This window comes from Peromyscus eremicus, chromosome 5 (genome assembly GCF_949786415.1).
Source record: "Peromyscus eremicus chromosome 5, PerEre_H2_v1, whole genome shotgun sequence".
NCBI classification, from domain to species: Eukaryota; Metazoa; Chordata; class Mammalia; order Rodentia; family Cricetidae; genus Peromyscus; species Peromyscus eremicus.
The window spans coordinates 39,937,486-40,078,034 of NC_081420.1; the positions used below are offsets into that span (position 1 = coordinate 39,937,486).

General features: G+C 45.2%; 9 protein-coding genes, 1 long non-coding RNA gene, 11 other non-coding genes and 3 pseudogenes across 27 annotated transcripts in view; 14 read left to right on the forward strand and 10 right to left on the reverse strand.

The window, feature by feature from the left end:
- The first annotated feature begins 89 nt into the window (after positions 1–89).
- LOC131911287 (vomeronasal type-1 receptor 4-like) lies at positions 90–1,025 on the forward strand. The gene has a single exon (XM_059263273.1). The coding sequence runs from the start codon at positions 90–92 to the stop codon at positions 1,023–1,025; it is 936 nt and encodes a 311-aa protein (XP_059119256.1).
- Positions 1,026–8,152: 7,127 nt separating this feature from the next.
- Positions 8,153–9,056, forward strand: LOC131911022 (putative vomeronasal receptor-like protein 4; annotated as a pseudogene).
- Positions 9,057–19,089: 10,033 nt separating this feature from the next.
- On the forward strand, positions 19,090–19,171 carry Trnas-gcu (transfer RNA serine (anticodon GCU)). The gene has a single exon. It is a non-coding gene; the product is annotated as a tRNA-Ser (tRNA).
- A 7,520-nt stretch (positions 19,172–26,691) lies between these two features.
- On the reverse strand, positions 26,692–28,733 carry LOC131911341 (uncharacterized). Of its 2 annotated transcripts, none has more exons than XR_009379334.1 (3): positions 28,624–28,733; positions 28,324–28,417; positions 26,692–26,795 (listed from the first exon to the last, which is right to left on the reverse strand). It is a non-coding gene; the product is annotated as an uncharacterized LOC131911341 (long non-coding RNA). The 2 variants fall into 2 exon arrangements; XR_009379333.1 differs by having other exon boundaries at positions 28,261–28,417.
- A 1,123-nt stretch (positions 28,734–29,856) lies between these two features.
- On the reverse strand, positions 29,857–30,363 carry LOC131911321 (histone H2B type 1-F/J/L). Its single transcript, XM_059263303.1, has one exon. It carries the CDS (start codon positions 30,308–30,310, stop codon positions 29,930–29,932), a length of 381 nt encoding a protein of 126 aa, XP_059119286.1. The 5' UTR covers positions 30,311–30,363; the 3' UTR covers positions 29,857–29,929.
- LOC131911311 (histone H2A type 1-B) lies at positions 29,857–31,000 on the forward strand. The gene has a single exon (XM_059263294.1). The coding sequence runs from the start codon at positions 30,608–30,610 to the stop codon at positions 30,998–31,000; it is 393 nt and encodes a 130-aa protein (XP_059119277.1). The 5' UTR covers positions 29,857–30,607.
- Positions 31,001–31,030: 30 nt separating this feature from the next.
- Positions 31,031–33,122, forward strand: LOC131911329 (histone H4). Its single transcript, XM_059263311.1, has one exon. The coding sequence runs from the start codon at positions 32,507–32,509 to the stop codon at positions 32,816–32,818; it is 312 nt and encodes a 103-aa protein (XP_059119294.1). The 5' UTR covers positions 31,031–32,506; the 3' UTR covers positions 32,819–33,122.
- A 1,739-nt stretch (positions 33,123–34,861) lies between these two features.
- LOC131911023 (mitochondrial import receptor subunit TOM20 homolog) lies at positions 34,862–35,537 on the reverse strand (annotated as a pseudogene).
- Positions 35,538–38,388: 2,851 nt separating this feature from the next.
- On the reverse strand, positions 38,389–38,839 carry LOC131911323 (histone H2B type 1-K). The gene has a single exon (XM_059263304.1). The coding sequence runs from the start codon at positions 38,822–38,824 to the stop codon at positions 38,444–38,446; it is 381 nt and encodes a 126-aa protein (XP_059119287.1). The 5' UTR covers positions 38,825–38,839; the 3' UTR covers positions 38,389–38,443.
- A 280-nt stretch (positions 38,840–39,119) lies between these two features.
- Positions 39,120–39,649, forward strand: LOC131910442 (histone H2A type 1-H). Its single transcript, XM_059262372.1, has one exon. The coding sequence runs from the start codon at positions 39,137–39,139 to the stop codon at positions 39,521–39,523; it is 387 nt and encodes a 128-aa protein (XP_059118355.1). The 5' UTR covers positions 39,120–39,136; the 3' UTR covers positions 39,524–39,649.
- A 5,679-nt stretch (positions 39,650–45,328) lies between these two features.
- Trnat-agu (transfer RNA threonine (anticodon AGU)) lies at positions 45,329–45,402 on the forward strand. The gene has a single exon. It is a non-coding gene; the product is annotated as a tRNA-Thr (tRNA).
- An 842-nt stretch (positions 45,403–46,244) lies between these two features.
- Positions 46,245–46,318, reverse strand: Trnai-aau (transfer RNA isoleucine (anticodon AAU)). The gene has a single exon. It is a non-coding gene; the product is annotated as a tRNA-Ile (tRNA).
- Positions 46,319–50,791: 4,473 nt separating this feature from the next.
- Trnav-cac (transfer RNA valine (anticodon CAC)) lies at positions 50,792–50,864 on the reverse strand. The gene has a single exon. It is a non-coding gene; the product is annotated as a tRNA-Val (tRNA).
- Positions 50,865–56,061: 5,197 nt separating this feature from the next.
- Trnas-cga (transfer RNA serine (anticodon CGA)) lies at positions 56,062–56,143 on the forward strand. Its single transcript has one exon. It is a non-coding gene; the product is annotated as a tRNA-Ser (tRNA).
- Positions 56,144–57,274: 1,131 nt separating this feature from the next.
- Trnar-acg (transfer RNA arginine (anticodon ACG)) lies at positions 57,275–57,347 on the forward strand. The gene has a single exon. It is a non-coding gene; the product is annotated as a tRNA-Arg (tRNA).
- Positions 57,348–63,288: 5,941 nt separating this feature from the next.
- Trnav-aac (transfer RNA valine (anticodon AAC)) lies at positions 63,289–63,361 on the forward strand. The gene has a single exon. It is a non-coding gene; the product is annotated as a tRNA-Val (tRNA).
- Positions 63,362–76,095: 12,734 nt separating this feature from the next.
- On the forward strand, positions 76,096–91,009 carry Prss16 (serine protease 16). Its single transcript, XM_059263004.1, has 12 exons — positions 76,096–76,192; positions 81,332–81,498; positions 82,445–82,544; positions 82,645–82,774; positions 85,112–85,235; positions 85,412–85,489; positions 85,566–85,613; positions 86,058–86,348; positions 87,064–87,205; positions 88,956–89,135; positions 89,213–89,358; positions 89,472–91,009. Exons 1-12 carry the CDS (start codon positions 76,096–76,098, stop codon positions 89,526–89,528), a joined length of 1,560 nt encoding a protein of 519 aa, XP_059118987.1. The 3' UTR covers positions 89,529–91,009.
- An 8,310-nt stretch (positions 91,010–99,319) lies between these two features.
- Positions 99,320–99,391, forward strand: Trnaq-cug (transfer RNA glutamine (anticodon CUG)). Its single transcript has one exon. It is a non-coding gene; the product is annotated as a tRNA-Gln (tRNA).
- A 2,726-nt stretch (positions 99,392–102,117) lies between these two features.
- On the forward strand, positions 102,118–102,199 carry Trnas-gcu (transfer RNA serine (anticodon GCU)). The gene has a single exon. It is a non-coding gene; the product is annotated as a tRNA-Ser (tRNA).
- Positions 102,200–107,299: 5,100 nt separating this feature from the next.
- Positions 107,300–114,844, reverse strand: Pom121l2 (POM121 transmembrane nucleoporin like 2). Of its 3 annotated transcripts, none has more exons than XM_059263324.1 (2): positions 113,388–114,725; positions 107,300–107,657 (listed from the first exon to the last, which is right to left on the reverse strand). In XM_059263324.1, the coding sequence occupies exons 1-2, from the start codon at positions 114,716–114,718 to the stop codon at positions 107,576–107,578; spliced, it is 1,413 nt and encodes a 470-aa protein (XP_059119307.1). In that variant the 5' UTR covers positions 114,719–114,725; the 3' UTR covers positions 107,300–107,575. The 3 variants fall into 3 exon arrangements, with proteins under 3 accessions (XP_059119307.1, XP_059119306.1, XP_059119304.1); XM_059263323.1 differs by having other exon boundaries at positions 113,213–114,725; XM_059263321.1 differs by lacking the exon at positions 107,300–107,657 and having other exon boundaries at positions 111,561–114,844.
- Positions 114,845–121,030: 6,186 nt separating this feature from the next.
- Positions 121,031–121,102, reverse strand: Trnam-cau (transfer RNA methionine (anticodon CAU)). The gene has a single exon. It is a non-coding gene; the product is annotated as a tRNA-Met (tRNA).
- A 2,409-nt stretch (positions 121,103–123,511) lies between these two features.
- Trnak-uuu (transfer RNA lysine (anticodon UUU)) lies at positions 123,512–123,584 on the reverse strand. Its single transcript has one exon. It is a non-coding gene; the product is annotated as a tRNA-Lys (tRNA).
- Positions 123,585–134,063: 10,479 nt separating this feature from the next.
- Znf184 (zinc finger protein 184) overlaps positions 134,064–140,549 on the reverse strand; it is a 17,415-nt gene continuing 10,929 nt past the window's right edge. For all 4 annotated transcript variants that reach the window (XM_059263326.1, XM_059263327.1, XM_059263325.1 and 1 more), the window contains one exon: positions 134,064–136,423. In XM_059263326.1, coding sequence (XP_059119309.1) covers positions 134,472–136,423 — 1,952 coding nt within the window. In that variant the 3' untranslated portion in view covers positions 134,064–134,471. The remainder of the gene's footprint in view (positions 136,424–140,549) is intronic.
- On the forward strand, positions 136,627–138,038 carry LOC131910331 (elongation factor Tu, mitochondrial-like; annotated as a pseudogene).

Here is a 140,549-nt window from a genome sequence, read left to right on the forward strand (position 1 = left end):
GTTTTTCAGATCCATGTTTAACATTACTGATGCTTTTTTGAAAAGGATTTACAGCCTTGAAACAAGTTTTTCTACCTAAGAAGGAAGAAATGGTTTTGAAGTTTATTAAGGAAATAGTTTTCCTCTTCACCACTGTGCTTGGCACTCTGGGAAACATTTCTGTTTCTGTGAATTATATGTTCAGTTGGTGGGGAGGCCCTGAGAAGAAACCCATACACCTTATTCTCATCCACTTGGCTTTTACAAACATCATAATCCTCCTTGCAAAAGGACTTCCAAACACAATAGCAGCTTTTGGTTTGAGAAACTTCCTAGATGACATAGGCTGTAAGATCCTCATTTACCTGGAGAGGGTGGCCCGTGGCCTCTCCATCTGCACCAGCAGTCTCCTCACTGTGGTCCAGGCCATCATCATCAGTCCCAGAGCATCTGGGTGGAGGAGGCTCAGACCAAAGTCTTCATGGCACATCCTTCCATTCTTTTCATTCTTTTGGATGCTCAATTCTTTAATAAGTATGAACCTAATCCACTCCATCACAAGTATAAACCTGAATATGTCACAGCTTAAGAATGACTACAACTATTGTTATTTTATGCTAGAAAGTCAGAAAACAAAGTGGATTGTTCTCCCTCTCATGGTCCTGAGAGATGCTGTGTTTCAGGGTGCCATGGGAGGGGCCAGTGGCTACATGGTATTTCTTCTCCACAAGCACCACCATCATGTCCTCTACCTTCAGAAGGCCAAGCTTCTCTACAGAACTCCCCCTGAGTTGAGAGCTGCTCAGAGTGTCCTCCTTCTGATGCTCTGTTTTCTTTTCTTCTATTGGACTGACTGTGCGTTTTCTCTATTTTTAAGTCTCTCCTCAGGGAACAATTCTATGATAATAATTATTCGGGAATTTCTGGTCCTTGGTTATGCAATCTTCAGCCCCCTTGTGCTGATTCACAGGGATGGACTTCCGGCTGAGTGTTGGCATGCTCAGTGGAAGAAATTGAGAAAATGTCCCTCTCATTTATCTGTTTAATAATCATAAAAGAAATCTCTGTTCTCTAATATTGTGGGTAAGAAAAATCCAACCAAAGCACTTTAAAGATGTTTTAATCATAGACAATAATCCCAGTGACTCACAGCCTTGACTTAAGAGAGATCTAAGCAAATCACAATGATACAGATATTTTCTCCAGCTAGGCACCCTGGAGAAGTACCTTTAACTGCAGATTATGGAAATGATTTTCTCAGCACTGTGAGTCCAAGAGTGGGATATGTGAAGACAAATTAGGTAAATTTTATAAAAAGAACTTGTCTATCTCTCTTTTAGCCAGGAACTTCTTATCTTAGGTCTATAGCCACAGGTAGATTTGTTCTTTGAGAATTTCATTGGGGGAAAATGTTATACATTATAGAATTGTTGTTTCCTAAACACAATAACCACAAAAAGCCTATTTTGGGCTGCTTGAAAGTAGCCACAGAAAGGATCTTATGGAATTGTGAAGAAATGGTGAAGAATCAAGACACCTTTATCTGGAATGACATATACTGTGAAATTTCAGTCAATAGAATCCATTGACACCAATCCCAGAACTGAAATGCATGAAAACATTTAATCGATGCATGAAAACAGTCTGCAGTAACATAGATTATAGACTGTATAACCAGGGAATGTATGCACAGTAAAGTGCCATTCTATATCCCTCTGTAATTGCTGCATTCATAAAAAATTGAATTCTTTTTTCAATATTTATAAATAAATGTGTTTGCAAGCAGACAGGGCCTGTTGGTAGCTGCCCCTTGTTGCACCCTGACTCTCCACAACACTATTCATCTCTCTGTCATGAAAGAACTGTATAAGGATCTGATTCTACTTTAATATAACTGACAATTTCTGCAATTGGATCCACACAATAAGGTGTTGGGTAGAGAATATGGGTCTAGCTATCAGATATTGGATGAGCCCATTATGAAAAATACTTATTGATAGTTAACTTATTATATTATCTTTGAACATAAAACTCTAGAATTTTTAGAGACAGATTTGTACACTATTTGAAAATAACATTTCTATCACCTATGGTGAGAGCCACTGTAAACACCTGGGTACATCATGGTTCTGCTTTACACTGGTAAATGCATATTTATTTTGTGTTTGGTTGCACCAAAAATGTTAGCAATTTCTGTTATAGTTTTATGCTATAGTTCCTTAAGTAGTTTGGCTTTCTAGTATAAATATTACCTTGCAGTGTGAATGTAAAAATATCTTAGATTTCAAACATTTTCTTCATTTATCATTTGTTCCAACATTTTGAAAGGTTTCCTAGGCAATCATCACTGCAGGATTTGTTTTTATATTTTTATTTTACTGGCAACAAAATCTATGGAGAGAAGAGAGTGAACGCAACTCAAATTCCAGTCTGTCCTTTCTCTCACTGTGTCAATGGTCATGCATCTCCTGTCTACTCTTAATGCTCAGCAACCTTCTCTCCCAGTTCAGATGCAACACACTGTTTTTCACCCCATCCCCAGGATCTTACATCCTTCCCTTTGAGTCAGCTCTCAAAGACTGATTTAGAAAGTGCTTGTTTGAAATCTGGTTCCTTCAGATCAAGGCGTTTTCCCAGGTGTGAGTGTGCATGCCTGCAATGTCAGGACTGAGGGTGTTAAAAAGTGGGGACGGGGAGAGTGAGGATAAAGGAGGAAGAGGAGAAAGAGGTGGAGGCCGAGCTGGGAAGATGACTCTATCAGTAATGTACTGGCTGTGCATTATGAGACCCTGAGTTCTCATAGGACCATGTAATAAAATAAGCCATGCACAGTGGCCTGTGTAACTCTAGGACTGAAAGGTGGAGAAAGACAGATCCTGGCAGCTCACTGTCCAGCCAGTCTATCCATTCTATAAGCTCTGAGACAGATTCAGTCTCAAAAGATAAGATGTAGAGGGCAGATGAGAGAGCTCACCAGGTAAGGGAACTTGCCACTAAGCCTGATGAAACAAGTTCAGTCCTTGGGACCCACATAGTGTAAGGACAGAACTGACTCCCTTAAGTTCCCCTCAGACCTCCATGTGCATCACACACACACACACACACACACACACACACACACACACACACGTGAATCAAAAAATAATGATAATGCGGAGAGTTATTGTGGAAGATGACACCAGATATCAACCTCCATATTTCCATGTGGAGAGAGAGAGAGAGAGAGAGAGAGAGAGAGAGAGAGAGAGAGAGAGAGAGAGAGAATATGCAAGGCTTCAGCAGTGAGTAAGTTCACACCCAGGCACATCATAAATTGCTAAATACTAAAACAATAAATTAACCTGAGAGAAACAAGACACTTCTTGTGAAGAAACCTGGATTCTCAGATGACACTGGAGTTTTCACAGGGCATAGTGAATGTTATACAGAATTTGCATTCATCACCTTTCTTTATGGAACCTCTACTCAGATTGGTGGGGCACAGTGACATTTTACACCTCTAAAAACTAGTGTAGGGTCTGAAGAGATGTCTCAGAGGTAAAGAGCACTGAATGCTCTTTTATAGGACCCTATTTCAATACCCAGCATCCACAGGGCAGCTCACAACCATCTGTAACTCCATTCCCAGGGGCCCTGATGCTCACTTCAAACTTCCACAGACACTGCATGCATGTAGTACACAAATACTCACGCAAGCAAATACTAATAAACATAAAATAAAAGTAAAATCTAAAAAAAAATTTCTAAATACTAATGTCAGTTTAGACTAGTGTCCTATCAAATCTGAAAGGTATAAGTAAGTTCATTTCTCACCACAAAGTAACCTAGTAACTGAGTGCAGCTCATTTGACCAGAAGGCACATTGACTGACAGCACATATTTGTGGTGGCATCTACAAATGGGAATCTGGCTCCGCCCTCTTTGCAGGAGCTTTGAGACTGAACATTGGCTCACATCTGGGAACTTGCTGATGAACAGTTCTAGTGTTTCAAGTGAGATGAATCCAGATCTGGTGATTTCCCCCTTGTATATAGCATATAGAATTCTGGTGGATTTCAAGGCCACTTGAATTTTACAATTATCAGATACCATGATCAGCCGATCAGCACAAGAGGTTTCTCTGCATTGAACTGTTCTGATCACTGTTATTTCCATGACCATAGCAACCTTCCCTATGGTGAATGGGTCTCATCGCTTGTTCCCTAGCCTCTTGGAATTAGATCATCACAGTTTGACTAGAGATTCCATGTCAACTGGTGAGCCCCAGCACAGAGCTCATTGGAATGCTGGGGCCTGTCCATTCTATTAAATGATTTCTCACAGCAATAGTGCAAGGCTGTGGACCACTAAGACTATACAGTGTAGAAAGTGATGTTCTGACACCTGTATATATACGTGTTCCCACATACACAAGCACATTGTGAATTGTGAAAAATAAACAATCAACATGTTTACAAGTTCATTGTCTCTTTTCACAGTGCTAACTAATGTGTGTGTGTAAACCAGGTCCAGAACCTTTGACTCTGAATCTCTCTCAATCTTTCTCCCCCAGCTTCAAACGTTTACAAACATCTAATGTTGATCTTTGAAGGATTCCACATAGATTATGTGAATTAACTGAAACCAGAGGCCTTATGAAGAAATCTGCTAAACACCAAGTGAACAATGGGTTAGTTAAGGTAAAATACAGAAATATCTAGGAAATTTTCATATGTCACTTGAAAAATTCATAATGACCATTTAAAAAATAAATTTTGTCTAAAAAGAAATACAAGGGGAGGATGATGGAAAGTAATACAAAGGTAAAAAGGGAGTAAGATAAATAACGCTATAGGGAAACTTCATAAGCTTACATTAAAATACATGTTATTTATCTCTCTGTGTGTATATATACATGTATATACACTTAAATATACACATACATCACAAATACACAGTTAAAATAGAGTTACCCCACGCAGAGGATAATAATCCTCCCAGAAGCAATGGACTAACAACCCTAGTGCCTAGCAAAGGAAACTGCTCTTTGAGTTTTGGGTCAAGGGTATCCAAGGACCCCCAGAACAATATAGGCTATAGCCATCATCCTTGGTTACTTCTCAGAACTTGAAGGCAAGACCCTATTGCTGAAGATATCACAAACTTCACATAAAATACTTGGAGGAAATCAACCTGGTAACTGACCTGGAAGCCTCCTTCCTGAGAGCTACCTCTTAATAGTATTATAAGATGATGTACACACCGCTGAGGGAGAAAAGCAAACAGTAGCAGTTCAGCTGTAAAGCCTACAAATCACAATGGGTGACTGGCAAGGTATGTCTAATGGCTCAACAGAGGCACATATATATTGGGTAACCAACAGCATCTTGGGGATCACCAGCAGCATATTGGGGATCACCAGCAGCATATTGGGGATAACCAACAGCATCTTGGGGATCACCAACAGCATCCTGGAGATAACCAACAGCATCTTGGGGACAACCAACAGCATCTTGGGGATAACCAACAGCTGTCTAAATGGATTTAATGGATGCTCAATAGGAGAAAACTCATGCTTGACCCTATCTATAAAGCTAGCTAAGATCCCATGGGTGGAAAGGTCACGGACTGTAGAGGAGAAACCTACTACTGCCATTTTCCTAAATCAATGAAGCTTTAAACTGGTGAAAAAATAAATACCCATAGAAAAGCAGGAAAAATAGACAAAAGAAAATATTTGATGAGTCCATAAAGGCATTGAGGTATATACAGTGACAAAATAATGAATCATTTTATAGTCCAGACTTATTACTTAAAACAGATGTGCTAGTTAAAGCTGGTCACATCCTGCATTACATGACAGATTAAGGTTGGGTAGGCCTTTAACAGTGCACTGGTTCAGTCTTTACTCTCCCCATTTGTCATCTGTCAGAAGAAACAAGGCTCAAAAGGCAGCAACAGATGTACCTGAAGTCATGGGGCTGCCTCGTACCAAGGAGGGAAGCAGCTCTGTTGCCAGAAACCTTCAGGACAGTCTGCTGCACTCATTTAAAAATTGGAAGATAGTAAAGGCCAGAGAGAACAAGGCAACACAAGATTATTGTGTAGGCAACACAATCTCATTCTGAACATACAGAATGCATGCAAAGCGCAGTAACCTAGGGATAGGCTCAGGCATCCTGGAGTCTTTGATTCCTGAGAAACAGTCCCAAGTCTTATATGGCTTCATAGCTGAGAGTCATAGAACACTTTTCTTGACTAAAACATTCCTGAGAAACAGTCCCAAGTCTTATATGGCTTCATAGCTGAGAGTCATAGAACACTTTTCTTGACTAAAACATTCCACCCCACAGTGAAGCTCTTTAAGCAAAAAGGTAAACAATTCAAAAGAGCTTCAGAAAGTCCCTAAATCCAACCAGATCCACTAGGCTCCTCCTTGCCAGAGTAAACAAGGAAAGCTGAGAGTCCTTCTCAGGCTAACTGAGCTAAGCAATGAAAAAGATGAACTACAAAAAAAGACTCAGACCAAGCTGCAAAGAAGACTGAGGCCAGACCAGCTGCCTGGGAGAAGCAGAAACCAGCCTGGCTGCCTGGAAGAGGTTTAGACCAACTGAGTCACTTAGAGAGGACAGTCTCCAACCTGTCCTGCAGCCTGTGGTGTGCTCCAGGTTTCCCTGCATTTGTGAGCTGTTGCTCATGCTGGGTGAGCCTCAGTGATACAGCTGTCTCTGAGTCATCCTGTAAGTAATCCCTCACCCATACTCTTGTAAGTAACACAAGAAAATTCATTGGTTCACCAAGTTAGACTTTATTGGTATCCATTGAAGGCGACCCCTGCACAGCAGGGGTTCCCTTGGGGACCAGATTAGGCACAAACCCTACCCAAACACCTGTTTTCACAGAGAGATCCTTTATCACAGCTGTAATTCTCAGAAAGAGAAAACAGGGGAGGTCTCTGTTAGAATGGGCTAGGATGCAGTGGTATGTTTTGATTGGACATGATAATTAGGTGAACCAAAGGGGCTTTTGCTGGACTTTAATACTTTGATAGCTGGACTTTGGTATTCAGCCTCGGGAGGAGGAAATGGTCAAATAAAGGAATAGACCTCGGTGGCTAGCCTTAGAAATATAATCTAACAGTTTTTAGCAAGGCAGACAGAATCTGGTAGAAAGGCAAGGCCTGCCAGAGCCATGCTTGCCACGCTTGAGCTGGCCAGTCCCTTCATCCACACTTTGGTCTGTTGTGGGATCCCTGTCTGGGGTGAGTAGATATGTATTGCATCTCCCCAGGAAAAGCTTTGTCACACAACAGTGAGACACCAGATTGGCACTCATAGATAACAAAAAACAAACCCCTCAACTAGGCACATCCAGTAAACCCAGCACTTGGGAGGTGGGGGCAGGAAGATTAACAGTTCAAGTTCATCCTCACCTACATACCAAGGTCAAAGCCAGCTCAACAGGTTAGTAGGTCTTACTCTGTTCTTGGAAGCTTGGAGGATCTCTGCTTCTTTCAGGCATCTAGGTTTGTCTGAAAATATTTGTCAGAAGTCCTGTTTATATACAGGTTGGAAGGGGTGGGGGATCAGTTTCAGGGACTTCCTGCAACTACTGAGTTGTTTACTTCCCATGTTTAATGAGCTTCCTTCCCTGTAGAATGAAATGTTTCACCCCACCCACTTAGAACACTTTTTACCTCCCTTTAACATCATGTATCTTAAGGAGCTTTGCTCCAAGAAGGAAAGTCTTAATCTTGGAGAAAACTGATACACAACAGGTGTGCAGACTGAAAACAAAAGAGAAGCCAATACTTGGGATCACACTGGTTTAAAAACATTCACTGTGCAATAGTGCTCATGTTTAGTTTTTTGTAGGAAAAAATGATCATGTAAATTTTAGAAGTGAGGAACACAAAGAGGTATTTTTTTTTTCCGGAAAAGCAAATAGATGAATTAATGTGGGATTTGTGTCTAAAATATCACTATTAGCAGCATGTCAGTGAAAATAAGAAAATGAAAAAGAAGAAAAGCAAAGACAATAATCATGTGCCTGCTAGAAAAGAACCATGTACATGTTCATATTTCATAAATTTCTCATGTAACGTAGAGACAATCCAGGGAGGTGAAGTATGTTAGCTTCACTCATTTGTGTTTCCCAAAATGTATTTCCCTAGTTCTTACCATGAAGTCAAAAGATGATCTGGAGTGACCTCATCTAGCAACTAATCTTCCTTTCTCTTTCTGGACTTGGAATTTTAGGAAACATCCTTTTATTTATGAGACATGTACATATATTTATCATGGGTTCTGAGAAAAAAACTGATAGACCTTATCTTCACTCATCTGGCGATTTCAAATGTAATCATTCTTTATACTTCAGGGGTCAGATACATAGCCACAGACCTTCATTTCAAAAATGTTCTGGGTGATGCAGGTTGTAAAGCCGTGGTTTATCTGGCAAGGATGGCCCGGGGCCTCTCCATCTTCACCACCTGTCTCCTCAGCGTGGTCCAGGCTGTCACCATCAGTCCCAGGACTTCCTTGTGGAGAAAGCTCAAACCACAGACGTCATGGCAAGTTCTTCCCTTTCTCCTCCTCCTTTGGATCTTTAATGTTCTCATAAGCACCAACTTGCTTTATCACATCACAGCAGGCAGCAGTCTGAATATCTCTAGAGCTTGGGTATACAGTAAGTATTGCTGTATGCTGCCATCCGGGTATACAGTTAAATGGCTTTTTCTGTCTCTCATGGCTCTTCGTGATGTCATCTTTCAAAGTCTCATGGGCTGGAGCAGTGGGTACATGGCATTCCACCTGTATAGACATCACAAGCGTGTCCTCTACCTTCACAGCTCCAGGTTTGCAAATAGGGCCAGCCCAGAAGTCAGAGCTACATGGAGTGTTCTCGTTCTTATGACCTGTTTCCCCCTCTATTACTTGGGAGATTTCATTTCCTCCTTCTACATTGGTTCTGTCTTCACACTTGATTCCATAATACTAAATGCTAAATTGTTTCTAGGAGTTGGCTATGCTGCTCTCAGCCCCTTTATCCTGATAATAAAGGATTTCCACTTGGCTAGCTGCTGGCATCCTCACTGAGGAGTCAGGATGTTCTGTAACAACCCCACCAGCTAATAAAGTGGGAGAATCACCAGACGCTGCACATTGTGACTTAAGAAAAGGACAGAGGAAAGATCAAGGAGTAGCCCCAGACTTCTTGCAGTGCATGTGGAGTTAACAAGTCATCCTACAGCTTCTCTCAATTAAGAGAGAGAGAGAGAGAGAGAGAGAGAGAGAGAGAGAGAGAGAGAGAGAGAAGAGGAGAAGAGGAGAAGAGAAGAGAAGAAAAGAAAAACCTGGTGCGGTGGTGCATGCCTTTAAATCCAGCACTTGGGAGGCAGAGGCACATGAATTCATGAAATCATGCAGAGGCTAGCATGATTTTTTATTTACGTAGCAAGTTTCAGGGCAACCAAAAGAAAGACAAGGAAGGGAGGAAAGGGAGGAAAGGGAGGGGAGGGAAGGGAGGGAGGGAATGGAAGGGAACAGAAGGGAAGGAAAGGGAGAAAGAAAAGTTCAAAGGGCAGCATTCAGCCTCATTCAATTCCAAACAGTGAGTCACAAAGATGTCCTCATAGGAAGTAAAGATGGAGCCGGGCAGTGGTGGCGCACGCCTTTAATCCCAGCACTCGGGAGGCAGAGCCAGGCGGATCTCTGTGAGTTCGAGGCCAGCCTGGGCTACCAAGTGAGTTCCAGGAAAAGGCGCAAAGCTACACAGAGAAACCCTGTCTCGAAAAACAAAAACAAAAACAAAAACAAAAACAAACAAACAAAAAAAAAAGGAAGTAAAGATGAACAATTAAAGTACATGGAGTGCCACAGTTCTAAAGAATGGGAAGTTCCTGCTGTATTCACAGACACCAGTCTCCAGGGAGTCAAATCCCAAAAGCAAGGAACATGCGCACTGCACAGCTTACATGAAGAGTAATAAGAATTTCAGGTTTCTAAAGGAGAGAACATGTGTATGTCTATATGAATCGGACCTGAAGAAATGCAAAAATGCAAAGAGGAACCACAAGCAAGAAATGGAATCAGCTAAGATGTTCCACAGCAGAAGAAGGAATAAAGAAGCACAAATACACAATGGAGTTTCATTCAGATGTAAAGAAAAATGAAATTATTATGAGATTTTCAAAGTAGATGGAACTAGAAATTATTGTGGTAAGCAAGATAATCCACATTCAGAAAGACAAATACTGCATATTTTCCCTCTTATATCAATCCTAGATTTAAATTTTTATATTTGTATATCTGAGGGGGAGTCATGAAATTAGAGAGGGGGCCATGGGAAGGAAAAGAGAGGTCTGAAGAGAGGGAGAAAAGAGGACGAGGCTAACTGAGGGAGGAAGAAGCCAGCGAGCAGTGGGCGGGAGGGACAGAGTGAGGAGGAGGAGCAACAGGAAGCGTCCAGGAAGTGTCATAAGGAAGCACACTACTGTGTATACTGTTTTCCAAAATCTGATGTTTTGAATGAATTATGTATTGGAAAAATCATGTTAGTATAGCATCCATGAGCTGGTAGTTTTTATGTCAGCTTGACACAGGCTAGAGCCATTTTGGAAGAGGAACCTCAATTGAGAAAATGCCTCCACCAGATTACCTGTAAGCCAGCCTGTGGTGCATTTCTTGACTGATGATTAACGTGGGAGGGCCTCACTAACTGTGGACAGTGCCACCTCTGAGCTGATGGTCCTGGGTGCCATGAGACAGCAAACAGAGCAAGCCATTAAGAGCAAAGACACATACACTTAACTACAAATAAAAATAAACATTTTGGCTATTGAAGTTTTTCTTTTTGTTTTTGAGACACAGTCTCATGTAATAACCCAAACTGGCCTCTTGCTTTAAGGCAGAGGCTGGCTGTCTTAATTAGGGTTTTATTGCTGTGAAGAGACTTCATGACCACAGCAACTCTCATAAAGGAAAATATTTCACTGGGGCTGGCTTACAGTTCAGGGGTTTAGTCTAATATCATCATGGTGGGAAGGATGGTGGCATGCAGGCAGACACAGTGCTAGAGAAGGAGCTCAGAGTTCAACATCTGGAACTGCAGGCAGCAGTAAGTGAATGTCATACTAGACCTGCTTGAGCATTTGGGATCTCAAAGCCTGCCCCCTCGTGATGCACTTCCTCCAACAAGGCCACGCCTTCTAATAGTGCCACTCCCTATGAGCTAATGGGGGCCATTTTTATTCAAATCAACACAATGGCCTTGAACTCCTGATCTTCCTGTCCCTAATATTCCAACTGCTGGGATTAGAGTTATATGCCACTGTGCCTGGCTCAAATGTATGTTGGTGGCTGTGTTGAAGATCTGAGAGATGTAGGAATGGTGCTGGTCAGTGCTCCTGTTGACAGAAAAAGCAAGTCAAACTGGTAGAAGGTGGGAAGAGCCTCGGTAGGGTCTTTCACGGTGGGCATTTCCCTGCTCTGTTGAGGACATAATAGTAGAGGAGTATGGAAGGGTTTCTGGCTTACTGTGAAGATTTAGGTGCGGTTTTATAGATATGTACTGTTTCTAAGAGTCACTGACTGCATTTAAGGTAAGTGTAGTTTTCTTCCTTATGATCCAACAACCCCAACTACTGGATATACAGCCAAAGGAAATGAAATCAGAATGTTAGAGACACTTGCACTCTATGTTTAGTCACAAGAGCATTCACTATGTACATGGATTCAACCTAAGTGTCTGTCAATAGATCAATACATAAAACTGTCATATATAAACTGAATGAAATATTATTCATCCACAAAAAGAAAGAAATCCTAAGGGTCTAGATGGGAATAGGAAGTGAGGAGTAATAGAAGAAGAGGAAATTGGGAGAGGATCAACCAAACCCAGCAGGTATTAAAATGCCATAATGGAGCCAACTATTCTGAATGCTGAAATAAAAATGCTGAAATAGATAAACAAAGGGACAAAAAATAATCATCACCACAAAAGGAAAGAAATTATAACATGAATAAAAAGCAAAGTATCCAGCCCACAATAATAAATGGTGGAGAGAACTAAAAACAGCTCTTGAATTGCCTAGAAGGGAGAAAGAGGAGGAGGGAGAAGAGAAGTAGAAGAGGAGGAGGAAGACAAGAAGACAAAGATGAAAGAGAAGGAGAAAGAGGACAAGGACAAGGTACTGCTGTCTGGAGGGCCAGCCCAGCAACACAAGGCTCAAAGGAAAATCCACAGCGTGATGGAGTTAAGACTTTTCTATCTGAGGTGTTTTGAGGGAGGAAAACACTCACACACATTCTCTCTTGATGGTTTCTTTATTTTGTTCATGTTCTCATCATGCTGTTCTCTTTCATGTTGAACAACTCTGTTGCTCCTATATTGCTCCATCCTATCATGTCTTTTATAGTTTATATATCCCAACAAACTCTTTCAGGCAATATCAGAGTTCTAATTACCCAAGAATATCTGCAGCCCTCATTTGGGACTACAAAGTCAAATAATAATCTGTAGCCTTGACTAGTCAGAATTTATTTTCACAAATTGAGGTCAGGAATGGGTGCAAGGAACTAATCATTTGCCAACTAGCTATAACTGGGCTGTTTTTATATATACAACCTAGCCAAACAGTACAGCTGTGTGTTGTCATGAAAAAAAAATGGAACCATTTATCTAAAAAACATTAGCAAGGCATCTGGTCTAATCTTAAGCCTTTTGAAGCTTTGTTTCACCTAATGATGTACAAGAAACCTGTGACTTCATATCTCAGCATAAAGATTAAAGGAATTTGAGCCAGCCTAGCTCTGGGACACAAATGTTTTCTAAATATAAATCTAAGCTGTGATCTAAAGCAAATCCTAAGTGTTTCACAGTCCTTGTGGAACTTACTTATAAAACATATTCTAGTATTATTTTTATTCAACAAAACTGTGTCAATAGACAATAAAGCTTAAGAAGAAATCATCTTTCTGACAATCCACAGAATTAAACGCCCAGTAGATGGAGATGTAATCATGAGATAGACACACTATAATACAGGTAGTGGTGACTCCCCACATCATATACATTGTAGTAGCAAGCATTCAGGGACACAACAGAAGCAAAATACATTCTGGAGTCTGTGTTCTCATAAGCTTTGCTTAAATGAGACATGCCCATTAGAGAGTTTTTCTTCTGGTGGGCTGACATTTGAACTTCAATTGCCATCTACTGTTCCTCTGACATGGCTACTGGCTACCGATAAAAAAGGAGGAGAAGGAGGAGGAGGAGGAGGAGGAGGAGGAGGAGGAGGAGGAGAGGGAGGAGAGGGAGAGGGAGAAGCAGCACAGCAGCAGTAGTAATCCTGGCATTTGGAGCAATATGAAGTGTAGCTAGAGTTTTCCTGCCTGGCCCACAGTCAGGACAAATCTCTCTCACCCGCCAGTCCCACAGCCGCTCAGACTCAACCAAGTAAACACAGAGACTTATATTGCTTACAAACTGTATGGCCATACCAGGCTTCTTGCTAACTGTTCTTATATCTTAAATTAATCCATTTCTATAAATCTATACCTTGCCACATGGCTCGTGGCTTACCGGCATCTTCACATGCTGTTTGTCATGGTGGCAGCTGGCAGTGTCTCTCTCTCAGCCTTCCACTTCCCAGAATTATTCTCCTCCTTGTCCCGCCTATACTTCCTCCTGCCTGACTACTGGCCAATCAGTGTTTTATTTACTAACCAATCAGAGCAACACATTTGTCATACAGAACATCCCACAACAATGAAGAACCAGGAAGACAGTGTGTTCAGCGAAATATACCAGACACTGAAAATGCCACATGATTTCAGTTACATAGGGCTTTACATTCTTAGGAAGACAGAACAATGGGACCAAGACTGGGGACTCACAGGTTTTGGGGGATACTGGTTAAAGGATTGGGTCAATGGGTCAGAGGTACAGCGCTTGCCTAGCAGTCATAAGGCTCTGGCCCAAACCCAAGCACAGTGGGGAAAATTAGCCAGTTAGACAAGAGGAATGTACTCAAGAGACCAATTAAGCAACACTGTGACTATGATTGCTACCATTAATAACAATGCACTACATATATTTTTTATGTGTATGGTTTTTTTTACTAGCATGTATATATGTACTCCATGCGCATGTCTACTGCCCACAGAAATCAGAACTGGAGTTACAGATAAGATTGAGAGCTGCCATGTGGTTATTGGAAACTGAATTTCGGTTTTCTGCAAGAGCAATAAATGCTCTTAACCACTAAGCCATTGTTCCAGCCCCCACAATGTACTATATCTTGAACAATTGCTGAGTATATTTTAAGTGTTCCTACCACAGGAAAAAAAAAAGATAAAGTATGTGAGACAATGCATACATTAATGATACAAGTTAGTCATTCCCCAATGTATTCATATTTCAAAACAGCTAGGCTTGGTAATACATACTTGTACTACTTGGAGGCTAAGATAAAAAGGTCACAAGTTTGAGGACAGCCTGAGTTACCTAGCAAGACCTTCTCTCAATAAATATATAAATATAATAAAAAGAAACAAAGAAAATGTAAAACCAACCTATCCTCTTGGTTGGAAGAATATATTCGTAAACCATACATTTTATAAGGTTTAATATCAGAGACTGGAGAGATAGTTCAGTGGCTTTGTAGAGGACCTGAGTTTGACTCCCAGCTCCCACATGGTGCTTCACAAATATCTGTAACTCCAGTTTCAGGTTATCTGATGCCCTCTTCTGTCACCTTCTGCACAGCTTGGCTCTGGAAATCTGAGTGGGGGCATCAATGGAATGAAGAACAGTAAGCATTCTGATTGAGTGGCACCAACTATACAGCAACCAGAAATCTTAGCATATTTTTTATGTACAATGCAGGAGGAGGGGTTAGCTGGACTCTGTAGGAAATAAGAGGTCTCTGTAAATAGTCTCCAGCTATAAACATCCAGAAAGAAGAGCCTGCAGGAGTTGCCAGCGTTTGCACACACTGGCCAATCATTTGTCACACTGTCAACCTTCCTACACAGACCAGAGGACAGCTTTGCCGATTCCAAGTCTGACCCATACAGAGAATGCTTTGCCATAACCATAGATCTGAGGCATTGTGAGGTGTAAGAAGAAAGAAGTCTATTTTAGAACTTATACACATGGAAGATTCTGCAATTGCCGATAAGGAGAAAAATATAAACAAGTTTTTAGTCAAAATGGGAATAGGATGGATTTCCTAAGAAAGCTTATTTAGGAAATATTAGATTACATAGGAATAAGGAAATAAATGGAGGAACTCTAATCTAAGACAACATAGTTAAACTAAGCTACCGACATCTGCTTTTGTAAGGCTGCTGCTGCTTCTCTGGAGAGTGTACAATCTGTCCTTCTCCTTGAGAAGTGACCACCTCCCGTATCCGCTTAGACAGTGTCTTAGTTAGGGTTACTATTGCTGTGATGATCTAAGGCAACTTGTGGAGGAAAGGGTTAATTTCACTCACAGTTCCATATAACAATTTATCATCAAAATCGTGAGGTCAGGAACTCAAGGAGTGGAGAACATGGAGGCAGGAGCTGATGTAGGGGCCGCAGAGGAGTGCTGCTTACTGGCTTGCTCCTCATGGCTTACTCAGCCTGCTGTCTTATAAAATCCAGGACCAGTAGCCCAGGAGTGACCCCACCCCCAACAGGCTGGGCCCTCCCCCATCAATCACTAATTAAGAAAATACCCTACAGCTGGATCTTACGGAGGCGTTTTCTCAATCATCTTTTCAGATGAGTCTATCTTGTGTCAAGCTGACATAAAAATAAAACAAGCGCCGGGCGGTGGTGGCACACGCCTTTAATCCCAGCACTCGGGAGGCAGAGCCAGGCGGATCTTTGTGAGTTCGAGGCCAGCCTGGTCTACAGAGCGAGATCCAGGAAAGGTGCAAAGCAACACAGAGAAACCCTGTCTTGAAAAACCAAAAAATAAAATAAATAAATAAATAAATAAATAAATAAATAAATAAATAAATAAATAATAAAACAAGCTAGAACACGCATAAAGGTGCAGTAAGTGGCACTCACATGTCAGTGGCAACCAACAGCTGTCTAACTGGACTTAATTCTCACTCAACAGGAGGGAAATCATGCCTGGTGCTACATACTTAGCCAGCTTCCCAAGGAATACTGAGGTCATGGACCTCAGAAAAGAATTTACTACCACCACTTTGCCAGACCAGCACCATTCATCCCTCACTACTGTAGAAATCTTATCCGTGCACCCACAGAGAAGTGCAGCTAACACCCCTCATAAAAGAAGCACCTCTTTACAGCACATGGAAACAATCACACACACACACACACACACACACACACACACACACACACACACAAACCCACAATGCAGAGGTCCACAGGTTGTGGGAAGACCAGCCCCAACAGAGACGGCTACATGACAGCTGCATCTGGGAAGATCAGGCAGAAAGCAGCTCAACTAACCACAGCAAAAACTGTGTGGTGCTGGGGATCAGCTGTTGAGATGCTCAGGAAAGTGCTTGCCTTGAGCATCAGGACCGGAGGAGAGCCCCAGAACCCTCCATCTGCTTTGTTTTGTTTCTGTCGAGCATGCCATATGTGCTTGTAATTCCAGTGCTGGGGAGGTAGAGACAAGCCGACCCTGAGGGTCACTGGCAGCCTAGATGACTTGGCAGGTTGCAGGTCCCAGTGAGACCCTGTCTCCCAAAGAAAGGTGGGCTGTTTCTAAGAAGCAACACCAGACCTCTCCTCTGGCCTCCTGTTGCATGCATACTCACACACGTGAGTGCACACAGAAATGGGAGCAAACGGCAGTGGTATACGCCTGTAACCCCAGCCCGAGGCTGGCTGAGGCAGGAGGATCACAAGCTGCAGGTCAGAAAGATCCTGACCATAAATTAACAAATTATTTTAACACCAAACAGTGAAACTCTTTGCCACTACTAAAGGAAAATAAGGAGACCACTGTTCTGCTTACACATATTTTGAAGCAAGTGAAACTTTAAAACATGTGATTAGCTTTGATCAGAATTTTTAAATCAGTGCTTTCAACTGAGAAGTCAAGGATTCAGCTAAGTTAAAGAGAGGGAAGTCAAGAATGCTCTGTGAAGAAAAGTCCTTGTTGAAAGATAGTGAGGTCTAGATTCTTCTTGGTGCAAAAACCAGAATCATACTGGGCATGGGGAGCAAGGTGGTAGGAAGCTGCAGAGCTGAGATGGGGCTGCTTGAACCAAGCAGGTCATGTAACAAACCACAGCATAAAGGCTCTTCAAGAAAGAAGAAAATAACTATTCGTTGTAACTCTTGATTCACAAAAACCAGCGCACAGATGCTGGTGCACCCTTCGGGAAAGAACCCTGACTGGACAGTTATGAACACAGTCAGGCACAGCTGGCACCTGTTCCTCCCGTGGTCAGCGGTGACTGATTTGCCTGGACTCGGTGAGGAATCTTGCTGATTCCTTCCTTTTCAGGTGTGGGGATAGAGGTGATCTGCCCCCAACTTGCCTCATCACAACTCATTCTTCATCTGACCTGCAGATGTAACTGCCTGTTCACCTTTGCTCCGTGCTTTCCTCTGAAATCGCCGTTCTCTTCCTTAGAAAACTTGCTTTCTGAGGCTAGAGAGGTGGTTCAGCGTTACAAGCCTTCTTGCTTTTCCAGAGGACCTGAGTGTAATTCCCACGCCCTTTTTTGGCCTCCTCCGGTACCCACATGCATATATACTCCCACACTGACATACACATACACAAAAATAAAAATAAATCTTGAAAGAAACAAAGAAAAGGAGGGAAGGAGGGAGGGAGAGTGGGAGGGAAGGAGGGAGGGAGAAAAAAAAAACCATACTTTTCGGCCAGGCATGTAGCTCATGCCTGTAATTCCAGCACTGGAAAGCCTAAAACAGGAGGGTTGCCACCAGTTTCAATCCAGCCTAGGCTACACCCTCTCGCAACAAAACAAAAAGCAAAGCAAAACAACAACAAAAGGATTTGCTTTTAACTCATTTTCGAGCGGACATTTATGACAGACTAGTCAGTAATCTCTATCCATGTTTACTTATTTTATGCATTATTCATTTCCTAAAACAAACAAAAACAGGTGAAATAGTAATTTTCACCTCTTTCCGCAATCATCTCGTAGCTCCAGGTGCCACCCGCCCTCTCCCTCCCTCCCTTCTGCCTGTCTCTGGCTCCACGCGCGCGGTGTGGGCGTGTGTTTACGCGTACTTTTCCAAGCACCACGTTCCTTGGAAAATCAAATGCCGACTAGGCGAGCTAGAAATCAGGGTCCCTCTAGTGCCGGTGGCCTGGGAGAAGATCCTACTACACAGAAGACAGCGGATCCTGAGTACCGTCTACTCGGATCCGATCCGGAGACCCCTTCCCTAGGCACTAGCTCCCCAGAGGTCGGAGGCAGACACACGGGGGTGGGAACCCGCACGCGCTTCGGGCACCAGGGGGCGCTGTCGGCCGGTCGGGCCTGGCCCACCTCTGCCATGCCCACCTCTGTCATGCCCACCTCTGTCATGCCCACCTCTGCCGCGCCCACCTCTGCCGCGCCCACCTCTGCCGCGCCCACCTCTGTCATGCCCACCTCTGCCATGCCCACCTCTGCCGCGCCCACCTGTCATGCCCACTTCTGCCATGCCCACCTCTGCCATGCCCACCTCTGCCATGCCCACCTCTGCCATGCCCACCTCTGCCATGCCCACCTCTGCCATGCCCACCTCTGCCGCGCCCACGTCTGTCATGCCCACCTCTGCCGCGCCCACGTCTGTCATGCCCACCTCTGCCGCGCCCACCTCTGCCGCGCCCACCGTCCCCTCCTGCACGGCCTCACGCTCCCACGTCTGCAGACAGGGCCCGCCCAGGAGGCTCCTCCCCGGTGCTTCTGTCCTGGGTACTGCTTTGCTGAACGCTGCGGAAGCACACACATCCCGGCATTATTTTGTTGTTGTTGGGGTTTCTCGCCCCTCTCGTTTTGTTCATTTCTAGTTCTTTTCTCTGGGGACAAGCCTCGTGTCCCCGACTGCCCCAGTGCCCCTCGGTGCGCCACAATGTGGCCAGGAGGTAGAAAACTCTGACCGAGCCACGTGGTGCCGTTGGCATGCTCTGACGAGGTGGCCGAGTGGTTAAGGCGATGGACTGCTAATCCATTGTGCTCTGCACGCGTGGGTTCGAATCCCATCCTCGTCGACCTGGGCCTTTTGTTTATAACAGAAGGTTTATATGTAGTTGTGAATTCAAGCCCAGCTAGAGATGTATATGTAGCTATGAACTTGCTCAGGACGGCGGCTTGGTTCCAGCATATTAAATCTTACTAAACTCTGTTTGGGTTTTAACCGCTGTGGTTGACTTGGCGCTCATTTGTTGCTAGGGTGCCAGCGAAGCGCTTGGCTTGGTCAATTTAATGCAGTTTCTCCTAGCGAGTTCCCTCCTGGCCACTGAAGGAAAAACAAAGAAAGGGTGAGAAGAGAAAGAAGGGGGTAGGGAGAAAAGGGGAGCTGGACGAAGCTGAGGTCTCTCTCCACTCCGTTTTGTTACTTTCATTTCATTATGGCGTTTTCATATATCAGCACTGGACGAAGCTGAGGTCTCTCTCCACTCCGTTTTGTTACTTTCATTTCATTATGGCGTTTTCATATATCAGCACTACTGTGAGCACTAAAAATAAGAGGTCAGAGTGCGCGCGTGTGACACACACACACACGCACACACACGCACACCAGAACCACCAGACTGAAATTATTACTGCTTCCATACTTGGTACGTAATGAAACATAGGCTGTATTTACACGTGTATTTTGGATCTATCTAGTGAGTAGAATGGCTAGAATCTTACAAACGACATTCTCTAAGTATGCTTTCCTTTGCTGTCAACCTGTCTGTCCTTAGAATTACTAACTCCCCAGGGGGATCGGGATCTGTCCCTGGTCTATGGGCAGGCTTCTGGAAACCGGTGCCTGTGGTGTGACACCTTGCACAGTCTTGGTGCAGTGGGAAGGGGCTTGGACCTGCCTAGGCTCAGTGTGCCGGGCTCTGCTGACTCCCCATGGGAGACCTTGTTGTGGGGGATGTGGGGATGTGGGGTGGCTTGGCAAAGAGGTCTGGGGGTGGAAGGATGGAGGAGGGGGATCTGTGGATAGCATGTGGCGTGAGTAGAAAATTTCTTAATAAAGAAAAATGAAAAATAAAAAAATAAAATTACGTAATCAATAGTGGGTAAAATATATATATATAATAATAATAATAATAATTACTAACTCCCCTTCCCCCAGGCTGAGGGAACATCTTGTTAGAAGAATCAAAAAGAATGTAGGAGACAGATAAGGTGGGGGAGGGGCTGCTGTGCCGTGCCCTCTTCTGACTACAGTGATTACCTGTGCAAGATCGAGGCAGCTGAAAATTCCAGCATGGGCGGGAGAGGGACCACAGAGGCTGCAGCCCTGGCTGACTCTGACCGCTAGGGAAGGGACAGTCCCTTTCTTTGGATGGGAGTAGCCACTAGTAGGTTGCCCATCCCCCCACACGACCCCATGACCATGTGTATATAGGGAACACTAATTAGACTAAAAAGGTAAATAAATAAATAAGGACATGAAGATGAAAGGCAGGTGGATGGGGTGTTGTTTCTGAGGAGATTTAGATAGGGTAGTAGGATCAAGATATATTGTATACATTTTTCAAAAAATAAAAATATTGTTTTAAAAAACTACTAACTGCAGAAGTTTTTAAATAATCATAAACTGTTTTAAAAAATACTGAAATTTATGTTAGTATAAAATAGCCACGTAAGCCAGGAGTGGTGGTGCATGCAGGAAGATCTCTGTGAGTTCAGGGCCAGCCTGATCTACAAAGTGAGTTCTGGGACAACCAAGGCTATTATACAGAGAAACCCTGTTTCAAAAAACAAAACAACAACAAAAATCAAACAACAACAACAACAAAAGCCACATAGTTATCTCAGAACTTCTATTTTTTGCATTCACAAAATTCTTGCTTTACAAAATCAGCTTCTTATTTATTTATTTATTAATGTTGTTTGGTTTTGGTTTTTTGTTTTGACAGGGTCTTTCTACAAACCCCCAGCTGTCCTAGAACTCACTGTGGTAGACCAGCCTGGCCTTGAACTCAAAGAGATCTGCCTGCCTCTGCCTCCTGAGTGCTAGGCTTAAAGGCGAGTGCCACAACACCCAGCAGGCTTCTTCTCAAGTTTTGGTTCTAGAACATCACACAAGCCCAACAGTTCACAAAATAACTGCTTAGGCAATCACAGAGCAAGCACCGGTATAACCGCGACAAGACTCTCCTCAGGTCTAGCCACTAACCCAGCTTTCACATGCGTCACCTCTTTACATTTTCTTATCACCAGTTTATCATTCTTACACATTAATGCTTACCGAAGAGGCCTCGGAGTCGGCACAGAACACACACAGACACCGAATTCTCAGCACAAAGATTTATTAACCCAGAGAGGAGACAGGGTGGGGGCGGGGCTGCCTCTGGACAGGGTAAAGACTGCAGCAGGTGTCTCCATAGGAGTGGTTTTTAAGGAGAAAAAGGGGAAGTCTGTGTTCGGATGAGTTTAAGTCGTGATTGGACATGTTAGCCAGATAATGAATTTTGATTGCTGGACCTTGGTGTTTTGATAGTTGGACCTTGGAGTTTTAGTCAAGCATAAAGAACTGGCCAAATAAGGGAGAAGATCTTGGTGGAGAATCATATGTGTTTTTTTCTGCCTTTTTGTTACTATCCAGTAAGGTTCATTATTATTGCTGTATATATGTTAATACTAACATTTCTGCCTAATTATGTCATGGCATGATTACAACTTATTTATTCCTTGTATTTATGTTACTAATATTTGCACATCAAGTTAGAATGTCATTGTTTAAAATATTTATTATCTTCGGATTTCTGAGAACCAGAATGTTAGGAAAGAGTGGCCTAGCTGGTCCCCCTAGACCCTCCCTCCCCCCAGCTGGTGTCTGAGCTTCCTTCACACAGCTACAGTTGATGCACCAGAAGTATCAGCTGACTTAAGGTCGAAGTACAGGACTGGCTTTGGTGTAATCACCCACCTGGTTGTTGACAGGATGTTAGACATTCTAGACAGCTGTGGCCAGACAGTGGCTAGCCCCATTGATGGTCATTTGAGTTCTGTGTAGGTTGCTTACAATGTACTGCCTTGTTTCAAAAGAGCAAGCCTTAAGACCCAGAGAGAGTGACAAAAGTCACCATCACCATAACCTAAATTAGGAAGTCACAGGCCATTATGTCCAGTGTATTTTTCTTGGAAGTGTTTAAGTCTGTCTAATCCCCACTCATGAGGTGAGGTTACACAAAGGGCTAGTAAGGGGCTGCAATCCAGAGGAGCCGGCTGAGAAACAGTCTTCCACACTTGAAAAGCCCCATTTTTCTTAAGAGTTACAAGGTGTTTTATTGTTTTGACTTTAGTAACATATGAGCTAGGGGAAAAAGGACCTACCACCTTTTCTGACTACCTAGAATTGTTTTTGTATTTTGTACTTAACACAGAATCTCATGTAGACAAAGCTAGCCTCAAACATTAGTGTCAAATTTGACATTGATCTTCTGGTTTTCCTGCTTCTATCTCCCAAGTGCTGGAATTACTGATATGTGCCACCTTAGTTGGTATCTGTGTTGCCGGGGACAAACCCAGATGTATCTCTACAACTGAGATACATCTCCAGGCCCTTGGGATGTTTGTGAAGAGATTTGTAACAAAAAATTAATATAGACCTTTTCAATTTTACATAATAGAAATATTTTCCAGTTTGCCATTTGTTTTCTAGCCTCATTTCTAATGTGTTAAACACTTCAAATGCACGAATATTAATATCGCTATATTGTTTGTATGTTCTGAATGAAATACCGAAGGACAAATAGAAAGGATCACCTTAAGATAACTAAGATTGTCACCGTCACATGCATCATCATCATCATTATCATCACCTCCCTCAATACTGGCAACTTGCCATGACAAAGGAGTTTAGGACCAAAAAGAATGGCTGATTTCAACATCTGACACTGTTATCCCTATTTTGGTGCCTCAGAAGGGCAGCCGGGTCAACAAGTGAGGCTAACTTAGTGAAACCAGAAAATGTGTCCCCATCTAGTCCAAATTCTAGGACACAAAAATAATGCGTCCAAGTGTCTGAGATGGCGTCTTGTAAATCAACCTGCAGAAGGCACTAAATATTGAATTGAATTCAGACAGTTATTCCCTATGTGGCGTTGGGCAATTAATTCATTGCCATCTCTATCCCTATCCTTCGTGATTCCTCTTTTGTACATACAGACTATTGGAGATCCTAGTGTAAAGGACCTTTTCAGAATCAAATACGCTGCTATGCCTCCAGGGATTGAGACCAAGGGTGGATTTCTTTCATGTTTTATCATTAATGTCATTGTTACAGTTTTATTCTTTACATAATCTTATACTCCACACTGTCATTCTTTTACAGCGCAAGGACTGACCCAGCTCTAGTCCACGATGTGCTCACATTTGCCTGTGACCTCCTAAGCGTCCAGTGTGGGTACAGATGGCACTCATCTCTGCTGCATCTGCCCTGAGCTCATCTCTTCACATCCGGCTGCCACTGTGGAAGCAGAAGTGAGAGGGACGGCAAAGTGAGCCGTGGGAATCGTGTACGACCAAGGCCCTCTCCTGGTGTCTTCGAATCTCTAATTCTTGGTGTACGACCTTGCCAAGGCCTGAGCAGCGGAAGCTGCCAGTGGTGGAAACTGAAAATCACTGTCAATTTTCTCCCAGCATCTACGAGCTGGCTCTCTTCAGTCTTCCCAGGATGAATCAACAAATTCTGAAGTTTTCATGTTCAGTTCAACATTGGGCTTAGATTACATGACGGTCACTGCTCAGGAAGGGGATGTGTGAGACAGAGACGCTCGCCTATGAGGTGCTGTGGGAGCCTAGAGAGAAGACAGCAGGCCAGAGCACAGGGCTGAGAATGAATGGGCTTCAAAGGAAGAAACTAAGGAGAGGACAGGCACAAAAGTAGCGACTTCTCTGACAAAGGAAGAGAATCTATTCATTGGGTGAAACTTTCGTCCAGGGAGGGAAGGGCTGACTATCAATAATCTGGAAAAACTGTGTGTGATGAGGAGTAATAAGCTGAAATCCAGGTTGGGAGAGCAGAAGATCTCCCGAAGGACTCCAGCAGAGTCACATGGACCAAGTGAACTCTGGAGTCTCTGTCTTTCACTGTGACAGTCAGGAAGGCTTAAGATGGTAAAAGCTGAGATAGAAAATACAGGGCTCATTCTAGCGGGGAAAGGCTTTGAATGCGGGACATTTCATCCTCCCAGCCTCTGTCTGTCACACATGACACAGCAGGCCGTGGTGAACGAAAGACTGAGTGAAAAAGAAACAAGGACAGAGACAGCCCAGAGACGTGGCGGGTTGCTGACGGTGAGGATGAGGACATGGAAGCAGCAGATGCTGAAATGGAGGAAGGTATGCAGGTCGCCTCTTCCACCACTGGGTGTCGCCACTAAACCATGGGGTATTAGTAAGAGATTAGTTCTCTCCTTTGGAGCTCAGCTTCACCTCTGAAATAAGGATAATGAGACTGGGGTGATAGCTCAGTGAGCCTCAATTTAATCCATGAACACATGTTTTAAAAAAGGAAGGAGGGGGGGTGATGAGAGCAGCTGGGGACAGGCGGACTTGGGGCTCACTGGCCAGCCTAGCCCACTTGGCAAGTTCCAGAACAGTGAGAGACCCTCTCACAAAAAAGATAGGACTGAGTGAGGAACGGAACTCAAGATTGTCCTCTGGACGCGCGCGCGCGCGCGCACGCGCACACACACACACACACACACACACACACACACACACACACACACGTATACATGCACTTATACATAGGTACACCTGCATGAATACACATGCATACACACATAGAATAAACTAAAAATAGTAAATACATGGAGACAATGATTTGTGTTTGTGAAAAAATTAAGTTGGGTTAAAGTAAAACAATATAACCGACATTTGATCACTCCTGACACACACTGCTGAAAAGATTGTGGCAATGACTGCTTTGATGTCCTTTAGAGAGAATATCGAAGATGCATATCTCAGCGCATATGGCTGCAGGTGCAGACTTCAAGTAAGGAGAAGTCAGCTGGACAGGGGCCTGCTCTGCATGACAGGGAAGACTCTGGGGAGCTCAAATATGAGATCTAGAGACAGGAAGACAATCAAAAGGAAAGAAAACAAAAAAGATTAGGCCAAAGACAAGCCGAACTGCCCTTTCCTGGTGTTTGGCCCTGGAAGGCCTTCCATACAGTGTAGCAGTCCCAACCCAGAAAGAGAAGAGCTATTTATCCACCCCACCCTGGGTAAGGATGGGGTGGTGTCCACAACGGTGTCCTCCAGTTCTGGGTCAGTCTAAGCACAGGGGTGAAGGAAGCCATGTCAGCCATATGAACAGGTCCTTATAAACTGTTGGGGCCTCCCTCCCACTTCCCATCAGTGGCACTCCTAATCCAGCCTTATAGATGCTCAGTAAGTGCTGTTTAAAAAAAAAAAAAAGCAAACTCCAAGCCCTTCTGTTACTTTGAGAAGCACCATTAAGCTCCCGGGCTTGCCTGGAACTAGCCATCAAATCCAGGCAGGCCGAAAACTTGTGATCTTTCTACCTCACTCCTGTGCCTCTCTGCCAGTGTTTCCCTTCCAGGAAAAACTGAAATCCAGAAAACTACTCAGAGTAAGAAAGCAATGATTGATTTCTTAAAGTTGTGTGTGTGCTGGTTTTTCCTAATCAAAAAGTCATAAATTCTGGGGCCAGATGGACAGCTAAGCAGGTAAGAGCATTTCTGCTCCTGCAGAAGACCACATCCAGTTCCCGATTACACCCACACTGTAATTCCCACAAACAGCCTGGAATTCCATATCTGACATCTCCTTATGGACTCAACAGGCATCTGTATTCACATCCATAAAGCCATATGCACACATAATTAAAATAATAAAAATGCCCAGGCATGGTGTAGCATGCCTTTAATCCCAGAAGATTATAGAGGCAGAGATGAGAATCTCTGTGAGTTCCAGGCCAGCCAGGGCTATACATTAAGACTGTCTATAAACAAACAAATTTAACTGTCTTTTAAAAGTTCTAAATTAGCTGGGTGGTGGTGGTACACACCTTTAATCCCAGCACTCAAGAGGCAGAGGCAGATGGATTTCTGTGAGTTTGAGGTTAGCCTGGTCTACAAGCAAGTTCCCAGACAGCCATAACTGTTACACAGAGAAACCCTGTCTCAAAACACCAAAAAATAAATAAATAAATAAATAAATAAATAAAAGTTCTAAGTCCCAGCCACAGAGAGACACAAGATTTATAATGTGGTAATTACCTTCCTTGGCATATAAAAAGAAAATAAGGTGTAATTGCCAATAACCATTAACGAAAAACATTCAGAAAAATGAATAAATCTGCGTCTTCACAAAATTGAAGCTTATTTTGTTTTTGCCAGGTGGGAAAACTTGACATTGAACTAGAAGCACTCAGAGGAGCCATAGGAATGTTTTCAAATGGAAGAAGCTTTTAGGGGGACCCGTTTTGACAACAGTGAAGCAAAGAATCATTAATTCATTAGCTTATCCGGATATATTGTCTTCCTTAGGGTTATCGTTGCTATGATAAAACACTGTGAGCCAAAGCAAGTTGAGGAGTAAAGGGTTTATTTGGCTTACACTTCCATGTCATAGTCCATCAATGAAGGAAGCCAGGGCAGGAACTCAAACAGGGCACGAACCTGGAGGCAGGAGCTGAAACAGAGACCATGGAGGAACACTGCTTCCTGGCTTGCTTCCTATGGTTTCCTCGGCCTGCATTCTTATAGATCCCAGGTGGCCCCACCCACAAATGGCGTTGGTCCTTCCACATCAATCACTAATTAAGAAAATCCCCAACAGGCTTGCCTACAGCCCCATTTTATGGAAGCATGTTCTCAACTGAGGTTCCCTCCTCTCAGATGACTCTAGCTTGTGTCAAGTTGACATAAAACTAGCCAGCGCAAATATTCAGTGCTAGACATTGCTCTAGAACCTAGGAAACTTAAGTGATCAAAATATGCTCTACCCCCATCTCAAAATACGCCCATCCCCCATTTCAAAATGTGCCCTCCACCACATCCAACTCCCAAGGTATTTAACTTCTAGGGGGGAGAGTGTGAAAGTGCAGCTGGTAAGCAGATGAACGAGAAAAGAACAGCCTGGCAGATCCCAGATCCCAGGACAGAAAACGCAGTATCGTTGGGGTGTGTAGATGACAAGATGTCAAAAAGACCTCACTCCGAAGATGACTTTCTGTTGTCAGGACTCAGAAATCCTTCCATTCAGACTGGAGGTCCCAACAAGAAAGAGAATAACTATCTGTCCACCCACCCCACAGTGATCCTGGGCACTGAAGCCCCTACATGGCTGCCCTTCCTCTCAAAGATGAGAATCAGGCTTGCTTATCTTCAGAGAAGACGTGGCAGCGGTGCTGTGGGGTCCCTTCTCCGTGCAGGTAACCCGTGTACTACTAAACTACTATCATATTTTCGTCACACTAGTCATGAATAGGAAGGGTCCCAAGAAGCTAATGAGAAAGCAACAGGCAGAACAGGTTTAACCTCAGTCATTTGAATCCGTAAAGGAGAGAAAGAATCCCGTTTGTCTTTACCTACTGTACATAGGTACATGTAAAACTAATAAACATGGCTTTTTGCAGAACATCCGAAAGAAACACAGCTGATATCCATTAATGCAGTGAGACATTTTAAAGACCACGGAGGGTGAGGAAAGGGACTGAGCTCCATGCCTGACCTCTGGAGAAGTAGTGGGACACACCCAAGTGAAGATGAAAGATTAGAGCGAGGGAAATGGCCTACCGGAAGTTATCCACCTAGGAGACGGGAGCCCTAAATTCAGGGGTTGACAGGTTCAGGGACCCCATCTTTGGTTGAGTTTTCCTAAGGGGTCACTTGAAGGCATTAGGGTCATCCTGGGGATATGTGGTCTTGAACTGGTAGATAGTATGTCATAGTTTCTTCCTATCTTTTTTAACCAAGCTGGTGCCTAGTCCAGGAGAGTCTGACTAGAGTTTGCTGTAGAAATTGAGAAACCTAAATGACTTAAATCTTCCCTCCCCAAATAGATAAGGGAAATAGGACATTGGAGACTGCTGGGAACAGGACTGACTGGGCTCTTTTATGTATGCTACTAGACCCTAGCTAAAAACCCCAGCTACGTTATCTTAAGTGGCCACAAGATGGAGACAGATCCTCTCAACAGATCTTCAAGAGGGAATAACCCCAGCTCTGCCAGCTCCTCCCTAGGGCCAACAGTTCCTTCCAGGTCTCTCTGCGGAAGTCCAGCTTCAGTGGGTTCAAGTTCCAACAAGTCGGCTGAGGAAGAAAGAGGCAAATGCACGTGTGAGGGTTCAGCTGCTCTCTCTCAACCAGAGAGACTATTTATATAGCAATATAGCATATAGTCATTTAGCAAGCATCAGGGACCTGAACTCCCAACACATACACACGCTTTTTTTTTTAACTTCTTCATTAAATGTTCAGAGTTAAAAACAAATAAACAAAAAACAGAACAGTCTCACCTGAAACAACATCTTGGGACAGTGTCTGTCATATCGGGAAGTTACAAGTTTTCTCAAGGTCTGCAAAGCATAGATCTATTTTTACAGTCCAGGTCTAGGCTGGCTGCTCATGCAGTTGCAATGTGTTAGACAGTCTGAAACTATTTTTACCTTAACCAAGTTATGTGTAGAATCATTTGATGTTTTCTAAAATGCAAGCTTTGCAAGATGCCTTATAATAAGCATTTAACTGTCTGATTATCGCATTTCTCTGTTCCTTAGTTTTACAGTAAGGCCTGCCCTTTTCATGGATCCCAGAACGGAAGCTTCTGGTACCGCATTCTTTTTAACCCACACCATTCTTATTGCCTCTGTATAGGCTCCAGTATTGGGCAATGGTGTGTCCAAATCAGGGAGACGAGCAACTGAGCTTCCCCTCTTGGAGGACCCCATACCCTTCCACCCCTCTTCTATGCTACCCACCCTGGGTAAGGGGGTTTTATAGTGGGAAGTATGTCCTCAGGGTTAGCACACAGAAGCTGTGTTCCAGTGGAGGTGGAGGTGGGGGTGGGGAGGGTGGGGGGAAGGCTGAATCTCAAGCTGAACTTAGAACTGAGTAACGTGTAAGCCCCACACCACCCCCGCCAACCCATGCCACGCTGGTTTTGAAGGCATAAAGAAGTCCCAAAGAACTGCTGAGGGTTGTCACGGAGAGGCCATTGGTGAAGACTGAAAAGGTCAGAAGTCGAAGTTCGGCCCCTTGTGACGGAGCTAGCGTTCCCGCAGAGGTCATGGGGCCACTGGGAAGTTGCAGCTAAGGTTGCACCAGAGGCCCCCGCACCTTGATACCTCAACACTTGAGGTGAATACAAGACAGAAGCAGGTGTGGAGTGGAGCTAGACTGGGTTTACAATACAAGCTGTGTGTGTTCGGGACGGCAGAGCCACAAGTACAGCTTTCAAAGCCGATCAGAACCTAGATCCTGAGTAAACCAGATTTCAGACACTGGGGCTCTACTGCTGGACGTTGAGCAGACGAACCTGACATGAAACTCCGACCTGGCCAACTTCACATGCACTCCCTGAACAACAAACACAAGGACTGAAGCCACCCAACCAAACTCTCGGATGCTGATACTTACTGTCGAATTAAAAAGTGAAAACGGCCAACAGTAGCTACTGTAGGGACATATTCTAAAAATCAGAAACATGTACTTACATAAAACTGCCACTTGGCTTCTTAAGATGAGAATTCAAGCATTACAGCCACTCTATGACAACATGGGTGGCTCTGAAAAGAGCCTTTGGGTTTCGGTGAGGTCCGCCGCTCACTTGGAGCTGGTGTACTTGGTGACGGCCTTGGTGCCCTCGGACACGGCGTGCTTGGCCAGCTCCCCGGGCAGCAGCAGGCGCACGGCCGTCTGGATCTCCCGGGACGTGATGGTCGAGCGCTTGTTGTAATGCGCCAGGCGCGACGCCTCGCTCGCGATGCGCTCGAAGATGTCGTTGACGAACGAGTTCATGATGCCCATGGCCTTGGACGAGATGCCCGTGTCGGGGTGCACCTGCTTCAGCACCTTGTACACGTACACCGAGTAGCTCTCCTTGCGGCTGCGCTTGCGCTTCTTGCCGTCCTTCTTCTGCGCCTTGGTCACCGCCTTCTTGGAGCCCTTCTTCGGGGCGGGAGCGGACTTCGCGGGCTCAGGCATGATGAGACAGGAACAACAGGAACTCAACACTGAGGCTTCTGGGCTTTCCCGTTTTATAAGGGCGTTATTTAAATGAGGCTTGAAAAAGCACACTTCTGATTGAGTGGTATTTCGGTGACGTCAACTGGAGTTTGCCCAATTGAAATACAGATCGACACAAACGCTTCTCATTGGCCTAAACGAAATGAAGAAGTCAGCCAATCGCACGGGTTCTTTTTCGCGCCCAGAGAAGACTATAAGGCCCAAGCTCTTGCGGCTCTCATCCACCCAGTTGGTAACGGCTACCGTGTGCTCACCATGTCTGGACGCGGCAAGCAGGGCGGCAAGGCTCGCGCCAAGGCCAAGACCCGCTCGTCCCGCGCCGGCCTGCAGTTCCCCGTGGGCCGCGTGCACCGGCTCCTCCGCAAGGGCAACTACTCGGAGCGGGTGGGCGCCGGCGCCCCGGTCTACCTGGCGGCCGTGCTGGAGTACCTGACGGCCGAGATCCTGGAGCTGGCTGGCAACGCGGCCCGCGACAACAAGAAGACGCGCATCATCCCGCGCCACCTGCAGCTGGCCATCCGCAACGACGAGGAGCTCAACAAGCTGCTGGGCCGCGTGACCATCGCGCAGGGCGGCGTCCTGCCCAACATCCAGGCGGTGCTGCTGCCCAAGAAGACCGAGAGCCACCACAAGGCCAAGGGGAAATAAGGCATTGAAAACAAACTAGCTAATCCAAAGGCTCTTTTCAGAGCCACCTACATTTTCTAACAAAAAGACGTAGCACTTACCTTTGTCAGTCGAATGGAACAGACAGAACACCAAAGCAAACACCACCCGCCTTTTTAGCACACCAGGCTCAGTGACGTGGTTTCTCACATTTTGAACCTTTTAAAACATCTAGTAGCCTCTTTATTTCGTGGCTTTCGAGTAGTACTGGACAGATCAGGACTGAGTATGAAGCCTGCCGCAGTCGGCCGTCCCTAGTTCCCGGGGCAGTACACGAAGGTTAACATCGTGGGGAATGCCCAAGGGCATCGATTTCGCACAGCACGCCCTGTCCCCTCTCGGAGTCAAGCCGGCAGGCCACGTCCTCCCACTGGCTTGAGTGGTCTACGTCTAGAGACTGGGAAGTCTCGCTACGGTCAGGCCTTGGTTTCCTTACCTGTCGGGGTGAGTGGAGTGCATGGTCATGTCCACGTCCGCAAGAGGAGCCACTTCTCCCCGTAATGGTCTGTGAAGCCGCCCCCACCTCCCATGTGAAATGTACGCCTGGACAAGGAGACTTACTCCAGGCAGTGGGGGCATAAGCCCTTGTAGTCCCCGCCTGTGGGAGGCAGAGGCAGGTGGATCTGAGCTGGAGGCCAGCCTGCGCTCCAGAGTTCCAGGACAGCCAGAAACAGAGACGCCCTGTCTTGCGGGGGATGTGGGGTGGCGGGGAACAGGTTAGATACACCATGAAATCGCCACTCTGGTTTCTTCGAAGCTTCTAGCTGGAATCCCTTCAGCATTTATAATCTGTTGTCGCAAATATAATTTCGTTTCACTTCCCTGTACTTAAATGATTTCAAAACCGATCTGACTTAAGTATTAAAGCATGTGTTGTGCTGCAAACGTTTAACCCTAGCATTCGGGAGGCAGTCAGGCAGATCCGGGAGTTCGAGACTAGCCTGGGCCACGCAACGATGAATCACGTCGGATACACTAAGGAAACTGTGTCAGAATGAGAGCGAAAAACAGTAATGACAGCAGTTTAAATGGTTCCCATACTAAAACGTTTTACAGGATTTTTTGCTGCGTGGCACGGTTAAATAATTTTCTCATTAGTTGATTGTTTGGTTCATTAAAAGGTATTCCAAGTTAAACAGCATCGTCCTATAAAGTGCTAAAAGGGAAAACGTAAACGGGGAGAGGTAACGGGATTTGCTTCCTTCCTTTCCATGTATATCCTATACTGTCAAATTATCTTTCTTGTTTAAGGAAGGTGGGGCAGGAATCACATTAAATGGTGGGACACAGACTTTGCTCTTAAATGGAGTAAAATAGAATTGAAAGCCGCTGAATTCCTGCGCCGCTGAGAGCCCCTCCCCCTTCCGCAGGCACTTCCGCCTGGCGCTTCCTGCTTTCACTCCGGTCCGCACGTTCCCTATAAGACAGAACTGCTTTCCCGGGAAGCCATCAGTTTGCTTTTCGGCGGCTGTTCTCTTCTTTGTCATCATGTCTGGTCGCGGCAAGGGCGGTAAGGGTCTCGGAAAAGGAGGCGCCAAGCGCCACCGCAAGGTCCTGCGCGACAACATCCAGGGCATCACCAAGCCCGCCATCCGCCGCCTGGCCCGGCGTGGCGGCGTCAAGCGCATCTCCGGCCTCATCTACGAGGAGACCCGCGGGGTGCTGAAGGTGTTCCTGGAGAACGTGATCCGCGACGCCGTCACCTACACGGAGCACGCCAAGCGCAAGACCGTCACCGCCATGGACGTGGTCTACGCGCTCAAGCGCCAGGGGCGCACGCTCTACGGCTTCGGCGGCTGAGTTAGCCAGGGGTCTGTGCGCCGTCTTTTACATAAAGGCCCTTTTTAGGGCCACCACACCTTCTACAAAGGAGCTGAACCGGTTTCCAGTGTTACGAGGCTGTTTCCTTGGCCCGTAACCTACCTCCTCTGAAGTTTGGTAAAGATTAACTTTCTCTGTCCTTCCGGGAACTGCAGCACTACAGGAACTGGCGCTGATTGTTTCAGGAACCCCGCGGCCTCCCCACAACCACTGGGCTGCGTTTGGAAGTCCGAGGAGTTTCATAATCGGCATTTAAGTGTGTAAGTGCACACTCAGGTACAGGCCTCGAGAACAGGTTATTTCGTCTGAGGCAGACTTTTCTAAAGTAGCGATCAGAATGACAATGCGTTAAGGCAGACATGATAACCCGGTCTCCTCTTCCTTAACAAGTAATGCATTACTGAAATTTGAGTTCTCCAAGTTGTTGCAAGGTAAAAGAATTAAAGGTGATACCTGTGAAATGTGTGTAATGATTTGTGTTCAATTAAACAGATAGCCTGTGGCATGTGCACAATTTGAAGTGGTAATTACTAGTATACTGTGTTCTTTTATTCAGCTGGTTTAGTTTGGTTGTGGTTTGGGGGGCAGGGGAGGGCGCTGTATTTTGCAGTACTGCTTAGACCAGCAGCATTCCACGTTAAGCAAGCATTCCCTTTTTCCAGGCCGGCCTAAAAGTTAGTCTTGCATCAGCCTCCAGAGTAGCTGGAATTACAAAAAATTCACCAGGCCATGGTGGCACACGCCTTTAATCCCAGCAGGCAGAGGCAGAAGGTCATGAGTTCAAGGTCAACCTGGTTTACAAAGTGAATTATAGGACAACCAGGGCTACACAGAGAGAAACCCTGAACTTGAAAGAAAAGAATGGTTGAGATTATAGGGGCCTGACCTGAATACTGCACCACCTATGTGTCATATTAGTCTCTTAATTGACAACATAAATCATCAAAGAGTTGGTAGTGATAGTCCGAGAATGGAGAAAGGAACAACTAGCAATTACTGAGCCAATTGAAAATCGGTTTTGTGTTGTTAAACCTTTCAGGGTTGTGAGTAGTAACCTACATGAGAAAGACATTTTATTCACTCCTGCTCTTGGAATGTCAAATAACACTAGGCATGTATGGCTTTTTATTGTTTGATTTTGTTTTGTTTGAGAGAGTCTCACTGTGTAGCCCTGGCTGTTCTGGAACTCTTTGTAGACCAGGCTGGTCTCAAACTTACAAAGATCCACCTGCATCTGTCTCCCAAGTACAGGGATTTAAAGGTATGTGTCACTACGCCTGTCATGACTGGCTTCCCCCCCCCACCCCCCACTTAGAGGTTTAATTGAGAAATACCAAGTCGGGTAAACATGCAAATTCAGAATATAAACAAGTGCAATGCCTGGTTGTTCGGAAGTAATCATCAGCCATCAGCTAGAGATGGACCTAAAGACACTCAACAGAACCAATTAAAACTGCACGCTGAACAGAGCCACCCAAGAGATGAGCAGACTGGTCCTCTCAGTCTAGAAAGAGCAGAGCAGGCAAGGCTCACCCAGGTCGAATCCTGGTGCTTTCCGAGGCCAGGTGCCTGAAATACTAGGGGTTAGTGCCCAGAGGACATTAAGCCACTGATGTAGACTGAAGCTTTTAGGAAACACTGGGAAGAAATGGGATCGCTAACAACACAACAGCACACTTCACATGTCCAAAAGTAAACAGAAAGAAACAGTCTCTGCAAGATTTTAATGCTCAGTTTTCACAAACACAAGTTTCTATCCAATTTGATGACTTAAGGTAAAATGTACTAGCCTTTAAAAATGGGCATTATTCAACTATCCTCCGTAGTCTCTTCCAGTGTTTTAAAATTCATCACTGTGAGTTTTTACCTAAGTAATACTCTACCGTATTTACATTTGAATTGCATGTCTTAAGAATAAACGAAATCCATGATATTTTGGTTAACACTGTATTTATAAAGTGAAAAGTTCTATCAAAATACTTCTCACTGGAAAAAATAAACAGAACAGACGATGGGTCTACTCAAAGTGCACACTCACTTTGGTAGACTTCAGTGCAGGACAGCTCATGACAAACACATGTGCCCTTATTCCCCAGAGCCGACCAGCTTCCAAGCTAATGGTGAAATCATTTTTAACTGAGATTTTATCGTGTTGATATCTGGCTCATTCCACATCATCTTCAGCCAAGCTCTGAGCACTTACAATTCTCTGACTAACGGTTGGAAGCTTGGTCAGAAGCATCTGGAACACTGGTGGTGGAGTCGTCTGCGGTCACTCGCAGCAGCTGCTGAGGCTGTCCACACACGGCGATTGCATTTGTCAGGTGGTCCACACCCTTCTCGTAGTCATCTTGTGCTAGTAACTCTTCACCAAGCTGTCCTCTTCAAGGAAGAATTTCTGAACGGCTTCAGCATCTTTTAAGTCAGGTAACTTGGAAAGCCCAGCTCTCTCCCTAGCAAGCTTCTGTTTCTTCGTTCTCGAAGCCTGGTTTTGAAGTTGGGGTCACTCCGCCTTTTGCGGTCAGAGTAGATGCAGTCCCAGATGAAGAGGGCACCGACCGCACACGCCCGCGGCGATGGCACTCCCTGGCCCATCATCTTCGCTCGGCTGGGGCGTGCGCCGGGCCGCGGAGGCCGCCAAGCAGCGGTTAGCTCCGAGCGATCGAGCACGCCGGCCGCTCACAGCCTCCAGTGCCATAAGTGGCTTTTTAAACACCAACAACACGGCATGTAAGTGAATGCTTAATTGTGTTTTGCTTTAGTTGTTTTCCACTTAGAGTTAATCGATGGATTCAGTGATCAGATTAATATTAATTATGCTTAGAACCATTTAGGTATATAATCTAATCTCAATCTTCTTGGATAAGAATTCAAAACAAATCAAACAGGCTTTCACTTTTAACCCCTCAGAGGCAAGCAGATCTCAGTAACTCAAAGGCAAGGCCATCACAAGATACACAGTGAGACCTTGTCTCAAACAATAAAAGTAAGATAATTGAAATACAGATAAAGAAATTTGATGTACTGTAAAAGTATAATATAGATACTCGATCTCAAACACTTAAAAACAAGGTCTACTTAAAGTTTTGCATACTTTATTTTTTATATAGTGGATCATATAGAACATATTAAAATTAATGTCACTTTTTTATCTTGTTAAAAATGTACTTAATAACTAAATGAAAAGTATGTTGTGTCTCTCTTGAGCAGTAAATTTAAAATAGCAAACTGGGTTTATGCTTTTAGATGCAAATATAGGAATAATTCACAGAAAATCCTGGGAGAATGAACAAATTTCATTTTTCTCCTATTATATTCCTAAAGACAGAGTAAAAAGTCACTGTTCAATTACTATCTGAGGTTGAGGCAGGACAGGAAAATGGAAAATTATAGGGATGTGGGAATGGAAAAGAGTTCCTCACTCTGGAGTGAATCCCTTAATCAGAAAAGAATTTCAGTTTAGCAACTTTCACTGAAGACCTTTCTCCCATCCAAGGTATGAAATTTGCAGTTTTCTAGGAAATCTCACCAGAAACTTCATTTACAAATAAAAAAAAAAAGTATGTGTGTGTGTGTGTGTGTGTGTGTCTGTGTCTGTGTGTCTGTGTCTGTGTGTTGGGGGGTGGGGTCCTAACTTTGTGGAACCCTGCAGTCTTCTACTTTCATTTCATTGAGTTGTAAAGCCAACTAATATGAATGAAAGGGAATGAATGAAAGGGAAAAGTGGTGGCCGTGAAAGCTAAGACCTCACTCCACCCAGGTTTTCCATCAAGACAGTGTCTTTTCACAGCTCCAGAGAACCAAATAAACTTTGTAAAATCAAGATGATATATTTTCAAAAACTGCCTCACCAACCTAGAGTGAATAAACAGCGGCATCCCATTAAGAATTCAGAAGCTCGGCCGGGCGGTGGTGGCGCACGCCTTTAATCCCAGCACTCAGGAGGCAGAGCCAGGTGGATCTCTGTGAGTTCAAGGCCAGCCTGGGCTACCAAGTGAGTTCCAGGAGAGGCGCAAAGCTACACAGAGAAACCCTGTCTCGAAAAACCAAAAAAAAAAAAAAAAAGAATTCAGAAGCTAAACGCTTAACCCAATACTAATCAAGTAAATCTGAAGGTGGGATTCATCATCATTCTAAAAAAAAAAGTCCTTTGTATCCGATGCTGGATGAGGTGGCACAGGTTTATAATCCAAAATCTCAAATGGCTGAGGCAGGAGCCCAGAGTTTGTTACACAATGAATCCCAGGTCAGTCAGCGCTACATAGCAAGAGTCTGTCTAAAAAAAAAAAAATCCTGTATAGTGGAAAGCTAGAATGCTTATTGCAGAAACATAAAAGTAATTCTCTTAGGTTTCTCACTCCTTTCCATGAAACTGAAATAGGCCGTTGTCCTGAACTGCTGTTTTGTCCCACCAGCTACTTGAGATCTGCCTAAGGGTTAGAAAGACTTTGCTATCATTAAAAGTGAAGGGGCAGATAAGAGAAATTTGTACTGCTTGGGAAACACCATCACCCCTTACTTGGATAGATCCCTTCTCCAACTACCTCTGCCTTTGCTCTTGTAATTGAAAATAATTTCCTTTATATCCTTCTAGATTGCTTCTGGCATTAAAAAAATATATAGTAATATCTACCTCACAGATCTGTGTAAAGACTAAATGGGTTCATATACAAGCATATATACCTGGCATGTTGATAAGCACTCAGTAAGTGTTAAAAATCATTTGATATGTTTAAAAAATATTAACACAACAGGCAAATCTCTAGTAAAGACTTGGATGAATAGAAAACAAGTTCTGTATGTTGAAATTTTCCAATCTGACCAGAAATCAGTTCATTCTGTATGCTCAGTAGCTGTACCCTCAAACCTTAGGAAACCGAGTGGCAAAAACTGTACACCTATTTCCATAATTAAATCATTTTTGGTTTTGTTTTCTGGACTCAGGGTTTCGCTGTGTAGCCCAGGCTGGCCTTGAACTCAGATTTACCTGCCTGAGCCTCCCCAAAACTGGGATTAAAGGCGTACACCACCAGCGACCCTGGTAAATTGTTTTCCTTTAGAAACTAGCCTCGATTTTATCACGAGACCCTCCCAGGTAGGCCAGCCCGGGCAGAAATTGTAACACCGCACCACGTGACCTTGAAACGCTGATCCTACCTCCACTACCAGAACACTAACATTACAGATGTGTCCCACCCACCAGGCCAGGTTTATGCAGTGATGGGGATTAAGCCCAGGTTTTCCTGCATGTCAAGCACTCTCTACATCTTCAGCCTTGGCCTCTACTTCGAAATAACTAGTCCAGGAAACAATACAGCTTAAAGCTCTTTAGTACTTCCTTTCGCCCAAAGTTCACATTACTTTTAACTGACAGTCTTTATGGCTTCTCAGGACACAAAACTGAGCTGCCCCACTGAGACCGGAGGTTCTTGGCATCACCCTTATCTTATGTACTCATGCACTACACCTGGTACCGGGACCTCCGTGTAGAACAGTTCAAGAGCCTTACTCTAGAACTTATTCATGTTTGCAGCTCTAATACGGACAACTTGGTGGCTCTTAAAAGAGCCTTTGGTGGTAGATGTTGACGCTCGCTTGGAAAGTTTACTTGGCGCTAGTGTACTTGGTGACGGCCTTGGTGCCCTCGGACACGGCGTGCTTGGCCAGCTCCCCGGGCAGCAGCAGGCGCACGGCCGTCTGGATCTCCCGGGACGTGATGGTCGAGCGCTTGTTGTAATGCGCCAGGCGCGACGCCTCGCTCGCGATGCGCTCGAAGATGTCGTTGACGAACGAGTTCATGATGCCCATGGCCTTGGACGAGATGCCCGTGTCGGGGTGCACCTGCTTCAGCACCTTGTACACGTACACCGAGTAGCTCTCCTTGCGGCTGCGCTTGCGCTTCTTGCCGTCCTTCTTCTGCGCCTTGGTCACGGCCTTCTTGGAGCCCTTCTTCGGGGCGGGCGCGGACTTTGCAGGCTCAGGCATGATGGACAACACGAACAAAACGGCAACGGAAAAGCCACAACAAACCAGGTGTGCGTACTCCTTATCTACAGCTTCGTATGCAAATAGAGTGAAGTGCCCTGTGTCTTGTTAGTGGTCACTCAGAAAAAAGGCTAAATCTGTTGTTACCCAATAAGAATTCAAAAAATCCCCAAGCTGCGTTTCTATTGGTTAAAATGAACTCAGTCTCTTAACCAATGACGCGTCTCCTTTTTCGCGCCGTGGCTTGACTATAAAAGCCAAGTGGGTGGCTTGGTTTTGTTCCGTAACCTTCAGTTGTTAAAAGTACCCATCATGTCTGGACGCGGCAAGCAGGGCGGCAAGGCTCGCGCCAAGGCCAAGACCCGGTCTTCCCGCGCCGGCCTGCAGTTCCCCGTGGGCCGCGTGCACCGGCTCCTCCGCAAGGGCAACTACTCGGAGCGGGTGGGCGCCGGCGCCCCGGTCTACCTGGCGGCCGTGCTGGAGTACCTGACGGCCGAGATCCTGGAGCTGGCCGGCAACGCGGCCCGCGACAACAAGAAGACGCGCATCATCCCGCGCCACCTGCAGCTGGCCATCCGCAACGACGAGGAGCTCAACAAGCTGCTGGGCCGCGTGACCATCGCGCAGGGCGGCGTCCTGCCCAACATCCAGGCGGTGCTGCTGCCCAAGAAGACCGAGAGCCACCACAAGGCCAAATGAGCAGCTTTAGATAATCCTCTCCCCCAAAGGCTCTTTTCAGAGCCACATACACAGTCCGGAAAGAAGCTGGTGCATGTAAACCTAGAAACTGACTTGAAAATGGCGGACAGCCTTTTGTTTATCTAACTTAAGGTACAGTAATCGGGGTTTTGAGCTGATTCCCGTTACATGATCTGCTATCCAGTGTCAACATATTTGGGTGGGACCCAAGTATTCGTTTAACGGTTTTTTATTTTCTAGGAGTCCGTTTGGATTTTGAAACGGTTTCCTTGGTTTTTTTCTTGAAACAGTGCTTGATTTTTTTTTTTTTTTTTTAAATGAACTCACACTGCTCCACCTGCCTCTGTTCCAGAGTGCTGAGACTAAAGGCTTTTGCAAGTGCATCCTAGGCCAAAGGTACTTGGGACGTCCGCCATCATGCCCAGTTTTTAGAACAGCCTCACACTTGACAGGTCTAGTTAACCTTCAATAAATGGCAGGGTTCTTAAATTTTTCTCTTCTTCTGGAGCAGAACATAATTATGTTCTCCTAAATGTCATCTGTTGAAGGTAGACTTTCAAGTCCCACACTGGTAAACTCGGTCCAGTGTTCACAGTACGTTTTTTGAGGGTAGGCCTGGGTAATGAAACTTAGGAAATTGTCCCCACGGAAATTGTTTCCAGCTGGTGAAACGAAAGTGCGGCATGTCAGGTGGTAGATATCCCAGGAAGAAAATGCAGAACAGATAAGTTTTAAAGAGGTTAATGGCGACTAGTATTTTAGACAGATATACAAAGACGACTTCATTGAAGGTGTTATTTAATCAAAAACAAATTGAAAAAAGATGGTTTATTACATGAAGTGTACCAGGCAGACTACAAGTGATAGAGAGGTTAGCTCTGAAGCATCAAAGCTGCTTCCCAGTAGCTGTATTCACCAGTGTAAGAAATAAATTATGGTCCATTTTCAGTGTCAGAAGCACTTATCAAAATTATGCAGGAGCTAGCTGGCACAGGCTTTATCTCAGAATTCTGAGAGATGGAAAGTTACAGGCAATCTGTTGCATTACTGAGCACAGAGAAGGGAACAGTCTAAGTCCCAAATTATTCATTGCTTAAAGCTCTGTGTCCTAAATCTTTAGGATGGGGAGTTTGGGAAGAGGGCAAGTCCTGAACAGGAGATTCTCCTGATAGAGGCACTTTAAAAACTAGTCTTGGGCTGGAGAGGTGGCTCAGCGGTTAAGAGTAGTGGGCTGCTCTTCCAGAGGGCCTAAATTCAATACCCAGCAAATTACATGGTGGCTCACAACGATCTATAATTTTATCTGATGCCCTCTTCTGGCATGCAGGTGTACATGCAGACAGAGCACTCACATAAAAAAAAAAATAAGTATTTTTTAAAAAGAAAGAAAAAGCTGAATTTTTTTAAAAAATAAAAATAAAGTCCTAGCCAGGTGATTGATATCAGCGGCCTTGCCTTTAATCCCAGCACTCAGGAGGCAAAGGAAGACAGATCTCGAGGCAAAGTCAGGTGGAGTTTGAGGCCAGTCTTGTCTGGAGTGAGTTCCGGGTTAGACAAGGCTACACAGAGAACCAATTTTGCCTTTTCTCTATGCAGAATTGTATATTAAAAACTGCTTCATTTTCATTAGACTCTTGAACTTATTATCTAATTTCCAACAGAGTAGTCATGTTCAATCCCTCCCTTGCTTTCTCTTTTGTGTGTTCTCACTACGTGTGTGTGTGTGTGTGTGTGTGTGTGTGTGTGTGTGTGTGTGAGAGAGAGAGAGAGAGAGAGAGAGAGAGAGAGAGAGAGAGAGAGAAATGAATGATGAAATTTAGATTAGTTCAGATTTTTTAATTCCTCCCAATATTTGCAAATCCTACTGCTCCGAGTAGGAACTCAGGGGTAGTGATTCTTGCTCAGGGCCTGTCTGGAAGTGAGGGGGATAAAGTCCTCAGTCTGACACAATTAATAGTTTACAAAGCTAGGGGAGTGATCACCATAAAGAATACATGTGCTCTGAACAGTTTGCTGAAAAGGTAGAGCTTAAATGTTAGTGTGTTTAATAATAAATATTCTGGATTCAGTAGACTTGACCCGAAAGTCCACAAAATTGTGAGTAGTTGATGTGACCTGGGAGTGTCACTAGTGGGAAAGATTTCAGGGATATCGGGTCTTGTAATAGCAGCCACTTTCATGGAGAGAAGCTGGAAAAGGAGACCCAACAGCAACCCAGGAAACAAAGGAGATTCTGCATATTTCTGGCTTGAGAAAAGAGGACTCTGCATTTAGAGAAGGTCCTTTGAGTTAACAGGTCAGTGAAGGTGTCAGGATATAAGGCAGTGACTTAGTAAGCTACGTCCCACCTTTCTGTGGGGCTGTAACCCGTTAGTTGATCAGCTTTGGAAAGGTACGCTAGACAGGACAAATGGTGTGGCTGATCCTCCACAAGGGATCTGGCATTCAGCGTGCACCATAAGACGGGGCAAAGCCTGTGCTTCGATTAGATGGGGCAGGTATGGAAATACATTCTTAGCTGGGGGGGGGGGCAGCTGTTATCTGACAGGCTTGAGAGGCTAAGAACATGACTGTTGGTGTCACTCGCCCCTGTTCGGGTCCTGTTGATATGTCACCATTTTCTGTTGTTCGTCTAAAGACTTGCCTAGCAAGAATCAATACTGGTGCCTTCTGGGTGTTGAAGACAAGAAAACCCTCTGGTGCTCTTTTTCTTTTCTTTAATATAAAAAGAACCTAAGGTACTTATCTATATGACTCAATATCCTAAAATTTAAAATCTAGACATTATGTTTTTGAAGATAACATTTTTTTAACCTCACAACAGGAAAAGATCCTTTCACATAATGTTATGGGGTAAAAACCCAAAACTGAAAAAAATGTAAGCGAGTTTTACAACTGGGAAGGGGTGGGAGGAGGTATCCTGAGTGCTCGGGGGGGGGGGGGGGGGGGGGGGGGGTGTCAGGCTATACCTTGAGTGCGTCTGTATTGAGCTGGTCTGCGACTTGCCCGGAGAGAAACATGTCTCACACAGCAGCCCTGAGTGCGAATTACAGGGAATTTTTCAAGACAAAAACCAGAAAAACTACATCCTGGTTGGCAGTTGCTGAGGGAAACAAGCAGTTAGCCGGGGCGTTGAGACCCTGAGTTTCTAGACCAGTGCTTTCCCACTGGACTTTTCACATTTAATGTGACGGAACCAAAGATGCCGTCAGCTGAGACAAGATGGAGAACCTTGACCCTGTTACAGTAGCTTCAAAGGTTCAATTGTAAGAGAGAAAAAGTAAATGGATCATCACAGAGCCAAGGATCTGATGTTAAGTAGATAGACTAGTAACAAGCAGGCCATATAACCAGATCTGAAATCTACAATCCCCTCAACTAGAATATGAAACACAACACACCCCCTGTTCGTCACCATGAAGAATGTGTCAGCCTCACAAAGAACACAGACAAACCATAAGAAAAGTTCCTGTGTAAGATGTAAGCAAAAGAGCTGGGAGTGGGGTTCAGTTGGTAGAGTCCTTGCCTCGCATGCATGGGACCCTGAGTCCAGCCCCCAGCACTACAAAAAAGACATGCAACTCAAGCGTCTAACAAACATGTAAACTGACAACCAAAATCCTTTAAATGTATGTATACAGGAAGCTTTTATTGATGAGGTTTATCACTCTATGCATTATTTGTTTGTCACTCTGAGCATAGATTTCAAAGCAGATGTCTGGATTTAAGAGTTGACAGTAATGAACAGTACAAAGTCCTGGAGCAAATGTAAGCTGATTATCATTTCAGTGGTCAAAGCCACCACTGCCTTGTACCATCACCACCACACTGTGCTTATCAATCTTTTCTTTTTCTTCTGGATATTTTTTTAAATTAAAAAAATAAAAATGTGTTTTCTCTCTCAAAAAAATAAAAAATAAATCTCATAGTTATCACAGCAAAATACCCGCCTAGGAGCGTAGAGGGAGCTGAGAGAGGGGAAACCCCCTGTGGCTTCACCGGAGACAGGTGGGAAGTAGGCACCTTCCTACTTCCCACAGCCAAGTGCCCACAGGAGGGGTCTATGAAGCCATTAGCCTTTACGAACGAGCCATGTGTAATGTGTAACAGGGCAACTTTGGTGGTGGGGGCAGGGGAAAAACACATATTCAGGGCAGTGGTGTGCACGCCTTTAATCCCAGCACTGGAGAAGCAGAGGCAAGCAGATCTCTGGGAGTTCAAGGTCAGCCTACTCTACAACTCGAGTTCCAGGACAGCCAGGGCTGTTACACAGAGAAACCCTGTCTCAAAGAAAAAAAAAAGAAAAGAAAAGTTGCTTACGTGGGGAGAGGAACGTCAGGGTGTGTGTTCAAAGAGGATGCCATCTGGCCCGTTGTAGGGCATGCTGACTGGGGCTGGACTGGAAGGAAAGTAACCAGAGGAAAGCCGCTCTCCAGGACTCTGCATTGTGAACTCCTCGGTGGCCTCTGTCTCTCAGGGGCTGCCTTTGGGAGTGCTCTGTGAATGCAGTCGCCCTCAGTCTCTCCAAAAGGAACCGTTCAGGTAGCATCAGGTGTAGCAAGTGCTTATAATGCCAGCACTTGGGAGACTGAGACAGGATGTCTGTTGCAAGTTTGAAGCCAGCCAGGGCTACGAGTGCCAAGCAAATCTGGGCTTTCTAGAGACCCTGTCTCAAAGTGACAGAGAAAGAGGAGGAGGAGAAGGGACAGAGGGAGGGAAGGAGGGAAGGAAAATGATCCCATTCTAATACCATGCTAAGCTGCCTTCCTCTAAGTTTGCCGCCACCTTTCCACACACATCAAATCGACATGGAACCCGCACTGAGGGGTCTTTTGTCTGCTCTGAGGCCCCGTCACCATGTCCAGGTTATAGACCCTGGCAGCATTCTGAAGAAGTTGTCACATTGCACCCCACGACTTTATGCATGTCTCCATATCCTCCATTTAGTTTATAATCTGGAGGACAGGAAATTAGTCTGTTTCAACCTCACGGGGCAAAGGGCCAAACAAGACAGAGAGAGCTTCCAGCAGCAGCAGCAGCCCTTTGAGGAGGCCAGGGTAGCTTTGAAAGACAGGGGGAGGGGCGGGGTGTCTCAGAGCAGAGTACGTGGGAGCTGTCTGCCTGGATCTCTGCCAGTCTTCATCCGGGCGGCTTTCTTCCGCCTGAATAAAGTGGGAAGCGCAGTCACAGTGGCCCACACCTTTAGTCCTAGGACTTGGGCAGACAGACCCCTGAGTTTGAGGTCAGCCTGAGCTACATAAGTTCCAGGCTGGTCAAGGCTACACGTTGAGACTGTATCTCATAAAGGAAAAGGAGAGAATGGGGCACGGTGAGTTTTCTCGGGTACAGTAAGTTGGCAGGCTAGCGCACCCCATGTTTGTTTAATGGGTTTTGCTTTATTTGCTTCTGTCTACCTGGGCTTTTTAAAACTTGCCTCTTAATCTCCTTGTAAAATGCAGGCGCTGGAGTGAAATAAATTTGTGTTGTTTTGTCCATTGTTTTATCTCCAATACCTGGAGAAGTAAAAAGCCCAGTGGAGAAAACGAGGCAATTGCTAAAATGTACCGAAATACCCAAGATTCTCTCTAGGGGGCGCAAGTCACCATGAAATAAAATTTTCAAACATTTCGATTTGAAATCAATTTTAAACCTTACATTTTACTAAAATGTTTCTTAAATGCTGGAATTTCTCTTTTTGTCTGAAGTTTGAAACATACATATGTTTTCTTTGGTGCAAAGTGAAGTAAACGCGGGTATTTCACATAAGCCTTATGTATACCTGTAATTGAGTAGGGGTTCGAAAGAGGCCCTGTGGCTTAGCTGGTCAAAGCACCTGTCTAGTAAACAGGAGATCCTGGGTTCGAATCCCAGCGGGGCCTTCGTCGTGTTTTTGTACTTCCCGTAACGCACCACCTCTAAATATGTTGAAAATGCTTCATGACATTGATGGACGGTCTCACTCTAGAGGGTGCATGCCTCCTGACACACAGTGGGAGGGGGGGAAGGCTTCGCCGATGTTAAAAAGGATGTGCATACACGTTCTTATGTTGCGTAGAGATTTCAAGTTCTGCTGTAGGAATTCACGTGGGCTCTGCTGTGCCAGCCAACGTTTGCAGTCAAATGACGGACTTTGGTTACCAGTACCAAACAAGGAATAAGCCAAGCCATTTGGTTTGGCGTAGGATTCATTTTTACTTTTGAGAACAAGGAAAATAGTTATGCTGAAATTTATACCCTGACCATTCTGTTTTGTTTTAAAAAAAAAAAAAAAAAAAAACCTTAAGAATTTGGGGTTGGCTTTATTATTTGGTATGCCACAGAAAACTTTCTTAACGTCATCATCCTTTCTGGTTCCTGATTCTCCTGACTTAACTTCCCCAGAGCTGGGATAACAGCTTGCCCCACCATCCACACCGAGTTTATTGTCTTCATTCCTATGAAGCCACATCAGATCTTTCCTGTTTGAAATATAAATAAATACAACCATATTGTTTTTCATCTACACCGTTTTGGTTTTGGTGCTTCCTCAGACCCTTGGCCAGTGACTACCTCAAAGCCTCACCAAAAAAACACATATACGCGGTATTCTGGGCTGGCGTTTGGGTCGGGAATCACTACCAGTTTTAAGATGAAGCTATTCTGATGTATCAGGATTTATCATTGTTCGTGAGAGTGTGGCTTTGGCTGAGGCAGCGATTAACTTAAGAAAATGCTTGGTAGCTGGCCCGTACGGGGATCGAACCCGCGACCTTGGCGTTATTAGCACCACGCTCTAACCAACTGAGCTAACCGGCCGCCGCTTGAACAGCTCTCTTTCTTAGGTATACTTAATGATACGTAATCACCGTCCTCGGTCTTTTAGAAGAACGGGTGTTTCGTGTTGCTGTTACTTAAAAGGAAAGACAAGCGGAAACGACAAGCCGCCACCCTTGGTGCCTGCACAAACACAGCTCTGCTTCTCCGAGGGAAACAGACTCTCTCCAACTGCGGGGTCTGACCTGGAAAACCTCCGAGAGTCTGGCTCCTCGGAGCCTGGGGGTCGCGCGCTTCCCAGCCCGTCTCGGGGTCTCCAGGCCCGGCGCTGCACCTCCGCCACTGTCCCCGGGACCTGCGACCCGGCCGGCGGAAATCAGCCTCTAGCTGCAGTACCGCACGACGCCGCCCGGTGGCGCCCGCCACCGTTCGCCCAAACAAAGCATGCCTGTAGCCACGCAAGATCGCCAACAACCCCGGGCACCGGTTACCGACAACGGCGGCGTCTCTGTTTTGACTTTGTCTGCCTTCTGTAGGATGAGCTCGGGAAAGAGCACAACACGGAGACATGCCTCAGATCCACCGCAACTTTGGTGATGCATCGACCCGCACTTTTCAGATAGGTTCTGCGACTTTATTGTCAGCTGGAACTTTTCCGAACTTGTGTAAATATAAACATTTCAATTGTTGCCTTATTCAGAGCAAACAAAGGTAGTTTTATCGAATTAACTCGAGATCCCGAGCGACCGGTCTCAAGGAAGTTTTGTTTACTCACCAGTTTAAAATGAAACTTGTAAACTCTGGTTTTATTTGTTTCGTTAGTTTAGAGTTTTTGTTGTTTGGGGTTTTTGTTTGCTTTGTGTTTTTAGTTTCTTTGTTCTGGTTTGTGTTTTGATTTGTTTTGAAAGTCTCTTGTGTCCTAGGCTGGCCTTGAACTTGCTATGTGGCCTGTCTCCTGAGTGCTGGGATCGCAAACCTGGTTATCACAAATGAAAGACAGCATGCTGCTGACATGGCCGAGACTCTGTGTGTTTTTAAGGAGACGAATACTTTAAAGTAATAGTGATTCGATTAGAGTTCTCCAGAGAAACAGAACAATGGGATGTGCACATACACGGAAAGACATTTGTTTTAAGGAACTGGCTCACGTGCTTGTGGAGATTAGCAAAGATTCTTTGGCCACACTGCAATCAAACTCCTGAACCTTCTCCAGGCCCATTTCTGTACTTCCTTGTAAAATTCACTTCCAATAAAGAAGTCTACAAAGTCAGTTCACTGAGAGAGAGTGCCAGTGTCCTCAAACTGTTACATCAGTATCTGCTGGAGTTCCTTATCTCCCTCTCTCCCCTGCAGAACACTGGCTTTCCTGGTCTCTCACCAGCAAGAAGCATATGAAGTCCGTTTAGTGAGAAATATCTTTACTGTGGTGTTTGTCCACTAACTCCACACTATCCACTAGCCCCTTTAACCTCATACTGCTCCTCACCACATTCCCACTGACGTATGCTATATACAGAGTTGAACACACTCTCCCACACAGCAAGACCCTCTTTCAATGGTCCATGTACATGTCCTGCTCATCATAGTGCCGTGCCTGGGCCCAAAACCTGGCGAGGGAAGTCGGGATGAACACGGCACACACCAGTCAAGTTGCAAGCATCAGGACTCGCTTTATTCTTTCTTCCCCAACTTGTATACCCTTTCAGGAGGAACAAACAAAATTGTTTATCAAGCACCCAGGGTCAAGGAATGGTCAGCATGCCCCAGGAAGCCACAGCTGCCAAACCACGAGACATACCAAACAGCAAAACATCTGCAGAACAGCCTGACCTCAGCGCACTCAGAACAGGGGAGGTGGGGGCAATCTTAGGGGGTCAGAGCCATTCTGATCCCAACATCCTAGTTTTAAAACTGTCATTCAGTGATATTTAAACAAGATTTGGCAAATCCAAATTCTGATGAAGGATGCTGGCAGGCTACAGACTCAACTAACGGTTGCATTTGAGTCCAAAGAAAATTGCTGGAAGGATGCAGTTGCCCAGAATCCAGCCACCCTGATGTTCATCCCTGCCACTGATTTTGTGATGCCCACACACATATTCTTTACTAAAAGTCCACCAATTTAAATGTGCCCCATCCAAAACTCACCCCAGCAGAAACATCTAGAATGATTGTTTACTAAGTATCTGAACAGCACAACCCCGTTAAGATGATACATAAAATTAATAAGCACAGCTGGCACATGGTTTTGTTCTGCAGACAGTTTCTAGGCAAGGTCAAGGACACTTAGGATAGGAATCTTCCAAGACCTCCCATAGTTTCATCACACTAAATGGTTGTCATGAGTCGGGATGATACAGGCTTGTGTACTGACTGGCCACTATTGTGTGTCATCTTGACACAGCTAGGGTCACTAGAGAGAAGGAGCCCCAGTTGAGGAAATGCCTCCTTGAGATCCAGCTGTAAGGCATTTTCTCAATTAGTGATCAGTGGGGGAGGGCCCAGCCCATGGTGGGGGTGGTGCCATCCCTAGGCTGGTGGTCCTGGATTCTATAAGAAAGCAGGCTGAGCAAGCCATGGGATGTAAGCCAGTAAGCAGCACCCATCCATGGCTTCTGCATCAGCTTCTGCTTCCAGGTTCCAGCCCTGCTTGAGTTCCTGTCCTGACTTCCTGCAATGGTGGACTGTGATCTGGAAGTCTAAGCCAAATAAACCCTCTCCTCCCAGCTTCCTCTTTGGTCACGGTGTTCTGTTGCAGCAATGGAAACCCTAAGACGGCATGGTAAGGGCAGAGCTGATTGTGTTTGCCACGACATTTAGGAGGCTGAGGATATGTCTCCCAAGGAGGCTGTTTCCCTAACATGAGGGAGGCTGTGGTTTTGATTCCCCTGAATCATAAAAAGAGGGAACATTGTCTTAATTCCTGTGTGCGATTTGAGGGAAATTATTATGGGAAAAGTAACAGCTAGTTCAAAATAAATGTTTTTACTGCATCATGAGACAAATGTCAGTGTTATTTTTATTAAATGCAGTAGCCAGGTTATTGTTCTGTTGTATTTGTCAGCATTTTTTAAAAATTGTGCATTGTGTATGTTAAGAATAATATAATCTACAAAATTTAATAAAATTAAAATAATTTATTGCCCGGGCATGGTGATCACACCTTGAATCCCAGTAATCAGAAGGCTGAAGCGGGAGGATTCTTTTGTATTTGGGGATAGACGGAACTACTTAGGAAGTTCCATGTCATCCTGAGCTACAGTGTGAAATTTGTCTGAAACACAAAAACGATGATGGTGTGCCAGAGGCCTTGAACCAGACCAGTGACTCATTGCAGTGAACACTTTGTGAGTGGTCTAATTGGACAAAAGCGTATATACTGCATGACACACCACAGCATCCAATGTCACTAGGGTGAACAAAGAGGTGTTGGAATCGGAGGAACAGGTGGGATTTTTGTTTGTTTGGTTGGTTGGTTTGGGTTGGTTTGGTTTTTAATTGATTTTTTCGGGGTGGGGGGATACTGCAGGGGCGAGGGGTAGATATGAGGAACTAGGAGGTGGGAGGGATGGGGTGCTTGATGTGAAATTCCCAAAGAATCAATAAAGAATAATGTTATTAAAAAAGAAAAAGAAGGCTGGGCGGTGGTGGCCCACGCCTTTGATCCCAGCACTCGGGAGGCAGAGCCAGGCGGATCTCTGTGAGTTCGAGGCCAGCCTGGGCTACCAAGTGAGTTCCAGGAAAAGGCGCAAAGCTACACAGAGAAACCCTGTCTCGAAAAACCAAAAAAAAAAAAAAAAAAAAAAAAGAAAAGAAAAGAAAAAGAAAAAAGAAAAGAAAGAAACCTGGGCATGATGGTACACGCCTTTAATCCCAATACTCCAGAGGCAGATGGGTGCCTGGTCTGCACAGTGAGTTCCAGGACATCCAAGGCCACATAGTGAGCCCCTGTTTCAAAACAAACAAACAAACAAAAAACCTTAGAGGAAGACAGAAAAATTGACAGTTTTCTGTATTCTCCTATGTTCAATTAGTTTTACATTAATTACTATGTCATTTTTATACGAGTAGTCCTGTTTGTGTTGAACAATAGCATTTATGTAACTGGACAGCAAAGAGAATAATTTCAAACACCTTTTTTTCTTTCTTTCACGTTAAAAAACTAGTGCCTGTTAATATTCTGTGTTCTGTATTTGGTGCTGTGTGATCACGTTTGTTAGTTTGGGCCTGGTATCCCGTCCCACCATTGCTGCAGGACCTCCTGTCCAGCTCCCACTCACGGACTCGGCCTACAGTGCTCTTCCCTGTGAGGAGCAAAACCCGGGGCCCAGAGAATCCTATGTGGAAGTGTGGCCTTCCGCCTTCGTCCGCCGCCCAGCTGCAGAGGGGGCTGTGCCGAGCCGGCTGGAGAGCATCTCTCGGAGAACTGAGCACTTAGCACAGCGGACCCAACTTTTTGGAGGATCTATTTTCAAATAAGGGGGGGGGGGGGGGGGGGCACAAAACAAAAGCAACTGTTTCCGCCCGGTTTCGAACCGGGGACCTTTCGCGTGTGAGGCGAACGTGATAACCACTACACTACGGAAACAACACGTTAGCCGCTTTCTCTTGTGCCACACCCATGTATAACGGACACGGTTTCCATCCCAGGCTTGGGCATTCACTATGGACACTATCAGAAATGATCACTTTTAAGAGACCGTCGGACGCTCTCCCTCTCTCATATTTATAAATGATAAATAATAACACATAAAACTCTTCCAACTTTTCAAACTTGGAGCGAAAGAGCAAAGCTAAGGACACATTCTGCAAAAGAGAATGTCCAGACTACGAACGCTGTCTACACAGCTTAATTCCCTACGTTCAACGCATCTGGACGCTCATTCTTGGAGACAGAAAATGGCTTAGGGAATCTGAAGTTCGCACTCTGATCCCAGGAGAGCGGCAGAGGCCATCAGCCCTGCGTGCAACTCTAAGTGATATTTCCTTTGCAGGTAATCCACTTGTACCAGTATTCTGGAAAATTCGGAGAAACAAGCGAAACCTTGAAAGAACGGCCCCATCTACAACAGAATGCAGGCACAGAAAGGCATGATTTTTGCCCTCAAGGAAACAAGTGTCTTCTTATGGTGCCTTTGTAAAATCACGATGTCAACGTGTCAGGTTTATGTTGTTTTATCGTCCAAATCAAAGAATGCAAGAACACAGAAAACAATCTGTACAGACCTTGATAAGTGCCCACCCCACCCCAGTTTATCATCATCAGATCATACATTTTTATCTAACCATAGTTCTTAGGTCATTCTTCTAATTGGCCTGTCTTCATTCAGCCTAAAGTGATAGGTTTGTCTGTTTCTTTGGGACCTGCCAGTCCTTAAAACGTTGTTTATTTATTTACTTGCTTACTTATTTTAGTGATGGTATTACAAATGTGTACCCCTAATCCAGTCCATTCAATCTTGGTGGGTTTTTTTTTTAGTTGGTTGGGTTTTGGTTTCTCTGTGTAGCCCTGACTACCCTGGAACTCTCTCTGGAGATCAGGCAGGCCTGGAAATCAGAGACCTCTCTGCCTGCCTTTGCCTCCCAAGTGCTGGGATTAAAGGTGTGCACCACCACCACTGCCTGCTTTAAATCTTGTTTTAATACTAATAGTATTTCTATTGTCCAACTCCCTTTCACAGGCCTGAGTCATGAGTTTAGTGGTAAGTGAGTAAAGACATTTCTTCTCCCCTACAAGGCGTGGATAGGAGTAAGACATGAAAACCAGGGAATTTCAGTAGATAAGGGATGCTTGTCTGGGTTGAAGTTTTGAAGAGATTTAGGAATATTTTATTTGTATTAAAGTAAGGCTGAAAGGTGGGAACTATGACCTTCCTGAACCAAGTTCACTGAAATTATTCTCTAGTTCCAGCTCTGAGTCCAGTGATAGCTGACAGAAGCTGTTCTACCCAGCCTAAGAATGTTAGTGTCGCTTACAGAGGGACAGGGCAATGTCCCGTCTGCGGGAGCTGTCCTTTGAGACTCTCCTGGTACTCCTCAGGATGTGTCACTGACCCTTGAGGGCAAAACCAAAGTGTGACCTTTGAGGAGGTGTGATACATACCAGAAGAATGGTGTGATTTTCTTCATCATTCATTCATTCATTCATTCATTCACTGGAGACAAGGCCTCACATTGCAGCCCAGGCTGGTCTCCAACTTGTGCCAATCCTCTTCCCCTTCCCTCAGCCTCCTGGCTACTGAGATTACAGGTCACCATGCCAGGTTAAATTTGACGATGTGTACTGATGGAAATCTGACAAACGTGAAAGAGAATGAATTTTAAAGGTGTGGGACCAAGGGAAAAGGGTTGTAAATGTTGCATCTGATCAAACTCATTCACTTGTTAGGCAGAGACTCCCAATCTAGTGCTTCAGATCAAGGGGATGGGGATGGTTCTAAGTCAGAACAAATCAACAAAATGAAACTGAAATATCAGCTCTTCCTCGATACACTGCAGAGCAAAATGCTGCATGCTGGGGAGATTAAATGCTAAAATGAGATTTATATAAGATATAGGCCCTCCTTGAGAATGGTCAGCTTCACCAGAGGACCATTCACCATGGCTGTGAGAAACATTCTTGAATACAGCTCTGGTGCCCTCATGCTCTGTGGTGACATCATAGTGAGCCCTACAACCATTGAGACAAGTAGAGATCAGAGTGATAGGACCAGATGTGGGCACTAGGCCACTAAAGGCCAGCTGGACCTTGCTGTGGGCTGACTGCATCTTCCTGGAGATTCGTTCCTTTGAAGCCTGAATTCATTCCAGTGTGACAGCATTGAGAGATGGAAATTTTAGAGGATAATTGAAGTCACATGAGGTCGCAACGCGGGGCTGTAATCCAGTACAACCTGTGTCCTTATGGGACCAAGGAAAAGACATCGGAGATCTCCCTCCCTGTATGCACAGAGGAAAGATCTCACAAGAACATAGAAAGAAAGCAGGAAGAGATGCCTTACCAGAAACTGACCCTAGCAACTCTTTGATCTTAAACTTCTAGGCTCCCAAATTCTAGGAATTCACATTTTTGCTATGTGCCATTGGCCATGTCAGAGGAGCAGCAGGTGGCAATTGACTTCAGGAGATTGGCCCATCAGCATGCAAGGGTGATGGGTGAATCTCCGATAGGCAAGGTCCTGAGGGCTTTGGCTCCAGAATGTCTCTTGCTACTGCTGTGCCTTTACGTGTTTGCTGCTGCCATTTTGCTCTGGTATCTGGCATGGTGTGAATGGGTGTGGGGGGATCCCACTGCCTTTAATGTAGTGTGATTATCTCATGGAAACATCTCGTTCTACTGGACATTTTTATCTGTGGATTATTATAAAGATGATTTCCTCTTAAGCTGTACTGTTTAAACTGTTGCCCCACCCCTGATAAAGCAGAGGCTGCAGAGGATAGAAAATAAGATCAAGGAAGTGTCACACAGCTAGGACCTACAAGTTTCTCTTGAGAAGATGTATAGACTATGGTTTAGGTTAATGATTACGAAAAACAATTGAGTCCCAGGAGTTAGCTCAAGGACTTTCTGATGTTGGGAAATGTGTTCATGGGTTTGGGTGTGCATCATAGCTAAAACAAAGTTTTTTTTTTTGTTTTGTTTTTGTTTTTATTTTCATGTAACTAGAAAACAAAGAACCAGATGGTAAGTTAAGATAATAGGACAGGACTTTAGAATATGAAAAGTGAAGCTAGTAACCTGTTTTTCTGGCAATTATAAAAACTACTGCCTATGTAAATGGTTATGACTGAAAGGCTCCTGATCTGTGAGAAGTCTAAAAGATAACTGTTTAACTGTATGTGGGTTCTTGGTGATAATTCGTTTTTCACTCATAACACATTAAATGTTTAATCATGTAAGGGATGTGGAAAACATGTTGTTTTTTACTTGTATTCATTGTAATCGTTCACTTAAAAAATAGAATGTAACCACATTGTAATTTCCATATGCTTGAAAGATTCTGCTGGGTTATATATGCTATAAGAGAAAAAAATGAAGACATGGAGGAGGAAAATATCAGGAAAGATGTAGAAGGAAGACATCAGGAAGTAGCTAGAAAGAAGGAAGACATCAGTAGAGACAGAAGGGAAACACTACGGCAGAAGAACAGAACAGAAAGGAATAGAGCAGAACAAGCAACAGAAACAAGAATAAAACAGAAGAGAAACTTTTGTCCCTCAGGAAAAAGAGGTCTGTGTATTTTTTCTCATCACCTCTGCATCTCATGCCCAGTCTCTCTGACAGGCAGAAGGCTGCACCCCTGCAAGCCTCCCAACTTGTCACATCCTGCTAGACATCTCAAGCTGATTATACCGAAATAACTGAACAACTCCTCCCAGCAAGAATTCACCTCGAGCTCTCAGAGCTTAATAAAGGAGAGACTCTTTAATAACAATAACATGCAGCCTGTCCTAACTAATGCTCAGGGGGGACTGACCTCGAGTAGAAAGTTGTCACAGTTTATATAGGGTAAGCTTTACCATTTTAATCTTACACATGCTTCTGTCTGCAGACGGATCTTTAGGTTCCCACCTCAAGTTACGCTTTGAGCAAGTAAGCAGGCGAAACAGAATCTGAAACTGTCAGTTCAATCTAAAAAAATCTTCAAAGGCATTGAAGGCCATCTAGTGTCTGCTGTTTGTTAATTAAATATTCTTGTAGAGATTTTTTTTTTCCAGACAGAATTTCTCTGTATACCCCTGGCTGTTCTGGAACTCACTCTGTAGACCAGGCTTTCCTAAAACTCAGAGATCCACTTGCCTCAGCCTCCCAAGTACTGGGATTAAAGGGGTGAGCCACCATGCCCAGCTCTTGGAGTAATAGTTTGTAAAAATACATGTATAATCTAACACTAATGTGCCTCCCATGGTAGTACTCTATACACTTTGATCCCAACTTGGATTTTACATTAAAGGCCTCAAACTTACTACGTAGTAGAGGACTGCCTAAATTTTATGCTCCTCCTGCCTCCACCTCTCAAGAACTAGAATTACAGGTGTGTAACCACAGCCAGCTCTTAAATATGCAGAATACTTCACTATGCTTTTGTGGGGGAGAGTGTTGTCATAAAGTACCGGCTTAAATTATTCTGAATTGTTTAACATTAACAAGATAATTATTTCAGAAGACTCATATTGCTAGTGTTTTTCCCAGTCCTGTAGTTCTAGATAATACAGAAGAGAGTGAGCTTGACTGCGGCAAAGCCTGTGGAGTGTGCAAACGTATCTTGTACACTTTTAGATTCAGGAGGCACATGAATTTTGAGTATGGATAGATCTTGCCCAACTGTTCCCCTAGGGAACAGGGCTTCCCAAATTGTATGGGGAGAGCATGACTGAATAAGATTGTAAGCGTATATACAACTAACTCAAACTTTATTCCCTACAGCATCTATGAAGAAAAAGTCGATAATCTGTGAAAACTGGGAGTGGGGAAGGAGAAGGATGAGACTCTGATATGCTACAATATTAATCTCCTTTTAAACCTATAATTTAGGACCTAAAAGCCTGTAGGGATCGGGTCAAATTGAGTACGGCTGGGGGAAGAGATCTGATTAGGGTTTGAGCAAGTGACTGCCTTCTGAGTATTGCTGAAAGGAAACTGCCCAAAAAACGGGAATGTGTGGCTTTGATAGAATTACAGTGCTCAATGCCCCCAGAGTATGTGTTTTGCCTTCAGAATTTTTTTTTTTTTTAATTATTTGTGTAGTATGTAAGTGAAATTACCAGGAAGTCACAGCTAATGAGCTGTGATGGCCGAGTGGTTAAGGCGTTGGACTCGAAATCCAATGGGTTCTTCCCGCGCAGGTTCAAATCCTGCTCACAGCGTATGAGGGTTTTAGTGTGTAGCTTTTCATCCAATATAGTCGGGGCGACCCAGTTTACCGCTGTGACAAATTCTGAGACGTGGGCTTGAAAGTAGGCTGTTTTCTTGTTGCTTTTAAATTGGAATACAACATTAGAAATGCTAGTGGTTACCGGGAGTGCTGTCCCAGGAGGGAGAAGGAAAGGAATCTTTAGTTCCAGGCCAGCTCTGGTCTACAGAGCGAGTTCCAAGAGCAAAAAAAGAAAAAAAAACAAAGAAAAGAAATGCCAATGGTTATTTTAACAGTTCTCTGGTATTTTTTTTTTTTTTTAAAAAAAGCTTTTGGGAACCTAAATGGACTAGAATTAAGGAACACATTTCATCTGCCAGGCATGTGCAAATGAGTTAAAGGGACGACGCACTAAGAGGCATGGATGCTACACAGCAAGCAACAATGCCCAGAATTCAACGTACAGGCTGACCCCTAGCTGCATCAGGAAACGTTCATCCACCCCTTCTTACAAGTGCATTGTTAAGTGTTTTCGCTCACATTGAATACTTAAATAATATTCAGCCAAACTCTGTTTTATATTTTTAAGATAACTCCTTAGGTAAATCCGAAATGCTGGGATTTAAAGGTCTGTGTCACCATGTCTGGCTCGGCTCAATTTTCAATTGAACTCTGAGCTTCTAAATTGCTGAGTGAATTGAGACTGTAAAATTTAAGATACTTAATTTTGTGATGCACACCTGTAACCCCAGAACTCCAGGAGGCTAAGACAGGAGAATTGCCAGTTTGAGGACAGAATGATACTGCTTCAAAACATCTGAAAGTAAGAGGAGAAGAGGAGGAAGGGGAGGAAAGAGTGGGTTTCACTTTTTCATTCAATCAAACAGGCTGCAGGGGAGGGGTTGTTTAATATCAGGGGAACCAATTGACTAAGTTAATGGAAACCAAGAGGCGCGCAAGAACGGAAAAACGAACCGGAATAACGCAAGTGGTGTCCAGGGCAGGAAATTCCTTTAAAAATGTACAGCATTTTAAGGATTGTAAATTATGCAAATCAAACATTTGTTGAATTTACACTTGACACTAGGTATCATTAATTCAATGCTACAGCTAATAATAAATGGTGAAGTTCTCAAGCCACGACGGGCCAGTGGCGCAATGGATAACGCGTCTGACTACGGATCAGAAGATTCTAGGTTCGACTCCTGGCTGGCTCGTCTAGTATTTTTTAACGAGAAGTTCTTGTTTTTAATTCAAACGAGAAATTCTTGTTCAGTTGTTCGAATCCATAACAGAAACAGATTAAGTCTTGTAATGCCCTGATCTGGCTTTTACTAGATTTTCGTCTTGCCCTACACTACCCGACAATATGATGTTTATAAAAAACAGAAGGGACTGTAGTTCTAAAACATTACCAAATGGGTGAAACAGGAAAGCACCGTGTTGAGAAAAAGAAGCCAGCACAGAAGTCACATACTACATGTTGCTATTGAAATGAAATGTCCAAACCGCCAAATCTAGAGTTAAGACGTATCACACCGGTTGCCAGGGGCTGGAGAATGAAAAAATTTGAATTGAACACTTTAAAAAGTTGAGCTTTATTGCGCATGAATTATATCTTAATTTTTGAAAATCACAGTAGCAGGAGAAAAAACTAAAAATTGACCAATGTTTTATTGGTTCATCACACCACCCCACCACCCCCGCCCTGCCCTGGGCGGGCTCCGTGGCTGGCTAAACTTGTTCGGTCCCTGAGCACCTCGAAGACGTGAGAGAATGGACAGATACTGAATCAAGAAAGCGGTCTGAGAGACTGTTCATATCTGAAAGCGATCCCAGACAAAATTAAGAGCCAGGGGGCGTAGGAAGACTCAGAAGTGCAGCTTTAGGGCAGTGTCTGGGCAGGTGGATCTGCCTTCTAAAGTTTTCCTGGACGTGAGGCTTGGGACATGGAACAGGGAGGGGGTGCTTGTAAAGGACCTCAAGGCGAAACCCTGAAAGAACACAGACTAGTTAAATTTAAATTGAGGTATGCACCATTTTCTCCTCCCGAAAACTTATCCATATGGCATAGTTTGAATTTCAGCCTGTGCTAGAATTAAAAGAATGAAGTTACATGACGCCCAGACTGTGCTTAATCCATGCTCAATTAAGATGGACGACTTGAGAGTGCTTCTGGTTTTCTCCTGTTGGAGAACCGCCGCTGACCCACAGATTCCACAGCGAGGGTACTTTGTGTGTAGTGTCGCTTCGTGTACTCACTCTAGTCTCCCTCAAGACACTTCGGATATTTCATGGTGATTCTCTCATCGCCTCCCCTTGTGTGTCCATTTTCTTCAGGCTAAACTGCCTGTAAATCCAGCAAAATTACCAGACTAACTGACCATGAAGCCGGTCGGTCACACAGTTTTCACTATCCAGCGCAGGGCTGTGTTGAAACCTGGAGCGTGCCCCTCCTGGGTTAAAGAGTGCAGATAACTGAGAGGTGCATAATTTTCACTTCTTGAACCATAGATGAGCTGAGGTCTTCTGGTAATCAAAATAGTCTGAAATCCAAGGAAAAGCATCGAGGCAGAAATGGGACCCGGGCTTTCACCCACACTCATAAAATAAAGATGAGCTCCCCAGGTGAGAGGAGGGGACAGCTTCCCAAGGAGATACAGCTCTATTTTATAATGAATTGCTGAATCTTAGTGAGGAGAAAAAATAAATTATAGAGTTCACAGTATTACCTACTCAGAGAAGTTTTCACGTTCTTGCTGAAAATAGAAGAAAAACCTCTGGCATGGATTAGCACGACTCTCAAAAAACATGACTAATTAGGCCCTCTATGAAAGACAAACAGGTATGGTCTACAGTTAGAAGAGGAGTTTGCAAAGCACGTGTCTGATCAATGAGATGCTTGGAGAATATATGCAGATCTCTCCAAGCTCAGTAATAAGAATACCACCCTTGCTGGGCACGGTGATACTAGCCTGTAATTCCAGCAAATGAGAGCCTAGGAAAGAGGATCTGTAGCTCAAGACCATCCCAGGCCCTGTCTCAAAAAATAAAAATAAAAGTGAGCAAATATTTTAGCACACACAAAAGTATACATACAAAAGACACTTAAATCTTTAGGGAGATGCACACTAGAGCCACTAAGATGCCTGAATATTCAAGATAGCCAAAAAACGGCAGCTGTTGGTAAGGATGTAGAGGGATGCAAACACTCACTCACTGTCCGTGTGTGGCTTTCCGAAACAACTGAGCACTTTCTCCTTAAACTTGTAAAGGTGACAACAGGAGATTAAGAACCCACACAGTTGTGGAGAAGGACAGGAACAGATCCTAAAAACAACAGGAGTCAAATAGTGACTGCTACAGCCACCAGGCCCAGGACAGCACCGTCACACACAGCGATGCTCGCTCCAATTACATCTCTCCCTTCTGAAACCATAACCAGCCCAAGGACATTTGCCGACCCACCCTCACCCCCCGTTTTTCCTTGTTCTTAATTCTCTTTGATAATTGGATGGCCTCCTACTCATTTAAGCAAACTGAAAACTCCGTGTTGATTGACGCTTTCCTAAATGTGCTGGATGAACTCTTCTGTGAAGACTGATCTCCTGGCAGTCTGCTCTGGGGAGGAGTTCCTCTGTCAGCAATCCTACGGGATCACTGAGAAGCTTAACCCTGAGGGAGCTGCCCCAGCACTGAACATGGTTTCCATAATGTCTTCTCCTGAGTAAACTGTCTGGAGGGCCAAGGTTCTTTAGCTTTCAGCTAAAGCAGACTTAGCGTGCCCATCCCCCATCGCCGAAGCCTAAAAGCACATTCCACGTTTATTCAAATACCTGCTTGACACTGCTTGTCTGAGAGGTGACAGAAAACACTCAAAAACTGGAATTTTACATAAAAAAAAAATATTTTCCTCAGGACAGAAGATAAGCTCAAGGTTTTAGTAAGGCTATGCCAGAAGTAGGGCTCAAACCCATAGACTTAATATCTATTGGTAATTAAACCCAACGCCTTAAACACTCGGTCACCTCAATGATAGAAAAACTGCTGTCTATTAAACCATACCAGATGATAATATCCAGCCTGAATGGTTATGATGTTTCATCTACGAAATCTAGAGTTAGATTTAAGAACATGTACAAAAGAAACAAAGCCTTGTAGTGCGCTTAAAAAGTAAAAAAGAAAAACCTCATATCTGGCTAATACAATTTAGTCACTAAATTGTGCCACATGTTACCCTGGTGTTAGAGGCAAACCATCCCTGATTGTGTGACATCGCAGTAACTGAAGATTATGATTTTTAAAATTAAAAAGAGATATACACAGAATGTAAGAAAAGATTCTGTGTCTAGAAAAGTAAGCGGAGTCATGATGAGGTGGAGGTGGAGGGTCGCATACAGGCTCATGAGCCACCTGTCACTACCCAAACCCACTGACTGCTTCCTGTCTGCAATGAAGGGTGAGTACTCTCTAGGCACACTCTGCAAGGACTAAGTCTGAAGAATCCCAGGGTACACCTGTGGAGCTGGACTCCGTGGCAACGCTATTAACAGAGAAGTGTTTCAAAGAAAAGCTGTAACTGCTTTCAAAGGAAGCATCTTTCTGAGTACCAACCATGTTCCGGTCACAAGCCACATGCACATAACCCACCACATCAGCAGGACACTGGCCAACAAAAGCTGGATAAAGAGCTCATTACAGCAAGTCTCAGGCTGGGTATTTGAAGGATTGTGTCAAAAGCCTGTGAAGACTTCTAGGATGAGAGATTAAATAAATCATAAGGTAGAGTTCATAATAAAAGCTATATACTTCAGAAAATATTGAGGGCCACAAAAATAAATGCCTCTCTGTTGTTTTGGTTATCAGAGGAAAGAACTAGGATGTGTGGAGGGGGAGGCAGGGAATTAGTGGTAGAGCTTTTGTCTACCACGCACGAGGCCCAGTGTTTGACCCCCAGTACAATAAACAAAAAGAGTTATGTCACACAGAATAGAAGAGACAAACAGAATTCTCCCTACTTAACATCATTAATGTAGACAATTCAGCTTTTGTGGGGGAATTCCTAGAGCTTGCCAGGTTCACAAAGATGCCTTCTTCAGTGAATAATGAATGTATCAGTCAGCTCATTGGTACATTCATTTCAGGGTTCTGCCTCTGAACTCCCAGGTATTCAGTGCCCACGAGCAAAGAGAAGGCCTGAGAGACTCTGGCCTCTGTGCATTGAGTGAAATCCAAGCCAGTCAGGGCTGGGATCTGAGCTGATCAGGACTGCTGTATAGAGAAGCACAACATCAAAGATGAGTCCCACCCACCTTGATACACAGAAGAGGGATTTACAATAGATTGTTCTTCTATTGTGGTTCTTGCACTATACAGTAGAGTTATTTGTGGATTTTAATTTTTTTTTAAATGCTTATCTAAAGAGTTTAAGTACATATTGGGCTTGAGAGATGCGTCAGTGATTTAAGAGTGCTTGCTGCTCTTGCAAAGGATCCCGGTTTGATTTCCAGCACCCATGTTGGGTGACTCACAAGCACCAATAACTCCAGGTCCAGAGTGTCCAGTGCCCTCTTCTGGCCTCCCGTGGGTACTGCACTCACATATACACATATAACACATACACTCATATAACCAAAAATAAAGTTTTTAGAATTTAAATACCCATACATATCAAAATTAATAATATATATATATATATATATATACATGTGCATGAACAATTTTGGAATTAGAAACTTGAATGTGTGAGTAATAATAGGCATGAAGCTGTAACAGCTCTCATATCTGCTGGTGGGAGCTACACTGATGTAATCACTCAGGAAAGCACTCCAAAACTTTATAATCAAGTTTAGAATACCCATACCCAGTGGTGGTGCCCACCTGCAATCCAAGCAATGAAATAGAAGGATCAAGAGTTCAAGGCCAGCCTTGACTACATGATACCCTGTCTCAAAAAGAAAGTTCCTTCTGTTCAGTTATCTAGAGATTCTTCTTGTAGTTTGGAATGACTTTCACATCCAATATTCAAAGATACAGTGTCACATATTAATATTGATCCTTCAAAGTTTGGATTCAGCCTTAGTGCCATGGCTGGATAGTAAATAGCTAAAGAGTGGGAAATATTATGCAGCCGTGAAAGTAATACAGTACACATAACAGCACATGTAAACCTTAGAAAGTTCAAAAACAACTTCATGTGGTAAGATTTCACCTTATTATCATTCTCTGTGCTCCACATAGATAATTTTACTGCTTTTACAGTCTCATTTTTTGGTCTTTGTGCGTTTATGCTTTTCAACACTTGTGTTCTATGGACTGCAATGTGACGTGCAGACAAAGCCAAGGCTCTGCTCAGTTTGCCATCATTATAATTAGGTTTAGCTCTGCTTTACTGTGTGACTGTTCATCACTGGGGAACAAGTAGGTGACAAAATTGTGTGTGTGTGTGTGTGTGTGTGTGTGTGTGTGTGTATACACACATTTATTATCAGAGCACAGATATTTGTTCATTGATAATTGCTTATACTGAATAAAGTTTTCCTGTCCTGACTTGAAGCTACTCAGACACACCCGAATCATTTATCTTACATCCTCTTGTGAACAATAAATAACTTGGTCTTTCCTGTCCATCCTCAAGAAAGTGTCTCACTGACCAATTTCTGAAAGTGATAGGATGAAAATTCAGCATGGTGTTTTAGCCTAAGGACAGGAAGATAAGAGAAGCTCACTCAAACCGAGAAAGGAGCATTGCAAAACATAAGGAAATTCCTCTAAATAAAATTTCCCAAGAGTTGACCCGAGATTTCTCTGCCCGGAGCTTGCGTGGAAGGAGTTGCAGCTGTAACTCACCTGTTCCGCGGTTAGTCTTCGGGCTTTGCCACTATTGAATTTAAGAATCAAAAGTATGAAGACAGTAGGATCTTTGTTGCTTGGTTGGTTATTTGGGGTTTGTTTGTTTTTTGTTATTGGTTTTTTGAGACAGGGTCTCTCTGTATCCCTGGCTGTCCTGGAACTCACTGTGTAGACAAGGCTGGGCTCCAACTCAGAGATCCATTTACCTCTATCTGCCAAATTCTGGGATTAAAGTTGTGTGCCACCATGGCCAGATAGTAGGATCCATTTTATCTAATTGAGAAAAGTAACAAGTGAGCATAGGGCGTTTCCGTAGTGTAGTGGTTATCACATTCGCCTAACACGCGAAAGGTCCCCGGTTCGAAACCGGGCGGAAACAGTTTTTTTTTTTTTTTTTTTTGCCTTTTCGACAGAATTGCCAACGCAGCCGCATTTTAGCTACTGGCCAGAAGAAGGATAGTCATTCACAGAAATGGAAGCAGAGATGTAACAGTGCAGACTCAAGCCAATTGTTTCCGACTTTCTTCTTCAGTGTCATTTCATTTTAGCTACTGGCCGGAAGAAGGATAGTCATTCACAGAAATGGAAGCAGAGATGTAACAGTGCAGACTCAAGCCAATTGTTTCCGACTTTCTTCTTCAGTGTCATTTCTGCTTTGGTTCTTTTGTTGTTGTTTTGGATTGTTTGGTTTTTTTTTATTTTTTATTTTTTTATTATTATTTTGGTTTTTTATTTTTAGTGATACTGTTTTTGAGACAGTTTCTGTAGCAATACTATATTAACATCACTAATTTTAAAAAGTGTTTTTCCTTTGAAAATAATTAGTGATGGAGAGATGGCTCAGCAGTTAAGAGCATTTGTTGAGAGTTTAATTCTCAGAACCCAGGTCACATAGCTCCTGCACTCACACGCAGACACACACACGATTTTTAAAAATAAATGTTAAAGAAATTTTTTAAAATAAAGAAAATCATGTTATTGTAATGAACAGTTAGGTTTTTATTTATGAGTTCATACCTTTTCACTTAGCTGGTTGGGTGTTTTGCTTGTTTGTTTGGGTTTTTGTTTATTTGGTTTTGGTTTTGTTTTTTTTTAACATAGAGTCTCACCGGGTAACTCTGGCTGGCCTGAAACTTACAGATCTGTGTTTACCTCTCAACTGAGGGAAGTACAGGCACAGGCCAGGATGCCCCACTGTGGGGAATATTTTGTGCAGAGAAAATAATGAAAACAAGATGTGTTAAATACCTTTAGTTAGGGATGATTAAACAGTGACAAATGCCCTTTGTCAAATATGAGAAGTCTAAGTTTTGTTTTATTCAGACATTATCTTTGTCATTTGTTGCCCTTACCTGCAATTCTGTGTGTTCTATGACGTGGTATATCCTCAATGTTATGCAGTAAATGGTAACCTTTAAAGTGTTGGTTCCTTTACATATGTGTTTTACTAGATGTAACAACAGCAACAGAAAAATTTCTGATGTTTAAAAATGCATTCAAGGGCCTGGAGAGATGCTTCAGCAGTTAGGAGTAGTTCCAGAGGCCAACAGGTTGATTCCCAGTACCTATATGAAAGCTTACAAATGCTGTAGCTCCAGTTCCAAAGGAGCTGATACCCTCTTCTGGCCTGGGCAGGCACCTGGCTAGTAGTGCACAGATACACAGGCAAGCAAAACATAAATACATTTCAAATCAAAACAAGAATGTTTTAAAAATAAATACCCAAAGGGCCAGTGAAATGTCAACAGGTAAAGGCACCTGCTGCCAAGCCTGAAGACCTAAATCAAACCCCAGGTCCTGCGTGGGGGAAGGAGAGGGCAGGTTCTGGACAGCTTTTCCTCTGACCTCCACCCATGGGTCCAAACAGGATTTTTAAAACCACGCTCATGGTCAATCTTTTCACAAATGTTTACTGAATGTTTTCCTCTGTCTTCAGAACTGTTCAGTGTCCTGGGGATGGGGCAGGGGCATCATCATGAACAGAAATTATCGTGGAAGTCAGTTGGTAGTGGAAAAGGGAAACAGGACAGAAGAAGAGGAAAGAAAGGGGGTAAGGTGAAAAGTGGGGGAAGGAGGAAGAGGAAGGGGGAAGGGAAAGAAAAGGGAAGGGAAAGGGGTCAATGATAAAATGAGTAGGTGTTCAGGCAGAGAATTAAGAAAAGACACACCATTTCATTGCAGCTTTAGACCTTTATTTGCACTGTGCGCCTGGGTGTGGAATAGCTCCACGGAGATTTTTACAGGACAGAAAAGGTATGTAGACACTACCTCTGGCCTGTGCAGGGGATGGAGCTGCAACCTTAACGTTCTTAGCGCCACATTCTAGCCAACCACATGAGGACTCAACTTTTTAAAAAATTCTATAAGAACAAATAAATATTCATGTTCGTGCTTTTAAAGAAAACGCTTCTTCCCTTGCCAAAAGATTTTCATTTAGATAGTTCTTGACTGCCGCCAGGCAGCACTGCTTTTACGAGTCTTCCTGTGTCTCCTCTCTCCACAGAGCAGGGCTAAGTTTAGAGATAAGAGCGGTTTCACCAAAAAGGAACTTCTCCTATCCTGGAGGAAATGCCTCTTAAACTCGCCTGTTCCAACATCCACCAGAGACGCTTCCCCTTTCCAACCCAGAATCCGGAGACCTTGAGAAGGATCAAAAAGAAGCTGGTTGCAAACGCTTAAGGTATAAAGCGAGTTGTGGGAGGAGAGAACCCAGCGGTTCCTTGGCATCGGGAGGCCACCAGGGCTTGTGTGTCTGCTGCTCCATTTCGCAGTGTTTTTGTTTTTTTTTTAAACTTGATTTTATTTTATTTTGAGACACAGTCTTATACTCTCTGTAGCCCACACTGGCAGTGAACTCGTAGCTATTCTCCTGCCTCGGCCTCCAGAATGAACCACGACACGAGGCTTCACTTCACGATTTTATTATACTTCACTATCTGGCTCCTTTCTCTTTCCTGAAGTGTAAGCCTGTGCGGTCCTGATCATTGTCTCTGGATTCCAGAGTGCCCACACTTTCATGGTAGGTGGCTCAGTCCTTTAATTCAATAAACGAGGGTAAAGCAAAAGATGTGCAGCCTGATTCCTGCGGATTATCTGGTCTTCTGGTCTTCCTGAAGGGGATCACGAAGATCCTCTGGGTGTCTTGTAAACAGGATTTCTGATGTTTTCTTCTTTCCAGAAGATTATTCTGAACAGGAATCAGCTGGCTTTGTCTGGGGTGCAGCGTAGAGGAGCGGGAATATGGAGAGAGCAGGCGCGGGGTGACAGCTCTGAGACCTGCTTCTCAGACTTCCTAGGATGCTTCCCCATCCCGCCTGCTTCCCCATCCCGCCTGCTTCCCCATCCCGCCTGCTTCCTGCCGCGCGAGGACTCTTCCTCTCCGGCTCCAGAAGAGCGCTTCTGCTCCAGGACAGTAGCAGCTTTGGAGTACGGAACTGTCAGAGCCATGTCCTGAGCCCCCACTCTGTGCGCACAGGCTGATGCGCTCCAAAGGACGCGTGCTGCTGCAGAGGAGCGGCGGGAGTCAGCAGTCTCCCGACACCACCAGCTGTTCTGCTTCTAAGACAGACGTCCCGTCCCCACCCCCGCCCCCGCCAGCCTTTTGTTGCTGCTGTCCTTGTTGCTTTGTTTTTGTTTTGTTTGGGTGGCTGTTATTTGGGAAGGAGCGTGGGTGGCGCGCTCGGCCTGAGCACTGAGGATGCCTTACTTTGCTTTGGTTTCGAAGGCTGTTTTCGGTAGAAAGGAAATTCAAGCAAACGATGCAGAACTGAGGTTAGTCATTTTACCCTTAACTGAGTTGAGCCCTTAAGCTTCAAATATCGTTCTCCCTAACTTTGAAAAAAAATTGTAGTCTTCATACACACTTTTCATAACTATTTTTATTCTAAGCTCGAACAATAATTGCTCTTCCTTGAACTATAATTGCTGATATTTTTAAAAGGGTGAAGAATGGTTCTGGCATGCTTGTGGTGTGTGTGTGTGTGTGTGTGTGTGTGTGTGTGTGTGTGTGCATATGTGAGCGGTAGGAAATAAATGATGACACCAGCCGAAGTGGAGGGCTATCAAGAGCAACCAAGGTTCCAGTGAGCAGCAGACAAACCTTTTATCAAAGTACACTGGACCGAAGGTGTGAGAACACCACCAGGAGACCTTTCACTTTTTGCTCTTTACAATCGCACCAAGGAGAAAAGGCATCTTGGACCCGAGTCCTAGACAAAGAAATATATCCAGTAGCATACATAAAGAAAAAACAATAGTAAGACATCGTGCCCTGGAGCGGCAGCGGAGAGGGGTGATTCTCATGACTCTGGTGGGGAATCTTGGTAAGCTAGCACCGTCTACCAAACCCAGTCGGTTCACGGGGGAAAGCGAGAAGAGTGTACAATAGCAGACCAACTTCCCCTACCTGTGCCGTCTCTGCTCCAGTGCCCCAGCAGTGTGCCCTCCGCCTTCTCCCGGGATTGTGTGGGGTCCCAGACCACTGCTCCGCAACGTGAAGAGCACCAGTCAGGAAGAATCCCTTGGTGCAGGCCAGCTAAGGCCCCCCGGGCAGGACAGCAGGATAAACTGTCCCTGGGCTCTCATTTTCGTAATTCATCGCTACAACCTTCAGAAATGTTGAAAACTCTGTCCATCTCCCTCTCTCCTTCCTCATTTCCACTGCTGTTTTTTGTTCTTTGGTTGTTGTTTTAATGTACTCCCTTCAGGAATTTCCTGTTTCCCATCAGGAATTTTAAAACGAAAACACTCCAACTTGGCAGCTTTTTCGTGTGTGGAGAGTCAGCCAGGCTGATTTCTGAAAATATCGTGCCCTGTCCAACCCCCTCCCCAGCTCATTCAGTGCCCGGAGAACCCCTGGCCCAGTAGCCTCTTATCCTGTCCCCACCACCACCTGTTCCTTAGCCTTTGTGGATCAAAAATGCTCCACTTTGTGAAGATGACCGGGTTGAAGTAATCAGGACTCTCCAGATGTCTGGTGTCCACTCACCCTCAACCCCACCTCTAGGATTGTCTCTGGAAGCTGTATGTTGTTCCTGCTTAAAAGAACAAAACAGATCTTTGAAGACTGGCGTGAAAAGAAAGTGGGGACAGACTTGCAGAGTCCGCCACCATGTGGTTCATTCCGATGTCACTGAAGGCCTTTGAGACAGTCTCATTTGCAGCCATTGGAGTCTGAAAAGGGGACCCTACTGTGAGAGAGAGGGACAGTAGTGGTAGGAAGGGGAGGGAGACTCCGGTGGGGTAAGGGTTCCACACTGAGGGCCAGTGGGGAAACTTACATTCTGCTACTGAATGTAACCTGATTCTGAGAGAGCTTCTGGTTCTGATGTCAGTGTTGCAGACAGATTCATAAAGTAATGATCAAATCTTCTTCTTGTGTACATTTCTAAGAATCAGAACTATTTGGGTTGTGTGTAAATATTACCAGGGATCTACCTAGTGTTGACCTCACATGTGGCCCCTTCCCAGCTCCCCTTTCTTTGTCTTGTCCTGGAACTGTGTGATCCAGTACTGGTTCTGACTCCAGCCAACGGGTCCCAGTGAAAAGTTTTTCATGTTGACTCCTCTTTTCCAGACTCTGCTCCCAGCATTTGTGGATTTGTAGTGTATACAGCTCCAGTCTTAGTCCTTGACTCCATTCCATGGAAATAACAAGTATGCTGCACATTCTCCTGATTGTCCTGTAAGTTAGGCTTTCTCTTACATAAATGTATAATATGAACTTATTTTATCTATATAAAAATAAACATTACATCGTCTTGAATTTATTGAGCAGATTATAAATTCTGAAAAATTTGGTACAATCATTGTGAAAAATTAAATACAGGACAAAAACATTTATTTGTTTTACTTTTTAAAGAATTTATTTTATTTATAATTTATTTTGACATATTTTAATTATGTATATATGTGTGTGTGTGCATGTGCATATGAGTTAGGTGCCTGTGGAGGCCAAAGTCATTAGAACACCCTGAATCTCCTTTTAAATGTCTTTAATTTATATATTTGTGTATGTGTATATGTATATAATTAAGAACACTCATACAAAGCTGGGTGTTGTAGTGCACGCCTTTAATCTTGGCACTCGAGAGGCAGAGGGAGGCAGATCTCTATGAGTTCAAGGCTAGCTTGGTCTACAAAGCAAGTTCCAAGACAGCCAGGGCTGTTATACAAAGAAACCCTGTCTCACAAAACCAAAAAAGAGAAAAGGAAGAAGAGGAGCAGGAGAAAGAGGAGAAGGATGATGACTCGTACAGTAGCGTACTTTCATACGCCATTCTCTAATGGTAGTTGTACCTCCACATTCTCCTTCCTCTACCTTGCCCCTAGCCCCCACTTCATTTAGTCCTTTCTGTTCTTTATTTCTAGAACTGCCAGGGCCCGGACCATTCTGTCCCCTCAGTTGTCCACAAGGAACTTGGCCTTGTGACCATGGTTGCCTCAGAGAACCAGCTTTTCTTAAGAACTGTCAGTTCTTCAGTAAATATCTAGTTAGGACATCTCGTGATGAGGTAGCTTAGCAACCGAACAAGGGACCCTGACCACTAACCTCCTCATCCTGCCAACATCCTGCACAGACATCCTGCAGCTGCACAAGCCTGACGTAGTTAGAATAACGATTTCCTGCCTTCCCCCACCCTTCAAGAACTATATAAGCCCTCGTGAAAAAATAAAATTTTGCAGCTCGATCAGAACCCTGTCTTGCTGTCTGTCTTGCTTTGTGTCTCCTGTCCTTTTCATTCCATCCTTCAGGTGGTCGTACACCTGCTGAAGCCCTGCTGGTCGGGCTCGACCCCCACAAGAAGGACCCGGAACATGGAACATAGTCTCCTGGAGGAAAGACCAACCGATTGGTGAGGTAGTTGGATCTTCCTGATTGGCGCCCACTTCAGAGAAGAGATCCGGAGAAAAGTGGCGACAATGCAGGTAAGAAGTGATGAGCCACAGGACAGGCAACTTCGTCACAAGATCTATTCATTTCTGGCCTAAAAGAGGCCCTCGAGACACAGGGAGCTAGGGTAAAGAGAAAGGACTTAAAAGCCTTCTTTGATTACATAATGGACACATGTCCTTGGTTCCCCCAGGAGGGAACTATAGATGAAATAAGATGGTTACGAGTTGGGGACTGTCTAAATGACTATTATAAAGTTTTGGGGCCGGAAAAGGTCCCTGTCACCACCTTCTCCTATTGGAACCTTATTAATGATGGTCCATAGACATTCTTCTGACATACAAGAAGTCATTGACACGGGTGAAAAAGTCCTGAGAGAGGTCTCCCGTCCCCTTCAGCCTGCCTTTCCGACCATGACCTTCGGTCTATGGAGGAGGGGGCTAAGGAGGAGGGGCCCTAAGGAGCCTACCTCTCTCCGGCTTTATCCCTCCCTCAAAAACCTTAACCCTCCTCTAGACCCTGCCGAGGAGGCTTCCCTGGAGGAGGAGGCGGCCTGCTATCACAATCCCGATTGGCCCCCCTCTCAAAACTCCCCTCTAAACCAAAAATCTCTGGGCCCATTTCAACCACCCCAAAAGGCCCCGACGGCCCCTCCTAATATAATGTCCCCTCCCTATGTCTCCCCACCTTCCCGCTTTGGCGGACCCATCCTTCAAACCCGCCGAGGGCATCTTGAACTTTTAAAGGAATTGAGAGATCTAGATAAAGAACTTAAGAATCTTGCCCTCGAGGCAGTTTCTCCCACTCATAATAAAACCCCCAATACTTGTGGTCCTCAAAAACCTGTTAAGCCTAAACCGAAATCACAACCAGTCCTGGCCTTCCCCATTACCTGAGCCAAGCCTCCGGACACTCATCTGAGGCAACCGCCCGGGTTAGCTCTTCTGAGGACCTCGACGTCCTGGAACAGGACGAGGAGGAGGAGGAGGAGGAGGAGAAGGAGGACAGGGACCCACCATCAGAGGACCCCCAGCCAGGACAGACTTACCAAAAACTAAATTTTCGGCTTGTAGAAAAATTAAAGTCCGCCTGTGCTCAATATGGCCCCACGGCTCCTTTCACTTTGGCCCTAGCAGAAAATCAAAGTGAATACTCCTGACACCCAACAATTGGTACTTTCTTGCCCGTGCCGCGCTCTCAGCGGGTGACTTTGTCCTCTGGAAGACAGAATTTGCAGAAAATTGTCGAGAGGTTTCTCTAAAAGACACTGAGCAGTCCTCCTCAAAATCCTGGATGCTTGAAAGCTCCTTGGCAGCCCCCCCTCCCTCCCCTATGACAAAAACGAAGTACAGGCAGGACCCCCACCCCACCCCCATCGCTGGCCTCCTGGCCCCGATTCAAAATGCAGGAGTCTGGGCCTGGAAGCGCCTCCCCCAAAAGGGGTCAGCCACCATTTCCTTCGTAAAAGTTCGCCAGGGACCCGATGAGCCTTTTAGCGATTTTGTCTCTCGCTTAAATGATGCCACTGAGAGACTGCTTGGACCGGGCAAAAAACGAAAGTACCTTCATAAAACATCTGGCTTTTGAAAACGCAAACCCTGCCTGCCAGGACGTTCTCCGCCCTCACAGGAGCAGGGCAGACTTGTCAGAGTATGTCCGGCTCTGCTCAGGCGTGGGTGCTGCCCACGCCATGGGACTGGCCTTCCGTGCAGCCCTGAGAGCCTCACAACAGTCTGGAGCCTGTACCTGTTATTCATGTAAACAACCGGGACATTTTGCTAGGGAATGCCCTCTTAAAAATAACGGCCCTACACCTCCAGTCCAGCATGCCTAAGACACAGTCACTGCGTCGCCCCCACCTTCCACCCCATGCCCCGGATGCAATAGGGGCCGTACTGGGCCAGGGAATGCAGATCTAAAATTAATTCTCCCACCACAGATGCTCGGAAACTTCCCGAGGGGCTAGCCCCTGCCCCCATGCCTGCTCTAGCGAACCTTGGGGCCTTGAGGTCTGCTCACCCCTCTGCATCATATCCCCCCCCCCCCCTCAGTTCCCTTCTCCTCCCTCAGCCAAACGACTCCAGGCAGTGCCAGTGTTAGATTCTCTCATGGGGGCCTCAGGTCATCTCCACTGGGGTCCCAGGCCCCTTGCCCCCTGATGCTTGTTTTCGGCCGCACCTCTACAGCCCTTAAAGGAGTCCAGGTATACCCAGGCATAATAGATAACGACTTTACCGGAGAAATTAAAATTTTGGCTACTGCCATAAATGGCACGGTAACAATCCCTCAAGACACACGCCTGGCGCAACTTATTCCCCTGCCTCTAGATACCTGTGGTAACCCCTCAGTCAAAGATACCCCTCCAGGGTCAGCTAATTTGGGGTCCTCGGATGTATGGTGATATTTTATTTGTACTGAAATGTTATTTTATTTGTATGTTAATAAATAAAGTTGCCTGGGGGTCAGAGCTAATACCAAGCCATAGCAGAAGCCGGGTGGTGGTGGTGGTGGTGGTGGTGGTGGTGCACACCTTTAATCCAGATCACATGACAGACAGATCTCTGTGTGTTCAAGGATACAGCCAGCATGGAGACACACGCCTTTAATCTCAATACCAACCATAGAAGACCTGGAGGTCTGTATAGACAGGCAGTGATGAGGAGGTCATGTGGTTGGGTTTACAACCAATGAGAAGGCAGAACAGAAAGTCAATAAAAAGATTGATACACAGGAAGTAGGTCTCTTTCTGAGGGGAAGGACGACAGTGGCAGCGAAGGGTAAGAAGGCCGTTTTAACTCTCAGCTCTTACTACTGCTCTGACCTCTTGGGCTTTTAACTCTGCATTTGGCTCTGTGTTTCTTATTTAATAATAAGACCGTTACATCTACATGGACGCCCACTGGGTCCAGCCCGCCACCCAGGACCACCCTACCCTCACACTTACCATAGAAGGAAAAAGGTTCCAGGGAATTCTGGATACGGGGGGGCGGATGCCACGGTCATTTCCCAGTCACATTGGCCATCTACCTGGCCGCTGGTCCCATCCCTTATGGACTTAAAGGGAATAGGCCAATCCAACATTCCCTTGATAAGTATAAAAATGCTCTCTTGGAGGGAGGAGGAGGGCAACCTGGGAACTGTCACACCTTTCATGGTCCCAGGCCTGCTCCTTAATCTATGGGGACAAGATATACTCTCACAAATGCAGGTGATCTTATGCAGCCCAAATCCCACGGTTACACAAGCGATGCTATGTATGGACTATGTCCCTGGCACAGGCCTAGGGAAGGCAGCACAGGGGAGAACCCAACCAATCCAGCCCACTCCCAAAAATGACAGACATGGACTGGGATACTCGGATTTTTAGTAGCGGCCATTGACCCTCCTGTACCCCATGCAGACAAGATTACCTGGACAACTCAAAGCCCTGTCTGGGTAGACCAGTGGCCCCTTACTCAAGAAAAATTACAGGCCGCCACCATGCTTGTACAGGAGCAGCTCACGGCTGGCCATATTGAACCCTCCAACTCCCCTTGGAACACGCCCATTTTTGTTATTAAAAAAGAAATTGGGAAAATGGAGGCTCCTTCAGGACCTAAGGGCGGTAAACAAGGTTATGAGACCCATGGGAGCCCTGCAGCCCAGATTGCCCTCACCGGTTGCCATTCCCTCTGGCTATTATAAGATGGTCATTGACCTTAAGGATTGCTTCTTCACCATCCCGTTACACCCCTGAAGACAGGGCCTATTTTGCATTTAGCCTTCCCCGCCCTAATTTTCAGGGACCCATGCTTCGCTATCAATGGAGGGTATTACCCCAGGGCATGGCCAACAGCCCTACTCTTTGCCAAAAGTTCATGGCTCAGGCTGTGGACCCTGTCAGAATAAGTTGGCCCCAGGTATATATCTTACATTATATGGATGATCTTCTCCTTGCCGCACCTGACCCCGCTTCCCTTGAACGCTTTTTCCTAGAACTCAGTGGGGCCCTCAACAGGTTGGGACTCCAGATCGCCCCAGATAAAATCCAAACCCAAGACCCCTTCAGCTACCTGGGGCTGGCACTCCATTCAGGTCCTTGTTCCCCACGTTCAGTTATGTGCTGACCACCTACAGACCTTCAATGATTTCCAAAAGTTGCTTGGTGATGTTCAGTGGCTTAGACCTTACCTTAAACTTCCCATAGACTCCCTTCTCCCCCTTTACGAAATCCTTCGGGGCGACCCTGACCCTACATCGTCCCGTATACCCCCCCCCCAGACTCATAAGGCCTTGACTCAGATTGCCACCGCTATTAATCAACAGTCTAATTCCCAGATCTCCTATACTATGGCCCTATTTTTTATAGTTTTAGCCACACCACGGGGGTCTTCTGGCAACATTCCACAGAGCCAAAGGTCAAGGGTAGGATACTTCTTTGGGTCCACATGCCTGCTGCCCTTCCAAGGGTCATTTCTGTCTATCCAACACAGGTGGCCTCACTCATTATGAAAGGACGACAGACTTCTCGCCAATATTTTGGCAGAGACCCTGATACTATCCTTACCCCCTATACCAAGGATCAAACCCCGTTTCTATTTCAACCTTGGACAATTGGGGAATCGCCCTGGCAGGATTTATGAGAACCCTGGATAATCAACTCCCAGATGATCCCATACTTCATTTTGCCCGATTACATTCTTTCACTTTTCCAAAAGCTACAAAAACCAGTCCTATTCCTCACTGTCTTTACAGATGGTTCTGCCAGTGGTGTCGAGGCCTTTGGGGCCGCCCTACCTCCTTTCTAATGCCCTTCCATTCTGCACAACTGGTTGAGCTCTCGGCTATTTTAAAGGTTTTTCAGACCTATCCCGATCAACTAATTAATATTTATACAGATAGCGCTTAATATTGCCTTTTCTGTTCCCCTGTTAGAAAACTCCCCAGCCATAAAACCCACCTCCAATGCCACCCCACTCTTTTCTCAGATCCAGCAGCTTGTCTTGACTCACCAATACCCCTTTTTTTAAAGGTCATATCAGAGCTCATAGTGAACTTCCTGGGCCATTAACTAACGGCAATGCACAGACTGACGCTGCCACCAGGCTGACCTTCCCTGTTCTACTTGGCTCCGTCCAACAGGCCCAAAATGCTAATAAGATCCACCATCTTAACTCACAGACGCTTCGCCTTCTCTTCAAGATTTCCAGACAACAGGCCCTAGAAATTGTCAAGCAATGCCCCTGCTGTATCATTTCCCACCCAGTCCCACACCTGGGGGTCAACCCTCGAGGCCTCCTTCCTAACCAGATTTGGCAGATGGATGTCACTCATTGTCCAGATTTTGGCAAACAAAAATTTATTCATGTCTCTATAGATACCTTTCTTGGCTTTATTTTCGCCTCTCCCCACACTGGAGAGGCTACAAAGGATGTTCTCTCCCATCTTATTCTAGCCTTTTCTACCTTAGGAAAACCTGCTAAGTTGAAGACTGACAATGGCCCCGCTTACACCAGCGCAGGTTTTAAGCGATTCTGTGACAGCCTACAAATTACACATACCACGGGGATCCCTTACAACCCCCAGGGACAGGGTATGATAGAGCGAACTCACCAAACCCTCAAGACTTGGCTGGCCCACCTCAAGTCTTCCCGTCTTCATTTTACCTCCCCTCTCAATCGATTGGGCCATGCCCTGTTCGTCCTTAACTTTCTTACTCTGGATACTGTGGGCCACTCTGCTGCAGACAGGCACTGGCACCCATCACCATACTCCGCCCGTCCATTGGCGATGTGGCGTGACCCACTCACTGGAAAATAGAAGGGACCCGGTCCTCGAATGAGGACGAGGCTCGACCTGCGTTCTTGATCAGGCACATTCTGCCCCTAGATGGCTGCCAGAATGCCTGGTCAGAGCTGTAAATGCATCTAATCTGCCCTGGAGAGATAACCACTCTCCTGAGGATACCCTTCCTTCTGTTTCAGATGCTGCTCTTCCGCCCGACCGCGATGATGGTGAAGATCCTGACTCTGGGGTTCCTGATCCTCTCCCTCCTGGACCCAGCCCTCCCGGCTGCCGCTCCAGCTCCCAACCCCCAACAACCCCTTAATAGTACATGGCAGGTCCTAACTAACCGAAGGGATGTCATATGGAGTGCCTCAAAAATAACTGGCCAACCCTGGTGGCCAGACTTATATCCTGATCTTTGTAAGTTGGCCACTCTTACCTCTCCTGACTGGCACATGGATGATCAGCCACTCACGGTCAAGGCCCCCAACCTATATGACTCCTATCATGACCCGCGCCCTCGCCCTCCTGGCTGTGCCAATTCCGCACAACGTAAAAAGCTTGCCACCCAGAGGTTTTATGTCTGCCCAGGCAGCCACCGTGACAGTTCCCTCCTTCATAAATGTGGAGGAACAGAGGACTATTTTTGCAGATCTTGGGGGTGCGAAACTACAGGCAATACCTACTGGAGTCCATCCTCTAGTTGGGACTTTATTACCGTGTCTCACAACTACTCGCTAGGACACATCAATACCTATGCCGGTGCACCAGAATGCGGTGATTGGTGCCACCCATTAAAGATACAGTTTACAGACCCGGGAAAACGGGCTATGGGATGGGAGACTGGATTCACCTGGGGGCTAAGACTTTATCAGGAGGGGCGAGATACAGGCGTTATATTTACCATTAAGCTCATAAAGCAGCCTGCCAATTACAGCCACCCTTTAGCCCTAGGCCCAGATCCTATCCTCAATAAACATGCTAGACACCCTGATACCCCTTCTTTTACACCAGACCCCTTTACAGCATTTACCCCATCCCCTCTGGCCACCAAGGACATGATCTAGTGAATAACTACCCTTATTCAAAAAACCTATGCTTCCCAGCCCAGCTTGGTCGATTCATGTTGGCTTTGCTATCATTCAGTGCCCCCCTTTTTATAAAGACATCGCAGTTGATAGAGAATATACAACAACTGACAATCTAGGCAACTGCTGGTGGCACCAACAACCTACTTCCAAACTCACCCTCTCACAAGTCACCAGTAATGGGCGTTGCGTGATTACCCACGGCGCCTCCATTCCCTCAACCTACGCACCCCTTTGCAATATCACAGATCAATTAAATACCTCCCTTACCTCGGGATATCTCCTCCCTAATAATGATGCATGGTGGGCCTGTATTGATGGTCTCACCCCCTGCATTTCCCTAGAACACAACTCCCTCCAGTCTCCCCCCTCTTTTGCATTCTAGTGCAAGTCATTCCCCGCCTGACTTATTATTCCTCGGACCAATTTGCTGGCCTATGGGAGGAACATTTTCCACCTGCCACCCCCCACCTCCACCCGGGCCAAGAGAGAGGTGATAACCGCTGTCACCCTGGCAGTCTTGGTCAGGCTGGGCGCTGCCGGAGTAGGTACAGGCATTGCCTCCCTCATCCTCTCTAATCAACATTATTCTGAACTCCCGCAGCTCCATCGATGAAGATATAGCTCAGCTTGAACGCAGAATCTCCGCCCCTGAATCCTCCTTAACTTCCCTATCTGAGGTAGTTCTTCAAAATCGCAGAGGCCTAGACCTTCTCTTCCTTCAACAGGGAGGCCTCTGTGCAGCCCTAAATGAGGAATGTTGCTTCTATACTGACCACGCGGGAGCAGCTAGAGATAGTATGGCAAAGGTCAGAGAAGGGTCAGAAAAACGCAAAAAAGAAAGGGAACAAGAGCTCTCCTAGTTCCAAAACTGGTTTTCAGCCTCCCCGTGACTCACCACCTGTCTCCCCTCCATCCTGGACCCTTTTGTCGGGTTCCTCCTGGTGGTCGCCTTCGGCCGGCCGGGACACTCTCTCGCCTAACCAACTTTATCAGGACGCACGCAGATGGCTACATTACCGTCCAAGCAGATTCAAGTCCATTGCCATCGCCTTGACCTACAGGACCAAGGCTTAGATGAGCCCCTCCCATCACCGACCCTTCTGCTCGGGGGAGGACGCACCTGTGTACGGGACTCACGGGCATGATAGAAAATAAGGGTGCAGGAGAGACTGCAAGGAGAAGGATTTTCAATTTTCACACCCGAGACCCCTGAAGGGCACACCCAGTAGCATAACGGTTGGCATGATCCTTCATAACCCCTCGCTTCCTGCAAACCTTCGTTCTCTAGAAAAACATGCCGGCTTCAGGGGACCCCCTCCCTCGTGGGGACGACTGCGAGGGGAATTGGGAAGGCTCCTGCGAAGCCTACAGAGAGACTGGGTCTCTGCCCTCCCCTTAAGAGATAATAACATTTGAGCCTTCCCGAACTGGCTCTAGGACTTGGCCACTGCCTACAGAGTTTGAAAGAACGGGGGAGACGCCAGGGGCTGGATCATTCTGTCCCCTCAGGTGTCCACAAGTAACTTGGCCTTGTGACCATGGTTGCCTCAGAGAACCAGCGTTTCATAAGAAATGTCAGTTCTTCAGTAAATATCTAGTTAGGACATCTCGTGATGAGGTAGCTTAGCAACCGAGCAAAGGACCCTGACCACTAACCTCCTCATCCTGCACAGACATCCTGCAGCTGCACAAGCCTGAGCTAGTTAGAATAACGATTTCCTGCCTTCCCCCACCCTTCAAGAACTATATAAACTCTCGTGAAAAAATAAAATTTTGCAGCTTGATCAGAACCCTGTCTTGCTGTCTGTCTTCCTTTGTGTCTCCTGTCCTTTTTATTTCATCCTTCAGGTGGTCGGGAGCCCTGCTGGCCGGGGCATATAACCCCCTTCATACCACTTCTGTTTTATCCTCTTTCCCTTGAGGCCCACCTCTAATGTTACCTTGCTAGTTTCCTGGCTTCTCTGGGTATTCTAACTTAAACAAACATCTAAAGATTCAAATCTAACATCCACATGAACAAAGCGTATTTATCTTTCTGGGTCTGGGTTACCTCATCAGGGATGACTATTTCTAGCTTCAACCACTTACTAGTGAATTTCATAATTGCATTTTTTCCTTTACAACTAAGTAATATATCATTGTAAAAATGTACCACTACTTTGTTATCCATTCATCAGCTGATGGGCATCCAGGCTGTTTCTATTTCCTGGCTATTGTGATTAAAGCAACAATGAAGATATATGAACAGGTATCTCTGTAGTACATGGTAGGGTTCTCTGAGCATATGCCTGAGAGCAGTGTATCTGGACCACGTGATAGATCTATTTCTAGTCCTTTGAGGAAACTCCACGCTGATTTCCATAGTGGTTGTACCAGTTTACTCTCCTTTCCCCACATGCACGCCAACATTTGTTGCCCTTTTTTTCTTTTTAATCTTAGCTATTCTGGGTGGAGAAAGATGAAATCACAAAGCAGTTTTAATTTACGTTTTCCTGATGGTTAAGGATGTCAAACATTTAAAAAATATTTCTCGCCACTCGTACTTCTTGTTTTGAAAACTTTGTTTAGTTCTATGCCCTGATTTTTAATTGTTATTTCTTGGCATTTAGATTTTTAGGTTTTTGATTATTTTCAACACTAATCTTCTTTCAGATGTATAGCCAGTGAACAGGTTTTTCCCCATGCTGTAGGCTGCCTCTTTACATATAGAAAAGATCCATATGGTTGTTGGAAGTGATTGACTTGCCACTGCTTGGGGATAGAGTGTCCTAATGAAAGCTTGGACTCCGAGGGGGGCAGCTGACAAACTTGTGAAATACAAAGCAATTTAGTGTGGCTGGAACAAGCCCAAGAGAAAGGGGGTATGGAATGAAATTGTGCCGGTAACGGGGGCTAGGTTATGTGGAGTTTCAAAGGCCACTTTAAATGCTCTAGATTTTACTTTGAGTGAGATAGGGAGTTGGGAGTGTGTCCTGAACCACGAAGGGAATAGTGGGTCCCATATTTAATGGAATCTCCTGTCTGCTAAGTGGAAATGACCATGTGGCAGAAAGAGGAGGCCCTTTAAGAGGCTGCTTAGACAAATCAGTGGTGGCTCAAAAGTGAGACCACTGAAGCACAAGAAGTCACCAAATCCTTGGTACAGTTTTAAAGAAGATCTAGCAAAATTAATTGATGAATTATTGTCACAAGTAATTACAATGTACCCTGTTGGTAGAATTTAGTGTTTAGCAAAGGAAGAGAGATGAATCCCAAGCTTACTGGAGCTTACTTTCTAGTTAGAGGGACAGCAAACTGTATGTATGTATGTATGTATGTCTGATACTTCTCATAGTTAGGGCCTGAAGAAATGGCCCAGCAGTTTAGAATACTTGTTGCTCTTGGAGAAGACTCAGCTTTGCTTCCTACATAGTAGCTAACTATCATCTGTAACTCTAGTTCCAGGGGACCTCACATACTCTTCAGACCTCCATGGTCATTAGGCACATACACAGTGCATGTACACACAAATAGGCAAAGCACTCACACACGTATTTTTTTTTTTTATCTAAATACTTCCCATAGTTCCTTGAAAAGGAATAAAACATCGAGCTGGATAGAGGGATAAAGAAGGGCCAGACCACTGGCAACTAAACATTTTTTTCTTGTATCCCAGGCTACCCTCACACTTGCTTTGTGTAGCTGAAGATGACTGAACTTCTGATCCTCACCTCCACCTCCTGAGTGATGGTGGTGTCCCAGTCTTACATCACCACACCTGGCGGCTAATTTGGTGCTGGAGATTGAGCCCAGCATGCCATGTGCCATAGATAGGCAAAAGTTCTACCACATCCCATCACAGAGAGGACAAGCAAGGGTAGGAATTCTGGGGTAGCAGAGACCTGTTGTGTTCATACACTGTAGGGAGCTGTAAAGGAAACAGTAGGACTGTAGGTCAGAGCAGAGCGGTTGGTGGAGTAACATGGGAGGCCTGGAGGTGAGAAGGTAAAAATTTGTGATCAAAGAACAGAGGGGAGACTGATTGTTGAGACTGAGAAGCAGGGAGGAAAGACAGGGTGAGGGGAAGAGGGTGGCGAGGCACTGAGGTAGAGGTAGAGCGGGAAGAACTGGAAGACAGGAACGGGGGGGGGGGGGGGGGGGGCGGCCCGCGGGGAATCCACAGGGAAAAAGCAAGGACTGTGGCAAGGGGAAAACGGGAGCACAGAGAGGAGATGGAGGGGCCTGAGGAGAAGAAAGCTGGGTGCAGGGAGGATTGCCAAGTCAGCCAGCCTCTCCAGACTCTGGCGTCTGGCTATGCTTTAGCGGTTACTGGGGACGCCTAACCTGCCAGGAGAGGCGTCCTGAAAGAAACATGAGCTTCTCCTGAAAGCGAAGCCCAGCCCTGGGGACATATTATAGGTTTTCAGGGATGGAAGAATGGTAGGGTGCCTGGAACCCTTCCTTACACAGAGTACTGGACAGAATGGCAGTCAAGGCTCCCTGGTTCGGATTCTTGCTTCTGGTTTCCCTCTGGGGAATGTCAGCTCCAGGTAAGAGGGGGTTTGGGGTCAAGGGAGACCTACAGAGCCCAGCCTAACTCCCATGCCTTCCTGTTTTACAGCCTTGCTTCTCAGGCGCCTGAGAGAACACATTCAGAGATTTCAGGAGAGCTCTAGCCTGAATCCGGGCTTTGGTCTAGGCCAGGGTCTTGTGCCTGTCCCCAAACAAGGGTGGTTAGAGCAACCACTGGATCCCTTCAACACCTCTGACAGACGAACCTTCCTGCAGGTAAGGCTAGCAGAGGAGGCCACCGTCCACTGGACTGTCGTGTCAGTCAACTTACTCTATACCTAGTCTGTGTCCCCCCACTTCCCCATCCTCTGATTTCTGCCTTGCCCTGCACACCTGTAATCCCAGAACTTGGGAGGGGAAGGCTGGAGGATTGGGAGTTCAAGGTTAGCCAGGGCTCCATTGCCAGTTTAAGGCCAGTGTGGGTAGCATAGACTGTCAAAAAAAAAACAAAAAACAAAAACAAAAAAAAACAACACACAGCAGATTTTAACATGTAGCTGAAATTCAAACTAGCCTTGAAACCAATAGTGACAACAGGTGTTAAAAATCACAAGAAGAAGCCGGGCGGTGGTGGCGCACGCCTTTAATCCCAGCACTCAGGAGGCAGAGCCAGGCGGATCTCTCAGGCCAGCCTGGGCTACCAAGTGAGTTCCAGGAAAGGCACAAAGCTACACAGAGAAACCCTGTCTCAAAAAACCAAAAACAAAACAAAAAAAAAATCACAAGAAGAAATTTAAAAATTTACCCTTTTCCATTGCCTCCTCCCCTGTATATAATCTCCAAAGGTTGCCTCACTATTCCTAAATCTACCTAGTCACTATTACTGCTTACAAAAATAGCAGATGCCTACCATGCACCAGCCAGTTCCCTCTGTCCTAAGGATTTAAAAAAAAAAAGAAAAGCACAAACAAAAACATCTATTTTTTTTTTAGAAAAAATACTTTATTGAGCACATTGCAAAGGCACAGCAAGCTGGGAGTAACCAGAGTTCCCACTTCCGCCTCCCAGGGCCCCAAATATCGACTTTTACAGTTACGTGACCTAGACAAGCCCAGCTAAGGCACCGCTAAGTAGAAGGCGAGATTCTCAGGGAAAAGGCTGAAGTGAGGGAGAAGGGAGTCAGGATGCTGTATCATTTCTTCTCTCTCATTCCCACTCTTAGCGGTACTGGGTGAATGATCAGCACAGAGCCAGCCAAGATGCACCGGTATTTCTGCACATAGGGGGTGAGGGCAGCCTCGGGCCTGGCTCAGTGATGGCAGGTAAGAAGCAAGCTTTGGGGAGCTGGAGGAGACTAGGAAGGGGAACTGTAGATGATAGTTCATAACTCACATCCACCTCTCTACCGTGTGCTCTTCACAGGGCATCCTGTAGCACTGGCCCCTGCCTGGGGGGCCCTTGTGATAAGCCTGGAACACAGATTCTATGGTCTAAGTGTGCCTGCTGGGGGCCTGGAAATGGCCCAGCTTCGCTACTTGTCCAGCCGCCATGCGTGAGTGGGGATAAAGAAGGTGTTTAGAATTATAGGACTGGAATGCGGCTGGTGTCTCCACAGCTGTGTCTCTCTGCTACTGTTCACTATCCTCTGAGTCTCCGGCTTCCCCTCTCCCCGCTGTGTTTCACAATCCCTTACTCTTTCGCCTGTCATCTCTAACTCTGCCTCTCTCTATTTCCACCTTTCTCTTGTCCTCCATTCTTGTCACTCTGTCCAAAGGCTAAGCTCTCACGTGGGCTACTATTCCAGACCACCAGAAGCTCTTAGCAACATGATAGCCACATCCTGTTTCTGTCCTTGACTTCCATGTAGAAAATGGAATCCTGTCTGAGTGTAAATTGGGTCATTGCCACGGACTGGGTCTCAGTAGGAACACCAGACCGAGGGAGAACGGGGTGAAGGTATTCAGGATAAGTGAGATTCGGCGAATGACAGACAGACACAGACACCAGAGTATGCTGTGAAACTGCTGCAATTTTACTCAGATCAAGCAGTGTTTTTTTATACATTCATTTGAGGAAACATGGCAATCAGCCAGCGGGGCGATAGACATAGAATTAACAATGTGGTCACACAATTTTCTCAGAATGACTAACAGATCTCATGCGTACAGGTGTTATTTCCTCTTTTGTGGTCCCTCATCCGGACAGAGAACATTACGGCCCTAGCTGAAGTTTTCCTTTTACATAATTATTAGACCTTTGTTTTGTATCAAAGTTAAACCCTTCCCACCATCGTTCTAACCATGGTTTCATTTGTGAAAATATTTAACCTTTGCCTGCAGGTGAGAAGGCACCAGGGGGGTTGGGACCTAGCTATTCTTTCCATGAACTGTAACTTATGCCATTCTGTTTTCATACTATTATGATTCGCCCATTGGTTCCCATGTTTATCATAAGCTCCCGTAAAAGGCAATGGCTCCAAATAATTATTGTATCTAGGATTAAAGTTAGGGGGTTGCCACCACCGACCCTTGATGAGAAACTCTATTTGTCCCTGGATAATTCTTGTAGCAATGGCTAATTTCTGTAACTGTTTCCTTGTAGCTGCTGTTGGCTGTGCATGTGGATTGCTTATGAGTTCCTGGACTTTTACCTTCATTCTCTCTTCGCTAGAATCTTCGTCTTTCTGAGTCATAAGTTCTTTTTGCTCTAAATCATTCATAAATTCCCCCCCAAACTTCTAGGACCCTCTTTAACTGTTTGCCTAAAAGCTTGAATTATAGGTGGGGGTATTGAGGCCACTTTTGAGGAATCATTATTCTCTTTATGGGGCACATCAGGAACATTGAGAGTTAACTTCCTGAAATGAATACACAAGGAAACAGCAATAGTCACAGCTGCAAAGAGAAAAAGACAGAGTGTCAGCCAGCCTCTGCAAGCAGATTTTGCGTGGTTCCGTGTAGCCTGGCACCATGATTCGGGCAGATTGATAAGGGGTCGACAGGGGCATAGACCCGAGGGCCGCGAGCCCCCCTTTCCCACGTAACCACCTCATCCAAGGCATTTGTCACGCGGGCGACACCGTCGTGGGCGTGGCAGGTCATGACGCTCAAGTCCATTCCTTACATCTCCCCTGCTGCTCAGAAGTCTTTGTAGGAGCCACAGGTTCCCCAGTTAACTCTCACACTCACAGTAACTCGGCTACACTCCAATTCTTGCTACACACTGGCAGATAGATACATGCCAGTCTCAGGCTTTGGAACCTTTCCCTCTTCAACACGCGGCCTTTCCCCAGACATTTTTATGTCTCTCCTGTGCGGCTCACTTCTGTTACTAATCCCCACCAGTCCTTCCCCCAACCTCTCACTGGCTTCAGTGCCCTCAGCCAGGCTTATCTCTTTTTTCTGACTTTGTACCTCTCTTCTCCTACCGGTCTCCCTGACTCTCCCTGCCTGGTCTCGGTCTCTGTGTCTCTCCTTCTCAATCTTCTCTATAGCTCAGTTGGCTTCGAATGGGCAATCACACGGCACTGACTGAGAACCACCTCAGAAAATTTGAGGAAAGAAAGGATACCCCACCATCTTTCTCCTTTCTCTTTGGGTTTCTCCCAGCCACCAGTTCCTCAGCCCATTCAGAACCCTCCTTCTTCTTTCTGAGGCGCCCTCCTTGACGACCCCAGCTTCTCTTTATTTTTGATAAGTTTTTAATCTAACGTCCTAGGAAACTTTTCCGTTCTCACCTAAAACGGGTATTGAAAGAAGGTAGGTGGGCCTTCTCCCTTGGCTTAGGCGCGGAGAGTCATCGGGAAGAGACTGGAGCCCAGTTTAGGTTGTGGTCTGGGTCTGCGCAGTGGCCCCCAGGGGTGGAGGGTCCAACTTGCGCTCTTTTGCAGGCTGGCTGACGTGGCGTCCGCCCGCCAGGCGCTCTCCCGCCTCCTCAACGTGTCTTCCTCCAGCCCCTGGATCTGCTTCGGAGGCTCCTACGCTGGCTCGCTGGCGACTTGGACCCGGTTGAAGGTCCCGGGAATTCCTCGGGTGGGCGGGGGTGGAGAGGTCTTCCTCCTGGGCCCGAACCCGGGGTATTGGGGCGCACTCCCACGCCTCTCCCTACCCTCGCGGGTCCCCGGGGCCGGAGAGGGACTCCGGGCACGGGCACCCCTCCTCGTCCCAGGCTGACGCCCCTTCTCTCGTAGTTCCCCCACCTAGTCTTCGCCGCCGTCGCCTCCTCCGCACCGCTGAGCGCGGTGCTGGACTTCTACGCCTACAACGAGGTAAGACGTCAGCGGCCGGGGGACGCGAGGCAACCCCAGAACCGCACTTCCCCGACATCCTTCCCTCCCGCCGCAGGTGGTGGCCAGAAGCTTGACGCAAGTGGCGATAGGCGGGTCGTTGGAGGTAGGCGGGGGGCCTCAAGTGTGGAGGAGGGAGAGGGTAGAGGGAAGAGCTCGGGAAAGCCCGGCCGGAACGGAGAGCAGCCTGAGCGAAGGCCTTAGCCCAGGGAGGCGGGCAGGTTTTGGAACTGCTGGAACCGAAGACTGGACGCAGCATCCAAAGAGGAGGCGCCTGGTGGGGAAGGGGGTACTGAGCAGAGGGGAGGAGCCAGGAAAGGGCGGGGCCGAGGAGGGGCGTGGTAGGCTAGGGGAGGAGTTACCAGGGGCGGGGCCTCTGGCGAGCCCTAGTCTGGTCTAACTGAGTCAAAGTAGCAACCTAAAGAAGATGCGAGAGGGAGGGAAAATTGAGAGAAGACACGGACTGGGTTAGGAAGCGCCGCAAGAGGATGCGGTTCCAAGGAAGGGAAAATCCAGGCCCCCCGCGAACGTCGCTTCTCGGTTCCCGAAGTGCCTGGCGGCGGCCTCCGCAGCCTTCGCGGAGGTGGAGCGGCTGCTGCGCGCAGGTCCCGCAGCTCGGGCCGTGCTGAAGGAGGAGCTGAGCGCCTGCGGGTCGCTGGACCTGACTGAAGACCAGGGGGAGTTGCTGGGCGCGTTGCAGGCGCTGGTGGGAGGCACCGTGCAGTACGACGGGCAGGCCGGAGCGCCGCTAAGCGTGCGCCAGCTCTGCGGACTCCTCCTCGGGGTCTCCGGCAACCGCAGTCACTCCACGCCCTACCTCGGCCTTCGCCGGGCGGTGCAGGTAAGCTACCCAGATGCGCGCCTGCAAGCCAAGGGTTAGAGGACCAAGGTTGCGCTTCCACCTCAGCTGAGCTCAGACAACCGAAACCCCCCTCTTATCCTTAGATTCCTCATCAGTAAAATAAGGTTTGTGTACTTCACCTGGCTGATAATAACATTAGCTTATTAAGCAACCAGGCAGGTGCTACACACTGTATACAAATGTTAGAGACCATGATTATTATCCTTTTTATCTTGTCATTTGTTCTTGGCCACAGCAGTGTCTGGCAAACAGCAAGTGCACAATAGTATTTAAGACTGAGGGGAGGGGGCTCTTGAGATAAGGGTTCTAGGGATACCCCCACTCCTAGTCCTACAATTATATTTCCGCCATCACTTTCCCTGCTCTAATTCTGGACCAAATTCTTGAAGAATACCTCACAAAACGTATACATTTCTCAGGCGACAGACACTATTATTACCCCACTTACAGAAGAGCAAATAGGTAGAATGATTAACTCTTACCCAGGGTCTTGTAGATGATAAGACCTTGGACATTTAGTTACAGGGACCTCCCTCCCACTGACTTCTGACATTCAACAAAACTCAGGAACTCACCCTTCTCACTCTTGAAGTGTAGCCCTACTATAGGCCTGTGGCGCCCTGGCTTGCTGGGAGAGGAGGAATGTGTCTATGTATGCATGCACGTATATATGCATGTGTGTATTGCCCCCTAGATAGTCTTGCGCAGCATGGGCCAGAGGTGTTTAAGCTTCTCCCGGGCAGAGACAGTGGCACAGCTGAGAACCACCGAACCTCCAGTGTCTGGCGTCGGGGACCGGCAGTGGTTGTACCAGACTTGCACTGAGTTCGGCTTCTGTGAGTGATCCCCCTAACTCTAAAAGCAAAGGTGGTCACAACTTAACCAGACTCCTAGGTCCAGTGTAACCTCAGAGGTGTCTGGCTGGAGAAGGTAACACTCACACTCAGGTCTCAACCTGAGTGCCCCTTCCCCCTCCCTCCCTCCCTCCCTCCCTGTATTTCCTGTGTCCTATCCCAGAATGTCTCCAGCCTTGCTCAGTTACTGGGCTAGAAACTTCATCTTGATGCTTCCTACGCACTGTGCAGATGGCCTGTCAAGCACCGAGTCTTGCCCGCTCTGCAAGTTGTTCCCCTTCTCTGCTTCTTACTCTGTGGGCCTGCCAGAGGCCCTGCACGCCGCTGCCTGGATCCCGGCCTCTTCGGGTCTCTAGCTTGCACTGCACCTCTGCAGTCTGACTTCTACACCATAGCCGGAGAACTATTCCTACTTACTGGGTTTCAGTGACCCAAGGTTGGAGTTGCCAGACAAAATACAGGATGGCCAGTTACATCTAAACTGCAGCAAGCAGGCAGACAGACATTGCAGATGAAAACTCAGACATCACATGTACAAAAGCAGTGGGTGTTCTGTGTGTCTGAATACAGGTATCCCATGTCATATGTCAAATCTGGTCATCCTACCCCAGAGTTCAGCCTCTGTTTTCTTTTGGGGGACAGAGTCTTACTGTGTAGCCCAGGTTTACCTTAAACTCACAGTATTCCTCCTGCTTCAGCCTCTGAGTGCTGACTTGACAGGCATATGCCACCATACCCAGCCCAGAGTTGAGTTCTAAATCTTTCTGCACTCTGAAGACAAGCGAGTGTAGTAACATGAAGTAAACTGTTCAGATTCTATTTCCTATCTGTGTGCTCTTGGACAGACTTGGGCAAGTGCCTGTGGTTAGCTAGTTTCCATGTCTATAAACTGAGAATAACAGCAGTACTTTTCTTACTGCTGCTGTTACACAGCTTTGTGTATTTTAGGCTGCCAATACACCAGCCCCCTAGAGCCTAGGAATTCAGCACTTCCTGTTCAGTGTGCTAGGGTGATCCATCCCCCTTCTGTACAGTTTGTTCATCTTCCAGTCTCACCACAAGACACCGTACTTCCACGATATCTTCCATCACTTCTCTAGACTAAATCCTGTGGCCCATTTCTGCTGCTCTGTGTTCTTTAGTGCGTTCTAACCTGCCGTTCCCCCATCTCCCCTTCTAAGTGCTATAACAGCAGAGCATGGAATTATTTTGGCTGCCACTTTCTGCTCAATATTGCCCCACATATGTCTGTGGTCAGCAAATGGTGAAGGAAGGAAGGAAGGAAGGAAGGAAAGAATTCATGTGAGGCCGAGGAAGTCAGGTTCACCCAGGACAGTGTGAGCTGTGAATTTTAGGCAGGGGTGACAGGATCCAGTTTGAGAACCAGTCATTCCGATTCCCCTTTCCCTCTGAACCTTTGCACTTTCTCTTTCCCCTCTTGGTCACTCCTTCTTGTTCGGCTCATCCGTCCTCATTCCCTGAGTCCTTGTTCTTGCAGGGTGCTCTCCCTGATCCCATTGTGCTCTCTCTAGGAGCCCCACCTCCTAGAGATACCTCTGTCATAGCCCTGGTCACTCAGGGATGTCATTGATCCGGGATGTGTGGGCCTTTTTGGCAGTACTGTGAGCTCATGGAGGTCACTACTGGGGAGTGTTCTATACATTATTATTGAAGGAGAGCAGGGGTCTGGCCATATGTATTCTTCATACTTAAAGGTACTCTCTTTCCACAGATGTCACCTGTGAGGGTCCTCGGTGTCCCTTTTCCCAGCTGCCAGCACTGCCCTTCCAGCTAGATCTATGTGAACAAGTGTTTGGTCTCTCAGCTGCATCTGTTGCCCAGGCTGTGGCCCAGACAAACTCCTATTATGGTGGCCAGACTCCCGGAGCCACCCAAGTGCTATATGTGAACGGTGAGTGTGCCACCAGAAGCTGGCTCTACAACATCATTGTAGCCTCAGCTCAACACCATCCTCTCCTTTCTTTCCAGGGGACACGGATCCCTGGCATGTGCTGAGTGTAACACAGGACTTGGGACCCTCTGAGCCAGCCCTTCTAATTCCTAGTGCCTCCCACTGCTTTGATATGGCACCTATGAGGCCTTCAGACTCTCCCAGCCTCCGCCTGGGGCGCCAGGTAAGAGAAAAGGCTCTGAGTATTTTATATTCTCATTTACATACTTATTTGCATGAACCTTCTCTATCCAGTGCTGAGTTCTAACTTCCAGGATGTTCCGCACCTCTTCACAGAGAATCTTCCAGCAGTTACAGGTCTGGCTTAAAGATATAAAGAAGAGCCAGAATTGATGTGGATCTAAACCCAGCCCTTCACCAGTCCCATCATGGCAACTACATCCTGGCATTTTTCTTCACTGTACGAAGGAAAGCGGCTGGTTTGGAAGGAGGAAGTTCTAGACTTGGGATTCAGTGCCTGTTCTGTGTGCTTGTTCTCCAGTCGTCCTCACTGCCAATGACAAGGTGTGCTTTGTCACAGATCAGTGTAAATGTAGGCCAGTGGTTACTGTCCTTGTAGACATTCATATTCTGTATGGTAAATGTCAGGGAAATATGGCTCTCCATGCTGGAGCCTTCTTCTCCAAGGTCAAATCTAGCTTGAATTCTGCCCTCTTGCTTCTAGACTGGGTACCTACTGCCCATGACTCTCCACTTCCTAACCCTGTCCCTCCTGAGTCTTAGTCTGCAGTGGTTAATCATTGTCAACTTAACTGAATTCAAAATCACCGTGGAAACAACTCTGGACTGTCTTTGAGGACCTTTCCAGTGAAGTTATACTGAAAAGAAAATCCACACCTGAAGTGGTGGTAACATCCCATCCCTGAGGTCCCAAATGAATAAAAAGGGAAGCTGAGCCCCAGCATTCATCTCTCTGCCTTCTGACTGTGGGCATGATGTGACCAGTTGTCTCATGCCCCTGCCACTATACCTTTGCCACTGTGATGGACTGTATCCCAGTGAGCCAAAGCAAATCCCTCCTTCCTTATATGTTTCTTGTTAGTTATTTGGTCACAGCGGCAGGAAAGGGGCTAATACAGTCAGTTTCTGTCTTCCGTGTGTTTCTGTCTGGAGGGAATGGCTGCACAGCACTTCTCTTTCTCTGTCTCTCTTTTGGTCTTCCTTTTAGTACCTTTCCTCCCTCCCTCTCCTCACAATCAAATGTCACTCTCCAGTGCTTCGAGCTTCCTGCCGGAAATGTCTGAGTTCTGGCTCATCATCCCTGGTTTGGGGGTTAGTCCCAAAGCTAACCTCTTAGGCTGTACCACAGCTCACTCTACTAAGCAGCGGCCACCAAGTAGGAAGGAGCAAGTCCAGGAGAGTGACAACCTCTAAGGAGCAGGTCGAGAAAGGAGGGAGGGCTAGAAAGAAAAGTGTAACCAGAGGACAAGTGCTGTCACTTAGGACTAACCTTAGTTCAGCTCACAGGAGCTACCCTGGATCCTGCATTGGCCTCTAACCACAGTTCCTCACCAGATCCAACCACCACACGTCCATTTAGATATTTAGCATGTGTGCTGGCCTTGCACATGGTGGTCTGTTAAGGGAATCATGCCCTTCCTACAGAATCCGCATGCTTGGGTTGTCCCTCCTGCTCTGCTAGATGAGCCCTCGGACATCTTCTGCAGTCTTCCTTTCAGATTGACACCTGGATGGCTTTGGTGTTGGTCTGTCCTCTCCCCTCAAGCGTTCTCAGAGATTCTGGAGAGAACTCACCCTGGAGGGTGTTAAAGGAGCAGTCTCTTAGCAGTGATGTCATGGATAGCATCAAAAGCTTAAAGAAAAAAAAAAAAAAAAAGAAACAAAACTCAAGCATGTCCTCTCCTCCTTTCCCGACTTGCTCCATAGAGGCTGTCGCTCTCCCAGATTTGCAAAGATAAAAATTAAATGAAACTACATCAACTAAAAAAAGTCTGCAGAGCAAAGGAAACAGCAAAATGAGAAGGCTGTCCAGGGCTTGGGAGAAAGCATACGCTAGTCCTGAGTCAAATAGGGGGCTAATATAAAAACATCAGAACTCCCACAGCTCAATAACAAAAATAATCGTTTAAGAAAGGCCAAGCTGGGTGTGTGTGGTGATGCACGTCTGTAATTCCAGCACTCAGGAAGCTGAGGCAGAAGAACAGTGAGTTGACCACCAGCCTGGGCTGTGCAGTGGTGGTCTCCATTGATAGCCAGCTGGTTTGGGAGGAGGAAGTTGTTATTATTCTCAAAATTCCTTAATTTTTCTCCTTGTTATTCTAAAAAAAAAATAATTTGCAATCATAAACAGAAACCCGACTAAACAGGTACATGAGACCATTCTCACTCTCATTAGTCAGAAAAGGCAAAGCAAAGCTGGGGGGCAGCACTCCCAGCTGTTGGGGGGCTGTTGTGACCAAAGGTACAAGAGCAAGCAAGCGTTGGTGAGGCTGTGGAGAAGAGGGAGCCTTACTCCCTGCTGTGGGGATTGTAAAGTACTACAGCTGTAACAGGAAACACTGCGGACAAGCCCCCAAAATCACAAGATCCAGCAACCCCTTTATTGTGTATATTTACAAAGGGGATGAAATTCAAAATTTAAAAGCTGGCAGAAGAAGCGATCCCAACAGGCATCCTTCCTCTCTCCTCGGCTGTGGGACTTAGCTCCTCCCAGTATCTGGGACAAGAACCTCCCACCCCACCTACACCCTCAAGGTCTTCTAGCCCATGGGACAGCGGTTGGGAGAGGCTGTGCTCCTCGGAAGGCCACCAACTATTGACCTCTCTTATCTCAGTGGTGGGGAGGGTAAAACAGGAAGAATTTCATCGCTTAGACTTTATGGATTTTCCTAGAGAAATTTGGAAGGATGCCATTTGTTAATGGTGTGCTGGTGTGTACTTTCTGTAGACTAGGAGACACGGGGTGGAGGTGGGGTAACTCAGCCAGAATACAATGACAGATAACTATATTGGTGAATGTTGCCAATTTGCCTAGCCAAAGACAAAATGTAGATGCCCAAGTCATAGCTTAATCATCAAAAAGCTTCTAATGAAGAGCTGGCGTAAGGCTGGGGATGGAGCCCCTTGCCACAATGCCAGCTTAGTCTTTGAGAGATCCTGGGTCCTATCACCAACACCACACAAAAAAACATGGTAGAGTTGAGGAGAAGGGTATGTGGGGTGGACTGCATGGGGACCATTGATGCTTGACCAAGTTCTAGCATTTTGAAATCTCAGACCACAATTCTCCAGCACCCTTTTACTTTAATTTTTTAGTGATTCTTACTATGTATTATGGGACTTCCTTATGCCTTTTCCTTTGGGAAATTTTGTGCAGGCTTTAAAGGATGAAAATGTATAAAACAGCAGCCTCTTTAAACAAAATAATTTTTTGGAAAAATCCTCGCCACCATTGAACCATATAGCATGATGACTCTACACACAAGAATCCCATTGTATTTTCCTAATTAGACCAAGAATGGGAAAATTAGTGATTTACCAACTGGCACACTTGACCCCAAGGATGAAAAGTGTACAATCCAGATCCAGAGCCTGAGGCCATTAGGGACAAGAGTTCAGTTAATAAGTATAGAGCAATCAGAATGGTACCGTATAATGGGAAAGAGTAAGACATCGGGACATTCTCTTTGGGGAGTGTATGAGGGGAACAGGCCCATATAGAAGACACAAAGGAACACAATTAGGGAATAGCTCAGTGGTATGCTGTATCATGCCCCTTGAGGAGTGAAAAATTGCTCTTAGATTGTAGTGGAGAGTCTGGACCCCAGACGTCCTTTTCCCAAGGTCAGGCATTTGGATAAGGGCCTCCATTCCCTCAGGGCCTTGAGGAAAGTTCCTGCTTGCTAAAAGTAGCCATTCTCCTTATCTCTGGCAGGAGGAACTGTGGCCCTTCCATTGATATAAGAGGGCTCCTGGTAGTTACTGAACCTTTGAGAACAATAGGCACTCAAAATCCTCCTGAGTCCACACAGACTCCCATGTTTGGCTGTTAAAAATTTTAATATAATGTGTTTTCTTTTCTCATAAAAAGTTATTTGGGATGGACAAGGTGGCTCAGAAGTTAAGAGTATTTTCTGCCAGGCCTGAAAACCTGAGTTTGATCCCTAGGACACATGTGGTAGAAAGAGAGCCCACCCCCAACTTTCCTCTGACCCTGATTTGTGCGCCATAGCATGTATACACACATAGGCAAACACAGACACATACAATAAACAGATGCATGTACTTCCTGACATGAAAATGCCCATGCACCCATGAACTCACTGCAGGTATGGTTATCTATCCACACAAAGTCACCTCAGTGAGATGGTCAGTCAGCATCCCAATAGGCAGCTATAACTGGATTATGTTACTAACACACACACACACACACAGAACAGGAGGGAGTTTGAAAGGGGAGATTACATGTTCCAGATGCTTGGGAAGAGTGCGAGAGGGAAGTTAAGATAGTTAAGATTTGTTGTTTACATGTATGAAATTGTTAACAATAAATAAAACTATTTTATTAAAATAATTGAATTTAGGATTCTTTCTTGCCATTTAGGAAGGTTTTGAGTTGTTCTAGCCTTGCCTTGATTGTGAGATTCCCTCATTTTTAATTCACTTGTACATAATATGGGATCCTTATATTTTCAGTGGTGACCCCAGACTTAGTTATGTCTACAATACAGCCCACTAATCTGTTTCTCTTCTTCCCCTTCTTTCCAGTTACATGTCTTATTTTTTATCAGAATAAAAATGTTTTGTTATTCTTTTAGCTTTGTCTTTATGTTTTAGTTTCAGATATACAATTAATTAAATACATTAAATGCCCACTAAAGGGCTTTTGATGAAGGCTCATCTCTGGGTTGGATGGAGCCCATATTATTGTAAGTGCTTTATTTGCATTAAATATACAGGACTGGCGGAGATAACACAAAAAGACCAGAAGAAGCACCGCATGGCGTTGGCCTTTTGAATTAGACACAAATGCACTGTTCATGTCTCTATTAATCACAAAGATCCATACCTGACTCCTGTTAGGAAGAAAAAAACAGTGTTTGCTGTGAGTGGGTGGCACCAGTTTCCCCACAGTGAATAAGATCAGACAGCCTCCAACTCCTCAGAGAAATCCACAGAACAAAGGCTCATGAAGAAATGTGTTTTCTTGACCTTGCAGGTCTGTACAACTTGAGAAGGGAGGTTGGTTTCAGGACTGATTTGGAAAGATTTAAGATCAATGAGCCTTCCTAATCCCCTTCCCCGGGTTTTTCATTAGGTGGGGAATGCTCCCTCCACTTGGGGATCTCTGCCTTGCAGAGCTGTCCCTCACCAGCTCTTGTTCGAGGAGGAGGAATATTACCTGAGAGAACAGTTGAACTCTGGAGACTCTGAAACACAGTTGGGTTGAGGGGGCAAAGGAAAATAGGAAGAACAAATCTGGAATTCTATGGCACTATTATCTTAACAATCACAAGAGGTGTTCACATTGCACAGGACTGTTGACCCACAGACGGAGCTCATCCAATTGAGCTAACTAACAGACCAGTGAGTGGTCTTTCATCTCTCCCTGTGGTGTACAGATAGATATACATGGAGACAAAACTCCCATACATATAAAAACGTTACATTTAGCAACATAATAACAGGGAAGTAAGAGAGTGGGGGACCTTCCCCCACTTTTTCCTGGGTACTCTTGAGGAGAGAAGGATAAGAAGTATCAGGTAGAAAAAGAGACCTAGTTGATGAGAGGAAAGACAGAAACACAGGATAGCTTCGGGAGGACCTGGACCAAAATCCACCCGCCCAGAACTTTATTCAAAAGGGCTTTTTATAGCAATGCCAAGCGGTGAGGGTCTGCCAGATGTAGACCCTTCCAAACATCTGGTAACCACGCCCATCGTGGTCAAATCATTCTTTTATGCAACCCTACTGAGTAAAGCGAGCTCACATCGAGTAATTTGGGCCTCTACATTAGAGGTTTTAGATACTTAAGAAAAAGAATGGTCTTATTATTTCCTCAGTATATCTTTGAAGAGTCTTACAAAAGCTTAGGATGGTCACATTTTAAGTGTTTTTAGCATGTGGAATTACATAAAATGTTATCCCATTTGGCTCCTCAAGTCTTAACCAGCCCTTCACTCTCAGGTCAGGGATGGGGCAAAACGTGAAGATGTGAAGGAATGATGATTTTGAGGGGTAGTTGGTTAGCACTCCTCACCTAACGCATTCATAAACTCCAATAAGCTGTCGCGGGACAAAGAACTCGGGTTTTTAATCGTTTGATTTTGTGTTTTCCCACGCCTGTTTTATCTTGCTTAGTCCTGTCCAGAGGATCCCAAAGGTAAAATACAATGAAAGACTGAGCTTCTGTTTAGGGGCACCATCCCGTGCCGACTCGCTCTTCTTCCCAGTCTTTGGCTCACCAGAACAGCGATTCCGACCTCTTCAGAGATTGCCACTGGGGGTGGGAAGTGGGAGGCTGTCCTGGTCGGACCCCATGAGCACAGAAACTGGGGGAGGGTAGGGGGAGCAGGGACCTCCAACCACCCCTCAGCTCTCATTTCTTCACTTCCCAATAAGAATCACACACAGGATCTTTGCCTATGAAGAAAGCATTTTAGACACCCACAGAGCCACATTATTTCCTTTTCCCTTTTTATTTTCTTCAAAACACCCTTTGTTTAAAACTAAAACCATCTATGGGTATAAAATCCTCTTCCTAGATGTCTTAGATTGCCTCTAAAGTCTCATCCAGTTAAGTGACAACATATCGGGGGGAGGGGAGAAGGGAGCTATGTGGAGGGTCCATTTCATAGTAACTGAAAGACCTCAGAATTCTCATCAGTATCCATTAAAGCAAGGGTCAAATTCGAGCGAAGATGTTCTGGTGGCTGGGTTAAAAACACACCTGAGGCAGCCAGGAGCTAACCTAGAACCTTCTGATCCATAGTCAGACGTGTTCCCATTGTACCACTGACCATGTCTACAGGTCTTTTTACTGAGCTATTTTAAAATAAGACTCTAGAATCATTGCTTCTTTTAAAGCTACTAGATAACCATTCACTCTGACTCCCTTTCTCAACTCCCACAGCTTACCCTGCCTGGCAGATAGCCTCCCAGACTCCCGGTTTTTACCAAGCACCGCCAGTCACAGAGTGGACCATTTATTGGAGTTCCTAAGGCCAGGGCTAGAGCCTGAGTCGTGGAAGCCCTAACAAGTCAGCCTGGATCAATTTAACAAGAATGGTGAAATGTAAGAAGGAGATTTATTCAGCTTGACCATGTTTATAAGAGTAAAAGTTTCAGTGAGCCGACCCCTTCCTCTCCCAGCCCCAGGTCGGTATTGCAGGTCCTGATGTGAGGTTCAGCTTCATTTATTTATTTTAGTTCCATTCATTTATGTATTAAAGGTGTTAGAGGACAGCTTTCATCAGTCAGTTCTCCTCTTCCACCTTGTGGGGACCCAGGGTTTGAGCTAAGCACCTTTAACCCTGAGCCACAGTCTCCTGGTCCTGATAGATTTTCAGAACTGTGTGAAATCTCTTCCTGGGAAGATAAGCTTCCTACCTGGATGGTACCAGGCACCCAACATTTCTTTCCCTGCTCAACAAGAGATTCACGTGCATCATCTCAGTTGTCTGATAAGCAAAGAGAGAGGCACAGCATCTGTTTAGTAGAGTCATTCCTGCAGAGGTGGCTACTGATAGTTTCTAAAGTCCAGCTTACCCATCATTTCCTGCTTCCTACAAGATGGAGACATCCAGAATGTCCTATGATCAGATAACTAGAACAGGAAAAGATAGAGGAAATGTTTAATACCTCCTGGAAAGCAGACCCAAAGTTCTGGACAGCTGTTGGGAAAGACAATTTTCCCAGATGTGTCCTCTAATCTCACCCACAGACTTCCCTGTTGCTGGTTTTAGTGAGCAAAAAGGTCTTAATCATTTTGATCATTTTCTAGTTAAAAAAAAATAGTGCTGGAGAATCTGGGACATACAGAAAATTTTCTCTTTGTGAACAAAGAAAGAACAGGTAGGGTGTGCAGTTTCTATGGCATAGCAGTTATCATGTTCCCCTGACTCAATTCAAAAGCAGGCAGACAATGGCATCTTTTCCACAAATATGTCCCGTCTGGAAGTTTTTAATTTGAGCAAAATAATGGTGTACCCCATGAGCCTTGGAAATGAAAAATAAAAACACTTTGTTTCATTTTAAGGGGGATTTTTCTGTCTCTCCCCAAGAGGATGAGAATATGACGACTCTAAACTTTTTAAAACAACTCTGAAATTTTCCTTTTCACCAGCAAGGAAGCCAGCTGCCTGCTCCCCAAGACATTCTCGGGGACTCTCTAGCAGAGGGCTGGTGGTTGCTGAGAGCCCTGGTCCAGTGTGAATCGTTTAAAACTCTCCTGCTTTTTCCCTTCGTTAAAGTTATTATTGTTTTCCTATTCTTTACTTATTATTTTGAGACTCATTCTGTAGCCTTAAACTGACCTGGAACTCCTGTTTCACCTCCTCAGTCCTGGGATTATGGACGTGTACCGTCATGCCTGGTGTAATAGTGAAATTTAAAAAGCAAGTTTTATTTATCTGTATGTGTAGGTGTGAGTGTATGCCCTGTGTGTTTGGAGAAACCAGAGTAGGACATCATATCCCCTGGAAATGCAGTTACAGGTGGTCTGAGCCGACCTTAACTGCTGAGCCATCTCCCAATCCCAGCAATGACATTTTTGACAGGATCTAAAACATACTCACTTCTCTAAGCTTACACTTAGAAGTATTTATTTCCAACAGCATATCCTGCAGCAGAATGAGGGAGGCGTTTCTAGCATGATGTTCCTCGTCCTCTCGGAACCAGACAGCCCAGGTGCCCTCCCTCTGTAGTTTATTATCGTAGGCAAACGTTCCGTCATCTGTAGTATCTGTACGATGATGCCATGCCCTTTACTACATAGGGTTTAGAATTCACAGTATTGCTCTCAGAAAGGTATCTGGGAGTGTTTGCGCTTCACCAGCGATACTCCGTGGCATGCCCTTCTAGAATTTCTCTTTAACTCTCTTGTGATGCACTTAAAATCAGGTCTTGGCTCTCTGGCGGATTCTCACGGAGGAAAATCGAGCCCAGGTGAACCATTCGGAGAGTATCTTTGGACTCCAGTGAACAACAAAATTGCTCAAGATTATTTATTAAAATTGTGTGTGTGTGTGTGTGTGTGTGTGTGTGTGTGTGTGTGTGTTTTCACTCAGGCCGTTTAACGTTGACAGGAGCATACAAAGAGAAAGGGGGCGTGATACTCACTGCAACCCATCAGAGAAACCTAGTGTGTGAATACAAGATCACGTTCAGAGCATGGAGTCCTGGGTGAGCCTCCGAGGATTCCCGAGGCAGGAGCGGTCTCTGGGCGGGTCTGGGGTCTCCCCGGGTTCAGCTCCCCTGTGCAGGACCGCGCTCGGTCCCCTCTTAAGCCTGTCCTTCACAGGGCTACATGGATCCTTCTGGAGCCTGGTAATCTTACCACGTTTGTTTCAACGTTTGTAGACTCCAACGCCTGGGTCCATCCTGAGAACTTGACAAAAAAGTCTCTCCCATAATGTGTCCTTAAGTATGTCAGATCTGGCCAGGAAACTGAGAGATGGACCTTAGGCTCACGCTCCTCGTCTGTGATACAGACACTCACGCCCATTTCACCCGGTGGCTGAGTCTTGGGTGAGTCAACCACTGAGGAAATCACCAAACTCCACACGCCAGGAGAGCTCTGTCTTGTTTAATAACTTCGCCTCTTTTCCTGGCGCTCTGCTTCCTGAACCACCTGGTAGGAACCTTGGGTATGGGTGGGTGTAGGGGAGGGTTCCTGGCCTTTGAGTTCAGTGTGTTCTGTTAAAATAGGAGGTGTTGGGTGCAGGCATGAGATGAGAAGCCCCATGCACACGGCTGAGGCAGGAGGATTATCTCGAGTTTGAAGCTACCCTAGCGTACAGACCTGGATCCTGTCTGAATAAAGAGATAAAAGAAAAAAACATAAGAGTAAATAAGAAAAAGGAAGTTTATTTTATTTTATTTTTATTTTTTTCTGTTCAAATAGAACCCCTGGAGGGAACTGAACGACATTGTATTTTGCGTGTGGTTCCATGGTGTAATGGTTAGCACTCTGGACTCTGAATCCAGCGATCCGAGTTCAAATCTCGGTGGGACCTAAACTTTTTTTTTTTTTTTTTTTTTTCTTTTAAAGATTTATTTATTTATTACGTACAGAAGAGGGCACCAGATCTCATTACAGATGGTTGCGAGCCACCATGTGGTTGCTGGGAATTGAACTCAGGACCTCTTGAAGAGCAGTCGGTGCTCTTAACCTCTGAGCCATCTCTCCAGCCCGGGACCTAAACTTTTATTCAATTTTCTTCTCACTTAAATGGATACTCTTAATTCCCGATAATCACACCTTAATAGAGTTAAATACCTTTATTCACGAACTAAGTGACTCAATTCTTGCTTACAGTTTGTTTTCTGGAGGGAGGGGAATAAAAGGAAGAAACCTCAGGAAGGAATTGCAGTGGGAAGCAAGAACTCTGCTCACACCTGGCGGGGGTGGGGTGGGGGTGGGGAGGAAGGACTAGTAGTAAAGACCCAGAGGAAACAGTCCCAAGCTGTAATGGAAACCAGAAATAAAATTTATCTAGTCTGCACAGCAATAGTCGCTATTTTGGTGTGTGTGTGTGTGGGGGGGTGCTTTGTTTAGGGGGAGTGCTTTGTTTTTGTTTTTTGAATCAAAGTCTCACTCTATCCCTGAGTACCTCAAACTCGAGACAATCCTGCTTCTGTCTCCTGAAAGCTGGAACTCCAACTTTTTCGTTTGGTTTGGAGTTTTTTGTGTGCTTTATTTTTCCTTTTTAACATTTTCTTTTAGGGAGGGTCTCATGTAGCCGAGGATGGCCTGGAATTTCTAATGCTCCTGTCTCCGCCTCTTGAGAGCAGGAATTACAGATGACTCAGGAAGACGCGGTTGGCCACAGTCTCCGGTGAGTAGGGAGAAATCCAAGCTTGACCAGTTTGCACTAGCCCACGTCACGTGAACCGAGACTGGGAACGACTCCACACCAAGGGTGGTGACGTCGTGTGAGCGGGGGTTGGGTGGGGGACTGGTGTATCTTCTGGAACTGTCAGCTGGGTGAAAGTGCCCAAGGGGTTGTCAAGGGAAGGAAGGCTGGAGCCAGGGAACCGCAACCAGAGTCTGCTCCCGCGGTCTCCAAAGTCACGCTCGCTCTTCCTGCAACATCTTTCTCTAAAGTTTTTTGTTTTTCCAATGCCGTACTTGTACACTGCGCTGTGAGCGTATTCCCTTCCCATCGCCCCTTTTTGTCCCTTCTGCTCCCGCTGACCTCCTTCACAACCGGTCCACCCGGGTGTGAGCTCACAAGCAGGTCTCACTTAGGGAGCCACACACAGATGCTGTGTGTTCGTGACTGCAAGGTCACTTCATATCAGTTTCACAGCGCACAGGCCACACCTTTTTGAAACAGAAAATAACAGCGGGGAATAGTGCGTCTGCAGTCTCCAGTGTCACAGGCTGTTTGACAAGATTTCGCCGTGGAGGAAGGAGGCTGATTTATTTTCAATAAATAACATCCCACATTCAACGACAGGGAGCGCACATATATATTTCTCTCTTTCTTTCTTTCTTTCTTTCTTTCTTTCTTTCTTTCTTTCTTTCTTTCTTTTTTAAGGAATTTAGCGTCTTGATTTTTCACTTACTTAGATTTGTAAGAAGTTTGATTTTTCTTTAAAATATTGGTTATCTCTATCTTGTTTTATATAACCGCAAATCTGCCTGAGATCGTTTACTAAATTTAGGGGACCGTCATAATAAATTCGCCTCTTGTAAAATCGGGATTTACTCATAACCACATATGACCACACCGTTTGCTGTTCCCATAGAGTTTTCAATACATTTTCATACATATACACATGAGTTGGTGATGAAAAAAATTACCCTCAATCCTTCTAGTAAAGGATGTGTTTTGAATGCAAGTTTCCTTTTCACACATAATAAATTACTTATCAAATTCTCTAGTTATGTCTTTTAGTGTCCGCTCTCCTTAAAATATAAAGACAATTCAAGCCAGAAGAAGCAGGCCTAAAACATGGTTTTATAATTACTGAAAATACTTTAAAAAATCAGAACAGGCCGGGCGGTGGTGGCGCATGCCTTTAATCCCAGCACTCGGGAGGCAGAGCCAGGCGGATCTCTGTGAGTTCGAGGCCAGCCTGGGCTACCAAGTGAGTTCCAGGAATAGGCGCAAAGCTACACAGAGAAACCTTGTCTCGAAAAAACCAAACAAAAAAAAAAAAAAAAAAAAAAATCAGAACAGTTTATAGAAGTATCTTCTATTGCAATAGGTCATGGCAGGGTCTTTGAGCATTCAAAAATACAAAGAGTTTGGCATAAAACTTTTCGGCAGATGTAGACTGCGTTGTGCAAGAAGAAAAGGGTTCGTGGAAAATAAATAAATGTTTATCCTCCGCAGAACATAGCTATGAGGCCTACGGAGATCCCAGTAGTCAGTCGAGAACTAAGGCAGAAAGTAGAGCCATAGGGGAAGGCTAGCACATATATTGCGGGTCGGGGGAAGAGAACACGGAGTTTGAGGATGGCGGGACCATTTTCTCTGTAGGGTGGAAAGCAAGTGTGGGACGGAGAAACGAAGACGATTAAGGATGGAGATGTGCAGGTACTACGAAGGGATCTTCAAAATGTGAAAGGGTCCTTTTAGGAAGATGGAAATATGGTTACATATGAGAATTCCTTAAGGAGTCTTGCAAGTTGAAGGCTGTTATCACCACATACAGATCACAAAATCAAAGTTTCGGACCGCCACCAAAGTAAGACTTAAAGATAGAGGCAAAGTGCCACCCTTCTGTAGGGGACGAGGTGGCCGAGTGGTTAAGGCGATGGACTGCTAATCCATTGTGCTCTGCACGCGTGGGTTCGAATCCCACCCTCGTCGTAGGTCTTGAACAGGCCTCAACTTTATGCTTTTCCAAATCTTAAACTCTTCCAATCCTTAAGTAACTCCACTAGAGTATGTACTCTTGCTCTCAGCACACAAACTGCAAGAATTTCCTGCCGTAGTAGTGTATGTACCTCATCACTCCTTCAGGTCGCAGCTCACATCGCCTTCTCACGTGCTTTGGTTTGTGGTTTGTACCTCAGAAGACCACCTCTACACAGTTGGTGGGAGATTGCATCGTGCCTTTCATCTCCTTAGCCTCGATGTCACAGTGAGGCGTTTGGGAATCACCCGGTTTTTTCCTTGTTTTCTTTCCATTGCCCGATGACTGGGTATTAACCACAGAAAGACACAGATGAAACATCACAGCTTCTTTAAAGTACTTCACAGGAGCTTCAATATCCCTTATCTTCAAAGTCCTACTAAACGTTTCTTTTTAAACTTTATGCTCAGAAGTAATTTCAAATTTGTGGAAGATTTAAAAATAAGAATGGTAAGAAAGCCACACATACTTTTACTAGAATTTACTTATTCCCTCTCTCTCCCCTGTCCCCACAGGCCCTTGCTTTCTGGCCTTTCTCCCCCTCGTCTCTCTTTGAACCACTCCCACCGCTGCAGCCAAAAAGCAAACAAACAACAACAAAACAATTGAGAGGCAAGTTATATATATCAGCAGGGTCCTTGCTCTTGAGGGCATTTTTTTCTTTTCTTTTGTTTTTGTTTGTTTAGTTGGTTGGTTCGGTTTGGGTTTTTTGTTTGTTTCTTTATTTGTTTCTGTTTCTGTTTTTTGAGACAGGGTTTCGGGGTTTCCTGTATAACAGCCCTGGCTGTCGTGGAACTCACTCTGTAGACCAGGCTGTCCAGGAACTCAAAGATCTGCCTGCCTCTGCCTCATGAGTGCTAGGATTAAAGGTGTGCCTCACCACTGCCCTGTGAAGACATATTTTCTAAAAGACATTTTGTTTATAACCATGGTATAATTAGCACTTTAATATATTTCCTTTTATATGATGGGGTTGTCTGTTTTAATCTTTCACAAGTCTGTCGGTTGGTACAGGTGTGGCATTTATAGCATTTCTCTCTTCAGCCCAGGATGCAGGATGCAGGATTCCGGCTTGAATAGGAGCTATATGTAGTGCTTTAGCAGCCTTCAATCTGCAACATCTCCAAAGCATCCCTTTGCATATCTCATGAAAGTCATAGTTTGAAGGTCAGAGTTATTGCTCATTTAAGAAAATGGAAGGTCTGGGAATTTGGCTCAGTGGTTAAGAGCACTGGCTGCTCTTCTAGAAGCCCAGGTTAGTCATCTGCACCTCCAGATCCAGGGGATCCAATGCCACCCACGTAATCATACACATAGTGCACACACATGAAGGCAAAAACATTCATACACATAAAAACAAAATGTGTTGGGGCCTTTGAATCCACTGGGAGAAACCAGAGACTTAGACTCAACTCAAATTTAGATTAAATATATTTATTCTTTCTGCTGGCAGGACAGCAGCCTTAGAGCCAAATAGCACGCTATACAGAAGTGGGGTTAAGGTAAGGCTTTAAAGAGGACATCGGAAAGGTGTGCATTACAACTCTCCATGGACTCCAGAGCTGGGCGGGAGAACTGTTTTACTTCCCTCAGTTTTTTTCTTACTTTCCTGCTATATAGTCATAAAAAGAGCATTTCATCCCTTTCCCACAGCTATGAGCAAGTTTTACAGACGCAAAAGCAGCTGTTAATACCTCCCAGCCCATTATCCTATTCTTCTCTCACCCACAGGCCACTGGAATCTCCAGGCATTCCAGAGTGATTAAGGGATGCCTGGCTCCACGTTAAGTTTCTTTAGTCATCACAGGGGACCTGTGTAAATTATTACTCAGGTCTGAGCCCGCTAATGGCGGGGATACAGCAGTTCATTTCTGGGCAGGCAAAAACACAGTGCTATCAGGTTAGGGCTGGCTGTCACATCCCCACAAATAACACAAATTTAAAAGACAAGGAAATGGACCAATACTAATTTGGGCTTTGTGTGATGTTTTCCCCTTCAAAATTAGGTTCATATTCTTCATCTTCTGAAGAACACCATGTAAAACACATTCTTCTTTAGCACAAACTTCATTATTATCGTACATCAACAAAATGGTTGTAATGATATATCACAACCATGATGGAATGGATTTATGAAGAATAGAAAGGGAGTAACGCTGAAGTGTATTTCCATCCTTAGGAATACAGGACTCCATGTCTATCTCCCCCTGTAACCATGGCTGGCTCTGATCACCGCAGTCCGGTCAGTCAATGTACAAGCAGAGTTTTTCCTCTGCGATGAATAAGCAGCCTAGGGGAAGATACCAAAATGTTTTCCATGAAGTTTTCCGCTCCTATTTGGCGTCTACTGATACCCCCTGAACTGTGTTTACTGTGGTAGCTGCCGAGTGACAATTGCTCAGAGTCCACATTCTCCCACGTTGACCTGTCTGCGCTTGGCCTCCCATTGGAAGCAAGAGGCCTGCTTTTTTTTTTTTTTTTTTTTTTTTGGTTTTTTTCAACACAGAGTTTCTCTGTGTAGTTTTGGTGCCTGTCCTGGATGTTGCTCTGTAGACCAGGCTGGCCTCTACCTCCCGAGTGCTGGGATTAAAGGTGTGCGCCACCACTGCCCAGCCAAAGAGGCACCTTTCTTAATTTATGTAGTTGTGCATTATATAAAAAAAAAAAGCTCAGAAAATCCTATTTTTTTTTTTTCAGTTTTACATACAATTCATTACGTCCTTTAATGATTTTGGTACTCAGATGAAAGCCTCTTCAGGCTGACAAATAAGTCCTAGTGATATTCTGACATTACATCATTTGATGATATGAATTTCACCATAAGTTCTTCCAGGCTCAGCTGGCATCTTGTTGCTCCTTGAACGGATGGCTAGCATCTCTTCTGCCTCTACCCTTCACCTCCGTCTTCAGTTTGAATGTATGCCTAACCTTATTCTGTCTCGCCATTGGCCAAACAGCTTTATTTATCAACCAAAGAGAGCAACACGTACAGCGTACAGAAAGATATCCCCCAGCACATACGTCTGTGTACCATGTACATGCCTGGTGCCTGTGTAGGCCAGAAGAAGCCAGCCGATCCTCTCGAAGTGGACTCCATGGACGTTTCTGAGCCATTATGTGGGTGCTGAGAATCAAATCTGGGTCCTCTGGAAGAGCAGCCAGTGCTCTTAAATGCTGAGCCATCTCTCCAGGCCCCAAATTTCCCTTTTTAAAACGAGTTATCAGTCAGGCTGCCTAAATTAGGAAAGCTACGTTATAATTTACCACATGCAGTCTTGGATTAAGTACCTGTAATCTAAGGAATACTGAACACAGAAAATAATAAAACCCAAATGAACCTGGAAAGGGATGGCATCCCATGTTCTTTTCCTTAGCCGGTCTAAGTCCCTGTAACTGGAAAGCAAACAAAGCAGGTCTTCGTGGCGGCAGAAACAAAAACAGACAAGAAGCACGGAGCAAAGGAGTCTTGAGGAGAAAGACTACTCTATGCCGGAAAAAAACAGACGTGGAGACAATAGGCAGAAGAAGCAGGCACTGAGACCCAGCACAGCCTGCACCTCCTCTAGCTCCGCCCCCCCCCCCCCCCCCGACCCCCAAGCAGGCTGAATCCTCTTTGCCCCCAGTTGTTAAGAATGCCTAAGGCAGCCTGTGTCTAGCACCCCCACCCCTCACCCCCCTTTGAAAAGACACCTGAATTGTTAGCTTGTAGGCCCCAAATAGTAAAGAAACATGATGGAATTCCATGGTCTCAACACGAGAAAGACGAGTCCCTATGTCTTACCGCACACATATTGTACTGTGGATGCCAAGAGACGTCGTCTGGAGCTAGATTTGACTTGCTCCAGCTCCTACGCACGGGTTGTTGCTAGAAAAGGAGTCCACTATGCTATTTTGTCTCACTTGAGCATAACCTAGGCTTCTGCTGTTTCTTGCTGAGTTTAATAAACTCACTCATTCAAAACCAAAAGTACTGCTATCATGGATCATTCTTGGCTCTGTACAAGAGCTGGAGCCCGTGATTTTCACGGATAATTCATGCTCCAGGGGTGGAAGTTACTCCAGCTCTCCTTTTCTCCCCAATAGTGGGTGCTCCGTAAATTAGGCCAAAGACCAGAAACAGATTTTTCAAAAGTAAAATTAGTGCTATATTACTCAGTGGCATTAGCAGTGAACTCATTGATAAAATGTATACTAAACAAGATGGGATTTGACACAACCATGCATATTTCAACAAAATATTACATAAGCCACAAATATGTGCTGTGAGCTATGTGTAATGTCAAATGGTGTAAAGACATATTAATGAGTAAAAGCAAACAACAGAAACTGGTTTTTAATAATATTTTTAATCCAACATATCCAAAATATTAGCATTTCAACATTAATTAACTCGTCATATTTCCTGGGCTCAACAATCAGTACAATTAATGGACTACACTGATGGTGTAAGTCTAAAATGTTCCAGAGTTACTTCCTGCTGCTGCTTCCACACACCCTAAAACAGTAAAGTTCATAGTCTGCTCCTTTCACTGCACTCCAGGTTCAGTCTCCAAAAAGTCTGTGTGCAGCAATTGTGTTAGAAGTATTCTTCTAATATCCATTAGAACAGAACAAACTAATTTCCTTGGAATGTTTCTCTCTACATTAAAATGAGCCTTTCATCTTGTGACTAGATTTTCTAAAAGAAAGAAAAGTGCTAAACTATAATGGTTTTTTTTGTTTGGTTGTTTTATTTTTGAAATAGGGTCTTTCTATGTAGTTCTGGATGTCCTGGAACTCTCTATGAAGATCCAGGTTGGCCTTGAACTCACAGATATCTATTTGCCTCTGTCTACAGAGTGCTAGAATGAAAGCTGTGTAACACCACACTCAGCTCAAAAATATCGAATTTAATGAAAGTTAAAGAACAAAATAACTATAAAGCACTTACTATCATTCTTAAGTTTTAAGTTTAATACTTAGCAACACACACACACACACACACACACACACACACACACACACACGAGAGAGAGAGAGAGAGAGAGAGAGAGAGAGAGAGAGAGAGAGAGAGATTGTTTGATGCCTTTTTATGTTTCTTCATATTTGTGTATTTGCACATCATTTACCTTGAATATGTTAAAAGCCTTAACTACCCTTCCTATCGAATTAACACCCCAGAAACAGTCTGGCTCTTTTTATTCATCATCCGGGACTCCGGGTTGTTGTCTCTGCTCCACTCCTGGACTCTGTTAGTGCTGGACTTGTCCACCTACTCCAGATAATACATAAGAGGAAGTTGAATAGATCGATAATAGAAAGGCGTGTGTTCTGCTGAAGTCACTGCAGAGTCACAGAAGAGACTTGTCCCCACTCAGGACATCTTTCTTGGCCTCTGAAGTCCAGCTCCATCTTCCAAAAAGACACTTTTTCCTAAATATCAAATGGATTAAGACCTCAGTTAAACAACAACATTTCTTAGTTTTCTGGAGCTCAATTTAATTTCTACTTTTAGAAATTGGGAAAGTCAAATCACATATTCTTCAAGGGCAATGTTAGTAATCAAGAAACTGAACTTTACCCTTTAGGACTACAAGTAGTGCTTAACAGATCTCTGAAGACACTGCACTGGGTATCAGAATTTCTCAGGGGCTGGTTCAGGTCCCTCATACCCTGATTTCTGTCTTAAGGGCTTGCCGATTCCTCGGGGTCCATTTCCTTTTCTTTCTTCTTTTGAAAAAAATATTTTAAACTTTTTATTGCATTCCATTTGTCTTATAAGTGCTAATGTGGGCCTGTGGAGGACAATTATTGGGAGGAAGGTGTTTTGTTTTGAGACAGGGTCTGATTAGTAGTTCTGAACGTCCTGGAACTCACTATGTAGATCAGGCTGGCCTCAAACTCGCAGAGATCAGCCCACCTCTCTGTGTGCTGGGATTAAAGGCATACGACACTATACTCAGTATAGTGTATAAAACTCAGTAGTTTTCTCCTTTTAACATGTGGGCCTTGTGGACTGGATTCTTGGCAGCAAGTGCCTTTACCCACTGAGTCATCATGCCAGCCCCTGCGCTCTTCTTCCAGAAAAATTTTTCTAATTTTCTAGTGATCTCATTGTCTCCAAATGCTATGCCTTTCTGAAACTCAATTGAAGCCTTTGGGAAATCAAATCCAGAAGATTCAAGAGCCAATTCTTTTTCATCTCCCACCACCTTTGGGTCGTGTGTGTGTGTGTGTGTCCCCCCTCCCTCCCCCCCGCCCCCGCCCCCGCCCCCGCCCTCGCCCCCAGACAGGGTTTCTTTGTGCAGCAGCTTTGTAGATCAGGCTGGCCTTGAACTCAGAGATCTGCCTGTCTCTGCCTCCCAAGTGCCGGGATTAAAGGCGTGCGCCACCACAGCCCAGCTGAGCCAATTCTTTTTACCTTATTCTATGTTTTCCTGAGGGAACCCAGTATGCTCCAGCTGAATGAAAGAAATGAACAAATAATGTATGATATATGATATCAGTCTGTACTTCTAACTCATGGCTACAGGCATTGTCATGTAAGAGGGTGGGTTGGATTCTGAGAGATGGGAATGAGCTTGGAGTCTGGTATCAGAGTGTTTCCAGCTGCTGGAGGTTCATGCTTTTCCCTGGGGGCATCTAAAAAAGCCCAAGCACTCAAAAGAAAACAATCAGTACTCTAAAGGACCAAGGAGGAAATCCCAATTAGAGCCTTTCCCCAAATTCTGCTCCATAACCTTTCCTCAACGTGGACTTTTTCTTTCCTTTTTTTCTTTTTTTTCTTGAGACAGGGTTTCAAATATCCCAGGCCCAGGAGGATGACCTTGAACTTCTGATCCACTAGGCAGTGCTGGGGATAAAACCCAGGGCTTCACACATGCTGGGAAAACACTGTACTGACTCTTACACCCCCAATCCTCCATCTCACATTGTTAATATGTTTCTGTTACTCGGAAAGTCTTTTACACAACCCCAGGTCCCCAGTCTTTTCCTATTTTAGTCTCTCTTCACATGACAGCCAGAGTAATCTAAACGCCAAGTCTAGACCTGCTTCTATGCTGCTCAGTCTAGTCACAGCGACCCGGTGTATTCAAGATGCTATCCACATTGTGTTGCGTGGCTTGCAGTCATGTCCACCACCCGCTTCTGCTCACCATAGTTATACCTGACTTTTTGGAAGTGACGCCAGCACGTCTTGGTGACCTTCCTTTCCTGCCTGAACATGTGGTTTGAGGTTGGCCTGCAATAAGATTGTCCATTTGATGACAATATGTACTGTCAGGCAGAATTCAAGTCTCAAATTCTAGTCAAAGTATTCCTCTGTTCACTCCCATTTCTAAGCTCTTGTCCCTTGTGTTAGAATCATTGGCTAGTTAACAAGTCCCCACTACATGGTGATTCTCTTAAATAGGAATTGTTCTGGATCACTGAATGACCAGTACAAAGGGCTGTGCACAGACATACAACTATCCCTAGACACTGCAAAGAACAGTAGCTCGTGTCTAATGCTTTCCTTCTGTCGCCATTCAATTAGATAGCCATCTTGGGAATGTCTTTGAAAGTTGAAACTGGGCCATTGAGATGATTCAGTGGATCAAGGCACTTGTAGCACAGCCTGGTGATGGGAGCTCAGTCCCTGAAACCTGGAACCCACGTGGTGGAGGGAGGGAAGAAGCTCCCCTGACCTTGACACACATGCCATGGCACACATGCCCAGGCACACATCATGCAGTAATAATATTAAAAAACCTATTAAAGTTGAGACAGGACTGAGGATGTAACTAAATGGCAGGGCACTAGCCTAACATTTGTAAAGTCCTGGTTCAAACCCCAATCTCACAAATACACAAATAAGTAAACAAACAAACAAACAAATAAATAAATCAATGCCAACCAGCACAGATATTTAGAGCCAGGTGTTTCTAACTTGGGTGATTGGAGGGTGAGAAATAAGCACACTCTACAGTCACGAGGGCTTAAATCTAGTCTTTGCTGAGGGACTTCAGGCAAATTTGCTAACGTTTTTCTGCTCTGGTAGCTTATAAGAGCTTGACAGTAATTCCTGTATCATAGACTTTTTTTCAACAATGTATTTTTATTTTATCATTCAATTTAAGATGATTTTTTCCAATTAGACTTTCTCCGAGGTATCTGTAAAATAGGAAATATGTAATGAATGTACCCAAAGAGTCATGTATGCCTCAGTGTGTGAGGTTGTTGTTGTAAAGAGGCGCAAAGGAAGACCCAGCTCCTGCACACCCTTTGCAAAGGAAGACGCCCAGCTCCTGCACACCCTTTGCAAAGGAAGACGCCCAGCTCCTGCACACCCTTGCTGCTGTTTGCGGCTGGAGAAGGTGTAGGTTCCTGCTGTCCTCCCTTCCGGATGCCTTGTTGTTTGGCCTAAGGGCTTCATGTCCTGATGGTCCCCTCTGACAAAGACGTGAATACACAAAGAGTTGATTTGATGAGGCACAAATAAAAAGAAATAGAAATGAAGTGTAAGCTTTGGTTTCCCTACTTGGGCATTTTGCAGTTCCTATCATGGTCTATGATGTAGAGACAAGAAAAGGGCTTCAGCATCCTGGCCATCTCCTCTGCCTTCCCACTTCCGGAATACCATCCTTCAAGGTCAAACCGCTGCTGTGCACTTAGGGTGAGTCTGCCCTTGCAGCCCTGAAGCAGTGCTGTTTGACTGGTCGCATCGGCCAAGCTGCGATGGATCTATGCAATTGAAATTTGGTTTTGCCAGCTTCCCACCGCTCATACAGAAACCAACAGAGTAAGAAGAGCAAGTCTCCATGAACACCAAGTGGAGGCAGCAAGTGGAGAAGCTGGTAGATAGGAATTGGCCTACTTTGATCCTGGAGGGAACCGGCCAAGAACCTCCCTTTCCCAGACTGAGGAATGACTTTTCAGGTCTGATAGGCTGGATCTTCACCAGTTAGTCTTGTACATTAAACTGACCAAAAGAAGGGTGGGGCTAAGCCATTGCCAGTTTGGGGGGGGGGGGACTGGGGCAACTTTCAAAAGAAAGTGGTGTAAATAGCAACACACAAGAGATGACCTTCACTCCCAAGAACAGACTCAACGCAGATCAGATTACACACAAACACCCCCAAGAAACCAGAGAAACAAGCAGTAAGAACTGAAAACTTACTGTCTCTATGGGATTAGACAGCCAAGCTCTTCTTAGAGCCCTAATAAAGGAAGGCTGAGGTGTAAGATCAACCTATCTCCTCCCGAAGATGCTTGTTACCTTCCTGCCATGGCCACTCCCCAAATGGGAGGCTATGCCCTTGTGGAGCTCACAGTTATACAGGGAGGTGTGGGTGGGAAACGGAATCAGAGTTTCTACTCTGTTCCAGGAGCTGTAGTCCCATGCAGCCCCATTCCCTACCAACACTAGATGACACATTAGTGGCCTACCTTCTTGGAAGATTTAGATGAGGACACACAGAGGGGACACCTACAGCTTTCACTTTTGATCTGGGATATGTTTGGTATATAGAATTGGAAGAGATTGAGGCTCTTCATTGCAATCGGACAGGGACCGTGGACTATTTCTTGTAAGTATGATATCTTCGGGGGCGCCCTGGCTCCCGATTCCTTGGAGTTTTTGATTTTGTACCAATACAGAATGAAGGTGCCCATGGTCTGACAGGGTCTCTCCCCACAGAACCCTGCACAGTTGGAGAGGACATCCCAAAGCCAAGACTACTACCTGCCTTAGTGGCTTCAGGTATAGGGGTACTCTGAGCAAAGGGGACCAGAGAGGGGGCCCCAGCCACAGTCTTTCTTGCAGTGACACTGACCAGAGGTGTGATCTGGCTAGGAAGGCTCTGCATGTTCTGGTTCCAGCACTGTACAAAGGGAGCCAGGGTGCTTGGGGTCTCACTCTGTCTTACACAAGACGTGCTCCTTTGTGGGGCAGCCATAATGACATCAGGCTCCCCACAGTCCATCGGGGTCACCAATCCTCCAAAAGCAAAAGGTCTCGGGGCTGTGCTACCAAATACTGAGCTGTAGGCCCCGCTCTGGTGGTTCTGTCTGACAACCCCCAGGGTGGTTGAGCTAGCTTTACTGAATGGAAAACCAGCTAGAGTGCTGCCCAAACCTGGCTGGATGCTGCCGGAAGTGTGGATAACAGAGGCTGAAGATGTCAACCCCCCAGAAGCTGGCAGTGTAGGCTTGCTGAGGGCCATTTGAGCAGGAGGCAGCGTCTGGGTTGGGGACACAACTGAGTTCCCTGGAAGGAAAGAGGTACTGAAGCTTGGGACGGGAGCTAGTGGAGGAGAGCATTGCTTCTGCCTCTCTGTGGCCCCGGGTGAAGCCTGGGAAGGACTTCTTTGGGATGGTGGCAAAGGTGACTTTGGGCTTGACCCTAAAGATGTCGTGAGTGCTGAAGTCACACTGGAGACGCTCGAGGTCACGGTACGCTTGTTTGTGGACGGTAAGCCTGAAGCTGGTGGAGGTCTGCTCGGCCCCTTCAGTTTAGCAGTGCTTCTGAGAGGGGATATCTGGATGGCACTAGTGAGGACCTGGCTGAAGATGGTGACTGTGTGTACAGTGGGGGCTGTAGGGTGCTGGCATGGGAAAACTAAATCGGTGGCTGAGGAAAAACCCTGGGAAGTGCCAAGCAGTAAAGTGTGGCAAGAAGGGACAGAGTAAGAGTTGCCCATGGTGCTAGTCACTATGTTCAAGTCCACACCAGGATCTCTGGATGTGCTGGCTGTAATGGCAGATGTAACCATAGAGGGGGCTGTGGCTAGGCCATGGAAGAGATGGGCAGAAGCAGAAATCAGTGAAGGAGGAGAGGCCTGCTGGGTGGACACAGGAGCTGTCACCGGCATAGTTTTAAGTGGTTCTATACTGCCAAAGATAGGCTTGCAGGTGGGCCTTAAGATGCTCGGAGTTGTGGAAAGAGAAGAGCTTGATGATGCTCCAGCAGCCATGACAGAAATTCTGGAATATGAGGAGTCTCTCACCTCACTATTGTGTACAGGCCCCAGAACAGGTCTTAATGCTGGGTGAGCAGACGTCTCCACAGGAAGTACAGATGCAGGAAGATGGAGAATTGGGCTACTCACCACCCTAAGCAGAGTGTTTTGTGTGGTAGGTGCGGTGGGGATAATGACAGACGAGTGTGGGGGTGCCGCAGACCTGTGAGCCTGAGGGACTGAAGATAGCCAGTTGGAATCAGTGACTGGCGATGTGGGAGAACTTGGAGACACCTGGATGGAAGCAATTGAGGGTTTTGAGTCTGAGGAGATGCCTTGAAGGTGCTCTAACTGTGAGCACCCATGTGGAACAGGCATGTTCTCTGAGCTTCCCAGCTGAGGACTCATGTGGGTACTGACTACTGTCTCAGAGGAAGGCGGACTGAGAGGCAAGGGAGGCTGGACACTAGCCCTGGTCTCAGGAATGCAGTCTGTGGCGGTCCCAGTTGTAGCGTCTGTGGTTTGGTTGCACGGCCCAGTTTGGCTCTCTAAGGTCAGGTCCTCTTCAGTGACAACGCAGCCTTGCTGGCAAGGTGTGGTCAGCAGGTCCCTAGGAGCAGATGACAGTGGAGGAACCACCCAGTTCGGCTGCCCGGAGATGCTGGGTGTGACTAAGGGGTGAGAATTAGGACTTCCCCCTGTCTTTTTCAGTGGCCATTCTGGAGTCTGGACTGATGTCCTGGAAAAATGTCTCTTCCAAGACTCTGAGAGATATCTGGAAGAACTGTAAGAGCTGGTAATAGCGTTTCTTGTAGTGCTGAGGGGGCCGCGTGTGCATATGCTAGCCAAGAGGGCCACGGAGGAACAACTGGGCCTCTTCCGTTTGTGATCTGAGCTCTGGGCGTGGAGGCTCCTTTTCAGAGACCCGGGCCTGGCCACAAACGAAACGGTGGCCCCGCTTTTCAACAGGGGCTTAAAGGCGGACCACGGGCTGGCGGAATTCCTTTTGCCGTCCGAGCCGTCGGGGGACAGCGGCTCTTCCCACCTGGCTCTGCCCTTCCTGCACTCGAGGAGGGCCTGCAGCACCGGGTCCCTTCCACACCCGCCTGGTGGCTCCTCCGAGGGTCCCGCAGAGTTCACCACCTTCGAGGAGGCGGAGAACGAGGGCCGCGGCCTCCGCTCCGGCGGCGAGATCTTGACCGTCACCGGACTCCAGGTGGCCCTCGGGTGCCGAAGGGACCAAATATTCCGCCGGAGGTAACTTTCCCACCAGTCCGAAGGAAGCGAGCCCATGATGGGGTTCTGCGGCCTCTTCATGGGAAAGCGCCTCCAGGCCTCGCTGACGAAGGCGGCGGGATTGGCGGGGTCCCAGTCTGGCGGCTTCCGGGCCGGCCTGTGCCGCCGGGCGGGCTGGGCGCGGTGGACGTGCTGCACCCGGTGGACCTGGTAGAGGGGCCTGGCCGGTCGGCGGGGGGCGGGCTTCTCCCGGGCGTCTGCGCGCCCCTGGCCCGGGGACCGCGGCGACGACCCCGCTTTGCCCAGGTAGCTGCCCATGCGGAGAGGCGCGGGTGGACCGTCGCTTCCAGCCCGCTTTCGGCTTCTGGGGTTTCGGAGGTCGGCGGAGACGGCCGAGTCCAAGCATCCGCGGCTCGAGTGACGGTTGGGCCACGGGTGCAAGAAAAGCGCGAGGGTGCCAGGGAGCTGGGGACACGCGAGCCTCGGCAACCGTGTCGGCCCGCCCTGGGATCTGCGGTCTGAGCGCGGTACCGGCTTTTTCCAGGGCGACGTGGGCAGAGCTCAACCGGGCTCGGTGTCCAGCATCCAGCCAGGACCGGGCCCTGGACCTGGAAGCGCATCCGTCCGCGTGCCAGTTCCCCACCCTCTGAGCTGGGAGCGACTCTGCGCGATTTGAATCCTACAGAGTGTTTGGGGAGGGCAGGGGCGGGTGGGCTCGAGAGTGCATGCGACACAATAGCACCGATGGAACTGTGCAGGCAGGCCACAGGGCATTGTGAGCTGTCAGTGGGAAAGGCAGCAGCCCACCTTGCAGACGGAGGTGATATCTCTCGGTTCCATCAGTGCCTCCGGGCGGCCAAACCCAGGTTTGTAACCTTGATGTTAAGCTGAACCCTGGCAGGAAAGGGACAGTTAGAAGACACTTAGTGCTCTTCACTATCATATCTTTTTTTTTCACTTTCAGAATTAGTGTGTTGAACAGGGAAAAGCTAGAGAATGTTTCACTCTACACTCCAATACTAGCCAATGGCATGGATTTGCCATCAAAGAACTCTGCCAGGCCAGGTATGAGCTGGAACCTTACCTTTCACCAAAGACAAAACAAGTAAACACGCCAAAACCCCAGCTAACCATCACCCCCGCGCGCACACACAAAACAAACAAACAAACAAACAAACAAACAGTACGACAAGCAAGATGTCCAAGCCTGAGGATCACTTGGTGGAAGGAACAAGCTGACTCCCACAAGTTGTCCTCTGACCTCCAAATACACAATAGCATGCTCCCACACAGACCCCAAACAAAACGTAATTTTTAAATATAGTTGTAATTTTTGTTTGTTTTGGTTTTTTAAGACAGAGTTTCTCTGTGTGACAGCTCTGACTGTCCTGGAACTCGCTTTGCAGACCAGGCGGGCCTAGAACTCGGAGATCTGCCTGCCTCTGCCTCTCGAGTGCTGGAATTAAAGGTGTGTACCACCACTGCCGGGCAATATAATTGTAGTTTTTAAAATTTTAACTGAAGTGGAGAGACTCCACATGTACACACATGTGTGCACACACATTCAATCATACAGTGCACTACACACACAAAGTTACTAGAGGATATTCAGAAAATATAGAAATTATAAACATCTGTATATCTAACAATAGAGCATCGACAAATATTAAACAGTTCTAGAAGATCACACTGAGATGCCACTAGTCATGTAAACAGGGCAAGAATAAAGAGGGGTGAGTCCAACAATGATGTGTCTCCAAGAAGCGGTTTCGTAGAGGAACTGGGTGAGGGTAACTGAGGCGCAGGTTGTATTTATGATGAATCCTGGCTACGCACAATTGTCAGAGCTCGCCACAACCACAATTGTGGGATTCTGTTTCTATGAAAGAGAGTGGGTAAATCCACAGAAATGATTGCTGGTTGCTTAAGGCTGGGGCAAAACCAAAGTGAATTAATAGAAAGGCCAGAGATGTATCAGCTAACTGGGGTGGGTTGTGTGGTAGTGGTGTTTTTGTTGTTATTTTTTAAGTAGTAAAATTTGACTGATGGGATTTTTGCTTTTCTTTCGAAACATGACATTGCTATGTAGCTCAGACTGGCCTGGAACTTGTGATGATCTTGCCTCAAGCTCACAAATGGTGGGATAATAAGTGTGCACCATTGCACTCAGCTGCACCGAAACTTCTTTAACCCCTTATAATGGGGGTTAGAATTACATTGTTTAACTTGAAAATGTGGGAATTTTATGGTTTTCATTTTGTTATCAATTTCTAATCCCATTCTGGTTAAAAATCAGTAACTAAAAGAATGTGCAGCGTGAATATATATAAATATATATAAAATCAACCAGTGTAATCAAACTGAGTGCCCAGAAAAAGAATCAAATATTTGTGGGAAAAGATGGTACCAGGCAGTAGTAGGAACCCAGGAGATCTTTCCAATAAATACTATTGTATCCTTTGAACACTTCCCACAGGAAAAATAAAGCAGGTCCTTTATTTTACATAAACAAAAATCAGTGTGTAAAAGATGAAACAAATCTTGCAGAAATTAACACGAAAGGCAACAGTTCCTTAAACAGGATACTGAATATGCTAACCAAAAAGGAAAATACTGAGACTTTGAAAATAATTCTATGTTAGGTTATATTTAAAAATAATATTCTGTTTCATAAGACATTAAAGAAGGTTGAAAGTGAAGCTGGAGAGCGGGGTGAGTTTTAGCTGAAACCAGTTTCTTGTTAACGAGCTATGCAGGGCACTTAGAAATGGTCCTCAGTAGAGGGGGACCTATAGGAAAAGCACAGTACTTGGGAGAAAACTGTCCAGATCATCAGCAGACAAGCAAAGGCCCTCAGCTTCGCTGTTAATCAAGGACATGCATATTAAACACACTACACCACCACCATATACCTGGGAAAACGGCAAAATCAAAACAAGTGTAAGTTAAACTAGGCTTAGTGGCACATGCCTGTAATCTTAGAACAGACAGAAAGGTCAGACATTTAAGACCATCCTCCTGGCTTATCTTCTAGAAATCCAATGTTAACAAACATTTATAACTCCAGTTTCTGGGGGATCTGATATCCTCTTCTGGCCTCTGCGGGCTCATCTGAGGTGGTAGACCCACAGACACAAAATCATCCAGGCAAAATACCCATACACAGAACAGTACATTTTTTGAAAGATCATTCTTGGTGCACTAGCCTGGGCTACATGAGACCTGTCTTAAAAGAACCGAAAGCAAAGTAACAATACAATGAAAAAGTTGAAGTCGTGAGAGACACTTGGAAGTCTGTGTAGTATCTCTTAATGCTGGGCCTATTTCCAGCAGTGGCAGAGGCAGAGAGACACAACCAAGTCCACAGTTCCCTCTCAGAGGCCTCCATTAGGGCAAAGCTGGATCTTTGGCTTTACCATAGAAAAGAATTTCAGAATAGGCCAGTATGAAGCAGAATTAGAGCTGAAAGGTCTTGGAAGTAGGGACACTGAGGCAGATTGTTGGGGCTAAAAAGTTTAATGGAAGAGCTATTAATTCTATGGACAGAGAATAGCATAGCAGGGGTTCTGGGGAGAAGCAATCCCACTGGGGAGAGTCAGGGTCCCTTATAAACTAAAAGGCCAGTAATGTAATGTTAGGTCAGGACTGCTGCTCAAGCTTCAATGTCTGTATGAGTTCTCCTCTCACAGATACCAGCAGGCACCCCATCGACAGGTGGATCTCTGTGAGTTCCAGGCCAGCCCGGTCTACGTAGTGAGTCACAACCCAGCCTGGTCTACACAGTGAGTCACAACCCAGCCTGGTCTACACAGTGAGTCACAACCCAGCCTGGTCTACACAGTGAGTTCCAGGCTACTGTCTGTTAGATGTTGTCTTTGAATCTCTAGCTAACAGACTTCTGGGTACCTGGAAGGGGTGTTAGTTGCAACACATTCTTGCTCCCCTTCTCCTTCCCTGCCTCTGGCTGGGGAATCAAGTCTGGCTGCACACTCCCTGGAGAGCTGTAAGATCCAACCCCAGGCTCAGCCACTAGATTCTCTTCAGAGCCTTGCCATGCTGTCTTTGTGATGCTCAGGCCTGAACTCCCCCAGAGCCCCCTCTATGCTGTGGTCTGTCTGTCTGTCCATGGAGTTAATAATTCCTGAACTCCTCCAGAGTCCACACTATGCTGTGGTCTGTCTGTCTGTCCATGGAGTTAATAACTCCTGAACTCCCCCAGAGCCCACACTATGCTGTGGTCTGTCTGTCTGTCCATGGAGTTAATAACTCCTGAACTCTCCCAGAGTCCACACTATGCTGTGGTCTGTCTGTCTGTCCATGGAGTTAATAACTCCTGAATTTCTTACCAACAATCCATCTCAGTGTCTCTTTGAACCCCACATATGAGACCCGTCAGGAGTTTATTGAAAAACGTTTTTACAATTGATTTTTAGACAAGGGGATTAGATAGTGAGAGATGCTGGGGGTGTGGTGGGGGCCTAGAGCTCAGACTGGGGGTGTGGTGGGGGCCTAGAGCTCAGACTGGGGGTGTGGTGGGGGCTGGCAAGACAGCTGAGAACTATGAGGTCAAAGAGCGGCACCTCATTGTCTTTATGAACAGCCATATATATGATTCAGGTGAGTTATGAAGTTATTATCTTTAACCATTTATTTAAGTGGTTGCTAAGGAATTTAAATGAAATCACAAGGTAGTTCCTGGGTAGCAACTAACAGGATTACCACTGAGAAGGAACAACTACAGACCACAGGAATCCAGGAAATTAGGTTATCACTTCTGTAGACTTAATGGTTTTATTTGTAAAACTCCTAGAAACTGTCTGGGAGAGGGAGGAGCCCCTACCCAAGTCACATATATTCAAGCCTTAACTCTGTTTATTGCTATTTAAATTTTTATTTTTTGTTGTTTTTTGTTTATTTGGTTTTGTTTTGTTTTGTGTGGGGGGGGTTGTTGTGTTATTTTTTGTTTTTGTTTTTGTTTTTTTTTTTGAGACAGAGTGTCACTGTGCAATCCTGGCTGGGCTGGAACTTGCTGTGGAGACCAGTCTGGCCTCAAGTCAGAGGAGATCTACCCGCCTCCATCTCCCAATAGCTAGGCTAAATGGCATATGCCAGGCAGCATGCTTGGCTATTTCCACATTTTTATTTGAAAATATTTCTGTATAAAAGTAATTGTGTGGTGGTGGCACATGCCTTTAACCCCAGCACTCAAGAGGCAGATGCAGGCAGATCTCTGAGTTCAAGGCCGGCCTGATCTACAGGGTGAGTTCTAGGACAGCCAGGGCTACAAAGAAAAACCCTGTCTCAGAAAAAAAAACAAAAAGACAAAGAACAACAACAGCAGGAAATAAGGAAGAGAGGGAGGGAGGGAGGGAGGGAGGGAGGAAGGAAAGTAATTCTACTTCTGTGTTGGCAACCTTCACAGCATTTGCAACCTTCCTTTTGCTGGAAAGCATGATTCTCAGCTGGTAGAGGCTTCAGACTCCAGAGAGGGACTCCTTTGTCACCCCACCTCATAATTTTCCCTTAAGTTATTAGAGAGCTCAGCTTCCCCACGGGAAGTAGGAAAGTATACAAGGGCAGGAACACCAGCAGGTACCAATCGTCATTCCACTTTGCTTTAAAGGGTATCTTCCAGATCTGGCCCCTGGCCACCAATGTTCCACGTCTCTTTCATACACAAAACACACCATCTTCCAGGAATGCTAAAGGTTTCAGAAACAACCTTTTAAATCCATTCAGGTGTTCACGGGACACTGAAATGTACAATTCCTTCAATATTCGTTGTCAGAAGTAGAAACTTATTGCATAAGGAAGGAATCCAGGACACCTGGGCATGAGTTTGAACCTCTGAATACCAAAGTCAGTTTGGAGCCCTACCGAGGAAACCACATGGTTCCTATAAGGGACCTAGAAATATGTGCAGCAAATACCATGATGGCTGGGTAATACAGCAAATGCATTCTTGGATTCAGGAAAAACAGCTAAGGAGGTAACTGAAATTCCACAGGATTTGGTATTCATTTTGTGGGCTATTACTGTTTACTGGAAGCCCAAGAAACCATGTTCTCAAGAACTATAATGTCATCAAAATGCTTTGTATTTACCTATAGTTTTGTAAGTGGTCATGTTCACATGAAGGAGCCAAGTGATTGTCTTCAGTATATCCTTATAAGATCCTCAATATGTGTCTGTCCACGGAGCACCCAAAAAGGACATTTTTGATGACAACAAAAAACAACGATGAGAAATGGAAAGCAACTAGTTGAGAACAATAAAGCTGTTTTGTTTGTTGTTTTCAGATACAATTTAAAAAAAAAAGCAAGCCGTTAAAAAGAAAGGTATCACAAAAATACATGGAATGTGCTATCTCTTTCTAGGTGAACATTGGTTGAGTGAATGTTTGAGATTTATCTTGCTGGACACTAGAAAGGAAAGAAACTACATACACAGTATGTGGTAGCAGCTCAGATGACTTCTGAAACTTTCCTGTGGAATGTTGCTGTTGCTAAGAGACAGGGAGGAACGACACCACGAAACCGGAGGGCTAAAAATTGTGATTTTTAGGGCTGGTTGGTTACAAGTCTGACTTTTCCAGGTCCTTCTGTAAGAGGGCTTTGTGCTAAAAGGTCATAGCAGAGGATGGTTTCGATCCATCGACCTCTGGGTTATGGGCCCAGCACGCTTCCGCTGCGCCACTCTGCTAGCACACTAAGAAGACTTCTATTTCACTCTCTAATGGCCAACATCGCTTTTCTCGTTTTCTGGCATTCTAGTTTCTTTTCTTTTGCTGGGATGGTTTCTTCCGAGTCTCCACCGCACAGATTCGAAACCCACCGTTGCTAACTCGGCCCCAGGCCTCCTCCCGGTCGGTGCGCCGGGTACAGAGCCACGCGGCCTTCTCACTAGTTTCTGCTTAAGTCTTACAGGCGATCGTTGTGCTAAAAAAGTTTACATTTGGTTTCACGGGCACAGGGTTTCCAAAACAAACAAACAAACAAACAAACAAACAAACAAACAAACAAACAAACAGATTCCCGATTCAAATGCGAACGTGGCCAGGGCAATTTCAATCGTATTCCGCGTGGGGTAGTTTCGACACAGACAAAGAAATAAGGTAACCAGCTTCCTCTTGCTTCGGCTTCTGTCGGGGACCAGGGCTTTCAGGAAGGCTGTGGATCACAGGTCTGTCTTGAATCCAGTCACGCGTTTCCAGAGCCGTGCAAACCTTGGTCTCTAGCGATGGGAGGCAGCCTGTTGCCATTAAGCTGTTTTATCTTTTATTTCATTTTATTTTTATGTATTGCTTTAGTTTATTCTGCGGTGCTTCTCCAGGCTCACAATAAAGTCGGCTTCTGCTCCGCCGGTAGTGGAAGCCCCAAGAACTCCGACTCCGCCCCGTCCGGCCGCCCCACTGCGGTGAGCGAGCGCCCCCTGGCGGACCCACATAAACGCACTGGTCTGTTTGTAGCCCCTGGAGGTTCTCTTTCCCGGGCAGTCTCTCCTGGAAGTCTGGGCCTTCTTGCTGTTAGGATGGCTCATCTTCCTCTCTGGGGAGATTTCCTCAAGCCAACACTAGACAGCATGAGCTTGAATTCTGACGTGTCTGTCAAACTTGGGAGGGAGAGGCCAGAGACAGGGACTCAGGCAGACAGGAAGGCAGTCTGGGTCTCTGGAGTTGTTCTGAACACCAAGACAGCTTCGTTATCATCTTCCATCCTCTCATCTCTGACATCTTAAGAGAATTCTTCAAATTGAGTCACACAGAGGCAAATCTCGGGATTGGAGAGATGGTTCAGTGGGTAGCAGCACTAGTTCCTCTGCTCTTCTAGAGGTCAAGGTTCAGTTTCCAGCAACCACGTGGTGGCTTACAACCATTTGTAATGGGTGTGATGCCCTCTTGAGGTGTGCAGGTGCACATGCAGTCCAAGGACTCACATACATAAACGGACCTATTGTCAAACTTTTCTGACTGCAACCTGGAGTCAGAAAGACGTTAAATCACACCAAACAAATATTTATCTCCATGTATATTTGTGAGACCGAGATGCCAAACCCAGCAAGTAATATTTGCCTTTAAATAGTTATGATTTCTTTATGAGTGCTGCCCTGCATGTGGGTATGTGCCTGGTGCCGGGAAGGACCGAAGAGAGCTTTTGATCTCCGGAACCTGGAGTTTCAGGCGGTGTGAGCCACCATGTGGGTGCTGGGAACCGAAAGCTATTGTGGCCAACGAGCCATCTCTCCAGTCTTCCTTCACCAAGTAATACTTTACCTGTGGAGTTTACTCTCGTCCCTGTTATTATTCTGTTCCGTTTCTTTCATTTCATTATCAGCACACCAGTCCTGAAGGGTGGAGAGAGAGCTCTGTAGTTAAGGCTGCTCTTGCAGGAAACCCTGCTTGGGTTCCCAGCGCCAATATCCACACAGGCTCACAGTCACTTTGCAGTTCCATACTCTGGACTCCAAGGTTATCCACACATGTGTAGACACAAACACATACACATAATTTTAAATTATTTTTCAAAAACTAATAGGATCTCACCATGTAATTTCAGGTAGTCTAGAACTCACTATATACACTGAGCTGGTCTCCAATTCACAGAGATTCACATGCCTCTGCCTTCTCAGTGCTGGGATTAAAGGTGTGTACCATCACTGCCCCGCAAAAAAAGAAAAAAAGAAAAAAAGTGGGGTTTTTTGTTTTTGTTTTTTTAAAGATACCAGTTATGACCATTTTAATATTGGTTTTATGTCATTCGCTTTGGCGTTACAAGCTGGTTTGAAAGATACTGTCACATATAGAACGGTATTTGAGATGGATGGTCCTCCTAGAGTTAGATGATTCGTGAAACATGCTACCTTCCCCCAAATGGAAGGACAGAAAATCCAAGTCTTGTATTTTAACATAGCAGGTATGTAAATGTTTTTAAAAACAGCTTACTCTAGAAGTGAAGCTCTTCCATGATCTGTAAGCTTTCCATAGTGTGTGTGTGTTCCTCATGAAGGGCACATAATTTAAAACTGATATTATACTTATCTCCTTGGAAGAGAGTGAAAGGCTCACTATTTCAGTTATTGATTTCCCTAGCTTAGGAAGAGAAGAATTATAAGTGCCTGAACAGGGACTTGAACCCTGAACCCTCAGATTAAAAGTCTGATGCTCTACCAATTGAGCTATCCAGGCCCATATAGAAATGGAATCAACAACTACCAACTTCATTGGTAGAATAATTCTTATACTGGAAAATGATGGAGTCAATCTGTAACTGTGAGGGCTGGTTCACTAAGCATTTGTTCACAGGTTCTGTAGGTAAGCCTACGGAGCAGGAATGTGAGTGACACGGAAAAACTAACCCTTCATTGTAAACCATTTGTGGAAGAGGGAAATGAACAGAAGAAAACAATGGACTGCTTTGATGAGTATCGGTAGTTAAATCTGCCACCATCGAACCTGATTACTGGACACCAAGAAGCAAACAGAATGACACAAGGAAAACAAGAAAAAACTAAGAGAAGCAAGAAGCAACCAGGGACGACATGGTGTCTGAGGGGCCTGAGAAAGACTCTTCAACAAGAACGGTACAGTGAGTGTGCGGGGCCCTACCTGCCCTCTCCACTGCTCTGGGTGCCCCTCTCCTGAATGAACGTGGGCACAGTTGGTGTATTCACTGGGCATCTACCATTTTTTCTCATAAAGGTGAATTCGGAAGGAGACAGTGACTTCATTACAGGAGTCAAAAAGCCATGCCAATGCTTTCCAACATCTTTTCAGAAGAGAGAAGAACAGCTGTGGCTGTAACTCAATGGTAGACTGCTAGCCTAGAACATATGAGACCCTGTGGTTGATCCTCCAGAAGTCCATATACATAAACAGGAACAAAAAGAGAAAAGTACCCACCTCATACACACTTTTTTTTTTTCAGTTGTTGAAGATTGTTAACCAACCCTCATCTATTTTTATTTAAAGTGTTGTTCTGTGATTCAAATAGAATTTCATATGAGTGCAATGTTGTGGAGTATTCCTTTACACTGTGTAAATTACACTATGATTAGTTTAATAAAGAAGCTGACTGGCCAATAGCTGGACAGGATAAGATTAGGTGGGAAAACCAGACTAAGGACACTGGGAAGGAAGAAGAAGGTCGGAGTCAGAGAGTCACTAGCCAGCCGCAGAGGGCATAGGAGATGAACACGCTGTGTTAATAAACATAATGCCACATGGCAGAGCATAGATAAGAAATATGGGTTAATTTAAAATGTAAGAGTTAATAATAAGCCTGAGCTATTGGCCTATCATGTATAATGAATAGTAAGACTCTCTGTGGTTATTTGGGAACTGACTGCTGGGACAGGAAGATTCCACCTACACAGTGTCACTCTGTATTTTGTTTCTTGATTTTCCTACCATATTCCTTTGCATCAAATATAGTCAGTTCTCACATACACAGACAGATCCAGCAACCATAGATTCAAACAACCATGGGTTGAAACATTTCTAAAAAATCATTGTACTGAACATATGAACTGTTTGTTCATTAATTCCTAACAGTGCAGTATTCAACTACTTACAAAGCATTTGTATAGGATGTAAATACAAAATGTATAGGAAGCTGCATGAATCTATTCTACCCACTCCTCATGAGGTCCTAATGACAAACCAAAGTACAATTCACCATCTGGGCATCAATGACTTTATTGGGTCTACTAACATTGGACAAGGGGCTGCCTACAGGAACATGGGCACCAAAGCAGGTGTGCTGGAGACCCTTTACCCAGCATTCATGATGGCTTCCCCCTCGGCTGCTTAGACAGAGCCCTTTCCTGACCAGTACACCTTCCCCAGTCTGTATACTCTAGCCCTTCCCCAAGACCTTTAAGGCAACAATCTTGGTGGCACTGCATAGAAATGACTGGGAAGACTGGCTGGAAACTCAAGAGGTCCTAGTGATGCTCTTTCCCTCCTTCTTTGAGAGACAGTCAACAACCTGTAGCCCAATCATGATGGACTCTTGAAAGTAGTCATGACTGACGAGATGAAATGAAAATGGGGGCTGTTTTGCTTGAATGAAAGTGCTCTACAACAGGTCCACACACAAGTGCTATGATATTTTATAAGGAATTCTGAATAACCACAAATATAGTATCTGCTGCATTTCTGTTGTAAAAGTAATTCTAGGACAGGCAAAACGGCTCAGCAGGTAAAGTTCTTGCTGTGAAACCCCGATAACCAGAGTCTGGTCTTACATAAAAACTGGAGAGACAAAAGCTCACAAATTTGTCTTAGGACTTCTATATGTGTTTCATGTGCACCATGGCACATGTGCCTGTACACACACCATGCACACACACACACACACACACACACACAACTAAATAAATAAATAAACAAACAAACAAATAAAAATATGCTAGTCCAAACTGAGTGGTACAATGTGAAACATAACCACCAGATTTTGAATACTTTGAAAAACATATGAAGTATCTAATTAACAAATACTGCTGTTGCTCAGGACTGGTGTGAAAAAGAAACTTATTGAAGGCTACAGGGCAGGGATCAGCAGATTGGAAGTAGTCAGCTGGGTCCCAGACCTACCTTCCTCAGCACGGCCCCCACTGCCCCACTGTCCCATTGCCCTACTGTCCTCACTGCCCCACTGTCCCACTGTCCCCACTGTTCCCACTGCCCCACTGCCCCACTGTCCTCACTGCCTCACTGCCCCACTGCCCCAATGTCCTCACTGTCCTACTGTCCCCACTGCCCCCACTGCCCCCACTGCCCCACTGCCCCCACTGTAGCCCCCACTGTCCCACTGTCCCCAGTGCCCCACTGCCCCCACTATCCCCACTGCCCCCACTCTCCCATCATGCCACTGGTCAGTTTTCTATGCTACCCCACAAAGTCTGGGAGAGCATAGCCCTTAGTATTTGACATGATATCAGGCACACTCAACATGTGATGAAGGAGCAAACCAGGGCAGGCTTTTCTATGGAAATCCTGTAATGACATACCTTCCTGGCTACATGCTTTCTCTGCTCTCAAAGTATGTCTGAAGATAAAAGTACAAGTATGATCAGAAGCTGAAAAGTAGTTGTTAAAGCAGAGTCGTTTTGTTAGGGAGTCAATTGTACATTACAATGATATTTCTGTAGACTTTTCCAAATTTAAGGTTAGTGGGGACAGACTATCCTCCCAGGAACAGTCTAAAAGAACAAAAGGAGGTGGAGGAAGAGAAAAGGACGGACCAGGAGAAGGCAAGCTGGTGCAGTGGTTCCTATAATCCTATTACTGGGAAGGTGGAGGTAGGAGCGCTGTCAGTCTGAGACCATCCTCTACATAACTGGTTCCAGGACAGCCTGGGCTACATGGTGGGAACCTGTGACAGAAACTGAAAGAGAAGGGCTGGATGTGGTAATGCATGTCTTTAATCCCAGCACTCAGGAAGCAGAAGCAAGCGGATCTCTGAGTTTGAGGCCAGTCTGGTCTACATAGCAAGTTCCAGACCAGCCAAGATACGTAGTGAGGTAGGAGTTATTAGCCTAAATTTCATGGCCTACATGTAATTGAAGGCCCAATTTTGTGTGTATATGCAATCTGTACAAAGAGTGTGACCACCGCCACAATGGGTTGAGAACCAGGGTTATAAGAGAAGCACCTATTTGCTAAGTTGTAACAGCCGAACGTAATTTTAGTAAATTAAAGAGAGGGAATGAATCGCTACTGTTAAATCAGGAAACTTGGATGTTTGGGTAATAGTCAAGTTAACTCCTAGAGAGAAGGAAGAGGAAAAATCATCTTTGGCTGACTTGTGTACAATGCAAAGTCTGTACTTTTATTAATGTTACCTTTACAATGTTACATATTTTCAGAGCAAGGGGACCAGACACCAATAAAAATGGCTCAGGTGATCCAGCATCCAAAACAGCTTCAAGGCTGCTGACTGAGATGATCCAGCCTCACAGAATACTCTAGTCAGGACTTGACCATAAACCTAAATTTTCTCAGGGTCCCCGAAAGATCAGCACCCCCAATCAACAGGAAGTAGTCTAGAGAACTACACCCACATTCCCCCCCCAAAAAATGGGGATGATTTTTTGTTATATGTTTGAGCAGGTAAAATATACATCAGGTGTCTCGTAGTTTTTTTAATTTTTATATATTTTTTTAATGTGCATTAGTGTTTTGCCATGGTTTTTAGGTTCCCTAGAACTGACATTACAGACAGTTTTTTAAGCTGCCATGTGGGTGTTGGGAACTGAACTCAGGTCCATCTGGAAGAGCAGTCAGTGCTCTTAACCACTGAGACAAGGAAAATTCTGGGAAGAGGAAGGCTGAGTCAGGAGACGCCAGCCTGCTGTCCAGGGAGCAGCATGTAATAGTACACAGGTAAAGCCACAGAAAATGTGGTGACATATAGAGTAACAAAAATGGGCTGAGTTTAAGTGTAAGAGCTAGTCAGTAGGAAGCCTGAGCTAATGGCTGAGCAGTTTTAGTTAATATAAGCCTCTGTGTGTTTACTTGGATCTGAGTGGCTGTGGACCAGGTGGGACACAGGAAAACTTCTGGCTACACAGACAAAATATTCATACACATAAAATGAATCTTTTGAGCTCGGTGTGGTGGTACACATATTTAACCCTAGCACTCAAGAGTCAGAGGCAAGTATGGAGTTTGAGGCCAGTCTTGTCTACAGAGTAAATCCCAGGACAACCAGGGCTACACAGAGAGAATCTGTCTCGGGGAAAAAAAAAAAAAAAAAAAGAAATTATAAATCTTAAACAAAAAGCACTTCATTAAATGCACATGCTGCCTTTGTCACCAGGTAGGTTCCTCTAACATGGCCACATTTTGACCCCTTTAGACTATTTTCTCTGTTCTTTTTCATGCCATCCTTACTCTGAGCCCCTTAAACTTAACCTGTCTCCCTAAAACCCAGTTGTATAGTCTCTGAAAGGGAAAACAAAACTATACAGCATCTTTATCACTTAGTGTGGTGGAATGAAATGTCCCCTGTAGCCTTAGGCATTTGAATATTTGGTTCCCAGTTGGGGGTTCTGTTTGGATAGTTTAGAAGGTGTGGCCTTGTTGGAGGAAGTATGTCACTGGGGGTGGGCTTTGAGGTTTCAAATCCATGTGCCATTCTCAGTTCACCCTCCCTGCTTCCTGCTTGAGATTGAAGATGCGAGCTCTCAGCTGCTGCTCCAGTGACTAGGCCTGCCGCTTCCCCACCATGACGGCCTCTTATGCTCTGGAACCAAGAGCCCAAATAACCCCTTTCAAATTTGCCTTGATCATGGTGTTTTATCACTTTAAAAAAAAAAAAAAAGTAAGTAATACAATCGGGGAAAAAATTCCAACCCTGACAGCATAGGGGTCACCAAAAGCACACTTAAAATATAGTGAAAGACTTGTCACTCCCATTCATGTGTTCCATCTATCTAGAAGCCCCCAGTAATCACCATCTTTGGGATGAATTTTTCCAGAGTTTCATACACACACACACACACACACACACACACACACACACACACACACAGACTGTTACACCTTTCATTTTTCTTAAACAGGGTCTTGCTATGTAACTCAGGCTGGCTAACAGCAGTCTTCCTACCTCATCCCAAGCCCCACTCCAAGTGCTGATATCACAGGAGTAGGCCACCATAGTTAGTGGCCTCTCTCCTCCTCCTTCCTCTCTCTCCTCTCTCTTCTCTCCTCTCTCTCTCTCTCTCTCTCTCTCTCTCTCTCCCTCTCTCTGGCTGTATTAGTAACTTTTTCACTCAGTAGATTCTGGACCTCTTTCCACATCAGTCTTAATTCTTCTTCATAATTGTATACTATAGATCTCTAGGAAAAAAACATGTACTTTTTGTGACTTTCAACCATGTGACTATACCTATTTAAAAACTTTAATGTTCTGAGAACTTGTGGAACAATCTTTATATACTGTATTGTATTGCTCTCATTGTTAATAAAAAGGTGATTGGCCAATGGCTAGTCAGGATTTTCCAGGCAGAGAAAATCCTGAGAAGCAGCAGCACAGAGTCAGAGAGTCTCCAGCCAGACAGAAAGGAAGCAGGACATGCAGGAGAGATAAAAGATACAAGCCTTGAGGCAGCACATAGATTAATAGAAATGGGTTAATTTAAGTTGTATGAGTTAGTTAGTAATAAACCTGAACTATTGGCTGAGCATTTATAATAAGTCTCTGAGTGGTTATTTGGGAAGTGGCTGGCAGAACAGAGCTGATCATGGTCTGGATGAAAGACTCCACCTACAAGAACTCTATTGGCAGATTATATCTATCCTTCCTGGAGCAAATGCCCAGTCAGTGCAGGCTGAATACATCCTAGACCTTCCTTGGAATTTCTTCACTCAACTCACAGCTGTAGCCTCCTATTTTCTGACTTACCTCTTCGTTGACTCTTCTCTGTGGTTCTTGAATTCCCCAAAAGTTCTGTTTCCAACACCTCTCCTCCTGCTCTCTAGCCTCTCCTGCTGAGACTTAAACCCTTGCCTCTGTGTAGTCCCACATCTCCACATAGACCTTTCTCAGTCAGTTAATGTTCCTTCCTAGGGGTCCCAATCCAGTGCAATATTCTGTTGGCACCACAACCAACATGCCTAACAGGGAACTCATCTTTAATCCAGCCTTTTCTACTGACTGTAGTGATACAGTTACCACCTATGGAGCTTGATCAGGTTCCTCTTCTCAGCCAGTTAAAGAATTAAAAGGCAGGGAAAAAAATCTGTAGCCCAACAGGCAGCAGAGGGGTAGATCCCAGACACAGCAGACAATCTGCTGGTAAAGAAAGGCTTTTTTTAGGGTTGGAGAAACACATGCAGTAAGCATGAACAAAGACCCTCTGCAAAGCCAAGGGGTGACGTGATGCAGGAACTGCAATTCCGGTCTCTCCTTGAGGGCTGGGCATGTTAAGGGTCTTTTAGATGGTCTTCCTACCCCTAATTTAGAGTTGGTCAATTTGAATAAACACAGGGAGGCTGATTGGTCCACAAGTTTGGGCTAAACTCATCCTGGTCTGACCTTAAACTTGTCCATGACACAGGCAGAGGGGCCCTATTGGCTGGGGGGAAAATCCTCAAAGTCTGTTTTAAACTGTCAGGCTTTTGTCTTAGGTCCAGAGGGTGAGGAAGAAGCCAGCCACTTTGGAATTTTACCATTTTTATTATCTAGTCATGGCCCTTCTCTCTGTCTGTCTATCAGGGGATCTAACACAGTATCGCTTACACTAGACTGTATGTTACCGGTCACAGTGACTGGTGCAGTAGCTACTTTTCTTATTGTGACAAAGTACTTGACTGAAACAGCCTGGGAAGGGTTCGTTAGGCCCCACACAGCAATGAAGGCATGGCAGTGTCAGCTGAGGTAAGGCATCAGGCAGCTTTGTCGAGGTCAGGAAACAGAGGAATGCTGGCTGATCTATCTAGGTCACTTCTGCTGCTGTGAAGAGACACCATGACCATGGCAACTCTCATAAAGGAAAGCATTTACCTGGGGCTTACTCACCCTTCAGAGGTGACAGGAAGCAGGCATGGTGCTGGAGGAGGAACTGAGAGTTCTCCATCTGAATCCATAGGGAGCAGGAAGAGAGAGACATTGGGCCTGGCTTGCGCTTCTCAAGCCCAAAGCCCACCCCCAGTGACAGAGTTTCTTCAACAAAGCCACACCTCCTCCTACTCTATGAGCCTATGGGAGCCATTGTCATTCAAGCCACCACACTCTGCTCATACTGTGCACCAGACCCGAGCCCGTGTGATGTTGCCACACAGAGTGGTCTTCCTTCCTCAGTTACTCCTCTCTGCATACCTTCACAGGCAACACCTAGAGGTTTGGTTCCTGGTGGTCTTAAATCCAACCAAGGTGGCAGTAAATATTAACCATCCCAACTGGGAAGTGCTATTCAAATTCAGGGGCATAGTCAGCAATGATAAACACTCAAGCATCTGGTGAAGTCTGGAATAGCAGGAACCTGCCTGCCCGAAATCCAAGGGGGCAAGGAGCAAACCACACATACCATTATCCCAGTGGAATCTGATGTTATCTGCAGCAACTCATTTCCTTACCACACAGATAGATGGCTATCAAGCACTGCTGGTCCCACTTCTGAAATGTCCTTCTTTCCTCAGTGACTGTCACTGGCTTGGTTCATGTATGAGCTTTTAGCTGTCAGCAAAGCCATAATATGGCTTTTGCTGTTTCCTGCTCCTCACATCTCTGTGGGAACATTGGAGAGTGACAACTTTTCAGTAAACAACACAAGCCACACCTGCTATGGAATAATCCTGTACACTGTAAAGATCTGTCACTCAAATTGGTTTAATAAAAAGCTGACAGGCCGGTAGCTGGGCAGGAAGTTAGGCAGGAAAGCCAAACTGAGAATGATGGGAAGAGGAAGGGCAGAGTCGGGAGTCACCAGCCAGATGCAGATGAGAATGCTGTACTGAGAAAAGGTACCAAGCCACGTGGCTAAACACAGATAAGGATTATGGGTTAATTTAAGTATAAGAGCTAGTTAGCAATAAGCCTGAGCTATCAGCTGTACATTTATAAGTAATATTAAGCCTCTGGCTGCTGGGTATTTGGGAACTGGTGGGGCAGAAAAAAATATTCTTAACCACTAAGCAAACCCTAGTTACAGTTTAAAAAGGGGACAGTTAATGGACCTTCCCTGAACATTAATTTGTTCTGCTATATTTCTTAAATAATTATTGACTGCCAACATCTTCCAGCACTAACAGACTAGAGGACAGAATAGGAACTATGTGCGGGTTTAATAGTGAGTATTCATCTACTCCAGCAGGTATCCATGTTCATTTATAGTAGGCTTTGTAGCAAAGCCAGAATTTCCATAAGAAAACAATCTGTACAACACACTGGCCTGCAACTCAGTTATCCACCTGCCTCTGCCTCCCAAGTGCTGGGACTAAAGATGTGTAACCATCACCACCCAGCTAACAATCTTGGTTTCTAATAGCTACACATGATTTCCAATTGAAAACCTGAGCTGGGCTCATAAAATAACTCAGACTGGTTGGTGGATGGTCACAACAGAGGATGTCCTTACCCAATCATCTTAAGTGTAGTCCAGGGCTGGAGATGGCTCAGTGGTTAGGAGTGCTCACTGCTCCTAAAGAGGGCAGGAATTCAGCACTCAGCATTCACTGTGGGCAGCTCACAGCTGCCTGTCCCAGGCCCTTTTCTTACCTTCTAGGTCACCCACACACATACGCCATTCACTCACACAGATACACACATAAACACATAAGTAAAAATAAATCTTTAAAAAAACAAACCACTTTGGTGACAAATAGACTAAATTTGGAACAATACACAGAGGACTGTTGTGGCCCCTTGTACACCTTATGCTTGCTATGTACTTTGTGAATTCACTCATTCAAAACTGAAAGCACGGCTAATGTAGATCATGCTCTAGGATGTATAAAATATTGTTCTGATTCTGATACAAGGAAATCAAGTGTAACTGAATGACTTTACACTGTAGCTTAGTTTTTGTACTTTGAGGAAGAAGCAAGTCAACCTGCCGCCCAGAGCTTGAGAAAAATCTATATAAACCGGATGACACTCAAAAGCTACATCATGTGGGCTGAATAAATGAAGCTGTGAACAGCCTAAGGGAAGAACAACTGGCTGGCTGTGGTGGCCCACGCCTTTAATCCCAGCCCTCGAGAGGCAGAGGTAGGTGGATCTCTGTGAGTTCAAGGACAACCTAGTCTACAGAGTATGTTCCAGGACAGCCACGGATGTTACACAGAGAAACCCTGTCCTGAAAACCTGCCCCCTCCAAAAAAAGAGAGTGAGAAAGAGCAACTAACTAAAGGAGTTTAGGTCAATTGTTCTTTCCAGGGCACAAATTAGAAATTAAATAGCCAGACATGGTAGCACATGCTGTTAATTCCATCAGTCAAAAGAGGCAAAGACAGGCAGATGTCTGTGAGTTCAAGGCCAGCCTGGTCTACACTATAAGTTCTAGGACAGCCAGGGCTACACAACAGAGATTATGTCTCAAAAAGTGAGGACTAGGGCTGGCAGATTTTCTGAAGCCATGGTTCCATACCCTGGGCCAACTGACATGAGTCTTAAGGGTAGCCTTGGCACTAAATCTTGTTCTCAGTTGTTAGGACTAAATTATCTCCAAATTCATAAACTGAAAACGTACTCCCCAATATGGTGTTATTACGAATGAGTGTCTGGAAGGTTCAATCATAGAACACTCAAGAACAGGATTTTATAAAAATCTTTTTCTGTTTTCTGCCATGTAAGGACATAAGCACATAGCAGACTATACCAGACAGTGGACCTTTCCAGACTCTAACCTTCAGAACTGTGAGAAATAAAATTCTCTTGTTTAAACCATACTATTTGTTATTGCAACCCCAACCAAGACACCATGGGCAACCAGGTGTACCACACATTGTAGGAGCAGACCTCTCTAGCTGTGACTCCTAGAACAAATTATTTTAAAGCTAAAAGAGGAAATATTGGTTTTTGAGATGAGAATTCATTGTACTGTCCAGTCTACTTTAGACTCCAGGGCCTGTGACCCTCCCCTTCAGCCTAAGCAGCTGGAAATACAGGTACACACCAATGAACCTGCTGACAAATTTTAATAGTCACAGGCAATTGAGTTTGATTGTATTTTGTAATTATTTTTATTTAAGGACCAGTTACCTGAATAACGTTAAATGCATTAGAACAGGAGCAAAACAAATTCTTAGTTACCGAAATACAAATTTCTCCTAGCAAAACATGCAAAAACCCACACATATTGTAGATCCAAGACAAAATGTGGATGAATAGTGCAACTATTTAAGAATATATTGTAAATATACAAAACTGAGTATAAAACTCCAAGCTACCTTGCAAATCATCGTTCAATCTTTTGTTTCACCTCATTCACAAAAGAAACTTAAAGTAGGCCTAGTTCAGCCCAATGGACTATCTCATCATGAGATAGGAAAAATTTAAAATACCTTAAGGAGTTCCTCACCCCGCTCTGATTCATCACTAAAAACCGAAGAATACAGCAGCTATATTTATGATGTTCCCAGAGCAGCTATGCCAGGGTGCAGTCTCTGGTGTTTGGTGAGAGCAGAGCGAAACCTGAAGGCTTTTCCACAGTCATCACACCCAAAGAGCTTCTCCCCTGAGTGACTCTTCTGATGCTGAATAAGGTATGTGTCCTGGCTAAAAGTCTTTGGGCATTCATTACAGTTGTAACGTTTCTCTCCAGTGTGAGTACTCTGATGTTCACTTAGGTGCATGCTCTGGGTAAAGGATTTGTCACATTCACTGTACTTATAGGGCTTCTCTCCCGTGTGAATTCGCTGATGCTGAGTCAGATGGGAGTTCTGGCTAAAGGATTTTTCACATTTGTTACACTGGTAGGGTTTTTCTTCTGTGTGAGTTTTTTGATGTTGTGCAAGAGATGAACAGTGTCGAAAGGTCTTACCACACTTGGGACATGCATACGGCTTTGCTCCTGTATGAATTCTTTTGTGTTGTGTAAGGTGTATTTTCTGGCTAAAGGCTCTCCCACATTCATTACACTTGTAAGGTCTTTCACCAGTATGGATTTTCTTATGCTGAATAAGTGATGAGCCATAGCTGAAGGTTTTCCCACATTCATGACATTGATAAGGCTTCTCTCCAGTATGAATTCTTTCATGCTTAGCAAGAGATGAACTCCGAATAAAGGCTTTCCCACATTCCTTACATTCATAGGCTTTCTCCTGGGTGTGAGTTTTCTGATGCTGATTAAGGTTTGACAGATAACTGAAAGCCTTTCCACACTCACTGCACTCAAAGGGTTTTTCTCGAGTGTGAATTCTCCGATGCTGAGTAAGGGATGAGCAGTAAATGAAGGCCTTTCCACAATCACCACATTTGTAGGGCTTTTCTCCTGTATGAATTTTCAGATGTTGAGCAAGGGATGACCAGTAACTAAAGGATTTTCCACATTCGGCACAATCATAGGGTTTTTCACCGGTGTGTGTTTTTTGATGTTGAGTCAGGTTTGAGTGCTGACTGAAGGCTTTTCCACATTCATTGCATTCATAAGGCTTTTCTCCTGTATGAATCATATGGTGACGGATAAATGTTGAAGGCCCATTGAAAGCCTTCCCACACTCATTACACTTATAGGTTTTCTCTCCAGTATGAATTTTTTGATGTTGAGTAAGGTGTGTACTCCTGGTGAAGGTTTTTTCACATTCTTCACATTTGAAAGGTTTTTCTCCTGTATGAATTTTCTGGTGTTCCATAAAGTGACCTCTCTGGCTAAAGGATTTTCCACAGTCATTACAAGTATATGGTTTCTCACCAGTGTGAATTCTCTGATGCTGAACAAGATGGGTCCTCTGACTAAAGGCTTTCCCACATTCATCACATTTATAGGGCTTTTCTCCAGTATGAATTCTTTGATGTTGAGTGAGAGATGGACCCTCAATGAAACCCTTTCCACACTGGTCACATTTGTATGGTTTATCTCCTGTATGAATTCTTTGATGATTTATAAGGTTTTCACTTCGACTGAAAGCTTTGTTACATTCATTACATTTATAGGGTTTTTCTCCAGTATGTGTTCTTTGATGACGAATGAGAGCGGAACAATAAGTAAAAGCTTTTCCACATTCATTGCACTTACACAGCTTCTCTTTTTTGATGGGGTGTGAATTCTGCTTGGCTCTTGTTTTGAGTGAAGTTTGTTCTAGAACTACTTCTGTTTGTGTTACAAGGCTTGAACTCACACCAAGACTGTTCTCACAAGTGAGTGCCGTTTTCTCAGTTACTTTTACTTTCCTTGACCGAGTTTGTTGGTTTGCCCGAAGGTTCTCTAAACTCCCATCAGATTTCCATGTTTCTAAGACACTGGAGCTGTAAGAATCATCCCTTTTGCAGCTGTTTACTACTGCCTCTGAAGACAGATGTTCTTTAGAGATGTCAAGTTCTAGGAGTGAAACACTATTCTCAGGTCTTATCTTCCAGTCTGAAAGAAAATAAAATGCCAGTATTTTCTGAACAGAGCAAAAGGAAACTGCCCTTGTTGGAGACTATCTAATCTTTTCAGGGTTCTCAAATATATAACCTTATTATTTGGTGAGAAAGTGGAAAGAGCTAAGGAAAATAAACCGAAACTGGAAAAAGATTGTTTACTTCAATTTTATAGATGATCTCTAAGGACCAATAAAAATGACATTTAAGGTGATAGTTAAATTTAAGAGGTGAGCTGGTTGTGGTGTTACACACTTTTAATCTCAGTACCTGGAAGACTGAAGCAGTACTACCACACTGGTGGCCCCCTCCTTCTTGCAAGTGACACCTTGCTCCAGTGGCCTAAGTGTCAGCCTGACCCCACTGCTACAAGGTTGGCTGCAGTCACTGAAGGCTCTGAAGACCTTCGTGCATGACAAACCCCATGTGAATGTGAGTAGCACTGGCCACATGGAATCCCAGGTAAGACTACCCTGACCATAATCATCACAAAAATTCCAGCTGAAGGAGGTAGAGCTAAGTTCAAGAAGATGAGGACACAGACAGTGTCTCAGAGGAGAGTTTTAGGTATCACTATCAGTGCAGCCCATGTGGAATCCAGTACTCCTGCCTGCTCCTCTGCCCACAAAGACTTCCCCAAGCATGGAGGATCACTTAAAGCATATGACTCTGGTGGTGATGGCAGATGATGGTCCCATACCCCAGATGCAAGAGCACAATGGCTAAACAGATTGGGGCCAAGCATGCCGTGGTGTACATGAAAAAGGCAGACACTATGCAGAACTCAGAGATGGTGGGAGATAACATAGGTGGAGAGCCAGAAGCTGTTCACCTAGTTTGGCTATGAAGGAGCAGGGACTCCAGTCATTACAGGCTCTGTGCTCTCTGTGCCCTTGTGGAATGTGATTCTGAGCTAGGTGTGAAGTCAGTGTAAAAGTTGCTGGATGCTGTGGATGCTTACATCCTGGTGCTCACCTGGGACCTGGAGAAACACTTTCTGCTACCCATAGAGTCAGTCTACTCTATTCCTGGCTGGGATACAGTGGTGACAGGTACATTAGAGCACGGTATTTTGAAGAAGGGAGATGTGTGTGAGTTGTTGGGATATAACAAGGACATTCGCACTGTGATGATGGGTATTGAGACATTCCATAAGAGCTTGGAGAGGACTGAGGCAGGGGATAACATGGGTGCTCTGGTCTAAGGTACAGACAGGCAGGAGGATCGGAGCATGGTTTGGTCATAGTTCAGCCAGGCTCTTCTACCCAAAGCCACCAAAGGGTGGAGGCCCATGTTTACATCCTCAGTAAGGGGGAGGGTGACCACCACAAACCTTCTGTGTCTCATTTTATGCCTGTCATGTTCTCCCTGACTTGGGGCATGGCCTATCATGTTATCTTGCCTCCAGAGAAGGGACCTGCCATGCCTGGAGAGGACCTATGCTCAGCCTATGCTTGTGGCAGCCCACGTTCTTAGAGAAAGGCCAGCACTGCACCTTGCAGGATCGCAACTAGGCCACTGGCACTGTCCCCATCACAGAAACACCTGCCATGACAAAGGAGAACAGAATCTCAAATGGAAATGAGCTGAATTTCTGCTCAGGTTCTTGAGCTTAGGACTGCCCTGGTCAGTGTTCCTTCCTGTGGACACAAGCTTCGTCCAAGAATGAGTACAATGAACACATCTGCTCACAAGAAGTGGACTGCCAGGTAATGTAGGCAAATAAACCATTCCATGAACTTAGGGGGAAAAAAGGTAACCAGAGACCACTAAGGGTACAAAGAAAAGGACTGACTCTGAAAGACGCAGTATGAATTGAAATTCCTCATTAATGAGCAACAAAGCAAAATTTTAAGAATGCTGATGTAAACTCCAAACAAACAGGAGAGACTTAACTAAGATTTGTGACTGTTAGCCTGGAAATCAGAAGTAAGAATTCCATCTTTGCTAAAAATTAAGAGTTGTAAATAGGAGAGGAAATAATTTATGGTAGGAAAGATAACAAATTCAAGTCTACCATTTTGGAATTTGGCAAAAAGAAATGGAGGATTATATGGGTATAGGAGTGGGAGATGCCAGAAGCAGCATTATAATAGGATGTTTATGTGTAAGATACAAAATTTCAGCTGGAGAGGAAAGAAAACACTTGAAGCCACAGGAATACATATGAGAACAGGACCGGTGAGGAAGACCCTCAAGGATGACAGGATAAAAGAAAACATCCTCCAGTTCCACTGGTAACAGGACGACGGTAAGAAAAGACAGTGCATTGTAAGTCCAGTCACAACCACCATGAGCATGAACAGAATGGCAGACCTCATGCTGCCCACTATCTCCTCCCCATATCTCCATAGATAATGGACAGTGGGCAGCAGTGCAGGCAGCTTCATAGTGGCAGAACTTCAGCAATCACAGTCACTGCAGCACAGCTTTAGCAATGTGTTTCAGATGCATGTGTTCACCAAGAGGAATGGTACCCAGGGAAATAGGTTTGTATAGCAAATGATCACAAAGAACATCTGAGGCTGCTTGGAATGGCTTTGTCAGTGAAGGTGCCTGCTGCTGCTGGGCCTGACAATGAGTCAATCCCCATGACCCACATAGAAGGAGAGAACGGACTACTGCAAGTTGGCCTCTGACCTCCACACAAACACATGCACTCCTGGCCAACACACAAATAAAGGAAATGCAACAAAGAATATCTTCTGGATGTACTGTAGGGTGAAGCACAGAGTCTTGTACTGTTAAGAAAAAGAACACAGAGTCTTGTGCTGTTAAGAAAGAGAAAAGTGCTTGATAACCAATCACAAGCATGAAACATATGAAGGCAAAGTGACATCGACCACAACCAATGTCCACACAATGTCACATACTCTATTCAATGATCAAGAGAATTATCTAGGAAAAGAATAAAGGATTAGAGAAAGTTCTAGAAAGCATGCTGATTACTACCACACCTCTCACAAAAGCAATCTATTCTTTTCTACATACAAAAATCTATGGGCACTGACCAACATATTCCTATACCTTGTATGTGGAGAAGTAATTAAGGACGTTGATAACCAAGCTGCAAAAAAACAAGCAGACCAGTGAGATAAAACACACATCAGGATTACAGGTCTCTAAGACATCCTCAAGAAGGAGGCAACTGGGGGCTGGAGAAGCAGCTCAGTTAAGACCACTTACTGTTCTTGCAGTAGACCTGGGTTTGCTTCCAACACCCACAGAGTGGCTCACAATTGCCTGAAACTCCTGTTCCAGAGGATCTAACACCCTCTTCTGACCTCTGTGGGCACCAGGCCTGCATGTGGTAAAGAAACATACATGTAGGCAAAACAGTCACATACACACACACACACACACACACACACACACACACACACCACAAATGAATAAATAGTATTTCTAAAAACTAAAGTAGAAAGTATATTAATAGGTAATACCAAGCAGAGTAATAAATTTCAGAGATGAAGGTCAAGATTGAGACAATTATACATTCAGACAAAGATAAAAAGGAAAATTAATGAGCATAAACAAATCTGCCAAGAACTCTGGGATAAGTTCCATAGACAAAACCTAAGAATCTGGAAAAGGAACTGAGATAAATTCTAAAGGCACAATTTAATGAAATTATAGCATAAAATTATCTAAACCTACAAGGGGGAGAAAAAAGAACATCCATACACAACAAGCATATAGAACTACAGATAGACATAAACAACATGAGATAGTCAAGATGTCAAAATTACAAAAATAAATAAATAAATAAATAAATAAATAAATAAATAAATAAATAAATAAATAAAAAAAATTAAAACTGTATTATGTGGGGAAAATACCAACCCACATACATCAGAGAAATATCAGAATAACATCAGATCTCTCATTGACAACCCAAAAAGCCAGAAAAGTAAGTTGATAGTTCAAACCCTGGAAGTAAATTAACCACTAAGATTGTTACCTTGGGGCTGGAAAGGTGAGTCAGTGGTTAAAAAAACTTGTTGCTCTTGCAAAGGACCCAGGTTCAGTTCCTAACAGCCACATGGTGGCTCACAACCATCAGTAACTCCAGTTCCAAGGTTTTGACACTCTCTTCTGAGCTTCAGGCCGTGTGGGCACCA

Coding starts and splice junctions, on each gene's coding strand:
- LOC131911287 (XM_059263273.1), top strand. CDS start 90: ATGGTTTTGAAGTTTATTAAGGAAATAGTTTTCCTCTTCACCACTGTG.
- LOC131911321 (XM_059263303.1), bottom strand. CDS start 30,310: ATGCCTGAGCCCGCGAAGTCCGCTCCCGCCCCGAAGAAGGGCTCCAAG.
- LOC131911311 (XM_059263294.1), top strand. CDS start 30,608: ATGTCTGGACGCGGCAAGCAGGGCGGCAAGGCTCGCGCCAAGGCCAAG.
- LOC131911329 (XM_059263311.1), top strand. CDS start 32,507: ATGTCTGGTCGCGGCAAGGGCGGTAAGGGTCTCGGAAAAGGAGGCGCC.
- LOC131911323 (XM_059263304.1), bottom strand. CDS start 38,824: ATGCCTGAGCCTGCAAAGTCCGCGCCCGCCCCGAAGAAGGGCTCCAAG.
- LOC131910442 (XM_059262372.1), top strand. CDS start 39,137: ATGTCTGGACGCGGCAAGCAGGGCGGCAAGGCTCGCGCCAAGGCCAAG.
- Prss16 (XM_059263004.1), top strand. CDS start 76,096: ATGGATGATCAGCCACTCACGGTCAAGGCCCCCAACCTATATGACTCC. Junction 85,614..86,057: donor CGATAGGCGGGTCGTTGGAG/GTAGGCGGGGGG, acceptor CGGTTCCCGAAG/TGCCTGGCGGCGGCCTCCGC. Junction 86,349..87,063: donor GCCTTCGCCGGGCGGTGCAG/GTAAGCTACCCA, acceptor ATTGCCCCCTAG/ATAGTCTTGCGCAGCATGGG.
- Pom121l2 (XM_059263321.1), bottom strand. CDS start 114,718: ATGGGCAGCTACCTGGGCAAAGCGGGGTCGTCGCCGCGGTCCCCGGGC.